Source organism: Lethenteron reissneri, chromosome 48, assembly GCF_015708825.2.
Source record: "Lethenteron reissneri isolate LAM-NWPU_2019-01 chromosome 48, ASM1570882v1, whole genome shotgun sequence".
Taxonomy (NCBI): Eukaryota; Metazoa; Chordata; class Hyperoartia; order Petromyzontiformes; family Petromyzontidae; genus Lethenteron; species Lethenteron reissneri.
Window position 1 is genome coordinate 9,829,167 of NC_083826.1, and position 130,151 is coordinate 9,959,317.

Consider the following 130,151-nt stretch of genomic DNA (forward strand, 5'->3'; position numbering starts at 1 on the left):
CTGTCGTGAAACGGAGCCAAGTCGGCAAGCCGGTCCATCGCGCGCTCCAGCATCCAGCAATAGCAGCAGCAGTAGCAGCAGCAGTAGCATCAGTGGTATCAGCAGTATGAGCAGCATCAGCAGTAATATCAGTAGTAGCAGCAGCAACAGTAGTAGTAGCAACAGCAGCAGTAGTAGTAGCAGTAGTATCAGCAGTAGCCATAGGAGCAGCAGCAGTAGCAACAGCAGCAGTAACATCAACCGAAATGCATTGTCGTTAGAACCGTGCATTTAGATTATTTTGGTGCGACAAATGTCAAAATGATGGGCCACTTTGTTGAAGCTATCATCTGTGGCCAGGTCGCTGCTGAAAAACAAGTGAATACCTCAGTGGGCTTTGCCTGGTAGGATGGGGATGGTTTAGTTTAATTTGTGTCTGGGTAATTTGTTTAGCTGTCTTGTACTTTTCACTCCTATCGTGTTGTTGTACTGTTTGTTGCTGTAACTTTCTTACCCCGTACCCCGACTAGACATCTGTGAAAAAATAGCTTTATAGCTCATCGGATTCCTCCTGCGGGATAAATATACCGATTCTGACAATGCAGCCGGGCACGAGTATTTGTACGCCTTCTCACTCACCGCCTCACACATATATGTGTTGAGAGAAGTGAGAGAGTTCTAGCATCTTAAAACAGCCACGCGATCGCATTTCGTTTCAGAGCTGATCAGAAATCCGACGCAATGAGCCGGCCTCGAGACCAGCGGTCGGCAACGACATTAACAAGAAGAGACATTTTCTTTTTCGAATTTGGTATTTCTGTAGCGTCGGCAATACACAGCACATGCCGCCCTATGCAGAACTCACCTGTAGTAGTTGCGGGCACAGGCCAGTAGGGGGTGCCACCCTGAGACAGAAAGAGAGCCGGGACGTTGAGAGGCCGAGTCCCCGACCCCAGGTGAGGGGTTGGGGGATTATTCCAGAGCCACCTGGAAGGTTCCAGAAAGGGGGCGGTACCGGGGGCGGAGAGTCTCCGAGGTGGGTATAAAAGACGGACCTCAGGACGGCTCGAGGCGGTGCTCTGAAGACGAAGACTGAAGACCAGCTGGGCTAGGACCCTGCGACCCCTGGGGCCTGACGTCCTTTTAAGGGCCGGGGCCGAGCGTGGACCAGTGGTCGGGACCACTGGCCCGGCTGGGTCGGGTCAGCGAGCCTCCCCTAGGCCACCCTTAGCCAGAGGACTCAGAGCCCGTAGCCCAGTGATAGGGCACGTCAGCCCGGAGGCCATACCTCCCCAGGTAGCGGGAGTAAAAGGGGCCTTGTGTTAAGATATTTCAATAAACTGTGTTGCCTCTAAGCTACGTCTCCATCTCCGTGGGAACCCACTGCATATACATAGAAAAGGCAATATTTTAAGAGCCGCAATGCGTGTGGTGACCACCAGGCGGTCCTTAAATAACGAAACTAAGCAGTCCGCAATCCGCAGTGAGCCACATGCAGCTCCGCAGCTGCAGGTTGCAGACCCTTGCCCATGGTAAACTGGACTTTATAGAAAACTGGACTTCATAGTAAACTGGACTTGCGTGGTAAACTGGACTTCAATGATCAGGGGTCGTACAATTAAAATAACAAGAAGAGGCCCCCTCAGTTACTTCACATGGACCCCTCGTGCATGGGCCCCATTGGCTCCTCGGCCTCGTGACGTTGAACTCGTCCCCCACGCTCGAGGCTGCCTCGTTGGGGGGCGCAGCCGAGGCTGGATATTGATAGCGCAAGATGGAGAGGACGCGCAAATGAAACAATGAAAATGCGCCAGCTCAGTGTTTAACCCTTTCCCATTCCTACTACGTCATTAGTTTTTCTGATGACGTACGCAGAATATAAACTAAAAATAAAGTAACTTGTAACGGTACTGAGGCTTCCCACAAGGCCACGCGGGAGGGCGTGTGGCCCATGTTGGCGCCGGCTATCGTAGAGTGCGGCCGTGTCGCTGCAGTTATCTGCGGTGAGTGCAATGTCTTTAAAAAGCAACGGCGCTACGCCTCTCTAAGTCAAATTAACGCTGAGCCGCTTGCGCGTTCAGATATCCAGCGGTGAACGGGACACCAACCCTCCAACTTGCAGACGTTTCGAAACGGGAAAGGGTTAAGGGTTATCTTCTCATAGCGTGTGGCTATCGCGAAGGCACTGTCTCTCTCGCGCGCAGAATCTGCAGTCGTTCCACGAGGGGCGATGGTTACGACGTGCGATCCCAATTGAGTAACATGTGTTTCTATTGTGCACTCGTTTGTGTTTCCATGCATGGTACACATAATTATCTGTGCGCAGTCGAACGCCCCAGCAAAACACAAAAGACTCCCTTAATGCACCGGCTTGATGGATTTGGTTTTTTTTTGTATTTCAAGCAACACGTTGTAAATTCCATAATTAAGGTTTTTTGGGTTAGATCGCGTAACAATAAATGTGTCGTTAAAACCACCACCACCCGACACAGCCAATTAGTAAGGTGTGTCCCGAAAACAGTACATGCCAATTCGTTACTAGTGTAGTGGGTTCAATTGAGTCGCACTGTTAGACTTGGAGGCAGCGCATTTATTTAGTTCCAACACAACGGTGTGACTTCACCCTTTAACAAGACAACAACCTCGGGTGGTGACCACCCTGGCTAACTACACTGGTTACTGAGTAACTATTAACTCCGGTTCCGTGAACCAACAACATACTGCCCGGGGCCACGTGCTGGAAGACTCGCAGAGCGGAGATCGTAGACGAAGGGTTTCTTCCCCGGGACGGACAACCAAGGTCCCTCTCGGGACTCGGCTTGTATTCTCTCCGGCGTGATCGACTCCGTCCTTGGCCACGTCCCCCTTCCAGAACCGTCAGAAGGAACCTGGGTTTGAATCACGTGACCCATCTAGCCCCCTCTTGGGGGCCCCCCGGTCACGTGTCCTCCCGGGTCAACCAGAGTGTCTTGGCCTTACACGACCTTCCCCTTAGGTCATCATACACACACACCGTGCCCTCTAGGGCCGGCCCTGCACTTACAGCATGGTGACATCCAGTGATGTCACTCCACGCACACCGTGCCCCTCTAGGGCTGGTACTGCACCCACAGCATGGTGACATCTAGTGACGTCACTACACTAGTAGAGCACACCGGTGTGTTAGAAAGCAAATCCACAACATTTACAATCTGAGTACTCAAATTCTACCCCAAAAAACATATTATGGATGATATTGGTCGCGAAAGCCTACGTGTTAAACGCTGTCAAATGCTTTCTCTTATCTGTATCATCATATCATCATCGTCATCACGGGAGTATAGTCCAAGCGTGCTATTTGGCGTCTCGCCATGTGAAAGACTCGGCCAGCAGCATTAACATCGCGAACACTCTGAGCGACGCCGTTACACAACGGTTTTAAACACTCCTCAAACAGGGCTCTTACCTTCGTAGTGGCATATGACGTCACTACCGTGTCGGCTCGGTCCGGGGGCTGTAGGCGGGTGTCACGCGGGTCGTGTCAGGCCGTGGCACTCCGCGTGAACCCAACAGGACACGTGACCGGATAAAGTGGGGGCAGTGGCCCCAGGGGGAAGCTTGGGGGTCACGTGGTTGTGGGCCCGGACCTTCCCGAAGGATCGAGAAGGGGGGCGTGGCCTGGGGTGGAGCCGGTCACGCCGGAGCGGTTATAAGCGGGGTGTGAACGGGGAGCTGGGCTGTTCTACTCCGGGATGAAGACGCCATGAGAAGTCCTCAAGTCTCCGATCGTCGTTGGTGACCAGGCAGCCGTCACCTGCCTTGGTCACACTGTGCAGTGTTCCCCGAGTGTTAGTGAGATTAGGAACGGTGGTCACCACCTCATGTATAGTGTTCACGTTGGTGTTATGTGTTAATAAATAGTGTTGCCTCCAAGTTGAGTGTGCGCCTCAATCGAACCCATTACACCTTCACGAACAGATTCCCTGCAGAACATACTTTTCATTACGTGGCAAGACAAGTGACAGTGCTAGAGCTCAGAGCTGGAATATGCCAAAGAGCAAACGTGATGTTTGTGTGTGCAATCATTGGTAACACGATACTAAACCTTATTTAAACCGTATTTGAGCTCAGGAAATCAGATGTGCAGCTTCTCTGATAGCTCCTACCGTGTCCTCTCACCACCCAGTCCATTGCGGACCTCTTAAGGCAAGGGATATTTTTTCCGATTGTAAATATCTTTATTGACAATGACGGGGAAAGGAAGTAATTTATACTCCATTCAAAATATTATTGCAAACTATTAGATTTGTATTTTATAGTTCCGGCGAATGTTTTACAGAGCTCCTAAGAACCATGCAGAATTTTAGTTACCTTTTAACACAAAATAACGGATGCACGTTTTATATACAGCCGGTCATCGCTTAATGTTGGTATTGCGTTCCTGGAAAATGCTACTCTTTATGTGAAATAACGTTAAACGGGCCGACGTTAAGCGAGGACTGACTACATTCAACACAATTCATTCTCTGCTCTACGTACTGCATACACGACATCTAAGAGATCCTTAGGGAGCATCATCAGCGCCACGCAAGCCCAGCAAGCATGGCTCGGCTTGGGTGGCAGGACACAGTTGGCGTGTGTACCAGCGGGTGTGTGTGTGGAGAGTGGTGAAGGTTGTTGTGGAATTCTGGGCAAATCCCACAATGCAAGAGAGACTGAACCCCGTTTGGCTTCACGTAAATTGTGAAACTCAATGAGAATGCAGAAATAGACATGTGATACTGCACTTTACATATGTTTTATTGAACTTCTTTCGCACCGTACGTAGCCGACCATCATAATCGGCAGGCGGTGGTTTTAAAAAGCCCACTCAAAACTTGCAGCAAATGACAAACATTTACAGGATGGTCCAAATGTCTTGTGATCCCCATTTAATACTCTAAAACTTAACATTTTTCAGTAAGATTTAAAACAGAAATGAATATGCGAAAGAAAAAAAACTATGTTAGGGGACAATTCGTTGGGGGGGGGGGGGGGGGTCACAAGAATCAGAATCAAGACACGTGGACCATCCTGTACATTTGTTTATAACTAGGCTACGAACGAGTCTGTGCTCGCTTTAGTCTCTGGCAGACGTGAATCTATCTCCAAATAGTGCCCCACCATGTGTCATGGAAGGGCCACCGCAAGTTGACACCACAGCCCTTCATCATGAAGTTCCTTCAGTGTACCCTTGGCCACGCGAGGTGGTGCCCAGTTTTCACTGCACCACAACGAATGGTCAACACACCCCTGTTAAATTCACATTATACTGGTAGGAACCCACTGGTTTTACCAGCCCACAGGGGATTATTGTGTCCGTCCGTCGTGCAGGGTGGGGCTGGGTGGGGAGGGGCTGGGTGGGGAGAGGCTGGGAGGGGAGGGTGGGGAGGGGCTGGGTGGGGAGGGTGGGGCTGGGTGGGGGGTGGGAGGGGTGGGGCTGGGTGGGGAGGGACTGGTCACTCCGTGGTGCCCTTATAAAACTCAACGTTTAACCTACTCACGCCGGCTTGTGCCCGCCCTTACAGTCGGGCATATTTGCGGAATACACCACGCCACCGTTGACCCTGGCCATTGACCGAGCAACCCAACGTTTCTACCAGCTCCCTCCACAGGAATGTCCTTTGTTTAGTCTGTGGATCTGCAATACACTACGTTAATCAAACACTTAAGTGTAAAACAATGATTGTTTGTGCATCACTATTGGTGACGCTATGATTATGTGGTTGTATTTATCATGCGGCTATTGTGGTTAACTTGTGGCTATATTCTGGATGTGTTGAATATCTGGTAGTGGTTATGTTGTGGTTAAGCGTGTATGTATGGTGAACTTCTTTCGCACCGTACGTAGCCAACCATGATTGTTGTGGCTGAATGCAGTTGTGGATACGACTGTGGTTATATTGCGGATGTTGTGGTTATAATGCGGCCGTTATAGTTGTGGTTACAATGTGGTTGCAGTTGTGGTTATATTGTGGCTTCAATTGTACAGGAAGTTGTAAAACAGTTGTACAGCTGTTGCTAACATTCATATACGCGGTGTGAATGAATACATTAACATGGACATCGTTGTTCATCATTGCAATGTCACATTGTTGTTAGTGTTGTTTATCAATTATTACTCTTGTTGGTGATGTTATGAACAGTAATCGTATTGTTTGTATGCCAAATGAGAGGTATTATTTTCGAGAGAACAATAATTATTCTAAGGTTTTTTTCGGTAAAGTCACGTAGGTAAAACATCAAAATTAAAAAAAAAAATTAATTTTGATGTTTTACCTACGTGATTTTACCGAAAAAACCTAAGAATATGAATCATTGCAGTCACGAAAGCTTCAAATCTAGAATAAAGAACAATAATTATGTACATACACTGACACCTACTGGTGACACGTAGAAGCACACTACTCCATTGAGAATGCATCATTCTGAATTGTCACCATACTTGGTGGTTAGCAAACTGCACCAACTTACCCGGGTTCAGGGCTGTGACTAACGCCAGTGCCACGGTGGCGAGATGTTAACTACCTCGCCTGGTATACAGGAGGTCGTGGGTTCGATCCCAACATTGACGCCTGCTGCTGTATATTCGGAGTCTGCGTGTCTCTCTCCCCGTGGTCGTGTGGATTTTTCTCCGGGTCCACCGGCTTTCTCTCCACATTTAGAATCAACATCACGCGTTTAGAGTAGCTGGCTGCTATACATTTCCACGTGATAAGCCAACTTCTTTGAGCTGTAATTTGTGGCCAGGTCGCTTTTGAACAAGAGCTGCATAGCTTAGTGGGCATTACCTGGTAAAATAAAAAAAATAGTGGTAGTACGGGTAGATGCGTAAAGATACCTGAACCAGTACTGACCGAGTCCCCCTCCAGCCTTTACCAATCTGCAAAAACCAACGTGGGGTAGAATTGTCAAACAACCCCCACAGCTCACATATCGTGGGTGGGGGGTTCATCCAGCAGTAGATCGACAACGGGTTGTAAAATATTATCACAACGTATATTTTTAAAAAAGAAATTGATTGTCCAGCGAAACTATATGCAACGTTGAAGACTTGAGATGAAATTCATGAAAGTGGATGAACATTGGATCCACAACTCCATGCAAACCCATCACTGTGGAGGCAGCAGCGAGGGTTGATCGATAATTACAGCGTACAGAGGGACTCCTCTACTTGCTCACGAGTTAGATCCCATCGGTCTGTTTAACACGCCGGCTTTCGCGACCAATATCCATAATAGAGGTGTTGGGGTTAGATCGCGCAAATATATAACTGCGTCGTTAAAGGGTTGTCACGTAAACAGAGAATGGCCAATTCGTCACTAGTACAGCAACACCATTGGCTGTGTCGGGTGGTGGCGGGTTTTAACGACACATTTATGTATCCCATAAGTCTGATCGTAAGTCGATTTGTTCGTAACTCCAACTTCATTAATTCCAAACATGGTGTGTGGGGAATGGCTGTAGAAGTTGCACACAGTAATCTCCTGTAGATGCACTGGTTCTTTATGTTCTGCAGATGTAGATGCCACCACCGCCATCTATTGCGCAGCGGTTCAACTGACGGCTCTCTGTCCGAACAGGCAGCTGGACATACGGGCAGGTCTGTTCGTATCTCTCAAAGTTCGTAAGTCGAATGTTCGTAAGTAGAGGAAGTCCCCATGTACAGCGCATTTCATAAATCTCAAGATGCTTTACATCAACGACAGTGGGGACGATGCCCGAGGGCATGGAGGTAATGGGGACATGGAGGTGATGGGGACATGGAGGTGATGGGGACGAGGTGATGGGGACATGGAGGTGATGGGGCCGAGGGCATGGAGGTGATGGGGACATGGAGGTGATGGGGACGAGGTGATGGGGACATGGAGGTGATGGGGCCGAGGGCATGGAGGTGATGGGGACATGGAGGTGATGGGGACGAGGGCATGGAGGTGATGGGGACATGGAGGTGATGGGGCCGAGGGCATGGAGGTGATGGGGACATGGAGGTGATGGGGACGAGGGCATGGAGGTGATGGGGACATGGAGGTGATGGGGACGAGGGCATGGAGGTGATGGGGACATGGAGGTGATGGGGACGAGGGCATGGAGGTGATGGGGGCATGGAGGTGATGGGGCCGAGGGCATGGAGGTGATGGGGACATGGAGGTGATGGGGACGAGGTGATGGGGACATGGAGGTGATGGGGCCGAGGGCATGGAGGTGATGGGGACATGGAGGTGATGGGGACATGGAGGTGATGGGGACGAGGTGATGGGGACGAGGTGATGGGGACATGGAGGTGATGGGGACGAGGTGATGGGGACATGGAGGTGATGGGGACGAGGGCATGGAGGTGATGGGGACATGGAGGTGATGGGGCCGAGGGCATGGAGGTGATGGGGACATGGAGGTGATGGGGACGAGGGCATGGAGGTGATGGGGACATGGAGGTGATGGGGACGAGGGCATGGAGGTGATGGGGACATGGAGGTGATGGGGACGAGGGCATGGAGGTGATGGGGGCATGGAGGTGATGGGGCCGAGGGCATGGAGGTGATGGGGACATGGAGGTGATGGGGACGAGGTGATGGGGACATGGAGGTGATGGGGCCGAGGGCATGGAGGTGATGGGGACATGGAGGTGATGGGGACATGGAGGTGATGGGGACGAGGTGATGGGGACATGGAGGTGATGGGGACGAGGTGATGGGGACATGGAGGTGATGGGGACATGGAGGTGATGGGGCCGAGGGCATGGAGGTGATGGGGACATGGAGGTGATGGGGACGAGGTGATGGGGACATGGAGGTGATGGGGACATGGAGGTGATGGGGACATGGAGGTGATGGGGACGAGGGCATGGAGGTGATGGGGACATGGAGGTGATGGGGACATGGAGGTGATGGGGACATGGAGGTGATGGGGACGAGGGCATGGAGGTGATGGGGACATGGAGGTGATGGGGACATGGAGGTGATGGGGACGAGGACATGGAGGTGATGGGGACATGGAGGTGATGGGGACATGGAGGTGATGAGGACATGGAGGTGATGGGGACAGACAAAGAGTCGCATGCTGCAGACCCATGGGTCCATCTGGACAGGGTCGCAGTGGAGACATCCATGCGGATCGATCGTCGATAAGAATCGGATTAACAAATTAGAATCGTACATTTAGCATCGATTGTTGTGCGTCGGATTCGCGTAAGCTTTGCTGTAAAACACGTGTCATTGTCACAGGTGCAAGGCGACTCAAGGCGGACATCCCACGCGAACTTTGTCGTAGCCACTCGACCAAACTGCAGCGACGATTGCAATGAAATGAAATCGATTCTAGAATCGACGGAATTCGAATCGAGAATCGAGTGACGGAGCCTTGGACCATTCCTACTACCAGACGACTTCAGGGGGGGGGAGTTTTATAAAACGAAACTGTAACACACCACAATGATCAAAACACCTATTTATAAACACATATATTAAATAAATACTTATATATCGTATCTGTACATGAGTTGAACGCCACACGACACGTAATAACCGATTAATAATAAATAATTTCCATGCCGCCCCCCCCCCCCAGTGAGGAGCGAGGTGGTAGAGTCGGCAGCGTCGCGTGTCCACGCCGCGTCCCGTTGATCTCGGAACCACGCCGCCTCCTCCTTCTTCTCCTCCTCCTCCTTCCCTCCCTCATCCCACAGGGTTCCCTCAGAAGCCAACCAGCCATGGTGGACGAGAGCTACGCACCGGACAGGGACATGAAGGTAACGAGCGATAGAGAATCCACCGTTTGCTTTGGCGCCAATTTCTCTCTCCCCACCCCGAGCCAGGCCGCCGCCGCTGCTGCTGCTGCCCGAACTCATCCTCCGTGGTCGTCGTCGTCATTCTCGCTCCACTGCTGGACGAGTCCACGCTTCCCTGGGCACGCAGAAGCGATGGCTTCGCTCGTGCGTGGCGCCTTGAGCCGCCGCCTGAAGTTAGCGAGGCTCTCGGCTGCATGGAGGGGGGGTCGACGCGTGGCGTCCACCCGCCCACCACGCAAGTCTTCTGGCGGCTGTCCGCCTGGCGATGCTGGTTGTAATTGCTGACGAAACGTCGTACTCGGATTGTCAATGTTGTGTGGGTTTACTCCCCAACACACCGGTGTGCTGTACTAGTATAGTACACTATACACACTATACACTAAAATATACACTATACACTAAAATATACACTACATTATACACTACACTACTACACTATACTATACACTACACTACTACACTATACTATACACTACACACTAAATATACAATATACACTAAAATATACACTACACTATACACTACACACTAGTGCTGTACTAGTATAGTACACTATACACACTATACACTACACTATACACTACACTATACACTACACACTAGTGCTGTACTAGTATAGTACACTATACACTACATTATACACTACTACACTATACTATACACTACACTATACACTACACACTAGTGCTGTACTAGTATAGTACACTATACACTACATTATACACTACACTACTACACTATACTATACACTACACTATACACTACACTATACACTACACACTAAAATATACACTATACACTACACTATACACTACACACTAAAATATACACTATACACTAAAATATACACTACACTATACACTACACTATAAACTACACACTAGTGTTGTACTAGTATAGTACACTATACACTACACTACACACTAGCGCTGTACTGGTGACGAATTGGCCACGTTCTGTTTACGTGACGACCCTTACTAGTTGACTGTGTCGGGTGGTTGCGGGTTTATCGCACATTTATATATTTACGCGCTCTAAACCAAAGAAACCTGTATTATGGATGATCTTGGTCGCGAAGGCCTACGTGTTAAACTAAATACTTTAATATTGTCATCGTTTTAATACTGTACTGTATTCCCTTCACACACACTTTTTTCCCTGTAATAGTTTGAGTGAATGTGTTATTGTTTTTTTTATTATTATTTACCATCAGTCCCACCAAGACTAAGCATTTGCCTTGGCTTTATTTGATGTCATCAAATGCTCACCACCTCAAACTCCCCCACGAGTGATGTTGGGGGCAGTCGTGGAGAGAGTGGAGAAGTTTCTGCACCTGAGCGATTGTGCTTATGACCGGCTCCGGTTTGGCACCCGAGGTTTCAACTCCGAATCAGTGGAGCGAAATTGTCTTCATCGGCTGCGTAACGCTGTGTGGAAACTACCTGGTCTGTCACTTAACACACAAATCCGAGTCTTCTCGGCCACCCTTATGCCCTCCCTGTTCAATGCTTGTGACACGTAGAGCCATCTAAAGGAACATCCTGCCTACGATCCATCCTGAGGTTTCACCAGGCTAGATTTTGTGAGATCACAGATTCATGACAGATCTGGACATATTCCCATTGGTGAGTTCCTCCGACACGCAAGGCTGCGTTGGCTGGGTCACGTAGCCCGCATGCCCAACCACTGCATACTCAAGCAGCTTCTGTTTGGTCGGATAGAGGGGGATAAACTTGCGCGGCACGGGCTGGAGAAGAGATGGACTGATCTGGTGCAGGACGATGTGGAGCTGAGTGGACTTGCCGAAGATTGCTACCAGCGTTGTCAGATTCAGTCTCTGTGGATGAGATTTGTGAAGGACGCTGCTGGAAAGTTGGAGACAATCGCCCTCCCACAACAACGGAGGGCAGAGAAGTGACGCTCACAACAACGAGTGGAACGCCGGGCGTATAAAACGCAGGGTAGTTGGCACAGTGGGGAGCACAGTTGGTGCATCTGCCAGTCGGCTCATGGCACCTGGGTCTCTTGTGTGACCTCCAGCCAGCGGGCCTTCGACATTTCATGTGGTCTCAGTGTGCCTGGCATGGTTTTGCGAGCGTTTTCTGAGCCTCTGTTAGGGTATTAATTAACGAACATAGGTGTTTGTGTATTTATATGTCTGTTTGTCTGTATTTGTGTGTGCATGTTTATGTGTGTGCGTTTTATTTAATGTGGAGTAATGTAAACTACTAATGTACATTAGGATATAGATTGTTCATTGTGGTGTACATTATCGTGTAAAGTAGTGTATGGTAAATATTGTAGTCTGATATAATTTAGTTGTATAGTGTAGCATGTGGTGTATTGTGTGGTGTATAGTGCTGGTGTATGAGTGTGAGCTGTCATGCAGTTTGAGGGTGAGTAGGGGGTGAGTGTGGTGAGGCTGAAGTGAGTGTGAGCAGGGGGTGAGTATGTCTGTCTAACCACTGCATTCTGCACACACAAGTGTAATCAAGAATCAGATCATGACTGGATAATCACGGTCCATCAAATCACGAAGTGGGTGAATCGTTGCCTCCTTTACGGGTCTTGTGATTATTATGTGTCCATGTTTTTGTTTGTTGCGGTTGCACCCGAGTCAAGAGCCGCATGGCTCACAGGGCTATACCTAATAGATGAAACTGAATGTAACGCAAATCTTCTGTGAAGCTGCGTTTGTCACCGCCCCCCCCCCCTCTCTCGGCGTTCACCCCCAGGAGTTCCAGTTCCGGCAGATGAAGCGCGTGCGTGCGTTTGTGCCACCGGGACTGCTGCCCTGCGATCGCGTGAGCCTCCTGGCCGTGTCCAGTCGCTACGGCCTGCTGTTCGTGGGCGTCCCCTCGGGCCTGCGAATCTACGAGACGCGCAGCCTCGTGGCGGCCAACACGCTGGGCGGGGACATGGACACCGTGGGTGAGGAGGAATTATTTTTCTCCCCCATCATTATCCCGATTGTGAATCGTTGCTTCCTTAACAGGTGTTATTTTGGGATGATGTCGATGTCACGCAAGTCTTCCGTGAAGCTGTCATTGTCACCAATTAGCTGTTCAGGAGGCAATCGTTCATCATGAGAATCCATTCGGATCTCTCAGCAGTGCAACCCTCCCATTGCGGAGAACATCCCGATTGAGCTGTAAACATCTCCTTACTTCCACCCCATCTCCCTGCCCACCCCGAATTGATGGGTTCTTTCTTAGGCCCACTCAAGCCCATCGCAATTGTGGGAAAAGCTCACACTGATGATTACGCATTAACTTTTTCACAGGTTATGATAAATTCTGGCGTGACCCATCGCGTTGTCATGAGCCATTGCCCTGTGGGTACGCGCTGATGCACTGATGCCGTGTCCCCCAGGCTGTCCCACAAAATCGTGAAGCTCCGCTGACGAGGACAAATACTCGGGACATATTTGTCAGGCGTGTCGTTTAAAGACCTCACTCCGTTGACATTGCATTACAACTCAAGGTAGTGATGTCAGTGACATCCTGATTGTGCTGTGATAGTGTGCATGACCGTAAGTTGGTTTTCCCATCAACAAGGATTTAAGCTCGTGTTGTGTAGGCTGGGACTCGCAGCCTCGATGTGTCTCTACAAACGGTAATTTCCTGCTCAAATGAGTATTGAGGCAGTGCTCATCTCCTGTGTACAGCCCTGTAGAGCCAGCGATAGAAATTCGACATTCTGATGGTGAGGGTGACTCTCTTCATAGGACAACCACTGCTGACTTGGCCACAAAGTGGTGCTTGTTGGTAGTAACGTGTTTTTGGTTTGACCACGTGAATGTAAATGTGTCATACACCCACTTCCACCCGACACAGGAAATTAGTAAGGTTTGTTACATGAACAGAATGTGCCAATTTATTATTACTGCAGTACACAGGTGTGTTGGAGAGCATCTATTGAAATTGTGTTCTGATTAAGGTTTGTTACATGAACAGAATGTGCCAATTTATTATTACTGCAGTACACAGGTGTGTTGGAGAGCATCTATTGAAATTGTGTTCTGATTAAGGTTTGTTACATGAACAGAATGTGCCAATTTATTATTACTGCAGTACACAGGTGTGTTGGAGAGCATCTATTGAAATTGTGTTCTGATTAAGGTTTGTTACATGAACAGAATGTGCCAATTTATTATTACTGCAGTACACAGGTGTGTTGGAGAGCATCTATTGAAATTGTGTTCTGATTAAGGTTTGTTACATGAACAGAATGTGCCAATTTATTATTACTGCAGTACACAGGTGTGTTGGAGAGCATCTATTGAAATTGTGTTCTGATTAAGGTTTGTTACATGAACAGAATGTGCCAATTTATTATTACTGCAGTACACAGGTGTGTTGGAGAGCATCTATTGAAATTGTGTTCTGATTAAGGTTTGTTACATGAACAGAATGTGCCAATTTATTATTACTGCAGTACACAGGTGTGTTGGAGAGCATCTATTGAAATTGTGTTCTGATTAAGGTTTGTTACATGAACAGAATGTGCCAATTTATTATTACTGCAGTACACAGGTGTGTTGGAGAGCATCTATTGAAATTGTGTTCTGATTAAGGTTTGATACATGAACAGAATGTGCCAATTTATTATTACTGCAGTACACAGGTGTGTTGGAGAGCATCTATTGAAATTGTGTTCTGATTAAGGTTTGTTACATGAACAGAATGTGCCAATTTATTATTACTGCAGTACACAGGTGTGTTGGAGAGCATCTATTGAAATTGTGTTCTGATAGCTATAGGCTTAGTGCTGCTTGGAAACGTATAATTTAGTAATAACTGCAATACATCAGTTAATGTACTTGAGTTGAAATCGATACAGCTGTAATGCAACACTACTGATCCTTGCGTATCTTACACACAACGCACACCATGTACCAGTCACACAACACCCTTACTTTATATCCAGACACACTAGACCACGTGCCATGCACACCAACATTATTACACACGCCACGCATACTACACACGCTCGGCACATTGTGCATACACCACGTGCTCTGCACAACACAAAACCAGATCAACACGCACACCACAGTTTCTGCATAGAACACAAACGTACGTTAATGCACCACTATCAACTATTTCATATATAACTAATAATCTCAGTTGATGAACCGACTAATCTAACAGGTTACATGTATAATTTTATATCAACATAATTTTTTATTATTTATATGAACAAATAAACCCCCCTGGTTCCTTCTCACTTGTAGGCGCGCAGTGATGATATCACCTTCCCCGATTTAAGACGGAAAAACAGGAACACATCTTTACACGCTCTTGGAAAAAACGCCAGATGGTGTTAGTTGTAATATATGTGTGTAGGATGAATTTCTTTAGCACCGTACGTAGCCAACCATGCCAATCGGAGGTGCGGGGGAAGGACCACAAACTAAACACTAAAAGCAGCAATCGCCGTACTTCGTTGTAAATGATGTGGGTTCTCCAACACACCGGTGTGCTGCAGTAGTAATACATTGGCACGTTCCGTTCACATGACAAACTTGACTAATTGTCTGTGGAGGTGGGTGTAGGACACATTCACATTTACTCGACCTAACCCAAAACACTGTTTCCTCATGGCTAATATGGGTCACGAAAGCCTACATGTGAAAATGTGGTACTCACTTTATCGACCCCAGAGGGATAATGGGCTGAGGCAACTGCTTTTTGTGTTTAGTTTGTTACCCCCCTCCTCCCCCACACATCCGACTAGCATGGCTAGCTACGTACGGTGCGAAACAAGTTTTACATACTTACATACAGTAAATACAAGCCCCAACGATGATTTTACCTCGCAAACCTCTGCCGTTGAGTCGTCTTGCTTGAAGGGCTGCTGGTTTTTTTGCTTGGCGTTCACGAGCGCCGTGTGTACCCCCCCCCCTTCCCCTCCTCCAGTGGAGGACGTGGAGCACGTGGAGCTGCTCTTGCCCCAGCAACCGCACCAGATGTCGCTGTCGTCGGACGAGCTCACGCTCGCGCTGTGCCTACGCCACGCGCCCGGCACCGCCGTACACTTCTACGACGTCCGTGCACTCGCCAAGAAGGTGAGCGATTACCTCAACATCCGGCTGTCTCGCCCGATGGCTTCTGCACCCGGCTCGGCTGACGTGCAGCCATCCATTGTCTCGCGCACCCATTGCTCCCAAACATATAGCCGTACACTCACCCAGTCTCTCAAACATACAGCCGTACACTCTCCGAGTCTCTCAAACATACAGCCATACACTCACCCAGTCTCTCAAATGTACGACAGTACACTCACCCAGTCTCTCAAACAAACAGCCATATACTCACCCAGTCTCTCAAACAGTCACCTAGTCTGTCACTCTCCCAACCACTCAGTCTCACTCATCCAGTCATACACTCACCCAGTCTCTCATACGTATAGCCACCCTGTCTCTCACTCACCCAGCCACTCCATCTCTCACTCACCTTGCCATACACTCACCCAGCCGCTCCATCTCTCACTCACCTTGCCATACACTCACCCAGCCACGACATCTCTCACTCACCTTGCCATACACTCACCCAGCATCCCAGTCACCAATTATCTCAAATGCACAACTTAATAGCCACTTAGTCTCTCAAGCATCATCACTCAGTATCAGCCACACAGCCACCCAGCCATGCAGTCATGCTTAGAATGTATTTTCTTTGGGAACACTTAGGAATGGAATGTAATATAAATTAAAATCACAATTCTAAAGCTCCAAAATTTAACAGCATGCAAAGCAATACCGACTTGTTGCATGACACAAAATAATTACGAGCTTTGTTGTGAAGAATATAAATGTTCAAATGAATAAGCAGATGCTCGTAGGCAATTACCCTCTCTCTTCAGAGATGAGTCCTAGTTCGACACAAAACTATATCATACATTATTAGTGTCGTAGAGATAAAAATAACACAATAAATAAGCAGGCTATTAGACCTGTGCTCCCTACCCTCACTAACCCACAGTGACCAATGAGGTGAAGTTGGGTCAAATAACCTCCACGACCCACATGGCACGGGGAGGCCCTCATCCAGCAGTGGATGGACAACAGGGCTGTGGATGCACACCTGTGCCGTAACAGGGTGTTATTGGTACCGCCGGGCGTCACGCTTAGGAGCGCACGAACCCCTCTCTTCGTGCCGTGTGTCACGCTGGCAGCGTTTACGGCGATTGCGCCGTCAGGCCGTTGCCGCATAACGCCGTGTGACGATGTTGTAACAGGTTGACGGTGCCGTGCAGGGTCGTGCCGCCCCCTTCTCCGTGCTGCACCTGCCGGGCGCTGCCGACACGTGCGCCCTCGACATGAAGTGGAACCCGGCCGCGCCGTCTGTGGCGGCCGTGTGCCTGTCGGACGGCGGGGCGCACGTGCTGGACGTGTCGGGGCCGCCCTGCATCTCCGCGTCCCTGCCGCCAAGCGCCAGCGTCACCGCCAGTACGACCCCGCCCTCGCGCTTCCCATGAGTCCTCGCTGCCACTGACCCGACGCCACGCAAGAGCAGGCGCCTGGCTTCCTAAAGGATGACAACTATCGACGAATTTTAACAAGCACACATTGGGGATGACGATGACGATGATGGGTTGAGTAAAAACCCGGGCCAGGAATCGAACTGCATTCATCCAACTCTGAGTCTCATGCTGTGACCACAGTGCCGCTGTAATTGGACGAGTTTCCTTACAACTCAAATTACATGAATGCACAAGACACGGTCTTGTTCTCACATATTATTTTCATTTCCTCGTTTGAGGTCAGCTTAATCCATCGTAATCATCTCTCCAGGTTAAATAAACATTACTGCCACAATGTGGGAAGTCTACAGAGCTCATCCTCATGTGTCTTATACAATTTCTTACTGTATCTGTGCTCACCGGAAAACACTTGAGGTGAAGGTTTTTGCCGGTAGTTTTACGTCTGGTTGTACGTGGAGAGACAGACTGGTTGCTGCAATAATGTTGAGGGATCGAGAGCGTAGACACACAAAATCGCACACACAAAGACAAAGGACAAAGATCCCCTGTCTGGCCTTGAACAGACTGTCAGGGCAAGTCCTGTTGGCGAGCGCCTTTGAAGGCAGGTGCGGCACACGAGGGTGTGCCGCATCACTCCCGGCCGCCTTTGTCTCCCCAGTGCTGATGTCTGCACATGCCACGAGGTGGTCATTTAAAGCAGAGTCGACCTAAGGTAGACCCAGACATGGTTCACATTCACTACTGTTATTGGTCATGAGCGGGAATCTAACTCGGGTCGCCAGGTTCATAGTTCAGTGCGCTAACCACTACGCTTGCGCTCCCCGAATCACGCAACAACAATTATAGCCGCCATTCGCCACTAAGTGGCGATGACGTCACTACGGCGCTTGTGCCAGGCTAGGTGCCCTTTGCGGCCGCGTGAAGTGTCGAAGGACTCACTGGCTGGAGGACTCGGGTGCCGTGGGTTGACAGACTGAGATGACTGGCAGATGCACCACCTGTGTTCCCCTATTTGTGCACTCGCACACATACACGTTTGCATCTCCAGTAAGCTTCTTCATGAAGTATCTAATTGAGGTATGCTGTTTGTACCCGTTTGTGCAGTTTGCTGGAGTCCAAAGGGAAAGCAGTTGGTGTGCGGGAAAATAAATGGAACCATGGCTCAGTACACACAGGTAAGTGCGTCTGTGTTTGTGTTGTACTCTGAGGATGTGTTATTATTGTGTGTGGAAATGCGTGTACATTTGTCTTTGTCGGAGTGTGGGCATATGTTTTTGCACGCAGTGGTTAGCGCACTGCTATGAACCCGGTAATCTGAGTTAGTCCGCTCACAACAACATCGGTGACGAATATCTGAGCAGGTCCTGGGCCTCCTCTAGGTGGCCTCTACCTTAAATGAGTAACTGGAGCGGTGTGTAAACACGGCCACTCGGGAAACAAAGGCAGGCCGTGTGTGTTGCTGGCCACCCACCCCCCTCTCGTGTGTCGTGTTGGCCTTAAATGGTGCTCGCTAACAGCACTTGCCCCAACACTGTCCGGGCAACCTGGACATGATGACCATATATTCACATGAGTGGAACATGGTATTTTAAACTGTCCTGGGCCTCACCTGGGCAACTCAACCGTACAGCGAACCGAGTACCCTGTGCGGCGGTGAGCTCGGCCCCGGTACACGTTGGGGTATGAGGGTAATGTTCTCTCTGGCTCCATCACTGTTCACCATTGGTTTATGGCTACGTAGTTTGAGGAGGACCATTCTATGGCTGAAGCTGGGGAATTTCCATCTGGTACAGATTGCCTGGCCAGGTGGCTTCGGTGGAAGTGCGGGCGACTGGTCGACCATGTTACATATGTTGTTGGGCAAGTAGTTGTGATGAGAACGTTGAACGGTTTAATTACGGGTGTTTGAAACCCGTGTACGAATCCAGCATCTCGGCGGTGTTCGCTCTGCGCATCTGAACATAGCCCTCGTGAGCCCTCTGGTTCCACCTGGCCGCCTCCGCGGTTGGTAAGTATCCTCCGTGTGGACGTTGTGTCCGAGTGCAGAGCCTGCAGGAGAAGCGGCAGATTCCCTGCGCCCCCTTTTACGCCGAGGACCCGGTGAGAGGTACGGAAACGCAGTGCGCACACAGTCCCAGGGTGTAGAGTGCCAATGCCGTTCTCGGTAACCTGTCCTCTATCCTGTACACGTGTGCCTTCCTCCCATTGTAATCTCCTCTTGCTGGTTACATCTTCAATACTGTGTTACCACGTTGTATTCCAGTCTTGCCGAATTGTTGACCCTATCCTGCCCCGATGGTTGTCTGCACGGTGTCTTTTTTGTCAACAGGTTGTGTGTATATCGTTTGCGTATCGTGTGTACAGTATAACGTGCCCTTCTACTGTCTACCCTGCTTGTTTACTGTGTAAACTTCAATGAGAGTGTTTCTGCATGTGTACGTGTCTGTTTTCTGTATATACGGTACGTGCGTTTGCGTGTACGTACTTGTTGTGTTTGTATGTGTGCGGAGTAGTGACGTATTCGTTAGCATCCAGCGCTACAAACCCAGAGACCTGAGTTTGATTTACAGCCTTGCCTAACATCATTGGTGAGTGATATCAGAACTGGTCCCCATGCCTCCTCTCGGTCAACGTAGGCCTTAAATGAAGTGCCAATATGTTGTGTAAACATCAGCTCTGTAGTGACCACACCACCTTTTCATGCCCCAGGCCCATCTTTATAGGTTACTCGCTAACAGCCCTTGACCCAATCGTCTTTGTAGGCTATGCCGTGGAACCTTTCTATTTTTTATTTTATGTAAAAGTATAACGATGCATGCGTGTGAGCATTTGTGTTTGGGTTAATACGTAGGCATAATTGCATGCGTCTGTGCGTGCATGCCTCAAAGTCCACCTCGCCTGGCACAAGTACCGTGGTAATGTCATCGCCACTCAGCGGTGAGCGTCTGTTGTTGTTGTCCAGTTTGCGTCCACATGTACAACTGTGTGTGCCTGCTTGGGTGCGTGCAGTGCTAGACGTGTGGTGGGTCAGCACGCACGTGTTTGCGGTCGTGTACGCCGCAGCGGATGGAAGTCTTGACTGTTCACCCCAGCTCGTCCTCATCACGCTGCCGGTGAGGAGTGCCGGGGGGGGGGGTGGACACGGGGGATAGGGGGTGCACCCCTCATCATTACCTGTGAAATAAGGGGCAGACTTAAAGCCAAATCGTGGTAAAGAGATTGCAACAGTAGTCCTTGGATGTAACGCACCCCCCGAAACAACCGCTGCAGTATCTAGCAGAGAGAAGGAAGCAATGGTGAGGTATCAACAATAATGGCCGTGATGATCTCTTGACCTTGGGTTGCGTGCAATGGTGTTGTTGCATTGTATGTGATTGTGTTGTGTTTAATTGTATGGTTTTATCGCTCTGTGTGCGATGACGTGACAGAAGAAAGATGAGAAGACCCAAGAGAAGTTCGTGAACTTCAGCGACCTGTGCTTTGCCCCCAAGTCGGAGCGGCAGCACCGCTACTACCTGCACCACGTTGACGAGTGGTCGGTGCAACACCACACACACGCACAAAAGACAACATACCCCTCATAGCATTAACAGACTGTTGGGGAAAGTGCTGTTAGCGAGTGGTGGGTGGCCAGCACCATGCTCGACCGCCGTTGTCTCCTGAGTGGCAATGTTTACACACCGCACCAGATGCTCATTTGAGACTGAGTCGACCTAGGGGAGGCCCAGGACTGCTTTAGATAATCGTCACTGGTGTTGGCCGTGAACATTAATCAATCTTGTGTCCCTGGGTTCGTAGTGCAGCACGAACCGCGACACTTCCGCTCCCCATGCACACAGAGACAAAAACAAACATCTCCCCACATCTGTATATAGCAGGGGTGGGGAACGTCCGGCCCGCGGGCCGTGTAAGGCCCGCAAAATCATTTAGTCTGGCCCTGCCAAGGCAACCGCAGGCGGGACTCGAAATTCAATAAATCTAGGAGCAAACCTGGAAAAGCAGTTGCGAGTAGCAACATCATCAATACCAGCTAACATCACACGCCTCGCCAAAGAGAAGCAGTTACAGCCATCACATTAGGGTGAGTTAATTAAATGTTTGACCAAATATAACGGGCTATTTTTTAAGTTGATAATTTTGTATGGCCCACGAATGATGTTGTACATATCCAAATGACCCTTGGCAGAAAAAAGGTTCCCCCCCACCTCTGGTATATATCCACCGTGTGAGGCTGGCTCATCTTACAAGTAGCTGCTGTTTACACATCCCAACAAGTACCGATTCAAAGCTGAGTCGACCTAAGAAATGCCGAGGACAGGTGCAGACACTTTTTTTTTTATCTGAGCCTGATCCTTTGCGTGTGCTAACAGACCCTAACATTAACACTAGACAGATGGATGGGCTCAAAGAATATTCCCTGGACATAGCAATAGGTGGTTTGTTCCACACGTGTACGTTTTCTCAGCCACTTGTTGGCTAAGTGGTCTTCTGGGTTGGGCTGCATGTTGGCCATTACCTGTGCAGTCATATTTGTCTGAGCAGGGAAATACTTGGCGTGGTTTTGAAGGATCCCTCGCCCTGTTTGATTGCAGGGACCTCATCGTGGCTGCCTCTTCAGTTTCCACCGACGTTGGGCTCTTGGCAAAGCAGAAAGAAGACCCTGTGAGTTTTCCACTCCCTTATCTTTTGCTCGTTCTATCGTCTGGGTCAAGTGTCTTCCCTTCTGCAGTTGGTGTCGGAGGCTTTAAGCAAAGTAGGGATCTCGGTTTTGCTGTGGAACCCCCATTGGGAGTTGTCCTTTGAGCCTCGGTTGACGCTCTGCTCGCCGTGTTCAGTTGTTTGGGGGAGCTGCTCTGTGGTTATGTTGGGTGGTGGGGTGGTGGTGCAGTGGTAACCCGTCCTCACAGGGGCTTGCCTTGTTTCCACTCAGAGTTTGTATGTTCTCCCCCCCGTTGTTCTGCATGGGCTGCGTTCGGGTTCTCCGGTTTCTGCCCATCGCTATAAAACAACGTTCAGCGACAGCTTTGTTATCCTGCATCAATGGGAAGTGGAGGGTGCCAGTTATTCAAATATGTCGGTTATCTGAGAGTTAACCTTGCGGTTCACCAAATATTCAAAGTAAATAAAACTTAGCAAGAAATAAATTAAGCCTACACTTTAACTATGATATAAGAAATACATAATACAGGTTTTTTTGGGGTTAGATCACGTAAATATATTAATGTGTTGTTAAACCCGCCACCACCCGACACAACCAATTAGTAAGGTTTGTCACGTAAACAGAACGTGGCCAATTCGTTACTAGTACAGCACTAGTGTATAGTGTAGTGTATAGTGTAGTGTATGGTGTACTATACTAGTACAGCACTAGTGTGTAGTGTATAGTGTAATGTAGTGTATAGTGTAGTGTAGTATACTAGTACAGCACTAGTGTGTAGTGTATAGTGTAGTGTATAGTGTACTATACTAGTGCAGCACTAGTGTGTAGTGTATAGTGTACTATACTAACACAGCACTAGTATATAGTGTAGTGTATGGTGTACTATACTAGTACAGCACTAGTGTGTAGTGTATAGTGTAATGTAGTGTATAGTGTAGTGTACTATACTATTGCAGCACACCGGTGTGTTGGAGAGCAAAGCCACAACAATTACAATCCGAGTACAACGTTTCGCCAGTAATTACAACTAGCTTCATCCGCAACAGCCAGATTTGTGAAGCAATAATTCTATAGAAATAATATTTCAGAAATAATTCACTTTTTTACCGAGGTACCTACCATACTCTTAGGTTTTTTCGGTAAAGTCACGTAGGTAAAAATAAAAAATAAAAATAATAGAAATAAAATAAGTGATTTATCGTGATTTATTATTTTATTTCTATTATTATTTCAATAATTTTTATTATTTATTTTTACCTACGTGACTTTACCAAAAAAAGCTAAGAGTATGAATCCTTGCAGCCACGAAAGCTTCAAATCTAAAGGTACCTACTAGTCAGTTGTAGAGCATTCTAAGTTGATTGTAGAGAAGCAGTGGGGCCATTTAGAGTACAGTATACAGTAAAACAGTTCTGTATGTACAGACTGTCGCTATCGCCACCACACTCGGCAGCGTTCTGGAGCTCCCGTAAACAACAACAACAACAACGGATCTACGTGAAGTGCACGGCAAGATGCTGTGGATGGCTGTCAGAATTTTTCTGGATACGTGAACAAGATTTGTATTTTTCGATTTAAAGCTTTCGTGACTGCAGGGATTCATCTTCTTGGTTCTTTCGGTAAAGTCACGTAGAAGGGAAGTGATAAAATAATAAAAATAAAACATAATAAAATCAAATAATTCTCACGACGTTTCGGCTACAACGCAAGCAGCCGTCTTCAGGTGAAGATTTGTATTTCCCTCTATGACAGATGCCGGTTAATGGAGTATTCCGGATGATAAAGTGTCGGATAACAGAGCTTTTGCTGTATAAACGTAACTGATACTGGCAAAAACATCCCAATGTAAAAAACAATAACCTGAAGATGACTCAATTAGAATGACTCGGGGCAGCGACGTTGCTCCCTGCTTTGAGTGACTTGGCAGGACGAGCCTGAACAAAGATATGTTTAGACTCTTTGTGGCTTTCATACGTAAACAAACATTATTAGGATATTCTTGGTTCTTTCGGTAAAGTCACGTAGAAGGGAAATAATAAAATAATATAATTATAAAACAATAAAAATTCTCACGACGTTTCGACTGCAACACAAGCAAAAACCGCCACTTTTTTCAAATTTTCTTGCTGTGGATTTCACACCTGATGACGATTGCTTGTGTTGCAGTCGAAACGTCGTGAGAATTTTTACAGTTTTATATTTTTATTATTTTATTATTTCCCTTCTACGTGGCTTTACCGAAAGAAACAAGAATATGAATCCCTGCAGTCACGAAAGCTTTAAATCAAAACATAATTATGATGTTGTAATTAGGCACCGCACTAATTTACATGATATGTGCACTTCAATTATAGAGATGGCAGTGGGATAAGTGTGTTGTTTGCTTCCGACCCTAATGTGAGATAATGATGGTTGAAACCGTGAGGGAGACAGTTGCGATATCTCTCGATAAGCCAGTGACTGTGAACCTGCTTGTTATATTGAATTTGTGTTTATTTGTGAATTATTTTTACAATTTTAAGTTTTTTCATAACAAATCTGCAAGATTTGTTTCTAAGAGATCGCTGTTTCAATACTTCCTTCCTCAGCAAGTCCTTACTTCAAGTCGTGGAATGTGATAGTCCTGCTTGTAGCATCGTTCGCCTTTCAATATTGGTCCTATACTGTGCTCACTTCGTCTGCAGATGAGCAAACGCTTCTGTTGAAACCGCTGTATCCATTGCAAAGGTTGAGTCGTGCTAGGGAAGGAGGCAAACCAACAAATAAAGCACTCGTGTGTGTGTGTTGGCGAGGATGTGGTAGTGTAATGGTTTAATGCGCTGCACTGTGAACCCGGCAACACGAGTTCGACTCCTGCTGAGAGCCAACGTTGGTGAAATGTATCTGAACCAGTCCTGGGCCTCCTCTCGGTCGATTCGGCTTCTAAGGAGTACCTGGTGCATTTTGTAAACATCGCCACAAGGGAGATGAAGGCAGCCGGGCGTGATGCTGGCCACACAACCCCTCGCATGCCCGTGCTCGCCAACAGCATTTGCCTTCAACAGGTTGTTATGGTCGTAGGGGGGGGGGGGGGGGATCTTAGTCTTTGCGGCGTAACCACCGCTGTGTGTGTGTGTGCTCCAGACGTAACCACCGCTATGTGTGTGTGTGCACGCTCCAGACGCAGTGGGAGACCTGGACCCTGGAGGACTCCAGCCGCGCTGTCTGCCCCGTCAATGAAAACGACGACGACACGCTGCCCATGGGCATGGCCATCGACCGCAGCACCCACATGCTCATCCCCATAGGTGCCCTGCTCATTTGTGTGCCCCCACAGTGGTCCCTTGCCCAGCCCTAGAGGTAGACCTGCCCTACATCGATAGCTGTAACTACATCCTACGCTCATGCGCACCCTTACCAGTACCCCGTGAATACATGCGCATGCCCACTTGCGCCATCTTTATTCTGCACATTTCCACTTGGGCCTGTAAGGCCTACGCTCAGGATAGATCGATAACGATTTACCTCCTCAGGGATCGACAATGTTTATTTATTTCAATATTCAAACTGGAAAATCTCTTGCGATGGAACATCTTGGTTTGCAAGTGGGCCCAGGGTTTTAATTTACACATACAATGATAACGCATAATAGCCTGTTCGCAAACATTTAGAATCTACGAGTTGGCCTGTGGCCACATCTACGACACTAAAGCTTATTGCTGCTGCCTGCTGCACACATTCAATTCGATGCTTTGAGTACCTTAAATCAACAGGGAAGTTAAAAGCTGTGAACTGTTTTGTTATTTTACCAGGCAAGACCCACTGAGCTATGTGGCTCGTTTTCAGAATTGACTGGCCACAAATGATCGCTCATCAAAGTGGATTATCACGAGGAAATCCTCTTAGACGCGCGCGTTTCTAAATGTGGAGGGAAAACCCGGAGAAAAACCCCATGTGACCACGGGGAGAACATCCAAACTCCAAAATACACAGCAGGCGTCCGGGTTGGAATAGAACCCACGACCTCCTGTATACCAGGCAAGGTAGTTAACATCTTGCTATCATGGCCCCCCTGTAGGCCTCACCCCTCTTCTTAGGGTCCTGCCTCTTTCTGTTTAGGCTTTGCCCCTTCCGAGACACATGGTTTGGATTGTTTGGGTCTTAGATTATTATCATGAGAAATAATGTATCCAGTTTGCATTTATACATTGAACATCATAGCCAGTTAAACATATAATTAACTGGTGCACGCCGCCAGTGCGCGTGGAACGTCAAATAGTCATAACAGTTGCACATCCATAATACAGGTTTTTTGGTTTAGATCGCGTAAATGTGTCGTTAAACCCGCCACCACCCGACACAGCCAACTCGTAAGGTTTGTCACGTAAACAGAACATGCCAATTCGTTACGAGTACAGCACACCGGTGTGTTGGAGAGTAAATCCACAACAGTACTAATTACAACTATAGCCAGTATTTACAACTAGCATCAACAGGCGACCGCCAGATGATGCTGTCGGGTGGTGGCGGGTTTAACGACACATTTATATTTACGCAATCTAACCCACAATACCTGTATTATGGATGTTCTTGGTCGCGAAAGCCTACTTGTTAAACAGTTGCACATGTTGTGCGAGTGAGTTTTATTTGGAGATTAGAAACTTGAGAACGGCGGCTTCACATCTGTGTACTCCTGGGTGATTGTTCCATGCTGAAGTGGCTTTGTGTCTGCGTGAGCGTGTGCCAGAATTGTTAGAATTCGGGGATCCGATGCGATTCGATCATCTTTTTTTAATGTTGCGTTGAATGTAGCACCTCTCGTGGTTGCCAGGTTTACGTAAACCAGTTACACAAAACACCCAAAAACACAAGTAATAGATTAATCTGCAATTCTCACGGATCTTAATCGGGTCTTAAATAATAGATGTTAATCATTATGCCGTTACTACTCTGGGTCCCGCTGCCTTCTGCCCTGGCTCCCCACTTTTCAATGAAGGTTTGTTAATCTCTCCCTCAAAGTGCTTTTGTCATTTTGCTGGCTTTGACAATGAAACCTATGGGAGCGATGTCAGCCACATCAACTCGTGTGCCACACTTGGCCACAAATTTAAAGTCTCTTTCTCATCACTGCAGCTTTCAGACTTGCGTGATATTTCCGGCCTAGCGGAGCGTCTACAGGACGGAGTGCTGGCCGCGCGAATTGTCTCGTCTGCCTCGTAAGTCGCCGGTCCCTGCGCGTGTCTGCTGCTCGTGCAGGGGAAGACAAGAGCATCCCAGCGGCACCCATGCTGGTGCTGCTGTCCACGGACGGACTGCTGTGCCCCTTCTACATGCTCAACAAGCAGCCCGGCGCTAAGGCCATCGTGGCGCCGCCGCAAGCCCTGCCCACGCACGGCGAGAGGACGGCGCCGCCCGGTACGCCGCCGTCATCGCGTCTCGGCTCAACCGTTCCAGTGCCTCGACCGTTACAGATGCACGGGCACGCAGAGATGCTTATGCGGGCGCACACAGAGATGCGCATCTTGCATTAGCTTGATATTTTTTATGTATTTTATATACATTTTATCCAGAATTCAGGTTTTTTGGGTTAGATCACGTAAAGATATAAATGTGTTGTTAAACCCGCCACCACCCGACATAGCCAATTAATAAGGTTTGTCACGTAAACGGACATGACAATTCGTTACTAGTACAGCGCACCGGTGTGTTGGAGAGCAAAGCCACAACATTTACAATCTGAGTTCGACGTTTCGCCAGTAATTACAACTAGCTTCATCAGTCGACAACCAGATTGGTGGAGAAATCCTCCTATTTTGTTCCATAAATAGAGGGGTAGAGGTAATGCCATCACTTGTGAGCCCTTCTTGCTCAGATTACTTGAAATCCAGATTGCAAAGTGCTATTCTGTGCACCTCTAGCATTGGTTATTGGATGGAGAGACGATCAGGTAATTAAACTTTAAAACCCAGTGACATCATAGTTGGCTGCAACCTGGCTTCAAGCACTCAAAGTACATATCCTCGGCTGGCTAAATCTGTCTTCAGTATGTTTATTCTAGCTGTCTGTGCGTATCTCGCCTGTGGTGTTGTGGCTCATTGCATCGACTTGGCGTTAACTGCCCATGTAATGATTCCTGCCTTCGTTGGCGATTGTCAAAATGTTGGGGTCCCGAGTCGATGGAAGTATGTATTGTTTTTTTTGGTCATTCTGGACTCGTGGCAGTACGGTGCACAAGACCCGGTTTTATGCAGCACATTCTAATAGAAAAGACTAATCAAATCTTATGCCCGCAAAACACGCTCGTGAGATGTATTGTGGGCATCAGAATTGATATCAGAATCGAGGTATCATTGTGCGGCTGCTGGTTTTTACCCCACCTGCCCACTGCCTCTGACCAATTTGGCAGGAAAACACCCGTTCCTGTCAGCGCTCGACAGATAAGCAGCGTTGATCCTGGATGGTGCTTGGATTTGTGACCACCACGCGTAGAACATCATAGGATGCGGGGCTACACTGAGCAGTCAGAGGTAGTGCAGCAAAGTCCATTGTTGTACTGTATTAGGCTCATGTTTATCCGCTCCGTCTTCACCACCCCGCATTGACCGGCATGGTGAAGTATACTCAAATAACCCCCTCTATTTGCCCTCGAAGAGCCCGCTCCCCGCCAAGTAACTGACGCAGCCTGGCTTTGTGCTCGCCCCGCAGGTGGGGGCCCCGTCGCGCCCCCTGCCGCTCCGAGCTCCACCGCCCAGGGCCCGCCTCCCCTCACCGCCGCCGTGGCCCCCACCCTGAAACCCGCGGCGGCGCCGACGGCTTCCGTTCGCGCCTGGCCCGCGGCGGCGGCGCCCGGCGCGGGACCGTCATCTCCCCCCGGCGTCAGGTAACGGGGGCGCTTGTGCCGCCGGCGCAGTGTTCACTGTGCGGTCAGATCGCCGTTGCTTAGCGTGAACGGGTGGGTTACTTGATGCCATGACGCGGTACGTTGCGTGGACTGCGTCGCGTACGCAACTTGTGTGACGTCGCATTCTCGCCACCGCGTATACAACATCGCGTATCCAATGCTATTACAAATGGAACGCACGCCATGCACAACACACTGCGCTGGGTGTGGATGGTTAATTGGTCAGGGTGCATATGCGACCTCGTACTATACTGCAGTTTTCGAAATTTTAGAATTCAAGGAACTATTAAAGGGGGTGGCGGCGACGGTACCTGCTTGGGTTAACGTTAGAGCTGTGCTGTTCGTTATTTAAGTCTCGCAGCCGTTTCCACGCGTGCCACTGGATGGAATGTGATGAACAGGGCTTTGTGACGTCATTGGCATCATCCACCAATGTCTCAGGGAAATTAATACTCCCCCACTCCCGTTTACAGCTGGGAGACGCCTTGACATTTACTTGTAAATCCCAATTTCAGGAATGACGGGGATAACGTTCGGTTACTTATGGAGCCTCGGCGGTTAATCGGTGATCGGAGCCCGACCACTTTCCACGCGTCACCACGCTGCGAATGGTGCAAGGGAAACGCGCTGCCCACCGCAATCCCATGTGCGGTCTGCCTTCCAGGTTCTCCTTCAGCCCCAGCCCGAGTCTGCCGGCTCCACTCGCCACATCGAAGGCCGCGACGTCCATGCCCGCGGAGCCCCTGCGGCAGGTTCCGGCCCTGGCACAGGTGACGCAGTCCCGGCCGGTACTTTGAAGAGGGTGCCCATATTTTAGAATCAGATTATGTACACTGGAGAAATCCGATGAGCTATGAAGCTCTTTTTCACAGCTGTCTAGTAGGGGTGGGTGAAAACGTTGCAACAACAAACAGTACAAACACGATGGGAGTGCAGAGTATATGGAAGGTAAACAAATCGATGAAAAAATCTACACAAATCAAACTAAACTATTTTTATCTTAGCAGGTAAGGCCCACTATTATCTTTCACAAGCGACCTGGCCACAAATGATAGCTCAACGAAGTGGCTTATTACGTGGAAATTTATAGCAGCAAAATAATCTGAGTTAGGTTAACTGACACGGGTGTAAACTTGAGCAACAATAATATTAAAAATCGAATCTGCACTAAAAGGTGTCCTTATACATTCTGTATATGGGGATGCGTTCCCTACAGCGTTATTTCTTACGTATGAGCAATATATGAGGGCATCATGTTTGATATTGGTAATACCGCTAATAATAATAATACAGATGGTAAACAACCCCCGCTTCGACCCGCCTTACCACTTGGTTATATTTCCAGAACTAATAGTTGCAGGAATTTTTCCTGACATTATAGATCTACAATGCTCGTAAAAACACGCGACGACAAGGCGCACCGAGACCAAGGAAGAGTAAACACACGTTGGTTCTTGTTTTTAACTGGCAAGCTCTGCGTACTGTAATAATATTGAATAACAAATACTGGAATAACATTGGAAAAGAGAAAAAACAAAAATCGATTTTGTAAAATGTAATCGTGCATCGTGAAAATCAAATCGCCGGTGTTGGAGTGGAAACAACGATGCGTCTCCTCGGCACTGCGTGTTCTCACTTGGAAGCGATCTTCAGAATTTCTGACTTTCTTAATTTTTTGAGTAAAAAGTTTCTCGAGGACGAAGAACGCTATAACGAATCAACCTTCTACGGGGTCGCGCTATCCGAGGTCGGCCTGTGTAAACGTTTTCTCAAGCGTAGATATTGTGGGGCCTCCTCGGCTGTGTGGCTGTTCGATGGCGTGCCACCGCCGTTAAATGTTGGCGTTGGCGGCGTCCGCGTTGCTGCGCGTGTGAACGGCAGGCGCAGGCGGCGTCGGCGATGGGGAACTTCACTTTGGGACAGATGCTCGCGCAGCCGAGCGCAGCCATGAACTCGGAGGGGCCCAGCCTCTTCTCGACGCTCGCAGCTTCCCCGCTGACAGGTAAGCCTTCAGAAGGCCCCGCGGTATTTAACGTTTTATCGAGATTGAAAACTGATTTCTTTAGAACTGAATTTTGTGTCTAGTTTGTTGTCCTTCCCCCCGCACCTCCGATTAGCACCGTTGGCTATGTTCGAGCTACATACTTACATCCTTGTCACCGTCAGTGTTGCTATGATTATTGGCAATTTAATTTTACCATCATCACTGTCGAAAGAAGAAGATCACTGTCGTATCATCATCGCCATGGTAATTTTCAGGATTTTCATGATCGGTGTGTAGATTTTGATTGTCATTGTCTTCCATTATTTCATGAGCATGGTTGTAATACTTCTCGTAATCATCATCATCATCCTCATTGTCATAATTAACACTCTCCCTCTATTCATTGTTATTGTTGTCATGTCATAATTTTCATCATTATCATCATCACCACATTGTTCATCATCTCAGCAGTGTGAAGAGCTTTGCTGCCATCTGTTACATTCGTTAACTTCGGGTTTTCTCATGCAAATATTTGTATTCCTTGAAGTTTTATGATTGACCAATGAAGGTGACTGTCCGATGACATCCGAAGGTTGTTCATGTCTCACTGAGCTCGCATTTGTCAGTGCTTTCTCATTCGTGTAAGATTGAAAAGCTTGCATGCAAACACACATGCACATAGATACATACTGACAGCACATATTACACACGCATTGATAACGTACTGTAGTATGTGGCCTGGTTGCTCAGATGCCTGGATGTCTTATGTGCATTCCCTCTTTTAGTTTTATGGTCAACTCCTTAGCTGCTCTGAGCAGTAGTGTAGCGGTTAGCGCGCTGCGCTACGAACTTGGTGATCCGGGTTCGATTCCCGCTCACGGCCAACACCAGTGACGATTATTTGAATCGGTCCTGGGCCTCCCCTAGGTCGACTCAGCCTAAAATGAGTACCCGGTGTGGTGTGTAAACATCGCTACTAGGGAGACGAAGGCGGCCGGGCGTGGTGCTGGCCACCCACCCCCTCGTGTGCCGTGCCGGCCTTCATAGGTACTCGCTAACAGCACTTGCCCCAACAGTCTGTTAAGGTACTCTTAGTTCTTTCGGTAAAGTCACGTAGGTAAAAAATGATTGTGTTCTTCGGATATTTGTCACAGGTGGATTTTCCATGAGGTTCCCCGGGGCGCAGAGCCAAAGTCCAGCGACGCGGCCGATCAGCAGGCCTCCCGCCACCTCCTTTGCCACGGCCGGGCAGCCGCTACCCAGGGCTGCTCCGCCAAGCACCACAGCTTCACAGCCACCCGCGGTACTCCTTCAATCTCTCAACAAACGGCACAACCCAAGCACGCACACATAGCTACTGCGTTGTAGCTATGATAAACAAACAAGGATTTGTTTCGTCATCGTCAAAAGGCATGTCCGACAACTTTGCTGAGCGGCATTTGTTCAATTGGACAAAGCCTGGACTGGCTGTGACTTTACGAGCCGCTTCGGAAAGATCTTCCCTGATAATTGCTGTTGCCTGGATGTTTTAAGAATGACCCCTCCGCAAGTCACCAGCACAGCGGATAATTTTTTAATATAATGTAAAGCTCCATTATCCAGCATCCATTGGGAATCAGTTAATCAAATATGCCAGTTATTTGAGAATTATACTTATGGTTCACCACATTTTACAAGTACTATTCAAGAAATATACTTAAGCCTACATTTTAATTATGATATAAGAAGTAATAATGCCCTGAGACCGATTGTTTAAGGGCACTTTATTAATTTAAATTATTATACTATCGGACGTACACCACCACGGAGATGGAGCGGTGAAATCGGCTGGTGTGCAGGAGTGAGACTGATTGTTACGTCATGGGACCATGATGGGTGACTCCCGCTTGGGGGAAATCCTCCATCCGGCAGTGAGATAGATCATGGCTGACGATGATGATGACGATGATGATGGTGACGATGATGATGGTGATGATGACGATGGTGACGGTGATGACGACGATGATGACGATGATGACGATGATGATGGTGATGACGACGATGGTGACGATGACGACGATGGTGACGATGACAACGATGGTGACGATGGTGATGCTGGTGATGGTGACGATGACGTCGATGACGGTGACGATGACGTCGATGACTGTGACGATGACGTCGATGACGGTGACGGTGATGGTGATGATGACGATGGTGACTGTGATGATGACGATGGTGACGGTGACGATGGTGACGGTGATGTTACAGAACACCGGCAGCCCCGTCACCCCGGCACGCCACGCTGGACCCTCTGCGGCAGTGACGGCCATGAAGCCGACTCCACAGCGATCCTCGGACCCTTACTCCGTGGGCATCTCTGAGGAGGTGAGTCCGGCTTCATCCATATTATGTAGGTTTTGCCAGCTCTGGTGCTGCTGTGGTGCCACGCCTGGTTTACAGGAGGTCGTGGGTTCAATTCCGACCCTGACGCCTGTTGTATATTTGAAGTTTGCGTGTCTCTCTTCCCGTGAATTTTTCTCTGGGTTCCTCTGGTTTTTCCCTCCACATTTAGAATCAACACACAGTTACAGAGTATTTGGCTGCTATAAATTTCCATATCATGAGCCACTGTTTTTGAGCTATCATTTGTGGCCAGGTCACTTCTAAAAAAGAGCTGTATAGCGCAGTGGGCCTTACCTGGTAAAATAAAAAATAGTTTAGTTTAGATTTTGCTCAGGCCTATGGAATAAAGGGAACGTGGACTTTCCACCACTGGGTCGGGGTGACCAGCGGGGATGTCGCTCACGCGGGATGACGCGGCCTCTCCTTGCCCCAGGTGTCTCACTTCCAGCGGGAGCTCGACACCCTGAAGCTCCGCTGGGCGGAGGACGACTTCTCGGTGGGCACGAACGAGGAGCTGTCCCGCATGTCACACGAAACGCAGGGCCTACGGGTCTACCTGGAGCAAATCAAGGCCAAGACTTTGGTGAGTAGGCCTCGAAGGGCCCCGGGCTCCATGCCGAGTGTATAGCGTTTTGATAAGAGATTCCTACTTGAAACCTGATTCCCACCACCACTCATCTCAAAAGAATTCTCTCATCAAAACGCTATACCACAGAGCTCATGGCATTTCTGACCAACACCATCTGGCCAGTGAATTAAGACATGTACATCGGGCCCTCAGGATGAACGGATACTCTGACCGCACCATCCGACAAGCTGTTTCTCCCACCATACAGAAACAGCCACATGAAACTCCGATCAAAACTATCACGTTGCCATACATAGCAGGCGTGATCAAAAAGATCTCCAAAATTCTAAACAAACATAAGATCCAAGTCCGATTCAGTACAGTGCATAAAATCCTTGATCTGATTCCTTCTGTGAAGGATGTCGTTCCTGACTTACAGTACCCTGGAGTCTACAAACTGAGTTGCAGTTGTGGTGATTGCTACATTGGAGAAACGAAACGTCATGTTTCTGATCGTGTCCGCGAGCACAAGTCAGATCTGAAACACGGCAGAACTGATTCTTCCGCCGTTGGCGATCATTGCTACAACGCTGTGGGCTCTCATGAAATTGTCTTTTCTGAGACCAAGGTGCTCTGCAAACCTCCTGGCTACAAACACAGACATAATTTCCACCATGATGATGGGTACAAACGGAGTAATCATTGGAAAGATGTTATTAACCATGCAAAAAAGATTTAACTACGCATATTTGGACCATCTTATTTGACAGACAACTGTTCTTTAGTTACTGTACAGTTTACTGATAGACAGCTAGTTTTGTTTTATCATGTTTAGCTTTTTTTTTCACACGCTGGTTTCCTGCTTTAAGTTTTACCCACCAAGCAACGGAGCAGGAGGCTGTTTCTTCCTGACCTGCTTTTTTTTGCTTTTACCATCTACATGGCAGGGGCTCGGTCCCATTATCAGCAGCCGCACTTTAACAACTCTGGCCGTAGCTTCAGCCGCACCAACCTTACCATAATAATAAAAAACTCCTATCCAGGGGCCTCTCCTGGCTCCTCCCCCCTCAACCAGTATATATACGGGGTCGGATCTCTTGGAATTTCTCATTTACTTGATACAGAGAGCGTGCTGTGACGGTTCCACCTGAAGACGGAGGCTTGTGTTGCCTCTGAAACGTCGTGATTTTTATTTTATTTTTATTTCACCAGTCACCTGTCACTTTCCCACACGTGAGGCCCCGTCTGCCCCAGTGACTTCCCTTCATAAACGTTCATTCTGCCCGTCGCACCTGGGTCTGGACCGTAGCATCCCGTTGGTCAGCGAGACACTAGCATCACCGCTCGTTATCGCACCATCTCTCCACCCTTTCATCCATTCGGTGCAGGTTTGTCCGCCTCCACACACGTGACATTAATGTGTGCGTGTAGCGGTGGCACAGTGGTAAGTGCACTGTGCTCTGAAGCCGGTGATCCGAGTTTTATTCCCACTAGCGGGCCCTTCCCTCGGTTGAGTAACTGGTGCAGTGTGTAATCATCAGCACTGGGGAGACAAAGGCAGCCCCCTGCCGCTCGCCCTACGCCCGCCGTGTTTCGCCACACCCCTGGGTGTCGTGCCGCCCCCCCCCCCCGCTGCGAATAGGTGCAGCACACGGATGGGAGCAGGCTGCAGACAGAGGTGCTGCAGGGCTTTGCGGAGCTGGAGGAGGCGCGTTCTTGCCTGGAGCGCCGCCGCGACCCCGCTTACCAGCAGCTGCTGCGCCAGAGAAGCCTTCACCCTGCCAGCCAAAAGCAACTCGAGGTGCTGCCCCAGCTGCCCTCGTTGCTGCCATCCCGCTGCCCACAATTACTTGCCACGGTGGCAAGATGTTAATTACCTCTCCCGGTGTGCAGGAGGTCGTGGGTTTGATTCTGACCCTGACGCGTGTGTATTTGGCATCAGCATGTTCTCCCCGTGATCGTGTGGATGTTTCTCTGGGTCCTCCGGTGTGTCCCGCTACATTTAGAATCATGGTGCGTTTAGGGTATTTAGCTGTTATACATTTCCACATGATGCATCATTTGTGGCCAGCTCGCTTCTGAAAAAGCTATTTAGCGCAGTAGGCCTTACCTCGTAAAATAAAAAAATTGTTTTTTGTTTAACTCGTTTTTTACGTTTTGTTGCCCTATCATTAGTGCCGCTGTGTCTGTCCTTCCTGCCTTGCCGCCTGTGCTGCCCTCTGTTGTGCCCACTTCCCACATTGCCCTTCCAGCTGTCACTTCTGCTCTCCCGAATGCCCTCCCAGCTCTCCCTTATGTGGCCTATGATCTAGTGCTGCGAAGGCGATATCGTTGGTGGATCACACGAGCTGTGAAACTCCCTTCCCATGGGCGTCTCGTTGCCAATTCCATGGCTTGGCACGGAGAAGGCAGTACAGCAAATGTGGAACTCGCCTCTTTTGTCTTTACGGGATACTGTTGCCCCCTGGGACATTGCCACGTTCCCCCAGGGGTCCGTGTACCCCCAGTTGAGAACCATTGTGTACCCGCTGTGTGCTAACATGCTGACTGTTGCTTGTTCGCATGGCCCATTCCCACGTGTATCCATGTGACTACTGAGATAGGGTTCGTTTTGACTCGCTGATCATCCAGACTCAACCTCTCCTTAACATGCGCGACGTTGGCTAAAGCTTGACTTTAACTCCTTAACGTTTGTCTCCCCCCCCCCCCCCTTCCCCAATAGGAGATCCGCCGGTTGCATCGGTACGTCACCTTCGCCATACAGGACATCAACAACATCCTCGATTTCCAGTGGGATTCCTTCTTGCAAGGGCAGAAGCAGCAGAAGTGAGTAGTTGTCCCTATGTTTGCACTGCACAACCGAGCCGCGCCGGGGCCATCTCCGAGTCAGCCCGGCACAGCTCAGTCGGGAGGCGCCGGTGGTGTTTTTCCACTGCCGCTGACGTGGCACGCAATGAACGGGCCGAATAGCCCTGGCCCTGCTTGGCCCCGAGCCAGATTCACATGTTGTCTGAAGCCACATTCACAATTTTTTTTTCTGGCTCGGCCCAGAAAATAGCCAAGTGGCAAACCGCCCGATGCTGGCTTGGTTCGGATGTACCGGTCCAAAAGGGGAATTAGTTCCCTAGGTCTGCACTATGGCTACAACTCTGATGATGATGATGTCCTTTATCCAAGAGAGCTCCATACACGCGCTGAATAACACATTATCACAAAAGGCAGCTCGTGGCAAAATTAGTATCGATAGGCCCATATAGCCAGACCAAGGGTCCTTCAAGGTATTTTAGGTTCTGTGTTGATGCCCAACACTCGTAGAGGGTCCCTAAAGATTCTTGGCATTCTTTGTAAATGCTCGAGGCTCACGTAGCCAGAATAAGGCAACTCGGATTCTTACGTCTCTGGAGTTGATCTTTCCTGAAACACAAATTAACTAAGCATCCTTACGACTCGGACATAGGCACCAACCCCTGCAATTTAATTCCGTTTATACTCCGATAAATTGCTCCATCATGTTGCACCTCCAGATGTTTTGCATGGGGAAGCACAGTTTAAATAACATGATGATAATAATGATGGTACCACGATGATGCCCAGCTCGCCCTCGATGAACCTCGCCGCTCGTTTCCCCGTGTGCGCGCAGGAAGCTGATGGTCCCGGAACGCGAGGGCCTTTACCGTTGCCTGGCGAACAACCGCATGCTCCTGATGGACTACCTGAGCACCGTGAACAGCCTCTGCCAGCAGCTGCAAACCGTGCGGGCGCGCAAGCCGCTCTCCACGTGGGGTCGCGGCGGCGCCGTGCCCAGCCCGGCCAGGCAGGCTTTGCCCAGGTGAGATGATTGCACCAGCTGTGATATACTAGGTAGCAGTGTAGAAGCAGGAGTAGTGAGATGGAATAGTGGCAGAATCGGCTGGATTTCGTAGCAGTAGCAGTGGTCGTAACAGCAACGATTGCAATGGAGGTAGCAGTGCGAGGATTAGTAGTTGGAGTAGCCGTAGTAGCAATCGTAGCAACGGTGGTGGACGTAATAGAAGTTTTTCTCTGTGCTACCAAGTCAACACCTCGATTCATAGTGCCTGTCACGAATGGCTGTGGATGCTGCCAAGGACTTATATATCCAATCTCTACTTACCAATGAGAACCTCTGGATGTAAGAAGCTCAGGATACCTACTTCTGTAGGCCTGGGTTCAAAAACCAAAGTAACTGGTGGTCACAAACTATTTTTTCTTTTTTAACTTTAGGTATTTCTGTGATGTGAATAGATGAGATCCATCATAAAGGTTATTTTGGGTTAGATCACTTAGATTTCAATGTGTCGTTTAGCCATCACCACCCGACACAGCCCATTAGTAAGCTTTCTCACGTGAACAAAACGTGCCAATTAGTTACTGCTTCAGCACACCGCTTGTGTGTTGGAGAGTAAACCCACAACGTTCGCAATTTGAGTGATGTTTTGCTGGTGATTACAACCAGCTTTATCAGGTGATTTACCACAATTCTGGCAAATGGCCTGATATAGTTGCTTGTAATTGGCAGTCTCAGATGGTGGTGGGTTCACGAAACATGAATACTTATGCGATCTAACCCAAAAAAAACTTTATTATCAATTATATTGGTCTCGAATTGCATTGATGAGACTTTACTTGGACCAACAATTCAGCTGCAACATCTTTGGAATGTACATCACCCACTCGCTCACCATCTCACTCGCTCACAATCGGCTATATACATCAGACATGCTCAGGAGGCAGCGTGTGAGTTAGGATGGCTGGGGAATTGTTTGGCAGTGTCAGATTTGTTTTATTGAACCCTGTTCAAAAATCGCAGCAGAGAACGCGCGTACATGTCAGAAGGTTAATTCTAGATTTGAAGCGTTCGTGACTGCAATCATTCATATCTTAGGTTTTTTCGGTAAAGTCATGTAGGTAAAAAAAATATATAATAATTATAAAATAATAATAAATGAAAAATTTATAAATTAAATTGCGACGTTTCGGAGGCAACACAAGTCTCCGTCTTCAGGTGGGACCGTCACAGCTACATTTACTGTATCAGACAATATCTTAAATACTGGTTAAGGGGAGGGGGGAGGAGCTTATCTAAATGTGGCAGTCAGGGACTGGGAGGGTGAGGGGGGGGCTAGAAGGGAAGGTGCAGCTGATACACCTCCACAGGGATTTCGGCCGATGTTGGCTTCCAAAACCAAACAATAGCAGCACTGTTAAACGCGGTGGATGTCAACAACTCGGTAAAATAGTCAAATAAGATGGTACAAATATGCGATATGTCCAGGCTAATGTGCGCCCCAAACCGATCGCTGCCATTGTGTGCGCTCACAGCTGGGAGGATGACTTGAGGGCCTTGCGGGATGCGCTCAGCAGCACCCACATACAGTCGCCATCCGTGGCCCCCGGTAAGTACTCGGTTAAGGCGAGCACCGGTGCAGTTCCTCAACACATCCAACCTCGCCGTGTGCTCGCCCTCGCCTGCCTTTAACATCCCACCTTGAGCGACTTCCCTTCCCGTCTACCCCACTCCAGCAACCGTGGCCTCCTGTCAACACCTCCCATCACTGAGGGTGGAAGTGTGTGCTCTGCTTGCCAGGGTCTCTCACTGTCTGTGTCCTTGTCTCTCCATCTCTTGTGTCTCTGTTGGTTTAGCTTTCTTTCCGTGTCGCTCTATCTCTGTCACCTGCTATTGATGTCTCTGCCTGTCCCTATGTGCCTGTCTCTTTCTCAATGCTACCCGTCTCTGTACGTACCTTGGTATCTGCCCCTCCACCTCTGTCTCTTACCATCCTCACCAATTTCACGATCCTCCTATGGACTCACCGCCATCTACTTCTTCTCTCTCATATAGCACAGCTACCCTCTCCCTGTCCTTCATGTAAGCAACCAAGGCATTTAGCAAAAACCCGCAATCAACTTCCTTCTTTGCTGCCCCCGCAGTGTTGAACTACACCAGCCTTTGGTCGTGCGCATCTCTGACTTGTTGCACGGTGGAAGTCCAGGCTAGGAGGCCTTCCTCTTTTCCACCTGTAGCTGAAGTCACTTGACAAACATCGCCTGAACTTTTCCACGCGTTGGTGTCATTTTTTTCTGCTGCTGCTGCTTGTCCTCCAAGCCTCCTGCCCCCACCCCTCATCAACTCTCTTTCGTTACAAATCTCGAGTGTCGCCGTGAGAGTGAAGCGGCTCGCTTGGGGCTCACGCCCACCAACACCCTGCCTTGTCCCCCCCCCCCCTTCCGTGGACCTCTTAGGCGCCAGCTTCTCGGTCGCGCGTGTGGCGCAGCTGCGCAACTTCCTGAGCAAGAGAACGACCATCGTCGTCAGGTCGACTGCACCAGGTCAGTCGGTCAGGTCCGGTGCTCGATCGGGGAGCGGACGTCTATGAGGTTCACCTTGCGTTTCGCAAGGGAGGTGTCTTACTGTGTTGAATAGTGGTTTCTGGCCAATATCCACAGCGGCGGTGCGGGGGCTATTGTGGCCTGACACATCAGCAGAGGAAGTGGTAGTTGCAACAACACTATAAACATTCCTGGCCCCAGCAGAAGTACTAGTAGTAGCAACTTTTAGTATCATCATTAGTCACAGCGGTAGCAGGAGTAATCGCAGTAATAGTAGCAGCAGAAATATTAGTTGCAGCAATAATAGCATGAGCAATAGCGTTCGTACTAGCAACAGTAGCAGTATATACTGTAATAGTAGCAGTAGTTCCAGGAGCAATATAAGTAGCCTACGGAGTAATTTTAGCAGTACCTGCAGTAGAAGTATCATGTAGCAGCAGTTGTCTGGAGCTTCTGGTTTTGAGTACAGATGCATGCGGAGGTTGCTGGAAAATGTTTTAATGTACAAGGCAAACAACTTTAAGTGGAGTACAGGATGTTGGAGGAAAATGTTGTAGACGTTGCCAGGAAAAGGGGGTGAAGGTGGGTGTCGTACGTGTGTGGAATGGAGGTGGCCGGGTGCCTGAGACAGACTTTACAGTATCATCCAAGAGTTGGTAATCATCAACGAAAATGCCTAAAACCAGGCGGTGATGCTTGGTGGTTGTGTGCGAACTATGCAATAACAGCTGTGAGATTTGGCAGAAGGAGCCGATGGCAAAAATTTGGTGGCATCGATGGTGCTGGTCACGATGACCTTTCGACCTAAGTTGACTCAGCCGTGCGCGTACCTCTGCTGGACACAATTGACCATTAAGCACTTGTGCCTTCTCTGTGCGCCCCCCTACCCCACACGCACCCCTTCCCCGCCCCCCTCGCCCCACCACCTTCCGAACAGCCAACTTGTCAGGCTCGGCCTTCCTGTCGACGCGCCGCACCCAGGACCTGGACGCAGCCAGCTCCGTGTCGTCAGTGGTGTGCCGGCCCTGCCTGGACGAGCTTGACGTGGAGCAATTCGACGACGACGATGACGACGACGACGACGACGGGGAGGAATACGACGAAAACGACGACGACGGCGAGGACTCCGAATATGACGAGCAGATCTCTCGCGTCCGACCGTCGTTCCAAGCACCGCCGCCCCCTTCTGCCGCGCACCAGCCTCCCCCTCTCACCCAGCACGCACCGCTGCAGCGTACGGCGTCTGTGGCGCCGGCACGGGTGCCAGGTCTACCCGGCGCGAAGGGCGGCGGCGGCGGTGTCGCCACTGCTCCGAGCGCCACGCTCAAGTACGGCGCGCCGGGCATCGTGGGTGGCGAAGGATCCCACGAAATGCCAACCTTCGTGAACTCCAACAAGCCGGCCTCATCCGCCGCCCCTCCCTCGGGCCAAGGCCTCGGAGTCGGAATTCTGCTGCCCAGGCAGGCGGCGGCGGCCGCTGCCATCAGCCGCAATGCGGCCAGCAAGCCGGCGGGTGAGATGTGCCGAGCGAGTCACATGACTACGTTTCGTCCAGCCTGCAGCCACTTGAAGCCGAGCCAGTTTTAAACGTTCCACAATAAAATTGTTATCGTCCACTGCGAGCATATTCTTTGGTTCTTTCGGTAAAGTCACGTCGATAGAAAAATAAAAATAAAGTGAATAAAAAATAGAAGGAAAGAATATTAATTCCTGCAGTCATGAAAGTTTTAAGTCCAAATTCACTGCGAGCATGTTGACTGCACTTAAGGGTGTTACTAGAGAGGAATAGTTTCCACCTGGGAATGTTTGTTGCATGTGTTTCTCATTTCAGATTACATTCAGTTACTCCTGTCACTGCAAGTGCCTCATCAAATTAATTTTTTAAAGAATGTATTCGTCAGTTGCGCTCGTCGTCCATAGAAGCCTGTTGCACCTGTATTTGCGGGCTACGCCTCGGTTTCCCCGTAGTGTTTGCGAGCGCATGCGTCTATGTGCGTGTGTGAACGTGCGGTTCATGCGTTTTGTGTTTGTCTCTCAGTGACAAGCGCTCCGCTGACGGAGTCTACACTCAAGAACGTCCCGAAGGTGGTGAACGTCATGGACCTCTCGGTAATCCCTGCCGCTCTCGCTCCCAACGCCCCGAGGGTCGCCGCTGCGTTTGCTCCCACCCCTCCACCATCCTGTCCAGAATAGCAAATTCTATTTACTATTCATTTAATTCGATTGATTTCCATTCCGTAATTCTCCGCGTCTTTGGTTTCTTCCATCGAGTGACGTAATCTAAAAGATTGCCGTCGCAATTCTTTGGGGAGACCTTCATCCAGCAATAGATAGACCAGAACCGCCGATTCACTCCGCAAATCCTCATTGTTTGCAAGGGGATAGGGCCGCCATCATTACGGGTTTCAAATCCCCCCTCCGTGCACAGCTCCTAAAGAAACACGGGGTCACGGGGCTGCCACCTCACGGGCAGAGGAGGAGAGGGAGTGGACGCTGGCGTTGACGTAGTGTCACTCAAAGGCGGCATGCCTGAAAGTCGTGTGCCTGTGACTTTTTAAACCATTATATAAACCATTATTTATACCATTAATGAAGCTTCAATCTCAAGTCGGAGCCTGGGATGACCGACTCTCTTGTAAATGTATAGAACAGCTTCCCTGTGTGTTTTGGTGTCTTTTCCATGGTACATGTAATTATGTTGCCCAGCGCTACTCATGTATAACATCTCAAAGTAGTACTTTTCAATACTCTTTAAGCAGAGGATGTTGTGGTGTGCATTCTCTGGTTGTTTGAGGCATTGATCGATGTCTTTGATTTTTTTGGCAGACATTTGGAGCGAAACCTACAACTAACGTGGTCACCAGCACAGGTAAAGTGTTTCGCAAGTCTTCCGCAGAACACCCGCAGATCAGCGGCACCGCGGTTAGGTTCAAATCCCAGTCCCGTGCTGGAGTGGGGAAGGGGGCGAGGAGGTCCGTCGTGGTCGGCACCGTGGGAATGTAGAATTTCCATCGACGCTGGCTCTGCACCGTTGGTGGAGGCTGGCGTCACGGCACGCTGGATGGCCCACATTGACGCCTTGCGTTAGATCGACGAGTACACGGCCATGTGCAACGTATATACACGTTGCACACGATCGTGGGAACATCCCACAAAGTTGTTCCAATCATCACAGGGCATATTTGTGCGTGGCGCGCATGCAGCAGACGTGTAGGTTAACTTCAGATTGATGGCGTGTTTTCCATTAAGTCATTTAGGACTCATTTGCAAGTCTTATTTTGCCTGAGGCCCATTGAGCGAATTAGATATTTTTCAACGGTGATCCAGCCAAAGTGGCAATCATGTTACATGGGAAGGAATGGTTTTCAGGGCTTCAGGTGGGACGCCACGGTGGCGAGATGTTAAATACTTCGCCTGGTATACAGGAGGTCGTGAGTTCTATCCTGACCCTGACGCCTGCTGTATATTTGGAGTTTGCATGTTCTCCCCGTGGTCGTGTGGATATTTCTCTGTGTCCTCCGTTTTTTCCCTCCACATTTAGAATCAAAATGCTTTTAGAGTATTTGGCTGATATAAATGTCCACGTGATAAGGCACTTCGTTTAGCTATCACTTGTCACCAGATCGCTTCTGAAAAGGAGCTGTGTAGCTCGGTTATCCTTACCTGGTAAGATAAAACATTGTTTAAATCGTTTAGTTTCACAGAGTAAAGCGGGTCAATTTTATACACATGGACAATAAAGAGCCATCACCATGTACAATATAAATCTAGTAATCTGAACTAATGCATGGCACTTGGCCATGTGTGCTGGGTACGTCTGCCTGTTCCAACACGTCTGGTCAGTGTGGAAGAGTTGGCCAATAATGTTCTCGAGAGGAGCTCTCCGGAGTTCCCTCTGTGTGAGGCACTTCCACGTGCAGTGGTACGGGAAAAAAGACGGCAAGGCTGGACCTTCACCAATACCGTCAGCAGGGTGGCAGGTTGTTGCACATACGTATGTTGAACTTCTGCCAGTCGCTTTCGCGTTGCGTCTCCCCTCAACCCGTTCTGCCGTCTGCCGCCACAGTTCCCGCCAACAAGACCGTGGCCCCCAAACCCAGCGGCGGCGTCGGCGGCTCCAGCACCGCCGCGTTCTCCTTCGCGTCCCACTCGGCCTTCTCCGGGGGAAGCCCCTTCTCGTTCTCCACCGCCTCTGATGGCGCCGCGCCCACGGGGGGCAAGACGGCGACGACGGCGCCTTCGACGGAGGCCGCTGCCCCGCCGCAGCCTTCGTCGCAGGCCCCAGGAAGGGCCCCGGGTGGCGACGCCTCCTTCGGGCAGTTCTTCGACATCCTGAAGACGGCGAACTGGAACCCTGGCGAGCCCGGCAAGACGCACCCCGGGGCTCCCTTCTCCCTGGCGTCGGCGAGCAACGGACGTTCGCTCTTTGGCCAGCCGGCGCCCACCACGACCGCCACCACCACGGCTGCCAACGCCGCCAGTGCTGGAAAAGCCGCGGCGTTCTCCTTCAGTCTGCCGGTGACCACCGCCGCCCCCACCCCCACCGGCGCTGCCGTGGCTGCCACGCAGGGGCCTTCCCTTCCGTCCGCTTCAGCAGCTGTCGCACCGCCGCCACCGCCGCCAAACACTCTTTTAGTTGGTGACACGTCGCCACAAACTGTTCCTGTGGCTAGCAAAGCGCCAGTGTCATCGGCCGTGCCCGTGCCGTCGAGTGCCGGCGATGCCGCCCCGGCGTCGTCATTCGTCACAACCGCGGTCACCGCCGCCGCGGTCACCGCCGCTGCTGCCGAGGAGCCTCCCTCTGCCGCCCTGGTTCCCAGCGCGATGCCCGGGGCTGAGACACCGTCTCAACCGCCGCCAGCTCGCGCGCCGCAGCAGGAGACGCAGGATCCGGCGGGGGTGGCTGTGGTCGGTAGCGAGCGGCCGACGGCGGCCATGACGGCGCAGGTGTTTAGTTTTTGTATGCCCCCGGCATCCGCTTCCACCCCGGCCCCCGGCACGGTGGCTCAGCCCACGGCGACCAGCGCCGTCGCACCGGAAGCGCCTTCGGCCGCGCCAGCGCCGGCAGGAACGGCGACCGCCACCGCCGCCGCCGTCCCCACAGGCGCCGCCTTCGGCGTTCCGTCGGCCTTTGGGCAGCCGCCCAGCACGGGCGTGGGGACCTTCGCCACGTCCACCCCGCTCGCGACACCGCAGCCCCAACAGCAGCAGCAGCCGCAGGAAGCGGCGGGGGCGCCCGCAGCCGCATCGACGACGCCGGCCTTCGGCTTCGGACAGCCATCGGGGGAGGCGTTTGGGGTCGCCCCGGCATTTGGCGTGGCCGCCCCCACCTCGGCGCCCGCGGCCGCCACGGCGACGGCCCCGACGGGCGCACCCCCGGCAACGTCCGCCGGCCCATTTGCCGGGACGACACCGCCGGTGTTTGGTGCGACTTCTGGATCCGGAGTTGGCCTTTTCGGTGGTGGCACAGGCTCGACTGCCGGAGGGTTTTTTGGACAGCCGAGCGCGGGCGTTGGTGGCGCTGGCAGCGCGTTTGGGCAGGCGGCACCGGCTGCTGCTGCTCCTGTAAGCGGTGCGACGACCGGGACGGTGGCGACCACCGGCTTTGGATTTGGCTCCACTTCCGGTGCGGATCGGTGCACGAGTGCGATTATCACAAACACACACTAACATTTAAACTAAACTATTAACCAGGTCAGACACACCGAGTTACATAGCTCTTTTACAGAAGCGACCTGGCCACAAATGATAGCTCAACAAAGTTGCCTATCATTTGGAAATGTATAGTGGCCAAATACTCTAAACGCATGTTTCTAAATGTGGAGGGTAAAACCAGAGGACCCGGAGAAAAATCCATGCGACCATGGGGAGAACATGCAAATTCCAAATATAGAGCAGGCCTCCTCTGTATAGAGCAGCCTACTGTATACCAGGCGAGGTAGTTAACATCTCCTAGCCACCATGGCGCTTCCTCAGCAGAATGGGGAGGGAGAAGAGCCTTCAAGGCCACGAGAGAAAAAGTCCAAGCACAGACTTGTAGAGAGATGCGTAGAGGCAGAAAGTAAAAAGAGACGGACCGAGCGAAATATGGAGATGTGCAGAGAGTGACGCGATGAGAAACCGAGGTGCGTTAGAAAGAGTGGGAAAGACAGAAACCTTGAGAGACACGGAGAAAGCCATGGAGATAGACACATGGAGAGGTGCACAGAGTCGGATAGAATTGGAGAGTCTTGGACAAAGACAAAGGAGAAGAAAACCCCATGTAACAGAAGAGGGCAGAGATGTATAGAGAGAGAGACTGTGAATGACAGACAGAGAAATGTGGAGAGAGACAGACAGATGTTGATAAGAGACAGTGATAAGAGGGGACACTGATCGATAAGGAGCAATACGGAGACAAAGGGTGATAATTGCCCTTCGACAGTAGGTGGTGCTCATCGTTTTACTTGCCCGACGATCATTCCGCGGAACTGTAATGAACCAATTAAGGTGAAAAGCTAAAGAGAAATATAACTTCTAGCAAAAGTTGTTGATGAAGTGGCATTTCCTTGCTGATGAGACTGACGTTGAGGCCGTTTGCTTTGCTTAAACGCCGCAGGGGAACGTGAGCGCGGAAGTCGTATACTTCACTTTGGTCTCGTGGGTGTTGCGTAGGCAGTACGTAAGTACAGATCGCGTTGCCTCGTGTGCTCCTCTCTAGGCTTTGGATCGCAGTCCTCGTCGGCGCCTGCCTTCGGACAGCCAGCAGCGGGTGGTGGAGGGGCCTTTGGGCAGGTGAGAGACACCGTGGGTGCACTGGAACTTCCCAATTACTGAAGGCCAAATAAAGACAAATGCGAGGTTGTTGATAGAAACATCCAGACCTAAAAAGGGGCCCAAACCAAGACGCGTTGTAGGACCACCCTAGGATTCGGTGCAAACACCCCGTGGCACACAAAGCCTCACTCAGTCAACTTCTCAAATGTCCTGGGTCGATGCCTCCAAAGCGCTTGCTTCTTGTGTACCCATAAACTGTCCTGCGAGCCCCTGCCAGCGTCTAGGTTTTATGTTTCATTTAGAATCAATTCGCGTTTAGAGTAGTTGGCTACAATAAATGTCCATGTGATAAGCCACTTCGTTGAGCTATCATTTCTGGCCAGGTCGATTAAGAAAAAGAGCTCTAGAGCTCAGTGGGTCTTACTTGCTCAAATAAATAATTGTTTTTAATAATTAACAAAAGTTCTCAGTTTTAATAACGTTTACAAGTAGATACCACCTTGGTCGTTTCATTATACCTAATTGCATTAAACTAATTATGGGCCATTTCGTCGTTAAGAACACTTTTATATGATCACTCCTGTGCAATTTAAATCCGACAGCCGCGTCACTATCACCGCAAAGCGGGGGCAGAAGGCTGAGGTTTAGAAACCTTAAATCGTTTTGTTTATTTGTAAACTAAATAGAACAAATGAGACTCCACGAGCATGGCAACCGCATAGCATCCAAGCGCACAGGGTCCCTAAATTCCATGCAACAGAATACAGGGGTCGGAAACCAAATTAACAAGAAGAGCCATATTTTTCCGAATTCGGTAAAAAAAATATTTCAAGAGGCGCAATGCACTGCGTGGTGAATACGAGACGAAGGGACCTTAATAAATAACTTTCACGAAGCCGTCCTTAAAAGAGCCGCAGGTTGCCGACTCCAGGGGGGGAGTACTCACACGCACACTTGGCATCAGCAGCAGCTCTGATTGGTAGCCCCACATGACCACACCCCACGTGAACACCACCATCACGTCCCGAGAGAGGTCACAGGTGTATGCTTACCGCAAGTTTGAAACCGCTGTCCTAAGTCATTACGCGCGGTGACTATTCTTGGTTTTCCCACTTGAGATCAGCAGCGACGACGATGATAATAATCGCGATGGTGATGGTTACCCCAAGGTTGTTGACAATCATTCGGATGCCGATAAGGACGGCGATGGTTGTGATGATGATGGAGTGGCCCGGATGCCCCGTCTCATTGTAACTTTTGTCGTTCTCCGGTCCGTCATTGTCATCCCCGTGCCTCCAGCCGGCAGCGGGCAGTGCGGGATCGCTATTCGGCGGCACCGGCGGGAGTGGCTTCTTCAGCGGCCTGGGCAGCAAGCCAAGCCAGGAGGCGGCCAACAAGAACCCTTTCGGACAGACGAGCGCGGGAGGCCTCTTCGCAGGCAGCAGCAGTGAGTCGTGGTGACGAAATGTTAACTCCCTCGCCTGGTATGCAGGAGGTCCTAGGTTCGATGTTGACCCCGACGCCTGCTGCTGTATGTTTGGAGTTTGCATGTTTTTCTCTCCCCGTGGTCGCGTGAATTTTTCTCTGGGGCCTCTGGTTTTTCACTCCACATTTATAAACACTCGTTTATAGTATTTAGCTGCTATAAACTTCCACGTGATAAGCCATTTCTTTGAGCTATTATTTGTGATAGCCAGGTCACTTCTGAAAAACAACTATATAACTCAGTGGGCCTTACCTGGTAAAGTAAAATAGTTCGAGTCCGGCCAGCAATCGGAGTGAGCTGTGGTGGTGCCGTCAATGTTAGGTTTGCAAGACACAGTAAAGCCCTTGAAGCTTGACTATAATTCGGGGAGGGAGAATATTTCTGGTTGTGGGTGATGTATAGCATACTGCAAGTATTGAAATATTTCATAATTACTTTATATTTTAATAGTCTTAAGTCAAAGTAGATTTCCTGCTGAAATGAACATTGAGGTGGTCACATTTCCCATTTACGGCCCTGTGCCGCTGGTGAAAACGTCACGTTCCTATGGCACGGGTGAGTCTATCTACAGGGCAACCACTGTTGACTTCCCTACAGAGTGGTGCTTCATTTATCGACCCTAGAGAGATGATGGATCAGGTCTAACTTCCAACCACAATGTGAACTCGGCAACCTTGCGACTGCGAGGAGCTCACTCGACCGCCGAACCACCTAGCAGGATTGTAACGTAACGCAGAACTATTTATTTGTTGTTTTATTATATTTTTTAATATATATAAAAAAATTACGTTAAATATTTGTAAGCAAAATTAAAAAAATTGTTATTTACGCAAAATATTTTTACGCAAAAGATTTTGTACATGTTTATATTTCTAATTTATTTTGTTGTATTTATTATTATACTTATATTAAAATGTATGCTTTTTTAAGCTATTTTTTATACAATTGTTTATTCAACGCTTAATAGGATAATAATATGAAGCAAAACTTTACAATTTTGGCCTGGAAAAGAAAATTACATTTGCTCAGTTTAATTCACATCGCAATTACTGTGATGGGTTACAAATATTTATTTTAATTTGTAAAAAATAAATCTTAAAAATAAAAACCAGGGCACACCTCATAGATCAGAGGGCATGCAAGCGAACGAGTTCACCAGATTCCAAACAACAGATAGGTATCTGGCTTTAGAATTGGTAGTGCACGCTGGTGTGTCGTCTCCTCCCACTCACAGATTTCCGCAGGAACGGTGTTTAAGGGGCTTAGTTTGCTTTCTTAAAGAAATGCTGCTGGATAACATGAGTCTGGAAGGCCAAGTGGATATTGAACTGAAAATGTTTTAATTTTACGCAGAGACCCATCCTGACTAATCCTAAAACTGATTCTTATTTGTCTTGTTTTGTTTTTATTTCTCCATCTCACGTGATAATTTACCTATAAGTTGTACATTACAGATTCCTAAATTAACGATTTCACGCGTGCATCGTGATCTTGGCACTGTCGTGTGACCCATCCCACGCATTTACTCCACCCCACACCCCACCTCTGCCCATCTCGAACCACCCCTGCCCATCTCCCTCCGCAGACCCCCCGAGTCTGTTCGGGGCATCGGCCCCCGCATTTTGTTCCCCTGCGTCGGGGACCGGCGGCTTTGGTGAGCAGAAGCCGGCGGGGGCCGGAGGGACGTTCACCGGCGGTGCCAGTGTGGCAGCGCAGGGCTTCGGTGCCATCAGCAGCCCCTGCAAGACGCCAGGTGACCAGCGATCGCCTCCTCGTGTTCGTTCACGCTCACGCTTGCAGATCGACCCGCTGCCCCACGCTGCTCGTATCGGGGCGGTTTTTGGCCAACCGTCGCACAAAGACGGTCGGGGCATCGCGCGCTTTCAGACGTGTCTTCTGTGGCCGTCTGGAACGCTCCGCCTTCCGATATTAGGAAACCACTGGAGCTGCGCACTTTTCAAGCATCTAGATTGACAAACTCATTTCTTTAGAACTGCTTTTTGTGTTTAGATTGTTGTCCTTCCTCCGCACCTCCGATTAGCACGGTTGGCTACGTACGGTGTGGAAAAAGTTCAACGTACATAAGTGTGAACGGGTCCTGGGCCTCCCGTGGATTGACATGGCACTAAATGAGTACCGGGGTACAGTGTGCAAACATCGGCGCAAAGGAGGCGACAGAGGGGCATGGTCCTGGCTCCGCTGCCACTTCGTGCGCCGTGCCGGCCTTAATAGGTGCTCGCTGACACCACTTTGCTCCAACCGTCTCTACAAGCGAAATATTTGTTGGTGAATGTGCGTGTGTTGTGCGTGCGTTGTGTGTGTTGTGCGTGCGTTGTGTGTGTTGTGCGTGCGTTGTGTGTGTTGTGCGTGCGTTGTGTGTGTTGTGCGTGCGTTGTGTGTGTTGTGCGTGCGTTGTGTGTGTTGTGCGTGTGTCGCGCGTCAGGCTTTGGGGGACCGCCAGCCTTCGGGAGCCCCCCGTCGTTTGGGGGGAGTCCCGCGTTTGGGGCAGCGCCGGCGTTCGGGGCGGTGCCGGCGTTCGGGAGCCCGGTGCAGGCCGGGGTAGCGCCCTCGGCGCCCTCCAAGGTGTTCGGCGAAGGCACCGTCGCGGCGTCATCCGGCAGCTTCGGGTACTGCAGCCGCAGAGCAGCAATACAACCGTCCCCAGCACCACCAGCAGCATCACCACCACCAGCACTGTCATCACTACCAGCACTATCACTATCATCACTACCACCACTATCATCACTACCACCACTGTCATCACTACCAGCACTGTCATCACTACCAGCACTGTCATCACTATCATCACTACCAGCACTGTCATCACTACCAGCACTGTCATCACTATCATCACTACCACCACTGTCATCACTACCAGCACTGTCATCACTATCATCACTACCATCACTACCACCACCAGCACTGTCATCACTACCACCACTATCATCACCACCAGCACCACTATCATCACTACCAGCACTGTCATCACTACCAGCACCACTATCATCACTACCAGCACCACTGTCATCACTACCACCACCACCACTATCATCACTACCAGCACCACTGTCATCACTACCACCACCACCACTATCATCACTACCAGCACCACTGTCATCACTACCACCACCACTGTCATCATCACCACCACCAGCAGCATCATCACTACCACCACCAGCACCACTGTCATCACTACCACCACCACCACTATCATCACTACCAGCACCACCACTATCATCACTACCACCACCACTATCATCACTACCAGCACCACTGTCATCACTACCACCACCACCACTATCATCACTACCAGCACCACTGTCATCACTACCACCACCACTGTCATCATCACCACCACCAGCATCATCACTACCAGCACCACCACTGTCATCACTACCAGCACCACTGTCATCATCACCACCACCAGCATCATCACTACCACCACCACCACTATCATCACTACCAGCACCACCACTATCATCACTACCACCACCACTATCATCACTACCAGCACCACTGTCATCACTACCACCACCACCACTATCATCACTACCAGCACCACTGTCATCACTACCACCACCACTGTCATCATCACCACCACCAGCATCATCACTACCAGCACCACCACTGTCATCACTACCACCACCACTGTCATCATCACCACCAGCAGCATCATCACCACCAGCACCACTGTCATCACTACCACCAGCAGCACCACCAGCACTATCATCATCACCACCAGCACCACTATCATCACTACCACCACTATCATCACTACCACCACTATCATCACTACCACCACTGTCATCACCACCACCACTGTCATCACTACCACCACTGTCATCACTACCACCACCACCAGCACTATCATCATCACTACCACCACCACTGTCATCACTACCACCACCACCACTGTCATCACTACCACCACCACCACTGTCATCACTACCACCACCACCACTGTCATCACTACCACCACCACTGTCATCACTACCACCACCACTGTCATCACTACCACCACCACCACTGTCATCACTACCACCACCACTGTCATCACTACCACCACCACTGTCATCACTACCACCACCACTGTCATCACTACCACCACCACCACTGTCATCACTACCACCACCACTGTCATCACTACCACCACCACTGTCATCATCACCACCAGCAGCACTGTCATCACTATCACCACCACTGTCATCACTACCACCACCACTGTCATCACTACCACCACCACCACTGTCATCACTACCACCACCACTGTCATCACTACCACCACCACTGTCATCATCACCACCAGCAGCACTGTCATCACTATCACCACCACTGTCATCACTACCACCACCACCACTGTCATCACTACCACCACCACTGTCATCACTACCACCACCACTGTCATCACTACCACCACCACCACTGTCATCACTACCACCACCACCACTGTCATCACTACCACCAGCACTATCATCATCACCACCACCACCACTGTCATCACCACCACCAGCACTGTCATCACCACCACCACTATCATCACTACCACCACCACCACTATCATCACTACCACCACCAGCACTATCATCACTACCACCACCAGCACTGTCATCACTACCACCACCAGCACTGTCATCACCACCACCACCACTGTCATCACCACCACCACCACTGTCACCACCACCACTATCATCACTACCACCACCAGCACTGTCATCACTACCACCACCACTGTCATCACTACCACCACCACTGTCATCACTACCACCACCACTGTCATCACTACCACCACCACTATCATCACTACCACCACCACTGTCATCACTACCACCACCACTGTCATCACTACCACCACCACTGTCATCACCACCACCACCACTGTCACCACCACCACTGTCATCACTACCACCACCAGCAATGTCATCACTACCACCACCACTGTCATCACTACCACCACCAGCAATGTCATCACTACCACCACCACTGTCATCACTACCACCACCACTGTCATCACTACCACCACCACTGTCATCACTACCACCACCACTGTCATCACTACCACCACCAGCACTGTCATCACTACCACCACCAGCACTGTCATCACTACCACCACCACCACCACCACTATCATCACTACCACCACCACTGTCATCACCACCACCACCACTGTCATCACTACCACCACCACTGTCATCACTACCACCACCACTGTCATCACTACCACCACCACTGTCATCACTACCACCACCACTGTCATCACTACCACCACCACCACTGTCATCACTACCACCACCACCAATTTCATCACTACCACCACCACTGTCATCACTACCACCACCACCACTGTCATCACTACCACCACCACCACTATCATCACTACCACCACCACTGTCATCACCACCACCACCACTGTCACCACCACTATCATCACTACCACCACCACCACTGTCATCACTACCACCACCACTGTCATCACTACCACCACCACCACTGTCATCACTACCACCACCACTGTCATCACTACCACCACCACTGTCATCACTACCACCACCAGCACTGTCATCACTACCACCACCACCACTATCATCACTACCACCACCACTGTCATCACCACCACCACCACCACTGTCACCACCACTATCATCACTACCACCACCAGCACTGTCATCACTACCACCACCACTGTCACCACTACCACCACCACTGTCACCACCACCACTATCATCACTACCACCACCACCACTGTCATCACTACCACCACCACTGTCATCACTACCACCACCACCACCACCACCACTGTCATCACTACCACCACCACTGTCATCACTACCACCACCACCACTGTCATCACTACCACCACCACTGTCATCACCACCACCACCACTGTCACCACCACCACTATCATCACTACCACCACCACCACTGTCATCACTACCACCACCACTGTCATCACTACCACCACCACCACCACTGTCATCACTACCACACACCACTGTCATCACTACCACCACCACTGTCATCACTACCACCACCACCACTGTCATCACTACCACCACCACTGTCATCACTACCACCACCACTGTCATCACTACCACCACCACCACTGTCATCACTACCACCACCACCACTGTCATCACTACCACCACCACCACTGTCATCACTACCACCACCACTATCATCACTACCACCACCACTGTCATCACTACCACCACCACCACTGTCATCACTACCACCACCACTGTCATCACTACCACCACCACTGTCATCACTACCACCACCAGCACTGTCATCACTACCACCACCACCACTGTCACCACTACCACCACCACTGTCACCACTACCACCACCACTGTCATCACTACCACCACCACTGTCATCACCACCACCACCACTGTCATCACTACCACCACCACTGTCATCACTACCACCACCAGCACTGTCACCACCACCACTATCATCACTACCACCACCACTGTCATCACTACCACCACCACCACTGTCATCACCACCACCACCACTGTCATCACTACCACCACCACTGTCATCACTACCACCACCACTGTCATCACCACCACCACCACTGTCATCACTACCACCACCACCACTGTCATCACTACCACCACCACCACTGTCATCACTACCACCACCACCACTGTCATCACTACCACCACCACTGTCATCACTACCACCACCACTGTCATCACTACCACCACCACTGTCATCACTACCACCACCACTGTCATCACTACCACCACCACTGTCATCACTACCACCACCACTGTCATCACTACCACCACCACTGTCATCACTACCACCACCACTGTCATCACTACCACCACCACTGTCATCACTACCACCACCACTGTCATCACCACCACCACCACTATCATCACTACCACCACCACTATCATCACTACCACCACCACTATCATCACTACCACCACCACTGTCATCACTACCACCACCACTGTCATCACTACCACCACCACCACTGTCATCACTACCACCACCACTGTCATCACTACCACCACCACCACTGTCATCACTACCACCACCACCACTGTCATCACTACCACCACCACCACTATCATCACTACCACCACCACTGTCATCACTACCACCACCACCACTGTCATCACTACCACCACCACTGTCATCACTACCACCACCACTGTCATCACTACCACCACCACTGTCATCACTACCACCACCACTGTCATCACTACCACCACCACTATCATCACTACCACCACCACTATCATCACTACCACCACCACCACTGTCATCACTACCACCACCACCACTGTCATCACCACCACCACCACTGTCATCACTACCACCACCACCACTGTCATCACTACCACCACCAGAACTGTCATCACTACCACCACCACTGTCATCACTACTACCACCACCACTGTCATCACTACCACCACCACCACTGTCATCACTACCACCACCAGCACTGTCATCACTACCACCACCACCACTGTCATCACTACCACCACCACCACTGTCATCACTACCACCACCACTCTCATCACTACCACCACCACTGTCATCACTACCACCACCACCACTGTCATCACTACCACCACCACTCTCATCACTACCACCACCACTGTCATCACTACCACCACCACCACTGTCATCACTACCACCACCACCACTGTCATCACTACCACCACCACTGTCATCACTACCACCAGCATAATCACTCATCACTACCACCAGCACAATCACTATGATCACTGTCATCACTACCACCACCACTCTCATCACTACCACCACCACTGTCATCACTACCACCACCACCACTGTCATCACTACCACCACCACTGTCATCACTACCACCACCACTCTCATCACCACCACCACCACTGTCATCACTACCACCACCACCACTGTCATCACTACCACCACCACTGTCATCACTACCACCACCACCACTGTCATCACTACCACCACCAGCACTGTCATCACTACCACCACCACTGTCATCACTACCACCACCACCACTGTCATCACTACCACCACCAGCACTGTCATCACTACCACCACCACCACTGTCATCACTACCACCACCAGCACTGTCATCACTACCACCACCACTGTCATCACTACCACCACCACTGTCATCACTACCACCACCAGAACTGTCATCACTACCACCAGCACAATCACTATGATCACTGTCAACACGACTATCACTATCAGCACTACCAACACTACCAGCACTGTCATTACTATTATCAGCATTGTCGTCACTACCACCAGCACCATCACTATCAGCACTATCAACAAGACCACACCTATCATCACTACCAGCACCATCATCATCGTCACTACCACCGGCATATCTGTCGTCACTAAGACCACCACCAACAACATCATAATCACCAGCAGCACCACAACAATGACCACTACTCCCACCATGATGGTGATACTGGTCATGGTGATGGGAACTCTTCATGATGATGATTTGTTTTTGTCTCGGAGCATGTTACAGGCGATAAGCCCCGTACATCTCATCTCTCATCTCAACACATTTCAAAGGGCACTCCCCCTCCACCCCAGTGGCAGCTGTCCCTGTGTGGTACACGATGACTCGGCATTAGTCTGCCAGTCGGCGAGGATGATTGCTGCTGGGCGTAACGCCAATTGAGCACCATTGGAACCTCATTTGCCAGTAACAAAATATGATAATTGTTTTTTTACCCTTTTATCTGGCAACAAAACTGACACCTTTTTTACAAGGAGTCATGTTTGCATTGACTCATACTCTGATGGTGCATTGTCTTTGAGTTGTGCGCCTTTTGGCGTCATCTGGTCCAACACCATGTGAGACTAGGCTCTGATAAAAGCTGTCTCGGGTGTGGACCAATCAATTTCAAGGACAGTGCATACATTATCAGAATTGTGTTTTTTGTTTGCATTCCATGTGTAGGTATTGTTGTCAATGCAAACATGACTCCTTGTAAAAAAGGTGTCAGTTTTGTTGCCAGATAAAAGGGTAAAAAAACAATTATCCAATTGAGCATTTAGAAGGACATTTTTTGTTTATTCGTAAAATTTGTGCCATGATGCCAGCACACAATGAATGACATCAAAGGATATTTCATGTCCACTGTGAAGCAGACGGTGCAGAATATTTTAATTGTTAATATGTCGGTATTAATCAGGGCGGCCTGTGGGATTCTAATCGTGAGCCTCTGCAACAGGTGGCGAACGCACTACCGTTGGGCAGTGTCTCCGCCCTGATGACGATGACGAAGATGATGATGATGATTATTACGATTATGATGACTGCACTGTGATTGTGCTGACTCTTAATGATGTCGTTGATGGCAGTTATGAATGAATGTTGACGACTGCGGTGTATTGTTGACAACAGGGATACTGATTTGTGTGGCGATCGCAATAGCCGTGATAATGCCGATGACGGCAGCGATGCTACCAATTGCTGATGGTGTCCTTGATGACAGTGATGTTGCTCTCACACTACCTGTCAGTTGACGAGTCAACCTCGAACCCAATGTAAAAAACAAGTGTCACAATGTGGTCACGATGCACTTTTCGGCAATTCCCCTTTTTTTGCTCTGGTTTCTGTCGCGTGCGCCGCGTGCGTTGGCCCGCATGTTGTGTTTAGCGTGTTTCACACGGCTTGTACAAACCGTGCAGAGTCGATTCTTTGCCTGTGCGATTTGCCCACCCGCGCGTCGCGCGAGGATTTTTATCTCGCTTCATCGGCGAAAGTTTTGGCTGACGATTTAGCTGGCGATGCCCCGGCTCACTCTTCTCTCCTTTCCCCACCCCTCGCCACGTCCGTCCCCGTCTCCTCCGCCACGGCAGCTTCGGTGTGGTGGGCTCGGCGCCTTCGTTCGGGAACCTCGCCAACCAGGCCAACCTCCCGAGCTTCGGCTCGGTGGGCGCCGTATCGGGTGGCACCACCACCTTCGGTTCGGCCCCGACTGGATTTGGGGCCCCGGCCCAGGGGTTTGGCGCCCCCGCCCAGGGCTTCGGCGCCCAGCCCACCACGTTCGGTGGATTCGGTGGCGGTGGTGGTGGTGGTGGCACCGGTGAGAAGCCGTTCGCATGGACACATGTATAAGACATAAAAAGACTGTTTGGGGCGAGTGTTGTTAGCGGGCACCTATAAAGGCCGGCACGGTCCACGAGGGGGTGTGTGTCCAGCACCACGCTCGGCCACCTTTGTCTCCCTAGAGTGGCGATTTTTACAAACCACACCAGGTACTCATTTGAGGCCGAGTCAACCTAAGGGAGCCGCAGGAATAGCTCAGATAATTAATCGTCACTGGTGTTGGCCGTGAACGGGACTCAAACTCGGGTCGCCGGGTTCGTAGCTTTGCACGAACCACTACACACATGTACGCATACGTACACACACAGACATATAGAAGCTGTCGGTGATAATGGGGCAGCCCTGCAAAATCTCACGTCACTGCTGACGGAGAGACCTCCACTAGAACGAGCTCTTGGAGAGCCCCTCTGGGTGGTATATTGGTCTGCTCTTCCACGCTGGCCACAGGTCTTGGAGGAGCTGGGAGTGGCTTGGCACACGTGATATGACCTCTCTGTTTGTGGTGCATGGCGGTTGTGTCGTGTTGCATTGTAACAACTTTAGGATTTTGTTTTGGCAGGCTTTGGCAGCGCTGGATTTGGATCTCAGTCCACGTAAGTGTTCACACTCAACGTATCATTGAACAAGAAGGTGGCTTCGGATAATCAATCAATCAAACTTTATTATTAATGGAGTGCCCTTGGCAATAACATCGTCACAGAGCGCTTCACTTGTAAACATTGCATTACATCATTACAATTTTAGATACACGAAATAGTGAAAAGCATATAAAAAGAGTTTATAAATTACATATTTAGCCACAGGTTAAAAACCTAAACACCTTCCTTATCGGATAGTGTTCACGGTACACTCCACGTGATCAAAACACCCTACAACGCTGCACCATGAAAAACCCTACACGCTGCACCATGAACACGCCGCACCATGATGATCAAATAACCCTTGTGACCCGCACGGCTTGGGGGGAGGCCATAATCCAACAGTGGACATTGTTTCCAACATCGTGGCATGGTTTCTATGCGCGGTATTGATGAGCAGCAGTAGCAAACACCATCTGCAGGAAAACTTAAAGCGTGCGAGTAAGTTTTCCGTGTAACGCGTTTTCCGTGTAACGCGTTTTCCGTGTAACGCGTTTTCCGTGTAACGCGTTTTCCGTGTAACGCGTTTTCCGTGTAACGCGTGTGGTTGCCTCTGTGTTTGTGCCGTTGCAGTCCCTCTGGATCTGCGTTCTCCGGATGGAGAAGCTGAAAATCGCCGTTTGCGAATTTAATCGGTGGCTTGTTAGTCCGAGTTCTGTTTATGTTTTTGTATGATTCGTTCTGAACCAGTTGGCAATAAAAAAAAATATGCACAGGTGGTCGCCAGAGTCGGAAACTGACTTTATTGACGATGTCTGTATCATAATCGCTTAGCTGACTTGACCGATGTCTTGAGTGGTAATATGGAGTTGGGTAATGGTCAAGAAGGGCATGGGTAAGGTACGAGGTGTGGTAACAGTCGATACATAGTGGGAGGGACACGGGACTGCAGCTGCGGCGCTGTCGCATCTGACGATGAAGGGGCAGCAGATCACCTGCCTCTTCATCTGACGATGAAGCTGGAGCCACAGCAGTGTAGACCTTCTGGCTTTGATTGCAGAGCATCGAAACAATCCCTCCAAAGACAGCTGGACAAAATTGTTCTTCTTCTGCTGGTAAAGCCCCTTGGAGCAGTGAATGCCACGGGTCAATGTCCTGTTAACTCTACAGCTGCGTTCTCTGTTTGTATCATCCTCTCTGAAAATGGCCATTGCTATTTCCCAATGAATAAAAGGCTCTGACAATGTTTTTATTTAGTTAATGGTTGTGGTGGTTATATCGTTTCATCGGCCTCTTCCTCGACTCGTCCCAGCTGCAAGAGACCCTCATTTGACAGATCCTCACCCCATTGGCATCAAGCAACTCCACGACGTCCGACTCCTCCACATTGTCGAGTCCAGCTTGGATTTAAAATGTTTGTTAGTTGTCTGCTGGTCACTATTTCGTATCGGAATCGCTTCCAGTGCTGTTGCTGCTGGCGGCAATAAAAGTTGTTTAAAAGTAAAAAGTCTGTCCGCCCCGTGGAGAAAAATTTCTCCCCGCAGTGCAATAACCACTGCGCCATCACTCCTAACGGAACACAACAACATCCGCCATCCACCATGAAGTGGCGCTGACCTCACGACGGCGCTTGTGGCAGGCGAGGTGCACTTTGAGGCCACGTGAAGTGTTGAAGGCTCCCTGGCAGGAGGTCACGGAACAGACCCAGGTGCCATGGGTTGACTGAGATGACTGGCAGATTGCACCAGCTGTGCATCCCACGGTGACTACTTGCTTCTATTTTATCAACCTTGCACTTTGCTCGTTGTGAGCGTCGCTCCTAGGCCCTCGGTTGTTGCTGGATAGCGACTGCCTCCAACTGCCGAGTACCATTCTTCACGAACTTCCTCCATTGAGGCCGATCTAAACACCGCTGGTGCCAGTCATCGGCAAGTCCGTTCAACTTCGCATCCTGTGCCACATCAGTCCATCTCTTTTCTAGACCGTTTAGAACCATATATCCGGCCAAACAGAAGCTGCTTGGGCATGTGGTGGCTGGTCAAGCAGGCGACATGACCCAACCAACGCAGCCTTGCCTGCTGGAGGAGCTCACTGTTGGGACTGTGTCCAGAACTTTCAAGGATCTGTGAGCTCCTTACACAATCCAGTCTGGTTAAACCCCGGATGGATCGTAGGAAGGCCAGCCTGAATGTTTCAAACCGGCACAGATGTTCCATTAGAGGGGTCCATATTTTTCAAGCTGGACAAGCTGGCTCCGTTAAAACCACGAACCACGAGGCAGCCTTCCCACAACGCTCGCTGGCTCTCAAGAGACGCCATCCTTGCTAAGTGAATCAGCAGGCACCTTGAGAGGATCGTGTCCCGCAGTGGTCTTCCTGCTGATCGAGTTGCCTACAGAGCTGCCTGCAGGAAAACTAGCGAACTTGCCTCACGTTACTCCTACATTGCAGAACGCATCAAAACAGCTACAGGAAAACCACACATCCCTGGAAAACCCTCAAAGATCTACATCCTGGTAGCAACATGGTCCCTCACCTTAGCGATCCCCTGGCCTCACTGAAACTTGCCACCTCTTTCAAAACTTACTTCAACAAGCTGACCACCATTGCAAACTCCTGCACGTCTTCCCTCACATCGCACCATCGTACCCCGCTTCCGTTTTCTGAAATTGAAAGCACTCAACGAGACACCATTCTAACCACGTTCAAGCCGGTGTTTTTAAAAGACGTTTTCTATTTGATTCAATCACTTCACATGAAGTCATCTCCACCCGATGTCCTCCCAGGTTCTTTGTTCAAACAATGTGCTCCGGAACTTGCCATCATGATCAGGAACATCGCAAATGCCTCATTCTCTATGGTGGTTCAACCTCAAATCTGGCCTGGTTTCCCCCCTGTTAAAGAAACCAAGTCTCGACCCGGATGACCCATCTAGCTATCGTACCATCACTAATCTCTCGAACCTCTCTAAACTCCTCAAAGACTCGCCCTCGCCCAGCTAAAACCCCAAATCACCTCCTCCCCAAACTACTGCTCCTTCCAGGCAGCTTACCGTCAACTACTCCACAGAAACAGCACTCACCAGAGTGCTCGATGACATTTTAATGATTATTGACTCCCGCTCCAGACTCCGGCTCCATTGTTGCTCTTGTAAGTCTGGACATTTCATCAGCCTTTGACACCGTCAACCACTCGCTCCTTACTTCCTTCCTGAAATCCGACTTCGGTATATGTGGCTCAGCACTCGAGTGGATACTGTTGTACCTTTCTGATCATCAATCCTCAGTCAGGGTGGGCTCGTCCACATCTCCTGAGACAAAAGCATTATGTGGCGTCCCCCAGGGCTCCGTTCTCGGTCCCCTGCTGTTCACAGCCTACACTTTCCCGATCGGCCGCCTCATCCCAAGCTTCGGTTTTAAGCACCACTCATATGCGGACGACACTATTCTGTTCACCGCTATCAATTCTACCAATGCGTCTGGATTTGAGAGGCTCTCGGAATGCACCACTGCCCTGCAACAATGGTTCTCCGCACACAACCATGCCCTTCATCCGTCAAAGTCAGTGGCCATCATATTAGGTACCAGGCAACGTACTCTTAGTTCTTTCGGTAAAGTCACGTAGGTAAAAAATGAAATAAAAATAAAAATAAAACAATAAAAATCACGACATTTCGGAGGCAACACAAGTCTCCATCATCAGGTGGCGGAGACTTGTGTTGCCTCCGAAACGTGATTTTTATTGTTTTATTTGTATTAATTTTTATTTAATTTTTTACCTACGTGACTTTACCGAAAGAACTAAGAGTATGAATGCTTGCAGTCACGAAAGCTTCAAATCTAGAACCAGGCAACGTCTCAACTCATCCGCACTCCCAACACACTGACACATCTTTGGTCACAGCATCAGGTTCACCGATCACTTCAGCTACCTCGGTGTCATCCTAGATTCAACTTTATCCTTCGACCGTCAAACCAACCATATCATCAGTTCATGTAACTTTCACCTGAAGGCTCTGAGACACCTACATCCTCTCATCTCCACTGAAACTGCCAACATATTGGTACGTTGCATAGTTGAGTCTTGCCTCGACTATTGCATCTCCGTCCTAGTCCGGTCCTCCTCTGGAAACCTAAAAAAACTTCAAAGACTACAAAGCAACCTGGCACGCATCGTCATTGGCCGCACTCATCCCCGTCTCGACTCACTTGCCTGTCTCCGTGCCCTCCACTGGCTACCCATTGCCAGCAGGGTCACATACAAGATCGCCTGCCTCTGCCACCACGCCTTCACATCTGCCTGCCCCCCGTACCTCTCTTCATCATTGACGACTTGCAGCACAGCCCACCGCAGATGCCTTCACAGTGCGACTCACGACCTCCTCTTGATACCAAGATCCAGGATGGTCACGTCAATGTGCCGCTTCTCGGTGGCTGCCCCAACAGTCTGGAACGCAATCATCCCTCTGCACATTCGCAGCATCACCTCAATCGTCTCCTTCAAGAGACACTTAAAAACTCACCTCTACAACCACACTTTCAAGCAACTCTGAGCTTGGCTCCGCGCCTCTGAGTTACGTCCGCAAATTTGCTCGCGTTATAAATTGCATTATTATTATTATTAAGGCCCACTGGGCTATATAGCTCTTACTCTTTGGGTCTTTCGGTAAAGTCACGTAGATAGAAAAATAAAATAAAAATGACGACGTTTCGATCGCAACACAAGCAATCGTCTATTTTTCTATCTACGTGACTTTACCGAAAGACCAAAAGAGTATGAATTCCTGCAGTCACAAAGCCTTAAATCAAGATTTATACTGTATAGCTCTTTTAAAGAAGTGATCTGGCCACAAATGATAGCTCAACGAAGTGGCTTATCATCTGGACCAAACACTATAAACGCATAAATAAATCTTGACTTAAAGCTTTTGTGACTGCAGGAATTCATATTCTTTGGGTCTTTCTGTAAAGTCACGTAGATAGGTTCAAAGAAAATAACAAAAAACTACGACGTTTCGATCGCAACTCAAGCGATCATCATCCTCCTAAATTACGATCGTCATCCTCCTGATGACGATCGCTTGAGTTGTGATCGAAACGTCGTAGTTTTTTGTTATTTTCTTTGAACCTATCTACGTGACTTTACCGAAAGACCCAAATAAAACTGTAAACGCACGTCTCTAAATGTGGAGTGAAAAACCGGAGCACTCGGAGAAACATCCACGCGACCACGGGGAGAGAGACGCAAACTCCAAATATACAGCAGCAGGCGTCAGGGTCGGGATTGAACCCACGAACTCCTGTAAACCAAGCGAGGTAGCTACCATCTCGCTACTCCACCACTGATCACCCCAAAATCAGCAAGCTCTTCAACCACCTCTGGTATGTTTCATCTAATTATTTGTAATTAGTAAAAATGAATGTCAACTTACGATCATAATTTTTTGTACACTTCATGACATTTAGTCACATTCCCCCTCCCCCCACCCAGAAATGTCGGCCAGGAACGCAACCCCTGAGTTTAACATGTATACGGCAAATTAGAGTTCGCTTTAAGTAATTTCCATGGTGGCTAGATGTTAACTCCCTCGCCTGGTATACAGAAGGTAGTGGATTCGATCCCGACCCTGACGCCTGCTGCTGTATATTCAGAGTCTTGCATGTCTCTCTCCCCGTGGCCGCGTGGATTTTTTTCCGGGCCCTCTGATTTTTCCCCTCCACATTTAGAATCGACATCATGCGTTCAGAGTATTCGGCTGCTGTTATTTCCACACGAGAAGTCCACTTCGTTGAGCTATCATTTCTGGCCAGGTCGCTTCAGAAAAAAAGAAGCTACATAACTCAGCGTGGCCTTACTATGGTAAAATATTGTGGCCGTAACGTGGTGAGAATTTTATTTTATTATGTTTTGTAATTATTTTATTATTTCCCTTCTACGTGGCTTTACCGAAAGAACCAAGAAGATGGTAAAATATTTTAAAACACAGTTTTTAGTAGTTTATTTTCTATAGGAACGCATCCCTTGACGTATAGCGGGGTTGTCCCAATAGTTGATACCCCCCACGTGACTTGGCCTTTACATATCGCACCGCGCATAGGCGACGCGTCCCCCCACCCCCTCCCCCCGTAAGGCTCCCCGCGAATCGGCGAACGCGGTGGGGCCACGCGGCGCGCGCCACCCAATGGGCGAGCGGCAGGCACGGCCTTCGCGGCGCCCATGCGCGCTGGGAAATGCAAGAGAGGCCGGCGGTGGTTGCGGCTCTAGGCGAGCCGAGGAGCGGACGACGCTGCAGGCCTCCTCCACCGCTTCGGCCCCCTCCCCGCTGCCTCTACCCCGAGGTTCTTCCAGAGCAGCAGCAGCAGCGCCCGCGGCGATGAGCAACGGCGCCGAGGCACGCAGGTAACGCTGGCCGCTTCTCCCGCGGCTGCTCTCGTCGGGGTTCGCGTGGCGTCGCGGCTGTGGCCTAGTCGTTGTTGACGAAGCCTCGGCTTCGCCTGGATCGCTGGCCCGGGGCAGGCGCGCGGGGAGCGGGGAGGGGAACGCGGCTCGAACCGGCGCCGCGGTCTCTCCACCTCGCATTGTCATCTTCTCCTCGGCCGGTCACCGCCACCGCGGGGTAAAAGAATACATTTTAATAAACCTCGTAATTGTTTTATCGCTGTTGATTTTTGTTGTTTTAACTTTTCATAAGCGAGGTTGCGGGTAGAGCGAGCGAGCGTGAGAGACGCTTTTGAATGAACGGCGCCTCGCTCGGCTCCGCCCCGAGTGGTGGAAATTGGACGTTACCATGGCGGGAGCCGGCTTGCAACCATCGCCGCCGAGCGCTGACACGAACGGGCAATGGGGAGAAGGGGGTAACGAGGCTCGGTGACGCGAACGACTGCTGCGTTGTCTGAATGAGTTGTCTTTCCGACAGCCCTGTTCATCACCTGAGGACGGCTGCTTGCGTTGTGGCCGAAACGTCGTGAGAATTATTTTATTATGTTTTATTTTTTAATTATTTTATTACTTCCCTTCTACGTGACTTTACCGAAAGAACCAAGAAGATGAATCCCTGCAGTCACGAAAGCTTTAAATCGAGACTGCTGCGTGGTTTGGTTTGTTGCACCACACAACCTCTGATTAGCTACATTCATCGCAAACGAAGCTCAACTTACAGTACAGTACAAAGTTTAACACGTAGACGGCTTATTCTGGGGTTAGATCGCGTAAATATAAAAGTGTGTCGTTAAACCCGCCACCACCCGACACAGCAAATCAATTAGGAAGGGGGTTGTCACGGAAACAGAACGTGCCAATTCGTTACTAGTTTAGCACGCCGGCGTGTTAGAGAGTAATCCCACAACATTGACAATTCGAGTACGACGTTTCGCTGGTAATAACAGCTACCTTCATCAGGCGATATCCAGAATTGTGGAGGATTCCTCCAGTTTCGGTCTTAAATAGAGAGGCTTTCAGTTCATCAATATACAGTGGGATACTATTTTAAAGTTTGTTATCCACCTCCCGCATCTCCGACCAGCATGGTTGACAGCAGCTATATACACATTAAGTCAAGTCAGTCTAAGAGTTGCTAAATTAATGAGATTACAAAGTAATGAACTGTTTAATTGCATGCCTATGCAGGTCACCATACAGTGACTTAATGTGTATGTAGCTGCTGCCAGCCGCTCTGGTCGTAGGTGGATAACAATCTCACTTTAAAAAACAAGCATTCCATTGTATGTTGTTTAACTGTAAGCGGCCAATCATAGTTACAGCATATCCTCGGCATGCTGGAAGATCAACATAATGTACGCACATTATGTTGATTAACTGTGAATAATCAACTATTAACAGGTACGGAATATTCTCAGATGAACATGATTCATTGTAATTTTTACGACGACATTAACCCCCCCCCCCCTCCTCTGGTCTTCGCACCTGACAGGCCAACATTGGCGAACATCATCACATTTACCCCCTGTATTTAAGTCCCAAACAGGAGGAATTCGCCACAATTCTGTCTGTCTGCCTGATGATGCTGGTTGTTGCAATTGCCAGCGAAACGTCGTTACTTGAATTGTAAATGTTGTGGATTTACTCTCCAATGGGCTGTCGGGTGGTGGTGGGTTTAACGGCACATATTTACGTGATCTAACCCCAAAATTATTTATTATGGAAACTGTAACAAAGACCTTCCTTTAGGCAGATGGCTAAATAAAAGTATATCTACAGCCCTGATTGTGTTCAGTGCTGTTCAAATGCAGTGTATTCCAGACACTCTTGAATGGAACTTGCTAAAAATCTCACAGGACCCTCGTGAAAGAGTCATTATGTTTGCCGAGGCTTTTGGCTAAACGAATTAGATAATTGTACACGTAACTGCATCGTGCTCTATTGAATAAATATAAATCGACATAAATGGCTCCTGCCGTAGGAATGTGAAGTCCACGCCACAGAGGCAGGACCGCCAACAATTATGAACGCTGGAAGCTGAACCCGTTTTTAACGGTAAATATATTGGTCCGGTAGTATTTGTAAAAATGTTTTGGACTGTGGTATGTCTTTGCTGAGGTGTATTAAAATTGTGTTTTAAGAAGTGCCCAGTGTAATGTAGTTTTTGTTTTTAAACCATCAATTATTAGTTTCCACAACTCTAACAGTAGGCTGAATCCGTTAATATACTGTATAGTAATTGTGTAGTGCGTGAGACACGCGTCACGCGCTGGGTCGGTATGCGCGCACGTGGCAGACAGTGAGGGCAAACGAGGACACATGGCGCTGATTGGCTAGCCGTTGTTGTTGTACATATTAAGGTGGCGTGATAGTTAAGGGGGCCGCAGGTGGCCGGGGGTAATTGAGGACGCAGGGCGTTGATTGGACGAGAGGGGCTGTTGTCTGAGATTGGCGCCGGCATGTCTGGAATAACAACGCCACGTGGCGCTGGGGGCGAGTGGTGTCGCGGGGGATGACCTAATTAATTCGGGGATAAAGGGTGAGATGGTGGAGTGAAACGGGAGTTGGTGCCTGGGACGAGAGACAACGGATGGAGAGACGGAGCAGCGGATAGAGTGAGTACAGCATAGGGTAGCAGCGGATAGAGTGAGTACAGCATAGGGTAGCAGCGGATAGAGTGAGTACAGTGTAGGGTAGCAGCGGAGTAACGGAAGCATCAGTGGAGAGTGAGACGACGGAGAGTGAGACGACGGAGAGTGAGACGGAGTGAGACGACGGAGAGTTACAACGGAGTGGGACGACGGAGTTGATAAAGAGCAGCCGAGCTGGAGAGAGAGCGGAGAGGAGAGTCGACGGAGGAGCAGAGGGGAGCGAGCGAGGTCAGCGGAGCGCAGCGAGTGAGCGGAGGGACATTGAGTGATGTTGACGGAGAGTTGTGGGTTGGAGTGTACGGAGGAACATTGAGCGGTGTTGACGGGAGAAATGTGGAACTATATAATTGAATAAAAGAACAGAGGAAAGACAAGAAGCTGTCGTGTCGGTCCGAGCACTACAATTGTATTATTTTGTTTAGTGGTTAGTAAAGAGGTCAGCTTAAGTTTTCAGGCTGGTGTTGGAGGCAGAAGTAATGCTTATTCTTCTCCGTTTATCATTTATGACACATGAAGAAATGCCATTGCCCAAAACGTCACCTATTGTAATACTCTTAACATTTAATGTAACAGTGTTATTGCTTAATGTGTTGAGTTTTGTTATTTGTGCAGTATCATCAAATAAGTTGTCTTCGTACACTCTGGCTGAGAGAACTTGATGTATTAATGTGATGTGATAGTAGGGGGGGCCACGGTGGCCTGGTATACAGGGGGTCGTGGGCTCGATCCCGACCCTGACGCCTGCTGTATATTTGGAGTTTGCATCTTCTCTCTCCCTGTGGTTGCTTGAATTTTTCTCCGGCTCCTCCGGCTTTTCTCTCCACATTCATAAACATGCGTTTAGAGTATTGGGCTGCTATACATTTCTACGTGATAAGCCACTTCGTTGGGCTAAGTCGTTCTTCCCTTTGAAAGGTCGGTGACCCCTGATCCAGATGGTGGCGATGGCACTGTTTGAGGGGGACCTTGGGGGCTGGATATTGAATGCGCAAAAGGTCATCGTGAAATGTAGCTAAAGTAAGCCATAAACTACTGTAGGGATTTTATGAATTGGATTGTCAATTATAAATACATTCACCCTTCCTATGAACGGCAAATTTGTGATTCAATCTGTGAAATTAAATCTCGGACGGTGGACATAATGAATGTAATGCAGCCAACACATTCCATATAACTGAGGCACTGTATCAATGATATTTGGTCAGGTTATTTTGGTTTCACGATTGTGTGATCGAGAGGGGGGAAGGAAATTATATTTGTGGGGGGTGAGATGATTAGGAGAGCGGAGGGATGTTTTTAAGATGGAGGAAAGGATATGGTGGAAGGAAACGGCCAGCAGTGACAAACATGGCTCGTGTTGACAATGTGTTTAGAGATAAAAAGCACATCACATAGAATAACAAAATTCAGAACCTTCTTAATGATGGCAGCTATACCAAAATCAATACAGATCCTACCAACCGCCTGGTTACGAAAACCAACAATATCATCACTGATTCGACATCTTTAATCGAACCAACCAAGCGGCTTTCCTTAAAACCTTCTGCTTCTAGACCACCCAGGTGTTATGGCTTACCAAAAATCCATAGAGAAGGTACACCATTCTGTCCTATCGTCTCCACCATTGACTCACCCACCTAGAAACTGGCTCGATTTCTGTCTGAGACCTTACAACCATTGACTGCTAAGACCACCTCAGCTGTACTTAACTCGGCTCACTTGGTATCTTTCATTAAGGACATCTCACGATCTCCAGGTGATTTGCTTGTCAGTTTCGATGTAGTATCTTTATTTACCAAAGTTCCTGTGCCTGACACCATTACAATCATTGAAGATTTGGTCCAACAAGGACTGAATGTTGATGTACCGGCCCTGGTTAGACACTGCCTCACCAATACCTACTTCACCTGGAATGGAACATTCTACAAACAAGTTGAAAGTACCCGAATGGGTTCTCCCTTATCTCCAGTTGTCGCCAATGTTTTCATGGAAAAATTTGAGACAGATGCCATCCAAGCATCCACCCTACATCCGTTCTTGTGGAAGAGATGCGTAGATGACACATTTGTCATCTGGCCACATGGCCTACCAGCTCTGGACTAATTCTTTAACCACATCAATGCCATACACCCAGCCATCAAATTCACCATGGAGGTGGAAAAGGATGGCAAGTTACCATTCTTGGATGTTTTAACCGAAAAGAGACCAGATGGCTCAATGGGACACTCTGTCTACAGGAAAGCCACCCATTCGGATGCCTACCTAAAACATGACTCCCACCACCACCATCCCAGAAGAATTCCCTTTTCAAAACTCTACACCATAGAGCTCGTTGTATTTCTGACCATCACCACCTCGCCAGTGAACTGGAGCACGTACACCAAGCCCTCAAGATGAATGGATATTCAGACTACACAATCCATAAAGCTGTCACCCCAACCGTTGGGAAAGAACCATCTGAGGACCCAATTAAAACCATCACCTTGCCATACATAGCAGGGGTTACCAAAAATATATTTCCCAAATCATGAGCAAACACAAGATCAAGGTTCGATTAAGAACAGTACACAAAATCCGTGACCTGATCCCATCTGTGAAGGATGTGATCCCTGACATGCACTACACCGGTGTCTACAAACTAAGCTGTGTCACAATAGTTACATTGGGGAAACTAAGCGACATGTCTCGGACCGTGTTCGTGAACATATGGCAGGATCTGAAACACGGTAGGACCAATACCTCGGCCGTGGTTGATCATTGTTTTAACGCTGTGGGCACACACGAAATAGATTTTTCTAAGACGAAGGTACTCTGCAAACCCACTGGTTATCAGCAAAGATTCGTTCATGAAGCCATCCAGATATTTAAACACAGACACAATTTCAACCGAGAAGATGGGTACAAACTGAGCAATCATTGGAAGGACGTTATTAACCAGTTTAAGTCATAACTGTCTGTAATGTTTCCATCCTAATGTCTCACTAACACAGCCACCGTTGCTCGTTTTCTTCGATGTGGCAGTGGCTCTCGTTTTTCTTACATAGGCATGCAATCTCTCAATACAATGGCCACCTCCACAGCTTCATCGTCGTGGAGGTAGCTCAGCTCTCCGATCTTACATTTACACGCAAATTTTATTTCTAGCCCCGCCCACTTCGCTTATGACCCTTGGGCTACACCCATCTCAAGCCTTTAACATCCTGCCTCAGCAGCTCTCCCGCTAAATTTTTTCACCTGATGGTGATTGCTTGTGTTGGGATCGAAACGTGATATTTTTATTATTTTTCTATCTACGTGGCTTTACTGAAAGACCCAAAGAATATGAATTCCTGCAGTCACAAAAGCTTTAAGTCAAGATACATCATCTCTGTACGCATGTAGAAATTCTTTCTCACCATACGTAGTCAACTGTGCTAATCGGAGGTGGAAGTACGGGGGAAGGACAACAGACTGTTAGTGGTTCTGAGTAAACGGGGTGCACATTCCACATTGTCACGGCAGAGATCCTGCTCTTCATACTAAGAACGCGGTTGGCTTCCCACAATGTTTCAAATGTATTGTGACCCCCTTATTGATAACGATGGGTTGAGTTAACACTCATGGAATTTGAACCCTCAAAGTGCTGATTGAGAGTTGAGCACTCCGCGTTGACACCAATCTGGATGGACACTTAAACACGTCTTAGAATCGAGAATTTTAGCCAGTTGCCTCGTGGCACTGCCATGATCACCCTGTATGCATTTGCAAATGACGACACCTACCTCCTCGGCATTTAACATAATAATGGACATTCAGTGGGCCCACCGTGACTCGCAGCCAACAGCTGTCTCACGAAATGTAGTTCTGAATTTGTCTGTTTACGGAAAAGAGGATGCAACTCTAAAACTGATTCTTCATTTACTGAGCAAAACAACAACATTCCATGCTGCTCTTATGCCGCTAAGCCAATTGTAACATCGTTATACCGAGGTTCTTCATATTTTCTTTCTCCACCTATTTCTAGTCTGCGCCTCTTTTCTCATCATTCCAGCACATTCCATCTCACCCTCAGTCTCCCTCTGCCCCTTTCCCCTGTACTCTCATCTCCACAGCCCTTCCAATTGCATCGTATTTGTCTCTTGTCAACATGTGCCCAAACCATCCACATTGCGACATTAGCAACCCCTGTTTAGGCTGTTAATGTCTAAATTCTGCCTTCTTCCGCTTAAATATATTAGCCATTCTCAATCCACCGATTGATGAAGGCCTTCCCAAGTGATGGCGGTCATGGGTATTTTTTGCCCACGTCACCACACAGATCAATGTGGGTTTGTGAAGCGAGCAGGAGTCGGGACCAGTTGTAATATATCACTTGCCACTGATGCTAATACACTAAAGCATGTTTTACTTTACCAGTTAACGCCCACCGAGCTATGTAGCTATTTTACAGTGGCAACCTGGTCACAAATGATAGCTCAACGAAGTGGCTTATCACGTGGAAATGTATCGCAGCCAAATACTCTAAACGCGTGTTTATAAATGTGGAGGGAAAAACCGGAGTACCCATAGAAAAATCCACACGACCAGCGGGGAGAACATGCACAATCCAAATATACAGGCATCAAGGTTTTTAATCGAACCTATGACCTCCTGTATATCAGGCGAGGTAATTAGCACCGTGCCACCGTGGGGCCCTTAGCCATGGCTGGGACTCAAACTCAAGTGGCTGAGCTCACAGCGCAGTGCACTAACAAGTGGACTACTGCTGCACCCCCCCCCCCCCCCTCGGTGTACCTTCGCTCTTAAAACTACTGACCTGCTTGATGTCTGTTCCTCTGCTATTTACGGTCTCAATATCCTTCCTTCTCCCTTTGCTGTGACTAATGATTTAATATTCTAGACGACGACTTTTAATCATCCGCTCTCCAGCTTTCCTGCCATCTCACCAGGCTTGCAGCCCCCCTTCTGAATGATTCCACGCTGGCTTGGTGCTTTGATTTCCATTCCTGGCCCAGGACCGCTAATATGCATGTTTTCCTCTTGTTTGAGTCAGGAGACTTTAGGACAGATTCACAACTTTATGAAACAGCAAAAACTAATCACCTTGGTGATTTACCCATTTGTTGGCAATCGAGACCTACATTGGAATGTTTTTGCCAAATATTGTTGGAAAGCAAACATTTGCCGATTTGCAAAAGGAGCCCTTTCACTTGGGTTAACAATTGATTTATTTTACAGTGTTGGTTTAATGGCCTAGTTTGATCTCCAGTGCATCTTCCATATGTCAGGAGTATATTTCCCAACCTGCTTTGACCATGTTTGTGAAGTATTGTCATAACATTTTCCTCTAATAGTTAGTGCAGCCTGAAAATTGGGCTTCAGTTACCTGTGGCAGCATTGGGGCAGGCTTTGGAGTAAGAAACCTTCCTGAGATAACATCCACCGTGGAGATGGAGCAATGAAATCAGTTTGTTGCTCTCGTGCCAAGTGGACTGCCTCATCGCAGGCTTGTGAGAGATGGCGACGCCTTTTTCGAGGGCCTTCATCCAACTGTGGATTGATTATGGCTGACGGTGCCCGTGATGATGCTGAATGATGTTTGACCACTCTTGGCCTCAGCATGGAGGAAGACGAGGAGGAGGAGCCGGGGATTCTGTCGCTGTTGCCGGACTCGCTGCTGCTGCAGATCCTCTCGCACCTGGAGCCGCAGCACCTGCTGGCTGCCGGGCTTGTGAGCCGGCGCTGGCTCGCCGTGTCGCGAGATGAGTGGCTCTGGGGACGCCTCTTCCATCGCTGCTACGGCGTGCAGCCGCAGCGCGAGAACCTCAAGCCCGGTACAATCGCCGCACAAATGTGAAAACGCCCTCTTGCAGGCGGTGTGGCGGCCCCTTGCACTGATGATGTCTCATCGGCGAAAGTGGCCCCCCCCCACCCTCTTAAAATTAGTGAAGGGCACCGCCGTAGCATTTGGTTAACGGAGCTGCTGCTGCTGCGCATGTAGGCGCCACGTCGTGGCTGTGCGAGTTCCAGCGGGTGTACGAGACGGCGCCCTGCGTGGAGGCTGACGTGCTGATGGAGCACATGGACGAGGTGCTGCACGTGGCGTTCTCCCACGACGGCACGCGCTTCACCTCCTGCTCCAAGGACTGCACCATCAAGGTTCGTGTCTCCCCTGCGCTGCCACCAGGCCCAGGCCCCCCCCCCGCCGGGATCTGCAGTCCGCTCCGGGTGACGCTTTTGAGGTCGCACTCGTTACACACAAAGTGCTCGCCAAGAATGAACCGCGACAGCTCGCGGATCTCGTCAAGGAGCATAAACGATCACACGAACTCGAGTCATCCTCGCAGCAGCGGCTTTCGGCTCGCCATCGATGGTGATCAGAGCTGTAGCAGAGACGGAGGTGGCAACTTGACAGTGCCAGGAGTTGAATTCTCAGAGCGCGGTTGTCGTTTGATAAAAGTGCAAATGGACGATGGGTAGAACATTGACCCCTAACTGCGATTCCAACTGACCATCAGACAAAGACGGTCACCGCGTTGCGCGCATTCAGATGCCCCTCTGCGGCCGTCTGGAACGCTCTTCCTTCCGATATTAGCAAGCCACTGGGAGCAATGCACTTTTAAATCTATATATATAAAATCGCGAATCTGTCTGTCTGTCTGTGGGTCGCCGGACCATACACAGTTTCATTGGACGGCGGTTGCCCCTGGCAACGGGTAGCGACGCCTTCGCCGCTTTCATTGGACGGCGGTTGCCCCTGGCAACGGGTAGCGACGCCTTCGCCGCAGGGTGGACACCATTTTTAATTCCCGTTAAAAATAAGCGCACGCATTAACACGCGACTCTGAGGTAAATTCATCAAAGTTTCACGTCCTCTTCACTCCCCCCCCACCACAATGTGTGCAATTACTATTATAGGATCGGTAGATTATAAAATTATAGCGATTAGACAGTATTATTGTAGCGCGGGGGGGGGGGGGGAACGCCACCCGTACCCAGCCTCAGCCGGGTGGGCAATTTAGGCGAGGCCAGAGGCTCTGCACGGTGCTAGGCCTCGACACCCACCACGCGACTCTGAGGTAAATTCATCAAAGTTTCATGTCCTCTAAAGAGTGGTGAGGGAGGGAGAGTGGTGAGGGAGGGCGAGTGGTGAGGGAGGGAGAGTGGTGAGGGAGGGAGAGTGGTGAGGGAGAGGGAGGGAGAGTGGTGAGGGAGGGAGAGTGGTGAGGGAGGGAGAGTGGTGAGGGAGGGAGAGTGGTGAGGGAGGGAGAGTGGTGAGGGAGGGAGAGTGGTGAGGGAGGGAGAGTGGTGAGGGAGGTGGTGAGGGAGGAGAGTGGTGAGGGAGGGAGAGTGGTGAGGGAGGGAGAGTGGTGAGGGAGGGAGAGTGGTGAGGGAGGGAGAGTGGTGAGGGAGGGAGAGTGGTGAGGGAGGGAGAGTGGTGATGGAGGGAGAGTGGTGAGAGAGGGAGAGTGGTGAGGGAGGGAGAGTGGTGAGGGAGGGAGAGTGGTGAGGGAGGGAGAGTGGTGAGGGAGGGAGAGTGGTGAGGGAGGGAGAGTGGTGAGGGAGGGAGAGTGGTGAGGGAGGGAGAGTGGTGAGGGAGGGAGAGTGGTGAGGGAGGGAGAGTGGTGAGGGAGGGAGAGTGGTGAGGGAGGGAGAGTGGTGAGGGAGGGAGAGTGGTGAGGGAGGGAGAGTGGTGAGGGAGGGAGAGTGGTGAGGGAGGGAGAGTGGGAGGGAGGGAGAGTGGTGAGGGAGGGAGAGTGGTGAGGGAGGGAGAGTGGTGAGGGAGGGAGAGTGGTGAGGGAGGGAGAGTGGTGAGGGAGGGAGAGTGGTGAGGGAGGGAGAGTGGTGAGGGAGGGAGAGTGGTGAGGGAGGGAGAGTGGTGAGGGAGGGAGAGTGGTGATGGAGGGAGAGTGGTGAGAGAGGGAGAGTGGTGAGGGAGGGAGAGTGGTGAGGGAGGGAGAGTGGTGAGGGAGGGAGAGTGGTGAGGGAGGGAGAGTGGTGAGGGAGGGAGAGTGGTGAGGGAGGGAGAGTGGTGAGGGAGGGAGAGTGGTGAGGGAGGGAGAGTGGTGAGGGAGGGAGAGTGGTGAGGGAGGGAGAGTGGTGAGGGAGGGAGAGTGGTGAGGGAGGGAGAGTGGTGAGGGAGGGAGAGTGGTGAGGGAGGGAGAGTGGTGAGGGAGGGAGAGTGGTGAGGGAAGGACTCAGCCTCAAAACGAGTAACTGGTGTGGCGTATTAACATCGCCACTGGGGAGACAAAGGCGGCCGGGCGTGGTGGATACAAGTCCCGGGCGAAGCCGGGTAGTACAGCTAGTCATCATCTAGATTGATTTCTTTAGAACTGATTGTTTTTGTTTAGTTTGTTGTCCTTTCCCGCACCTCCGATTAGCACGGTTGGCTATCTATAGTCCGAAAGAAGGTCAGCATTCGTACATACATATCCACTGCTGGATGATTGTTTCTTCAAGCCATGTGGGTCATGGGGGGTTCGGATTTTAATATTCTTGGTTCTTTCGGTAAAGTCACGTAGAAGGGAAGTAATAAAATAATAAAAATAAAACATAATAAAACAATTCTCACGACGTTTCGGCCACAACGCAAGCAGCCGTCCTCAGGTGAAAACCAGGTCCGTCGAGGCGACAGAGTCTGAATGAAACAGCACACGAGCTTGGAGCATATATATAAGCTGGGCGCATTGACAAAGGAATTTGCATATCAAAAGGAATTTAGCATATTTATGGGAAATGCAGGAATGTGATTAGTACTGCATATGCATGTGCATTATGCAGGATTAACAGCATCAAAGGGAGCTGCAGTTACTGCTGCTGCAGCAGTTGCTGCTGCTGCTGCAGTTTCTGCTGCTGCTGCAGTTGCTGCTGCTGCTGCAGTTGCTGCTGCTGCTGCACTTGCTGCTGCTGCTGCACTTGCTGCTGCTGCTGCACTTGCTGCTGCTGCTGCACTTGCTGCTGCTGCTGCACTTGCTGCTGCTGCTGCAGTTGCTGCCTTATCCATTTTAATATAACACTATGTATTCTACCCACCCTAATGTGTATCATACTGCTATATGTTTACTGTACAATTACGACACCATACATTACTCCGCACACTGCACCCTGCCAGTGAGTGGAACGCGGTCTGAAAGTCACCATTAACGTGAACACAATCAGTTAAGATCCGAAATGGTTTATTACGTCCTTCCAATGATTGCTAAGCCAGAATCCATCTTCTCGGTTGAAATTGTCTCTGTGTTTGTATATGTGGATCGCCTCATGAACGAATCTCTCATGATAGCCAGATGGCTTGCAGAGAACCTCTGTCTTGGAGAAGTCAATGTCATGTGAGCCCACTGAATTGTAACAGTGATCTGCCACGGCTGAGGTGTTTGTCCTACCGTGTTTCAGGTCTGCCTTATGTTCACGGATGCGGTCCGAGACATGTCGTTTGGTTTCTCCAATGTAACTGCTACCACAGAGGCAACTTAGTTTGTAGACGCCAGGGTACTGTATGTCTGGAACCACATCTTTTACAGACGGGACCAGATCACGGATTTTATGTACTGTGTTGAATCGGACCTGGATCTTGTGTTTAATCAGGATTTTGGAGATCTTTTTTGTGACCCCAGCAATGTAGGGTAAGGTGATGGTCTTGAAAGGCTCCTCAACAGGATCCTTCTTGATGGTTGGAGTGATGGCTTTGCGGATTGTGTAGTCGGAGTAACCATTAGCCTTAAGAGCTTGGCGTACGTGTTTGAGTTCACTGGAAATGTGTTCATGGTCGGAGATGCATTGGGCTCTATGATATAGAGTCTTGATGAGGGAATTCTTCTGGGATGGATGGTGGTGGGAATCCGGTTTTAGATAAGCATCCGTGTGGGTGGCTTTCCTGTAGACAGAGTGGCTCATTGAACCATCAGGTCTCCTCTTGATTAGGACATCCAAAAAGGGTAGCTTGCCATCATTTTCGACTTCCATGGTGAATCTGATGGCTGGGTGTATGGAATTGATGTGGTCGAGAAATTGGTCTAGAGCAGGCCGGCCATGTGGCCAGATGACAAAAGTGTCGTCTACGTACCTATTCCATAAGGTCGGGCGTAGAGTGGCAGTCTGGATGGCGTCCGTCTCAAATTTCTCCATGAAGATGTTGGCTACAACCGGAGATAGGGGGGAGCCCATTGGGGTGCCCTAAATTTGCTTGTAGAAGGTTCCATTCCAGGTGAAGTATGTATTGGTTAAGCAGTGTCTCACCAGGGGGGGTACCCCAGCATTCAGTCCTTGATGAACCAAGTCTTCACACCATCGCAATCATTGAAGACTTGGTTCATCAAGGACTGAATGCTGGGGTACCCCCCCTGGTGAGACACTGCTTAACCAATACATACTTCACCTGGAATGGAACCTTCTACAAGCAAATTTAGGGCACCCCAATGGGCTCCCCCCTATCTCCGGTTGTAGCCAACATCTTCATGGAGAAATTTGAGACGGACGCCATCCAGACTGCCACTCTACGCCCGACCTTATGGAATAGGTACGTAGACGACACTTTTGTCATCTGGCCACATGGCCGGCCTGCTCTAGACCAATTTCTCGACCACATCAATTCCATACACCCAGCCATCAGATTCACCATGGAAGTCGAAAATGATGGCAAGCTACCCTTTTTGGATGTCCTAATCAAAAGGAGACCTGATGGTTCAATGAGCCACTCTGTCTACAGGAAAGCCACCCACACGGATGCTTATCTAAAACCGGATTCCCACCACCATCCATCCCAGAAGAATTCCCTCATCAAGACTCTATATCATAGAGCCCAATGCATCTCCGACCATTAACACATTTCCAGTGAACTCAAACACGTACGCCAAGCTCTTAAGGCTAATGGTTACTCCGACTACACAATCCGCAAAGCCATCACTCCAACCATCAAGAAGGATCCTGTTGAGGAGCCTTTCAAGATCATCACCTTACCCTACATTGCTGGGGTCACAAAAAAGATCTCCAAAATCCTGATTAAACACAAGATCCAGGTCCGATTCAACACAGTACATAAAATCCGTGATCTGGTCCCGTCTGTAAAAGATGTGGTTCCAGACATACAGTACCCTGGCGTCTACAAACTAAGTTGCCTCTGTGGTAGCAGTTACATTGGAGAAACCAAACGACATGTCTCGGACCGCATCCGTGAACATAAGGCAGACCTGAAACACGGTAGGACAAACACCTCAGCCGTGGCAGATCACTGTTACAATTCAGTGGGCTCACATGACATTGACTTCTCCAAGACAGAGGTTCTCTGCAAGCCATCTGGCTATCATGAGAGATTCGTTCATGAGGCGATCCACATATACAAACACAGAGACAATTTCAACCGAGAAGATGGATTCTGGCTTAGCAATCATTGGAAGGACGTAATAAACCATTTCGGATCTTAACTGATTGTGTTCACGTTAATGGTGACTTTCAGACCGCGTTCCACTCACTGGCAGGGTGCAGTGTGCGGAGTAATGTATGGTGTCGTAATTGTACAGTAAACATATAGCAGTATGATACACATTAGGGTGGGTAGAATAATACATAGTGTTATATTAAAATGGATAAGGCAGCAACTGCAGCAGCAGCAGCAAGTGCAGCAGCAGCAGCAAGTGCAGCAGCAAGTGCAGCAGCAAGTGCAGCAGCAGCAGCAAGTGCAGCAGCAGCAGCAACTGCAGCAGCAGCAGCAACTGCAGCAGCAGCAGAAACTGCAGCAGCAGCAGCAACTGCTGCAGTAGCAGTAACTGCAGCTCCCTTTGATGCTGTTAATCCTGCATAATGCACATGCATATGCAGTACTAATCACATTCCTGCATTTCCCATAAATATGCTAAATTCCTTTTGATATGCAAATTCCTTTGTCAATGTGCCCAGCTTATATATATGCTCCAAGCTCGTGTGCTGTTTCATTCAGACTCTGTCGCCTCGACGGACCTGGTTTTCACCTGAGGACGGCTGCTTGCGTTGTGGCCGAAACGTCGTGAGAATTGTTTTATTATGTTTTATTTTTATTATTTTATTACTTCCCTTCTACGTGACTTTACCGAAAGAACCAAGAATATGAATCCCTGCAGTCACGAAAGCTTTAAATCGAAATCGGATTTTAATTTCAAGTTTATTTTTGTTTAACCAGGTGAGAACTCAAGAGACCAGGATAGTCTCATTCGCAAGGATGACCTGGGGCATGTCTGCCTGGAGGGGGTGATGATTCCCACGTCTAATCCCAATGAAGTGATTTGTGAGTCATTTTCGAATTTTGGCAAATTTGGACCTTGACGTCATAATCAGGGCGGCCACCAAATTCGATCCACAAACCTCTGCGACAAGCAGCGGACGCTAGGCCATGTCACTAACCTATTTCACCATACTTTACCATGCTAGTTTAACACGTAGGCTTTCGCGACCAATATTATCCATAATAGAGGTTTTTGCATTAGATCGCGTAAATATAAATATGTCGTTAAACCCGCCACCACCCGACACAGCCAAATTAGTAAGGTTTGTCACGTCAACAGAACGTGCCAATTCGTTACTAGTACAGCACATCGGTGTGTTGGAGAGTAAACCCGCAATATTTACAATTCGAGCACGGTTGGCGACGTACGGTGCGAAAGAAGTTCAAAATACGTACAAAGCACAGCCTCGGCGGTACACGATTCGTTTGACTTTATCTTCAGCGCTGTTGAACCTCGTCATCATTGTGCCCTCCTGTTCGACTGCAAGCTGACGACAACCGTTTTTGCCGGTGACATAGCCCTGATGGCCTCTGGAAGTTCCATAAAGGAGTTACGATGGCATCTACAACAGGACTTCGATATTCTTCATCCTCGGCTGATTGCCCTAGAACTGGTCCTTAACGCTAAAAAAAAAACTTTAGTTTTTTTTTCCGGCTGCCCTAAACCTGGCCCGCCACACAATGTACAACTTTAAATATCTCGGCATTATTCTGGACCCGAAACTATCTTTCTAAACCGACGTGAAAAAACACAATAACTAAATTGGATTCCTATAATTCTAGACTTTTTTTCGTGACCGCAAGGATCCATACTCTTTGGTTCTTTCGGTCAAGTCACGTAGGTGAAAATAAAATTAAAATAAAAACAACTAAATTTGATTAAATTTAGTTGTTTTCATTTTTATTTTGACTTTACCGAAAGAACCAAAGAGTATGGATTCCTATACAAACACAAACGCTGTCTTCCACCTTGACTCCGACTCAATAAAGTTAATGCCACAATCCTGTTGTATTTGATTATTGTGACACCGTCTACCACCTAGCTTCTGAATTTACCTTAAAACGTCACATTCCAGCGCTCCGCTCTCTGTTTTGCTCTTGACTCCCCCTATAGAACGCATCGTAGCAACCTGTACAATGACTCAAATCTGTCCTCCCTGGATACTCGGAGAGGCCAGCACTGGGCTGTCTTTATCCAAAAGTCCTCTTAAACAAACCTGCCAAAGACCTAAAGGACCACTTGGCTCATCTTCCTCTCTCAGGAGTGGCGCCTCATTCCTGAAAAAAATTGCAATCGCTTCAACTTTGATAAAAAAAGTTTTTCCATGTTGCATTTCCACGTTTCGGGAATACCCTTGCTGCTCATCTCCAGCTTGGTTCCCTCCCTTCACTCCCACTTCTTTATGTCCCTGTTAGGCCCACAGTCAGAGCTTACTTTATTCTGGCACCTACTGCTCTCACATGTTTGCACTGGTTCTTTTTCTATTCGATTCGCGTGTGTGCTTATGTCGCTGTCCGACTAAAATATAGAGCTTGCTTGCACCTATACCTAACTTTTTCTGGCCCTTCTTGCTGTCAGACTAATACTTGCGCTGTCGTCCGTTTTGATTTTCACGTGCATCTCGTTGCTTAAGGGAACTGTGCTCCTCTGCAGTACTGACGTTTTTAGCCTCTTGTGTTTTTGTGTTGCCGCTCTGCGCTCACGCACCACGGGGATCTCCCTTGTAACTCAATCCAGGCTCGAAACCTGCTTAGCTCCCAAGATCTGACAAGGTTGGGTGCATCTAGATTATTTGTTTGGTCAACGGCAATCATTGTAGAACAATGTGGTTTATTTTACCCCAGCCATGTAATCGATGGGGTTTTGTTTGACCATACCGCACGATTGCTGGTTCATGTGAGATGAAGGAAGCACATTTTGTCTCGTCTCTCTATAACCAGCTGACCAGTGATCATCATCACTATCCATGAGCACATTTCGTCATTCGTTTCCGCTTTCCTTCGTCCTGTACTCAAGTAGTGCCACATCTTGCTGGCACCAATCTCTTCGGTCGTCAAGTAATTTCTCTGTTAAGTAGGCCAGTGATCGTATCCAGTAAAATAAAAATACATTTTCAAGCCTGTGATGCTGCCTTTTCCAAGACCATAAAAATTAACCCATAAAAACAAAGTTTTTCACTATAAATCCTTTATATGTGTGGCATCGGTTTTATTTTATTATTCATTTCTGTTTTTCTTGAGTAAGAGTTTCATTTTTATCACATTGGTATTTTAAATTAAATATGATTTTTTTTTTCCCTAAAAAGTGGAAAATTTTGGGAAAAAATTTCACGAAGATAAATTGTCACGCACAACGAGTCTGTGTGCAAAATGTCAGCTCGATTGGATAACGGGAAGTGGGTTAAAAAACGACCGAAAGATTTGCACTGTCGTAAGCGTGCAAGCAAGCAAGTGAACTTAATATAAAGGATAAAAAAAAGCAGCTGTGTTGGGCTCCAGCATGGCTCGTTGGCAGCTCATTCACAACCAGTCATCGGTAATAAAAGCATCATCATTATTTCTTTACTTCATGTCCACTCTGAGTGACCTTTAAATGTTGGTGTTGTGTATTCAGCGTCATGAACATCAGCAAAAAAATGATAAGCCTTATCGGCAGTAGTAAAATCCTTATCACTGCCATCACCATCGGCACCATCATAATCATTACTTTCCTTCACACCAGCATTGGGACCACCGGCACAGTCATCAACAGCAGTGGTAAGCACAGAATTATGTCTCGGTTAAAGCATATTCTTCCGCCCACGATACATTAATCAAATCCTATGTGAGAAGTGCTTAATTTACATTTGTATGCCCTATGCAGCCGTAAGAGGAGCTACATTCACCACTGTTACATTTTTTTTTAATCTTGAATCACATCACAACGTGAGAACCGTGAGAATTAATTGTTTCACGGGGGAGTGAATATTTACAAGTCTAAGTAGCGGCGTTGTCGTCATCCCACACCTCCGATTAGCACGGTTGGTTACGTACGGTGCGACAGAACTTCAACGTACACACATCATCAGCATGATCGTGACCCATGACCTGCCGCACATTGCAACTGCTAATTATCAATCCGAGGGAAAACTCCCGTCCATGTCTCCCTGTGCGCAGCTGTGGAGGTCTGATGACTGTAACTTGGAGCACACGGAGGACATGTGCAGCTACGACTGGAAGTACACGCAGTTCAGCCAGTTCAACTCGTGCGACACGCTGCTGCTCGTGTCGGGCGTCAGCGCCTCCCCCTACAACGCCTCCGCTGGCGACGTCCTCGTCTTCAGCCTGGGTATCGTGTCTCTGTATCCACTATCGTGTCTCTGTATCCACTACCATGTCTCTGTATCCACTATCATGTCTCTGTATCCACTACCATGTCTCTGTATCCACTACCGTGTCTCTGTATCCACTACCATGTCTCTGTATCCACTACCGTGTCTCTGTATCCACTACCATGTCTCTGTATCATCCACTACCGTGTCTCTGTATCCACTACCATGTCTCTGTATCCACTACCGTGTCTCTGTATCCACTATCATGTCTCTGTATCCACTACCGTGTCTCTGTATCCACTACCGTGTCTTTGTATCCACTATCGTGTCTCTGTATCCACTACCGTGTCTCTGTATCCATTATCGTGTCTCTGTATCCACTACCGTGTCTCTGTATCCACTATCGTGTCTCTGTATCCACTATCATGTCTCTGTATCCACTACCGTGTCTCTGTATCCACTACCGTGTCTCTGTATCCACTATCATGTCTCTGTATCCACTACCATGTCTCTGTATCATCCACTACCGTGTCTCTGTATCCACTACCGTGTCTCTGTATCCACTACCGTGTCTCTGTATCCACTATCATGTCTCTGTATCCACTACCGTGTCTCTGTATCCACTATCGTGTCTCTGTATCCACTACCATGTCTCTGTATCCACTACCGTGTCTTTGTATCCACTATCATGTCTCTGTATCCACTACCATGTCTCTGTATCCACTATCATGTCTCTGTATCCACTACCGTGTCTTTGTATCCACCATCATGTCTCTGTATCCACTACCGTGTCTCTGTATCCACTACCGTGTCTCTGTATCCACTATCGTGTCTCTGTATCCACTACCGTGTCTCTGTATCCACTATCATGTCTCTGTATCCACTATCATGTCTCTGTATCCACTACCGTGTCTCTGTATCCACTATCATGTCTCTGTATCCACTACCGTGTCTCTGTATCCACTATCGTGTCTCTGTATCCACTACCATGTCTCTGTATCCACTATCATGTCTCTGTATCCACTACCGTGTCTTTGTATCCACTATCATGTCTCTGTATCCACTACCGTGTCTCTGTATCCACTACCGTGTCTCTGTATCCACTATCATGTCTCTGTATCCACTACCGTGTCTCTGTATCCACTACCGTGTCTCTGTATCCACTATCGTGTCTCTGTATCCACTATCATGTCTCTGTATCCACTACCATGTCTCTGTATCCACTACCGTGTCTCTGTATCCACTATCATGTCTCTGTATCCACTATCGTGTCTCTGTATCCACTACCGTGTCTCTGTATCCACTATCATGTCTCTGTATCCACTATCATGTCTCTGTATCCACTACCATGTCTATGTATCCACTATCATGTCTCTGTATCCACTACCGTGTCTCTGTATCCACTACCGTGTCTCTGTATCCACTACCATGTCTCTGTATCCACTATCGTGTCTCTGTATCCACTACCATGTCTCTGTATCCACTATCATGTCTCTGTATCCACTACCGTGTCTCTGTATCCACTATCGTGTCTCTGTATCCACTACCGTGTCTCTGTATCCACTACCATGTCTCTGTATCCACTACCATGTCTCTGTATCCACTATCATGTCTCTGTATCCACTACCGTGTCTCTGTATCCACTACCATGTCTGTATCCACTATCATGTCTCTGTATCCACTACCGTGTCTCTGTATCCACTATCATGTCTCTGTATCCACTACCGTGTCTCTGTATCCACTACCGTGTCTCTGTATCCACTACCGTGTCTCTGTATCCACTATCGTGTCTCTGTATCCACTACCATGTCTCTGTATCCACTATCATGTCTCTGTATCCACTACCGTGTCTTTGTATCCACTATCATGTCTCTGTATCCACTACCGTGTCTCTGTATCCACTACCGTGTCTCTGTATCCACTACCGTGTCTCTGTATCCACTATCATGTCTCTGTATCCACTACCGTGTCTCTGTATCCATTATCATGTCTCTGTATCCACTACCGTGTCTCTGTATCCACTATCGTGTCTCTGTATCCACTATCATGTCTCTGTATCCACTACCATGTCTCTGTATCCACTACCGTGTCTCTGTATCCACTATCATGTCTCTGTATCCACTATCGTGTCTCTGTATCCACTACCGTGTCTCTGTATCCACTATCATGTCTCTGTATCCACTATCATGTCTCTGTATCCACTACCATGTCTATGTATCCACTATCATGTCTCTGTATCCACTACCGTGTCTCTGTATCCACTACCGTGTCTCTGTATCCACTACCATGTCTCTGTATCCACTATCGTGTCTCTGTATCCACTACCATGTCTCTGTATCCACTATCATGTCTCTGTATCCACTACCGTGTCTCTGTATCCACTATCGTGTCTCTGTATCCACTACCGTGTCTCTGTATCCACTACCATGTCTCTGTATCCACTACCATGTCTCTGTATCCACTATCATGTCTCTGTATCCACTACCGTGTCTCTGTATCCACTATCATGTCTCTGTATCCACTACCATGTCTCTGTATCCACTATCATGTCTCTGTATCCACTATCGTGTCTCTGTATCCACTATCGTGTCTCTGTATCCACTATCGTGTCTCTGTATCCACTATCATGTCTCTGTATCCACTACCATGTCTCTGTATCCACTACCATGTCTCTGTATCCACTATCATGTCTCTGTATCCACTACCATGTCTCTGTATCCACTATCATGTCTCTGTATCCACTACCGTGTCTCTGTATCCACTATCGTGTCTCTGTATCCACTACCGTGTCTCTGTATCCATTATCATGTCTCTGTATCCACTACCGTGTCTCTGTATCCACTATCATGTCTCTGTATCCACTATCATGTCTCTGTATCCACTACCGTGTCTCTGTATCCACTACCATGTCTCTGTATCCACTATCGTGTCTCTGTATCCACTACCGTGTCTCTGTATCCACTATCATGTCTCTGTATCCACTACCGTGTCTCTGTATCCACTACCATGTCTCTGTATCCACTACCATGTCTCTGTATCCACTACCATGTCTCTGTATCATCCACTACCGTGTCTCTGTATCCACTACCATGTCTCTGTATCCACTACCGTGTCTCTGTATCCACTATCATGTCTCTGTATCCACTACCGTGTCTCTGTATCCACTACCGTGTCTTTGTATCCACTATCGTGTCTCTGTATCCACTACCGTGTCTCTGTATCCATTATCGTGTCTCTGTATCCACTACCGTGTCTCTGTATCCACTATCGTGTCTCTGTATCCACTATCATGTCTCTGTATCCACTACCGTGTCTCTGTATCCACTACCGTGTCTCTGTATCCACTATCATGTCTCTGTATCCACTACCATGTCTCTGTATCATCCACTACCGTGTCTCTGTATCCACTACCGTGTCTCTGTAGCCACTACCGTGTCTCTGTATCCACTATCATGTCTCTGTATCCACTACCGTGTCTCTGTATCCACTATCGTGTCTCTGTATCCACTACCATGTCTCTGTATCCACTACCGTGTCTTTGTATCCACTATCATGTCTCTGTATCCACTACCATGTCTCTGTATCCACTATCATGTCTCTGTATCCACTACCGTGTCTTTGTATCCACCATCATGTCTCTGTATCCACTACCGTGTCTCTGTATCCACTACCGTGTCTCTGTATCCACTATCGTGTCTCTGTATCCACTACCGTGTCTCTGTATCCACTATCATGTCTCTGTATCCACTATCATGTCTCTGTATCCACTACCGTGTCTCTGTATCCACTATCATGTCTCTGTATCCACTACCGTGTCTCTGTATCCACTATCGTGTCTCTGTATCCACTACCATGTCTCTGTATCCACTATCATGTCTCTGTATCCACTACCGTGTCTCTGTATCCACTACCATGTCTCTGTATCATCCACTACCGTGTCTCTGTATCCACTACCATGTCTCTGTATCCACTACCGTGTCTCTGTATCCACTATCATGTCTCTGTATCCACTACCGTGTCTCTGTATCCACTACCGTGTCTTTGTATCCACTATCGTGTCTCTGTATCCACTACCGTGTCTCTGTATCCATTATCGTGTCTCTGTATCCACTACCGTGTCTCTGTATCCACTATCGTGTCTCTGTATCCACTATCATGTCTCTGTATCCACTACCGTGTCTCTGTATCCACTACCGTGTCTCTGTATCCACTATCATGTCTCTGTATCCACTACCATGTCTCTGTATCATCCACTACCGTGTCTCTGTATCCACTACCGTGTCTCTGTATCCACTACCGTGTCTCTGTATCCACTATCATGTCTCTGTATCCACTACCGTGTCTCTGTATCCACTATCGTGTCTCTGTATCCACTACCATGTCTCTGTATCCACTACCGTGTCTTTGTATCCACTATCATGTCTCTGTATCCACTACCATGTCTCTGTATCCACTATCATGTCTCTGTATCCACTACCGTGTCTTTGTATCCACCATCATGTCTCTGTATCCACTACCGTGTCTCTGTATCCACTACCGTGTCTCTGTATCCACTATCGTGTCTCTGTATCCACTACCGTGTCTCTGTATCCACTATCATGTCTCTGTATCCACTATCATGTCTCTGTATCCACTACCGTGTCTCTGTATCCACTATCATGTCTCTGTATCCACTACCGTGTCTCTGTATCCACTATCGTGTCTCTGTATCCACTACCATGTCTCTGTATCCACTATCATGTCTCTGTATCCACTACCGTGTCTTTGTATCCACTATCATGTCTCTGTATCCACTACCGTGTCTCTGTATCCACTACCGTGTCTCGTATCCCTATCATGTCTCTGTATCCACCTGTTATCCACTACGTGTCTCTGTATCCACTACCGTGTCTCTGTATCCACTATCGTGTCTCTGTATCACTATCATGTCTCTGTATCCACTACCATGTCTCTGTATCCACTACCGTGTCTCTGTATCCACTATCATGTCTCTGTATCCACTATCGTGTCTCTGTATCCACTACCGTGTCTCTGTATCCACTATCATGTCTCTGTATCCACTATCAGTCTCTGTATCCACTACCATGTCTATGTATCCACTATCATGTTTCTGTATCCACTACCGTGTCTCTGTATCCACTACCGTGTCTCTGTATCCACTACCATGTCTCTGTATCCACTATCGTGTCTCTGTATCCACTACCATGTCTCTGTATCCACTATCATGTCTCTGTATCCACTACCGTGTCTCTGTATCCACTATCGTGTCTCTGTATCCACTACCGTGTCTCTGTATCCACTACCATGTCTCTGTATCCACTACCATGTCTCTGTATCCACTATCATGTCTCTGTATCCACTACCGTGTCTCTGTATCCACTACCATGTCTGTATCCACTATCATGTCTCTGTATCCACTACCGTGTCTCTGTATCCACTATCATGTCTCTGTATCCACTACCGTGTCTCTGTATCCACTACCGTGTCTCTGTATCCACTACCGTGTCTCTGTATCCACTATCGTGTCTCTGTATCCACTACCATGTCTCTGTATCCACTATCATGTCTCTGTATCCACTACCATGTCTCTGTATCCACTATCATGTCTCTGTATCCACTACCGTGTCTCTGTATCCACTATCGTGTCTCTGTATCCACTACCGTGTCTCTGTATCCATTATCATGTCTCTGTATCCACTACCGTGTCTCTGTATCCACTATCATGTCTCTGTATCCACTATCATGTCTCTGTATCCACTACCGTGTCTCTGTATCCACTACCATGTCTCTGTATCCACTATCGTGTCTCTGTATCCACTACCGTGTCTCTGTATCCACTATCATGTCTCTGTATCCACTACCGTGTCTCTGTATCCACTACCATGTCTCTGTATCCACTACCATGTCTCTGTATCCACTACCATGTCTCTGTATCATCCACTACCGTGTCTCTGTATCCACTACCATGTCTCTGTATCCACTACCGTGTCTTTGTATCCACTATCGTGTCTCTGTATCCACTACCGTGTCTCTGTATCCATTATCGTGTCTCTGTATCCACTACCGTGTCTCTGTATCCACTATCGTGTCTCTGTATCCACTATCATGTCTCTGTATCCACTACCGTGTCTCTGTATCCACTACCGTGTCTCTGTATCCACTATCATGTCTCTGTATCCACTACCATGTCTCTGTATCATCCACTACCGTGTCTCTGTATCCACTACCGTGTCTCTGTATCCACTACCGTGTCCTCTGTATCCACTATCATGTCTCTGTATCCACTACCGTGTCTCTGTATCCACTATCGTGTCTCTGTATCCACTACCATGTCTCTGTATCCACTACCGTGTCTTTGTATCCACTATCATGTCTCTGTATCCACTACCATGTCTCTGTATCCACTATCATGTCTCTGTATCCACTACCGTGTCTTTGTATCCACCATCATGTCTCTGTATCCACTACCGTGTCTCTGTATCCACTACCGTGTCTCTGTATCCACTATCGTGTCTCTGTATCCACTACCGTGTCTCTGTATCCACTATCATGTCTCTGTATCCACTATCATGTCTCTGTATCCACTACCGTGTCTCTGTATCCACTATCATGTCTCTGTATCCACTACCGTGTCTCTGTATCCACTATCGTGTCTCTGTATCCACTACCATGTCTCTGTATCCACTATCATGTCTCTGTATCCACTACCGTGTCTCTGTATCCACTACCATGTCTCTGTATCATCCACTACCGTGTCTCTGTATCCACTACCATGTCTCTGTATCCACTACCGTGTCTCTGTATCCACTATCATGTCTCTGTATCCACTACCGTGTCTCTGTATCCACTACCGTGTCTTTGTATCCACTATCGTGTCTCTGTATCCACTACCGTGTCTCTGTATCCATTATCGTGTCTCTGTATCCACTACCGTGTCTCTGTATCCACTATCGTGTCTCTGTATCCACTATCAGGTCTCTGTATCCACTACCGTGCTCTGTATCCACTACCGTGTCTCTGTATCCACTATCATGTCTCTGTATCCACTACCATGTCTCTGTATCATCCACTACCGTGTCTCTGTATCCACTACCGTGTCTCTGTATCCACTACCGTGTCTCTGTATCCACTATCATGTCTCTGTATCCACTACCGTGTCTCTGTATCCACTATCGTGTCTCTGTATCCACTACCATGTCTCTGTATCCACTACCGTGTCTTTGTATCCACTATCATGTCTCTGTATCCACTACCATGTCTCTGTATCCACTATCATGTCTCTGTATCCACTACCGTGTCTTTGTATCCACCATCATGTCTCTGTATCCACTACCGGTCTCGGTATCCACTACCGTGTCTCGGTATCCACTATCGTGTCTCTGTATCCACTACCGTGTCTCTGTATCCACTATCATGTCTCTGTATCCACTATCATGTCTCTGTATCCACTACCGTGTCTCTGTATCCACTATCATGTCTCTGTATCCACTACCGTGTCTCTGTATCCACTATCGTGTCTCTGTATCCACTACCATGTCTCTGTATCCACTATCATGTCTCTGTAGCCACTACCGTGTCTTTGTATCCACTATCATGTCTCTGTATCCACTACCGTGTCTCTGTATCCACTACCGTGTCTCTGTATCCACTATCATGTCTCTGTATCCACTACCGTGTCTCTGTATCCACTACCGTGTCTCTGTATCCACTATCGTGTCTCTGTATCCACTATCATGTCTCTGTATCCACTACCATGTCTCTGTATCCACTACCGTGTCTCTGTATCCACTATCATGTCTCTGTATCCACTATCGTGTCTCTGTATCCACTACCGTGTCTCTGTATCCACTATCATGTCTCTGTATCCACTATCATGTCTCTGTATCCACTACCATGTCTATGTATCCACTATCATGTCTCTGTATCCACTACCGTGTCTCTGTATCCACTACCGTGTCTCTGTATCCACTACCATGTCTCTGTACCACTATCGTGTCTCTGTATCCACTACCAGTCTCTGTATCCACTATCATGTCTCTGTATCCACTACCGTGTCTCTGTATCCACTATCGTGTCTCTGTATCCACTACCGTGTCTCTGTATCCACTACCATGTCTCTGTATCCACTACCATGTCTCTGTATCCACTATCATGTCTCTGTATCCACTACCGTGTCTCTGTATCCACTACCATGTCTGTATCCACTATCATGTCTCTGTATCCACTACCGTGTCTCTGTATCCACTATCATGTCTCTGTATCCACTACCGTGTCTCTGTATCCACTACCGTGTCTCTGTATCCACTACCGTGTCTCTGTATCCACTATCGTGTCTCTGTATCCACTACCATGTCTCTGTATCCACTATCATGTCTCTGTATCCACTACCGTGTCTTTGTATCCACTATCATGTCTCTGTATCCACTACCGTGTCTCTGTATCCACTATCGTGTCTCTGTATCCACTACCATGTCTCTGTATCCACTACCGTGTCTTTGTATCCACTATCATGTCTCTGTATCCACTACCATGTCTCTGTATCCACTATCATGTCTCTGTATCCACTACCGTGTCTTTGTATCCACCATCATGTCTCTGTATCCACTACCATGTCTCTGTATCCACTATCATGTCTCTGTATCCACTACCGTGTCTTTGTATCCACCATCATGTCTCTGTATCCACTACCGTGTCTCTGTATCCACTACCGTGTCTCTGTATCCACTATCGTGTCTCTGTATCCACTACCGTGTCTCTGTATCCACTATCATGTCTCTGTATCCACTATCATGTCTCTGTATCCACTACCGTGTCTCTGTATCCACTATCATGTCTCTGTATCCACTACCGTGTCTCTGTATCCACTATCGTGTCTCTGTATCCACTACCATGTCTCTGTATCCACTATCATGTCTCTGTATCCACTACCGTGTCTTTGTATCCACTATCATGTCTCTGTATCCACTACCGTGTCTCTGTATCCACTACCGTGTCTCTGTATCCACTATCATGTCTCTGTATCCACTACCGTGTCTCTGTATCCACTACCGTGTCTCTGTATCCACTATCGTGTCTCTGTAGCCACTATCATGTCTCTGTATCCACTACCATGTCTCTGTATCCACTACCGTGTCTCTGTATCCACTATCATGTCTCTGTATCCACTATCGTGTCTCTGTATCCACTACCGTGTCTCTGTATCCACTATCATGTCTCTGTAATCCACTATCATGTCTCTGTATCCACTACCATTCTATGTATCCACTATCATGTCTCTGTATCCACTACCGTGTCTCTGTATCCACTACCGTGTCTCTGTATCCACTACCATGTCTCTGTATCCACTATCGTGTCTCTGTATCCACTACCATGTCTCTGTATCCACTATCATGTCCTCTGTATCCACTTACCGGTCTCTGTATCCACTATCGTGTCTCTGTATCCACTACCGTGTCTCTGTATCCACTACCATGTCTCTGTATCCACTACCATGTCTCTGTATCCACTATCATGTCCTCTGTATCCACTACCGTGTCTCTGTATCCACTACCATGTCTGTATCCACTATCATGTCTCTGTATCCACTACCGTGTCTCTGTATCCACTATCATGTCTCTGTATCCACTACCGTGTCTCTGTATCCACTACCGTGTCTCTGTATCCACTACCGTGTCTCTGTATCCACTATCGTGTCTCTGTATCCACTACCATGTCTCTGTATCCACTATCATGTCCTCTGTATCCACTACCGTGTCTTTGTATCCACTATCATGTCTCTGTATCCACTACCGTGTCTCTGTATCCACTACCGGGTCTCTGTATCCACTACCGTGTCTCTGTATCCACTATCATGTCTCTGTATCCACTACCGTGTCTCTGTATCCATTATCATGTCTCTGTATCCACTACCGTGTCTCTGTATCCACTATCGTGTCTCTGTATCCACTATCATGTCTCTGTATCCACACCAGGTCTCTGTATCCACTACCGTGTCTCTGTATCCACTATCATGTCTCTGTATCCACTATCGTGTCTCTGTATCCACTACCGTGTCTCTGTATCCACTATCATGTCTCTGTATCCACTATCATGTCTCTGTATCCACTACCATGTCTATGTATCCATATCATGTCTCTGTATCCACTACCGTGTCTCTGTATCCACTACCGTGTCTCTGTATCCACTACCATGTCTCTGTATCCACTATCGTGTCTCTGTATCCACTACCATGTCTCTGTATCCACTACCGTGTCTCTGTATCCACTATCGTGTCTCTGTATCCACTACCGGTCCTCTGTATCCACTACCATGTCTCTGTATCCACTACCATGTCTCTGTATCCACTATCATGTCTCTGTATCCACTAACCGTGTCTCTGTAGCCACTATCATGTCTCTGTACCCACTACCATGTCTCTGTATCACTATCATGTCTCTGTACCACTATCGTGTCTCTGTATCCACTATCGTGTCTCTGTATCCACTATCGTGTCTCTGTATCCCTATCATGTCTCTGTATCCACTACCATGTCTCTGTATCCACTACCATGTCTCTGTAATCCACTATCATGTCTCTGTATCCACTACCATGGTCTCTGTATCCACTATCATGTCTCTGTATCCACTACCGTGTCTCTGTATCCACTATCGTGTCTCTGTATCCACTACCGTGTCTCTGTATCCATTATCATGTCTCTGTATCCACTACCGTGTCTCTGTATCCACTATCATGTCTCTGTATCCACTATCATGTCCTGTATCCACTACCGTGTCTCTGTATCCACTACCATGTCTCTGTATCCACTATCGTGTCTCTGTATCCACTACGTGTCTCTGTATCCACTATCATGTCTCTGTATCCACTACCGTGTCTCTGTATCCACTACCATGTCTCTGTATCCACTACCATGTCTCTGTATCCCACCGTGTCTCTGTATCCCTACCGTGTCTCTGTATCCACTACCGTGTCTCTGTATCCACCTATCATGTCTCTGTATCCACTACCGTGGGGGTCTCTGTATCCATTATCATGTCTCTGTATCCACTACCGTGTCTCTGTATCCACTATCATGTCTCTGTATCCACTATCATGTCTCTGTATCCACTACCATGTCTCTGTATCCACTATCATGTCTCTGTATCCACTACCATGTCTCTGTATCCACTATCATGTCTCTGTATCCACTACCATGTCTCTGTATCATCCACTACCGTGTCTCTGTATCCACTACCGTGTCTCTGTATCCACTATCATGTCTCTGTATCCACTACCGTGTCTCTGTATCCACTATCGTGTCTCTGTATCCACTACCATGTCTCTGTATCCACTATCATGTCTCTGTATCCACGACCGTGTCTTGTATCCACTATCATGTCTCTGTATCCACGACCGTGTCTCTGTATCCCACTACCGTGTCTCTGTATCACTACCGTGTCTCTGTATCCACTATCATGTCTCTGTATCCACTACCGTGTCTCTGTATCCATTATCATGTCTCTGTATCCACTATCGTGTCTCTGTATCCACTATCGTGTCTCTGTATCCACTATCGTGTCTCTGTATCCACTATCGTGTCTCTGTATCCACTATCGTGTCTCTGTATCCACTATCGTGTCTCTGTATCCACTACCGTGTCTCTGTATCCACTACCGTGTCTCTGTATCCACTATCGTGTCTCTGTATCCACTACCATGTCTCTGTATCATCCACTACCGTGTCTCTGTATCCACTACCGTGTCTGTGTATCCACTACCATGTCTCTGTATCCACTACCGTGTCTCTGTATCCACTACCGTGTCTCTGTATCCACTATCATGTCTCTGTATCCACTATCGTGTCTCTGTATCCACTATCGTGTCTCTGTATCCACTATCGTGTCTCTGTATCCACTATCATGTCTCTGTATCCACTATCATGTCTCTGTATCCACTACCATGTCTCTGTATCCACTACCGTGTCTCTGTATCCACTACCATGTCTCTGTATCCACTATCGTGTCTCTGTATCCACTACCGTGTCTCTGTATCCACTACCGTGTCTCTGTATCCACTATCATGTCTCTGTATCCACTATGGTGTCTCTGTATCCACTATCGTGTCTCTGTATCCACTATCGTGTCTCTGTATCCACTATCGTGTCTCTGTATCCACTACCATGTCTCTGTATCCACTACCGTGTCTCTGTATCCACTACCGTGTCTCTGTATCCACTACCGTGTCTCTGTATCCACTACCATGTCTCTGTATCCACTACCGTGTCTCTGTATCCACTACCATGTCTCTGTATCCACTATCATGTCTCTGTATCCACTACCGTGTCTCTGTATCCACTACCGTGTCTCTGTATCCACTATCGTGTCTCTGTATCCACTATCGTGTCTCTGTATCCACTACCGTGTCTCTGTATCCACTACCATGTCTCTGTATCCACTATCGTGTCTCTGTATCCACTATCGTGTCTCTGTATCCACTATCGGTCATCCACTACCGTGTCTCTGTATCCACTACCGTGCTCTGTACTACCGTTCTCTGTATCCACTACCGTGTCTCTGTATCCACTACCATGTCTCTGTATCTACTACCATGTCTCTGTATCCACTATCGTGTCTCTGTATCCACTACCGTGTCTCTGTATCCACTACCATGTCTCTGTATCCAATATCGTGTCTCTGTATCCACTACCATGTCTCTGTATCCACTATCGTGTCTCTGTATCCACTACCGTGTCTCTGTATCCACTACCATGTCTCTGTATCCACTACCGTGTCTCTGTATCCACTACCGTGTCTCTGTATCCACTACCATGTCTCTGTATCCACTACCGTGTCTCTGTATCCACTACCGTGTCTCTGTATCCACTACCATGTCTCTGTATCCACTACCGTGTCTCTGTATCCACTATCATGTCTCTGTATCCACTATCGTGTCTCTGTATCCACTATCGTGTCTCTGTATCCACTATCGTGTCTCTGTATCCACTACCATGTCTCTGTATCCACTACCGTGTCTCTGTATCCACTATCGTGTCTCTGTATCCTCTATCGTGTCTCTGTATCCACTACCGTGTCTTTGTATCCACTACCATGTCTCTGTATCCACTATCGTGTCTCTGTATCCACTATCGTGTCTCTGTATCCACTATCGTGTCTCTGTATCCACTACCGTGTCTCTGTATCCACTACCATGTCTCTGTATCCACTACCGTGTCTCTGTATCCACTACCGTGTCTCTGTATCCACTACCGTGTCTCTGTATCCACTACCGTGTCTCTGTATCCACTACCATGTCTCTGTATCCACTACCGTGTCTCTGTATCCACTACCGTGTCTCTGTATCCACTACCATGTCTCTGTATCCACTATTGTGTCTCTGTATCCACTACCGTGTCTCTGTATCCACTATCATGTCTCTGTATCCACTACCGTGTCTCTGTATCCACTACCATGTCTCTGTATCCACTACCATGTCTCTGTATCCACTACCGTGTCTCTGTATCCACTACCGTGTCTCTGTATCCACTACCGTGTCTCTGTATCCACTATCATGTCTCTGTATCCACTACCGTGTCTCTGTATCCATTATCATGTCTCTGTATCCACTACCGTGTCTCTGTATCCACTTCATGTCTCTGTATCCACTATCATGTCTCTGTATCCACTACCATGTCTCTGTATCCACTATCATGTCTCTGTATCCACTACCATGTCTCTGTATCCACTATCATGTCTCTGTATCCACTACCATGTCTCTGTATCATCCACTACCGTGTCTCTGTATCCACTACCGTGTCTCTGTATCCACTATCAGTTCTCTGTATCCACTACCGTTCTCTGTATCCACTATCGTGTCTCTGTATCCACTACCATGTCTCTGTATCCACTATCATGTCTCTGTATCCCTACCGTGTCTTTGTATCCACTATCATGTCTCTGTATCCACTACCGTGCTGTATCCACTACCGTGTTCTCTGTAATTCCAATACCGTGTCTCTGTATCCACAGATCATGTCTCTGTTATCCACTGCACCGTGGCCTCTGGATCCAGTATCATGTCGCTGTAATCCACTATCGTGTCTCTGTATCCACTATCGGTGTCTCTGTATCCACTATCCGTGTCTCTGTATCCACTATCCGTGTCTCTGTATCCACTATCGTGTCTACTGTAAATCCACATATCGTGTCTCTGTATCCAACACTACCGTGTCTCTGTATCCACTACCGTTGTCTCTGGTATCCAGCTATCGTGTCTCTGTATCCACTACCATGTCGCCTGGTAATCAGCCACTACCGTGTCGCTGTATCCACTAACCGTGTCTCTGTATCCACTACCATGTCCTCTGTAATCCACTACCCTGTGTCCGTTCTCTCGTATCCCCTAGCATGTCTCTGTAGCCACTATCGTGTCTCTGTATCCACTATCGTGTCTCTGTATCCACTATCATGTCTCTGTATCCACTACATGTCTCTGTATCCACTATCATGTCTCTGTATCCACTACCATGTCTCTGTATCCACTACCGTGTCTCTGTATCCACTACCATGTCTCTGTATCCACTATCGTGTCTCTGTATCCACTAACCGTGTCTCTGTATCCACTACCTTGTCTCTGTATCCACTATCATGTCTCTGTATCCCTATGGTGTCTCTGTATCCACTATTCGTGTCTCTGTATCCACTATCGTGTCTCTGTATCCACTATCGTGTCTCTGTATCCACTACCATGTCTCTGTATCCACTACCGTGTCTCTGTATCCACTACCGTGTCTCTGTATCCACTACCGTGTCTCTGTATCCACTACCATGTCTCTGTATCCACTACCGTGTCTCTGTATCCACTACCATGTCTCTGTATCCACTATCATGTCTCTGTATCCACTACCGTGTCTCTGTATCCACTACCGTGTCTCTGTATCCACTATCGTGTCTCTGTATCCACTATCGTGTCTCTGTATCCACTACCGTGTCTCTGTATCCACTACCATGTCTCTGTATCCACTATCGTGTCTCTGTATCCACTATCGTGTCTCTGTATCCACTATCGTGTCTCTGTATCCACTACCGTGTCTCTGTATCCACTACCGTGTCTCTGTATCCACTACCGTGTCTCTGTATCCACTACCGTGTCTCTGTATCACTACCATGTCTCTGTATCTACTACCATGTCTCTGTATCCACTATCGTGTCTCTGTATCCACTACCGTGTCTCTGTATCCACTACCATGTCTCTGTATCCAATATCGTGTCTCTGTATCCACTACCATGTCTCTGTATCCACTATCGTGTCTCTGTATCCACTACCGTGTCTCTGTATCCACTACCATGTCTCTGTATCCACTACCGTGTCTCTGTATCCACTACCATGTCTCTGTATCCACTACCGTGTCTCTGTATCCACTACCGTGTCTCTGTATCCACTACCATGTCTCTGTATCCACTACCGTGTCTCTGTATCCACTACCGTGTCTCTGTATCCACTACCGTGTCTCTGTATCCACTATCATGTCTCTGTATCCACTATCGTGTCTCTGTATCCACTATCGTGTCTCTGTATCCACTATCGTGTCTCTGTATCCACTACCATGTCTCTGTATCCACTACCGTGTCTTCTGTAATCCACTACGGTCTCTGTATCCTCTATCGTGTCTCTGTATCCACTACCGGTGTCTTTGTATCCACTACCATGTCCTCTGTATCCACTATCGTGTCTCTGTATCACTATCGTGTCTCTGTATCCACTATCGTGTCTCTGTATCCACTACCGTGTCCTCTGTATCCACTACCATGTCTCTGTATCCACTACCGTGTCTCTGTATCCACTACCGTGTCTCTGTATCCACTACCGTGTCTCTGTATCCACTACCCTTCTCTGTATCCACTATCGTGTCCTCTGTATCCACTACCATGTCTCTGTATCCACTACCGTGTCCTCTGGGTATCCACTACCGTGTCTCTGTATCCACTATCGTGTCTCTGTATCCACTATCGTGTCTCTGTATCCACTATCGTGTCTCTGTATCCACTACCGTGTCTCTGTATCCACTACCATGTCTCTGTATCCACTATCATGTCTCTGTATTCACTACCGTGTCTCTGTATCCACTATCATGTCTCTGTATCCACTATCATGTCTCTGTATCCACTATCGTGTCTCTGTATCCACTATCGTGTCTCTGTATCCACTACCGTGTCTCTGTATCCACTATCATGTCTCTGTATCCACTACCGTGTCTCTGTATCCACTACCGTGTCTCTGTATCCACTATCGTGTCTCTGTATCCACTACCGTGTCTCTGTATCCACTATCGTGTCTCTGTATCCACTACCGTGTCTCTGTATCCACTACCATGTCTCTGTATCCACTACCGTGTCTCTGTATCCACTACCGTGTCTCTGTATCCACTACCATGTCTCTGTATCCACTACCGTGTCTCTGTATCCACTACCGTGTCTCTGTATCCACTACATGTCTCTGTATCCACTACCGTGTCTCTGTATCCACTACATGTCTCTGTATCCACTATCGTGTCTCTGTATCCACTATCGTCTCTGTATCCACTATCGTGTCTCTGTATCCACTACTCATGTCTCTGTATCCACTATCGTGTCTCTGTATCCACTACCATGTCCTGTATCCACTACCGTCTCTGTATCCACTATCGTGTCTCTGTATCCACTATCGTCTCTGTATCCACTATCGTCTCTGTATCCACTATCGTTCTCTGTATCCACTATCATGTCTCTGTATCCACTATCGTGTCTCTGTATCCACTACCATGTCTCTGTATCCACTATCGTGTCTCTGTATCCACTATCGTGTCTCTGTATCCACTATCGTGTCTCTGTATCCACTATCGTGTCTCTGTATCCACTATCGTGTCTCTGTATCCACTATCGTGTCTCTGTATCCACTATCGTGTCTCTGTATCCACTATCGTGTCTCTGTATCCACTATCGTGTCTCTGTATCCACTATCGTGTCTCTGTATCCACTACGTGTCTCTGTATCCACTATCGTGTCTCTGTATCCACTATCGTGTCTCTGTATCCACTATCGTGTCTCTGTATCCACTATCGTTTCTCTGTATCCACTATCGTGTCTCTGTATCCACTACCGTGTCTCTGTATCCACTACCGTGTCTCTGTATCCACTATCGTGTCTCTGTATCCACTATCGTGTCTCTGTATCCACTATCGTGTCTCTGTATCCACTACCGTGTCTCTGTATCCACTACCATGTCTCTGTATCCACTATCGTGTCTCTGTATCCACTATCGTGTCTCTGTATCCACTATCATGTCTCTGTATCCACTATCATGTCTCTGTATCCACTACCTGTCTCTGTATCCACCATACGTGTCTCTGTATCCACTACCGTGTCTCTGTATCCACTATCATGTCTCTGTATCCACTACCGTGTCTCTGTATCCACTACGTGTCTCTGTATCCACTATCGTGTCTCTGTATCCACTATCATGTCTCTGTATCCACTACCGTGTCTCTGTATCCACTATCGTGTCTCTGTATCCACTATCATGTCTCTGTATCCACTACCGTGTCTCTGTATCCACTATCGTGTCTCTGTATCCACTATCATGTCTCTGTATCCACTACCATCTCTCTGTATCCACTATCGTGTCTCTGTATCCACTATCATGTCTCTGTATCCACTACCGTGTCTCTTTATCCACTATCGTGTCTCTGTATCCACTACGTGTCTCTGTATCCACTATCGTCTCTGTATCCACTATCGTGTCTCTGTGTCCACTACCATGTCTCTGTATCCACTACATGTCTCTGTATCCACTATCGTGTCTCTGTATCCACTACCGTGTCTCTGTATCCACTATCGTGTCTCTGTATCCACTACGTGTCTCTGTATCCACTACCGTGTCTCTGTATCCACTACCGTCTCTGTATCCACTATCGTGTCTCTGTATCCACTACCGTGTCTCTGTATCCACTACCGTGTCTCTGTATCCACTACCGTGTCTCTGTATCCACTACCGTCTCTGTATCCACTACCGTGTCTCTGTATCCACTACCGTGTCTCTGTATCCACTATCGTGTCTCTGTATCCACTACCTGTCTCTGTATCCACTACCGTGTCTCTGTATCCACTACGTGTCTCTGTATCCACTACCGTGTCTCTGTATCCACTATCTGTCTCTGTATCCACTACGTGTCTCTGTATCCACTATCGTGTCTCTGTATCCACTACCGTGTCTCTGTATCCACTACCGTGTCTCTGTATCCACTACCGTGTCTCTGTATCCACTACCGTGTCTCTGTATCCACTATCATGTCTCTGTATCCACTATCATGTCTCTGTATCCACTATCGTGTCTCTGTATCCACTACGTGTCTCTGTATCCACTACCGTCTCTGTATCCACTATCATGTCTCTGTATCCACTACCGTGTCTCTGTATCCACTACCGTGTCTCTGTATCCACTATCGTGTCTCTGTATCCACTACCATGTCTCTGTATCCACTATCGTGTCTCTGTATCCACTACCGTGTCTCTGTATCCACTACCATGTCTCTGTATCCACTACCGTGTCTCTGTATCCACTACCGTGTCTCTGTATCCACTACCGTGTCTCTGTATCCACTACCGTGTCTCTGTATCCACTACCGTGTCTCTGTATCCACTACCATGTCTCTGTATCCACTACCGTGTCTCTGTATCCACTATCATGTCTCTGTATCCACTATCGTGTCTCTGTATCCACTATCGTGTCTCTGTATCCACTATCGTGTCTCTGTATCCACTACCATGTCTCTGTATCCACTACCGTGTCTCTGTATCCACTATCGTGTCTCTGTATCCACTATCGTGTCTCTGTATCCACTATCTGTCTCTGTATCCACTACCGTGTCTCTGTATCCACTACCGTCTCTGTATCCACTACGTGTCTCTGTATCCACTATCTGTCTCTGTATCCACTATCATGTCTCTGTATCCACTACCGTGTCTCTGTATCCACTATCGTGTCTCTGTATCCACTATCCGTGTCTCTGTATCCACTATCGTGTCTCTGTATCCACTATGTGTCTCTGTATCCACTATCGTGTCTCTGTATCCACTATCGTGTCTCTGTATCCACTACGTGTCTCTGTATCCACTACCTGTCTCTGTATCCACTATCGTCTCTGTATCCACTACGTGTCTCTGTATCCACTACGTGTCTCTGTATCCACTATCGTGTCTCTGTATCCACTATCGTGTCTCTGTATCCACTACCGTGTCTCTGTATCCACTACCGTGTCTCTGTATCCACTATCGTGTCTCTGTATCCACTATCGTGTCTCTGTATCCACTATCGTGTCTCTGTATCCACTATCGTGTCTCTGTATCCACTACCGTGTCTCTGTATCCACTACCGTGTCTCTGTATCCACTACCGTGTCTCTGTATCCACTACCGTGTCTCTGTATCCACTATCGTGTCTCTGTATCCACTACGTGTCTCTGTATCCACTATCGTGTCTCTGTATCCACTATCGTGTCTCTGTATCCACTACCGTGTCTCTGTATCCACTACCGTGTCTCTGTATCCACTATCGTGTCTCTGTATCCACTATCGTGTCTCTGTATCCACTACCGTGTCTCTGTATCCACTACCGTGTCTCTGTATCCACTATCGTGTCTCTGTATCCACTACCGTGTCTCTGTATCCACTACCGTGTCTCTGTATCCACTATCGTGTCTCTGTATCCACTACCGTGTCTCTGTATCCACTACCGTGTCTCTGTATCCACTATCCTGTCTCTGTATCCACTATCGTGTCTCTGTATCCACTACCGTGTCTCTGTATCCACTATCGTGTCTCTGTATCCACTACCGTGTCTCTGTATCCACTATCGTGTCTCTGTATCCACTATCGTGTCTCTGTATCCACTATCGTGTTCTGTATCCACTATCGTGTCTCTGTATCCACTATCGTGTCTCTGTATCCACTATCGTGTCTCTGTATCCACTATCGTGTCTCTGTATCCACTACCGTGTCTCTGTATCCATATCGTGTCTCTGTATCCACTACCGTGTCTCTGTATCCACTACCACTCGTGTCTCTGTATCCACTATCGTGTCTCTGTATCCACTATCGTGTCTCTGTATCCACTACCGTGTCTCTGTATCCACTATCGTGTCTCTGTATCCACTATCGTGGTCTCTGTATCCACTATCGTGTCTCTGTATCCACTATCGTGTCTCTGTATCCACTATCGTGTCTCTGTATCCACTATCGTGTCTCTGTATCAACTACGTGTCTCTTTATCCACTATCGTGTCTCTGTATCACTCTGTGTCTCTGGATCCACTATCGTGTCTCTGTATCCACTATCGTGTCCTGTATCCACTATCGTGTCTCTGTATCCACTACCTGTGTCTCTGTATCCACTATCGTGTCTCTGTATCCACTACCGTGTCTCTGTATCCACTACCGTGTCTCTGTATCCACTATCGTGTCTCTGTATCCACTATCGTGTCTCTGTATCCACTACCGTACCGTGTCTCTGTATCCACTACCGTGTCTCTGTATCCACTATCGTTGTCTCTGTATCCACTATCGTGTCTCTGTATCCACTATCGTGTCTCTGTATCCACTATCGTGTCTCTGGTATCCACTACCGTGTCTCTGTATCCACTACCGTGTCTCTGTATCCACTACCGTGTCTCTGTATCACTACCGTGTCTCTGTATCCACTATCGTGTCTCTGTATCCACTATCGTGTCTCTGTATCCACTATCGTGTCTCTGTATCCACTATCGTGTCTCTGTATCCACTACCGTGTCTCTGTATCCACTACCGTGTCTCTGTATCCACTATCGTGTCTCTGTATCCACTATCGTGTCTCTGTATCCACTACCGTGTCTCTGTATCCACTACCGTGTCTCTGTATCCACTATCGGTTCTCTGTATCCACTACCGTGTCTCTGTATCCACTACCGTGTCTCTGTATCCACTATCGTGTCTCTGTATCCACTACCGTGTCTCTGTATCCACTACCGTGTCTCTGTATCCACTATCGTGTTTCTGTATCCACTATCGTGTCTCTGTATCCACTACCGTGTCTCTGTATCCACTATCGTGTCTCTGTATCCACTACCGTGTCTCTGTATCCACTATCGTGTCTCTGTATCCACTACCGTGTCTCTGTATCCACTATCATGTTTCTGTATCCACTATCGTGTCTCTGTATCCACTATCGTGTCTCTGTATCCACTATCGTGTTTCTGTATCCACTATCGTGTCTCTGTATCCACTACCGTGTCTCTGTATCCATTATCGTGTCTCTGTATCCACTACCGTGTCTCTGTATCCACTATCGTGTCTCTGTATCCACTATCGTGTCTCTGTATCCACTATCGTGTCTCTGTATCCACTACCGTGTCTCTGTATCCACTATCGTGTCTCTGTATCCACTATCGTGTCTCTGTATCCACTATCGTGTCTCTGTATCCACTATCGTGTCTCTGTATCCACTATCGTGTCTCTGTATCCACTATCGTGTCTCTGTATCAACTACCGTGTCTCTTTATCCACTATCGTGTCTCTGTATCCACTATCGTGTCTCTGTATCCACTATCGTGTCTCTGTATCCACTACCGTGTCTCTGTGTTCACTACCATGTCTCTGTATCCACTATCATGTCTCCGTATCCACTATCGTGTCTCTGTATCCACTACCGTGTCTCTGTATCCTCTATCGTGTCTCTGTATCCACTATCGTGTCTCTGTATCCACTATCGTGTCTCTGTATCCACTACCGTGTCTCTGTGTTCACTACCATGTCTCTGTATCCACTATCATGTTTCTGTATCCACTATCGTGTCTGTATCCATTATCGTGTCTCTGTATCCACTACCGTGTCTCTGTATCCACTATCATGTCTCTGTATCCACTATCGTGTCTCTGTATCCACTATCGTGTCTCTGTATCCACTATCGTGTCTCTGTATCCACTATCGTGTCTCTGTATCCACTATCGTGTCTCTGTATCCACTATCGTGTCTCTGTATCCACTACCGTGTCTCTGTGTTCACTACCATGTCTCTGTATCCACTATCGTGTCTCTGTATCCACTACCGTGTCTCTGTATCCACTATCGTGTCTCTGTATCCACTATCGTGTCTCTGTATCCACTATCGTGTCTCTGTATCCACTATCGTGTCTCTGTATCCACTACCGTGTCTCTGTATCCACTATCGTGTCTCTGTATCCACTACCGTGTCTCTGTATCCACTATCGTGTCTCTGTATCCACTACCGTGTCTCTGTATCCACTACCGTGTCTCTGTATCCACTATCGTGTTTCTGTATCCACTATCGTGTCTCTGTATCCACTACCGTGTCTCTGTATCCACTATCGTGTCTCTGTATCCACTACCGTGTCTCTGTATCCACTATCATGTTTCTGTATCCACTATCGTGTCTCTGTATCCACTATCGTGTCTCTGTATCCACTATCGTGTTTCTGTATCCACTATCAAGTCTCTGTATCCACTACCGTGTCTCTGTATCCATTATCGTGTCTCTGTATCCACTACCGTGTCTCTGTATCCACTATCGTGTCTCTGTATCCACTATCGTGTCTCTGTATCCACTATCGTGTCTCTGTATCCACTATCGTGTCTCTGTATCCACTATCGTGTCTCTGTATCCACTACCGTGGCTCTGTATCCATTATCGTGTCTCTGTATCCACTATCGTGTCTCTGTATCCACTATCGTGTCTCTGTATCCACTATCGTGTCTCTGTATCCACTATCGTGTCTCTGTATCCACTACCGTGTCTCTGTATCCACTATCGTGTCTCAGTATCCACTATCGTGTCTCTGTATCCACTATCGTGTCTCTGTATCCACTACCGTGTCTCTGTGTTCACTACCATGTCTCTGTATCCACTATCGTGTCTCTGTATCCACTACCGTGTCTCTGTATCCACTATCGTGTCTCTGTATCCACTATCGTGTCTCTGTATCCACTATCGTGTCTCTGTATCCACTACCGTGTCTGTGTTCACTACCATGTCTCTGTATCCACTATCATGTTTCTGTATCCACTATCGTGTCTCTGTATCCATTATCGTGTCTCTGTATCCACTACCGTGTCTCTGTATCCACTATCGTGTCTCTGTATCCACTATCGTGTCTCTGTATCCACTATCGTGTCTCTGTATCCACTATCGTGTCTCTGTATCCACTATCGTGTCTCTGTATCCACTATCGTGTCTCTGTATCCACTATCGTGTCTCTGTATCCACTATCGTGTCTCTGTATCCACTACCGTGTCTCTGTGTTCACTACCATGTCTCCGTATCCACTATCATGTCTCTGTATCCACTACCGTGTCTCTGTATCCACTATCGTGTCTCTGTATCCACTATCGTGTCTCTGTATCCACTATCGTGTCTCTGTATCCACTACCGTGTCTCTGTATCCACTACCGTGTCTCTGTATCCACTATCGTGTCTCTGTATCCACTATCGTGTCTCTGTATCCACTATCGTGTCTCTGTATCCACTATCGTGTCTCTGTATCCACTATCGTGTCTCTGTATCCACTATCATGTCTCTGTATCCACTATCATGTCTCTGTATCCACTATCGTGTCTCTGTATCCACTATCGTGTCTCTGTATCCACTATCATGTCTCTGTATCCACTATCATGTCTCTGTATCCACTATCATGTCTCTGTATCCACTATCATGTCTCTGTATCCACTATCGTGTCTCTGTATCCACTATCATGTCTCTGTATCCACTATCGTGTCTCTGTATCCACTATCATGTCTCTGTATCCACTACCGTGTCTCTGTATCCACTATCGTGTCTCTGTATCCACTATCATGTCTCTGTATCCACTATCGTGTCTCTGTATCCACTACTGTGTCTCTGTATCCACTATCATGTCTCTGTATCCACTACCGTGTCTCTGTATCCACTATCGTGTCTCTGTATCCACTATCATGTCTCTGTATCCACTATCGTGTCTCTGTATCCACTATCATGTCTCTGTATCCACTATCATGTCTCTGTATCCACTATCGTGTCTCTGTATCCACTATCGTGTCTCTGTATCCACTACTGTGTCTCTGTATCCACTATCATGTCTCTGTATCCACTATCGTGTCTCTGTATCCACTATCATGTCTCTGTATCCACTATCGTGTCTCTGTATCCACTACTGTGTCTCTGTATCCACTATCATGTCTCTGTATCCACTATCATGTCTCTGTATCCACTATCGTGTCTCTGTATCCACTACTGTGTCTCTGTATCCACTATCGTGTCTCTGTATCCACTACTGTGTCTCTGTATCCACTATCGTGTCTCTGTATCCACTACCGTGTCTCTGTATCCACTATCGTGTCTCTGTATCCACTATCGTGTCTCTGTATCCACTACCGTGTCTCTGTATCCACTATCGTGTCTCTGTATCCACTACCGTGTCTCTGTATCCACTACCGTGTCTCTGTATCCACTATCGTGTTTCTGTATCCACTATCGTGTCTCTGTATCCACTACCGTGTCTCTGTATCCACTATCGTGTCTCTGTATCCACTACCGTGTCTCTGTATCCACTATCGTGTCTCTGTATCCACTACCGTGTCTCTGTATCCACTATCATGTTTCTGTATCCACTATCGTGTCTCTGTATCCACTACCGTGTCTCTGTATCCACTATCATGTTTCTGTATCCACTATCGTGTCTCTGTATCCACTATCGTGTCTCTGTATCCACTATCGTGTTTCTGTATCCACTATCAAGTCTCTGTATCCACTACCGTGTCTCTGTATCCATTATCGTGTCTCTGTATCCACTACCGTGTCTCTGTATCCACTATCGTGTCTCTGTATCCACTATCGTGTCTCTGTATCCACTATCGTGTCTCTGTATCCACTATCGTGTCTCTGTATCCACTATCGTGTCTCTGTATCCACTATCGTGTCTCTGTATCCACTACCGTGGCTCTGTATCCATTATCGTGTCTCTGTATCCACTATCGTGTCTCTGTATCCACTATCGTGTCTCTGTATCCACTATCGTGTCTCTGTATCCACTATCGTGTCTCTGTATCCACTACCGTGTCTCTGTATCCACTATCGTGTCTCTGTATCCACTATCGTGTCTCTGTATCCACTACCGTGTCTCTGTGTTCACTACCATGTCTCTGTATCCACTATCATGTCTCTGTATCCACTATCGTGTCTCTGTATCCACTACCGTGTCTCTGTATCCACTATCGTGTCTCTGTATCCACTATCGTGTCTCTGTATCCACTATCGTGTCTCTGTGTCCACTACCGTGTCTCTGTGTTCACTACCATGTCTCTGTATCCACTATCGTGTTTCTGTATCCACTATCGTGTCTCTGTATCCATTATCGTGTCTCTGTATCCACTACCGTGTCTCTGTATCCACTATCATGTCTCTGTATCCACTATCGTGTCTCTGTATCCACTATCGTGTCTCTGTATCCACTATCGTGTCTCTGTATCCACTATCGTGTCTCTGTATCCACTATCATGTCTCTGTATCCACTATCGTGTCTCTGTATCCACTACCGTGTCTCTGTGTTCACTACCATGTCTCTGTATCCACTATCATGTCTCTGTATCCACTACCGTGTCTCTGTATCCACTATCGTGTCTCTGTATCCACTATCGTGTCTCTGTATCCACTATCGTGTCTCTGTATCCACTATCGTGTCTCTGTATCCACTACCGTGTCTCTGTATCCACTACCGTGTCTCTGTATCCACTATCGTGTCTCTGTATCCACTATCATGTCTCTGTATCCACTATCGTGTCTCTGTATCCACTATCGTGTCTCTGTATCCACTATCGTGTCTCTGTATCCACTATCGTGTCTTTGTATCCACTATCGTGTCTCTGTATCCACTATCATGTCTCTGTATCCACTATCGTGTCTCTGTATCCACTATCGTGTCTTTGTATCCACTATCGTGTCTCTGTATCCACTATCATGTCTCTGTATCCACTATCATGTCTCTGTATCCACTATCATGTCTCTGTATCCACTATCATGTCTCTGTATCCACTATCGTGTCTCTGTATCCACTATCATGTCTCCGTATCCACTATCGTGTCTCTGTATCCACTCTCATGTCTCTGTATCCACTACCGTGTCTCTGTATCCACTATCGTGTCTCTGTATCCACTATCATGTCTCTGTATCCACTATCGTGTCTCTGTATCCACTACTGTGTCTCTGTATCCACTATCATGTCTCTGTATCCACTACCGTGTCTCTGTATCCACTATCGTGTCTCTGTATCCACTATCATGTCTCTGTATCCACTATCGTGTCTCTGTATCCACTATCATGTCTCTGTATCCACAATCGTGTCTCTGTATCCACTACTGTGTCTCTGTATCCACTATCATGTCTCTGTATCCACTATCGTGTCTCTGTATCCACTATCGTGTCTCTGTATCCACTACTGTGTCTCTGTATCCACTATCATGTCTCTGTATCCACTATCGTGTCTCTGTATCCACTATCATGTCTCTGTATCCACTATCGTGTCTCTGTATCCACTACTGTGTCTCTGTATCCACTATCATGTCTCTGTATCCACTATCATGTCTCTGTATCCACTATCGTGTCTCTGTATCCACTACTGTGTCTCTGTATCCACTATCGTGTCTCTGTATCCACTACTGTGTCTCTGTATCCACTATCGTGTCTCTGTATCCACTATCATGTCTCTGTATCCACTATCGTGTCTCTGTATCCACTATCGTGTCTTTGTATCCACTATCATGTTTTCGTACTGTCTGTTGTTGTGACGTCCTGACCCACCCCGACTGGACATCTGTGAAAAAGAGCATGCATAGCTCATCGCATCTTTCTCGTCTGATAACTCTCCCTCTGTCCGCTCAGGCGGTGTCTGTGGTCAGGGCAACTTGACTCACAGTTTGGAAGGTCCGGGAGTTGTATGTCTGTGTTTGTGTACGTTGAACTTATTTGGCACCGTACGTAGTCAACCGTGCTAATCGTATGTGTAGGGGTAGGACAACAAACTAAACACAAAAAATCAGCTGTAAAGAAAGCAGTTTTAGATCTAGATATGAAAGTGCATATCTCGATTTGATTCCTAATATCGAAAGGAAGATCGTTCCAGACGGCCGAAGAAGCGCATCTGGAAACGCCACGCGATGCGGTGACCACCGCCTTCGTTCGCCGGCCGGCCAGAAGCCGCCGCTCGCAACTGCCCACTCCGCCTCTCCCGCAGACGACTTCTCGATGCTGGCGCAGGTGGACACGGAGCCGTACGACATCTTCGGCTGCTGGCTGGGCCGCGACACCTTCATGTCGGGCTTCATCAACCACCACGACATGTTCTGCCTGCACGTGCATGGCACGGGCGAAGTGGACACGGGCGGAAACGTTCACGCGGTGAGGCAGGCCCACGCACGCACTCGCACAGGCACGTCCACAGCTCGCAAAGCGGTGCTCAGAGTCAGAATATTGTTTACCTCTAGAAACATGTGGAAGAAAATGGGATCCACGTCTTGCAAGTATGGATTTCCTCCAGATTTTCGTCGATTTTTCAGGTTTCTCTAATGTACTGAAAATATACCAGTTGATTTCTAAGACTTGCAATAAATTAAAGTGAATCTATCGCATTTTATAATTCTTCCTAGACGACAACAAGATAGCATTAACTTAAAGTTATCATTGGGTGTAGCACCAGAAATATTGCCCAGCTGAGTTTCACTGCCACACGTGCAATACACTTTCAAGGACACGAGTTCAAATCCCGGACGGGGAATTTGACTGAACCATCATCATAATCAATCCTGGCTTGCTAAACCGAGTTATTTTGCTGCTATGAATTGCCACGTAAGCCACTTTGTTGAGCGATTATTTGTGACCAGGTCGCTTCTGAAAAATAAGCTCAGTGGGTTTTACCAGATAAGGTAAAAAAATGTTTGGGGTTATTTGCTTTGCACTCCTGTCATGGTGTTTGTGTTGTTTGTCGTAAAGTTCTGACTACTCCGACTGGACATCTGTGAAAACGAGCTTTATAGCTCACCAGAGTCCTCCAGTACAGAGACTCCTCCACTTATGAAAATTCGATTTAGGAACTTTCAGAGATACGAAAAAACTTGTCCGTATGGCCAGTTGCCTGTTTGGACCGAGAGTCATAAGTTCAACCGCCACGCAATAGATGGCGGTGGTGGCATCTGCAGAACGTGAAGAACCTGTGGCATCTACGTCTACTGGAAATTAGACAACTTTTGAAGCCATTCCCCATGTTTAGTGTACACGCCGTACAACATGTTTGGAATCGACAGGAGTAAATTTGGGCTTGCGAACAAATCGACTTAAGAACAGATCTCCGCAATCTAACTCGTGCGTAACTCGAGGAGTCCCTGTGCACATAAATCCTCCGATTTCGAGAAAATTTTTCGTTCTTCTTCCGTCAACGTAGGGTGGTCCTCTCCCCGTGTGGCTCCGCTCCGCTCCCCAGAACCAGAACCAGCAGGGCCACCGGCTCTTCAAGTTCGCGTGCTCCAACGGTTCCTACCCCCGCATGCTCATGGTGGCCACCCCCGGCGAGGGGCAGCCGAAGCCGCCGCCCCCGTCCGGCGGCCCCGCCGCCTCCGCCGCCAAGGGCCCCTCGGCCTCCTCCGGGCGCCCGTCCTGGCTGCTGGGCGGCTCGCTGCTGCGGCGCGACCACTACACCAGCAAGGCGGCGGCGGCGGCCGCGGTGGTGCGCAGGCGCAAGCACCAGCACGCCATGAGCAACGAGCGCCGGCTGCCGCCGCGGGAGAGGTTCCTGGTGTACGGCACGGGCGACCTGACCTACGCCTCGCACCAGATCGGTGTGCTGCTCAGGGACACTTTGCTGCAGCCGCGCTCCCATCCTGTCTCTCTGCGGCCGCTACTGTTACGTTCAATACTATTCACTGTCAATCTCTCATCCTCCCTGTCTCTCTGCGGCCGCTACTGTTACGTTCAATACTATTCACTGTCAATCTCTCATCCTTCCTGTCTCCCTGCTACTGCTACTGTTACGTTCAATACTATTCACTGTCAATCTCTCATCCTCCCTGTCTCTCTGCTACTGCTACTGTCACGTTCAATACTATTCACTGTCAATCTCTCATCCTTCCTGTCTCCCTGCTACTGCTACTGTCACGTTCAATACTATTCACTGTCAATCTCTCATCCTTCTTGTCTCCCTGCTACTGTTACTGTCACGTTCAATACTATTCACTGTCAATCTCTCATCCTTCCTGTCTCTGCTACTGATACTATCGCGTTAAATACTTTTCACTGTCAATCTCTCATCCTCCCGTCTCTCTGCTACTGCTACTATCGCGTTCAATCCTATTCACTGTCAATCTCTCATCCTCCCTGTCTCTGCTACTGCTACTGTCATGTTCAATACTATTCACTGTCAATCTCTCATCCTTCCTGTCTTTCTGCTACTGCTACTGTCACGTTCAATACTATTCACTGTCAATCTCTCATCCTCCCTGTCTCCCTGCTACTGCTACTGTCACGTTCAATACTATTCACTGTCAATATCTCATCCTCCCTGTCTCCCTGCTACTGCTACTATCACATTCAATACTATTCACCGTCTGCGTCATCCTCCCTGTATCTCTGCCACTGCTGTATCACATTCAGCACTTTCGCTGTTGCCCCTTGTCACTTCATCATTTATGCGATTCCTGCTGCAATGGTCAATACTGCATGCACCGCTGTGAATCGCCCCGAAATTACCCCCAGAGCAATCATCGCCCCCAAATCATTGCCGCTCGGGGGACGGCCGCCAATAGGGGGGGACCCGTGCCGTGACGTGACACGATAGGTAAAGCACAGCCCAGACGCGAGCTCATTCGTCCACCTACACGCGTTCGGTGAGAGCCCGGTGCCTTTTCTGGGGTGCGTCTTCCCCCTGAGTAGTTGGGAGCCGGGTGAAGCACCTCTGCCCCCCCCCCGTAGCCACTCTGACTATTCACCCCCTTCCCCCCCTCGGTCAGGAGTCAAGCAAATCCCGACGCAGCCGCACGAGTACGTGAAGCGGGTGGACGGACACCACGCGCCCGACCACATGCTGGAGCTGCACGGGCAGATCATCGGCATGGCGCTGTCTCCGGACCACAGGTCAGAGAGCAGCAGAGGCATCGCGGCGGTGCCGGTGGAACCGTAGGTCGGAAGGGGGTTCGCGCTCCTCTTGCGCCGATTCTGGAGTCTGTCTCGCTTGTTGTCCTGCCCCCGCACCTCCGATTAGCGCGGTTGGCGACGTACGGTGCGAAGGAAGTTCAACGTCCACACGTGCGTAGAGGCTGTGGGATAGTCTGCTCCTCGCTGTTGTTCTGGCGTTTTGTTGTGTGGGGACGGACCGATGCCCGTGCCGGAAGCGCTGAGACTATCCTGGGCTCGACACCTGGCTTCAGAGCGTTGACGCGGCCGAGTGGTCGCGCGCCTGTCAATGGCTGCAGAGGTTCGCGGTTCGAGCCCTGCGGCCGCACTGGTTAACATTGCGGGCGTAGGAGCCATAAATACTCTGTGCCGTCTCAGCCCGGACGCGGTTGGCGATGTAGAGTTGTACGTCAATCCACCGCTCGGATCGAATGTGCCGCCCAGCGTTACAGCGACGGGTTGGCCACGTTGGGTGCGAACGAAGTTCAACGTACGCACGTTTCCTGGCGGCCCTGTAACCCCCCCCCCCCCCCCATAACCCCCCCCCCCTTGCGGGTTCTTCGGCGGCGGGCGGCCGAAACCCGGACCGTGCCTGGACTTGCCCGCCGCTGCGCAGGTTCCTGTACGTGAACTGCCGCGCGTGGCCGGCGGGCTGCGTGGTGACGGAGCCCACGGAGCCGCCCGCCATCTCGCGGGACATCGACACGCGCGAACTCGAGCTGCCCACGCTGCGGCCCACGGGGCGCTCCTTCCGCGGACACCACGCGTTCACCGCCGAGCACAACTGCTTCTTCATCTTCCTCAACAGCAGCGAGGACTTCCTCGCCAGGTGAGCTGGGGGGGAGGGAGGCTGGGAGGGAGGGAGGTGGGGAGAGAGAAATGGGCAGGGTGGGGAAAGAGGAAGTGACCGAGTTAAGAAGAAGGGAAGGCGATGATGTCACGGCTGAACCTTGAGCCCAAACACACGGAGTATCGCGTCTCCTCCATGTGCTGCACTGCGGTGCACTCTTGCCGAGTAGCGGCAACGTTAATTTTTTTCTCCCGCTCAGCCTCGCAGCAGCGGCTTTTGGCGAACCATCGAACAAAGACGGTGGCCGCATCGCGCGGCGCTTTCAGACGCGCTCCTGCGGCCGTCTGGAACGCTCTTCCTTCCGATATTCGGAAGGAACTGGAGCTGTGCACTTTTAAATCATCGTCGAGATTGACAAACTCATCTCTTGAGAACGTCTTTTTTTTAGTTTGTTGTCCTTCCCCCTCACTTTCGATTATCTCAGTTGGCTACGTACAGTCCAAAAGAAGTTCAACACACATGAGACTAAGTGCTTCTTGTGGTGATGTTGTTATTGCTTGAAACTCTTGAGCACAGAACAGGAACTTTCCCAGCAGCAGCCTCCTCCACGTGTATCGAGTTTTAAGGTTTCGGGGGTGGGGTTAATGCACTCCCCGTTCCCATAATTACTAGCGCGTTCTACGTACGTATATACATACGAACGTCGCTGTGGAAGTCGTGTGCTCAAGAGCACGTGGCACTCCGTGTGTGGCCACGTGCGCTTTGTTAAACGTGCAAATTGGTGCACGCGTGTGACATCACGCGTGTCGCATCACGCGTGTCACATCACGCGTGTGACATCACGCGTGTGACATCACGCGTGTCGCACCACGCGTGTCGCACCACGCGTGTCGCACCACGCGTGTCGCATCACGGCATATTTGAGGCTTTCACGCGCCGTGCTGCCGCGCCGTTGCCGTGCCATTTACGTTGCCATGCCATTGTCAGCGGGGCGGAGGACCACCACGGCTACGTGTGGGAGCGCCACTACGCCGCGCTGCTGGGCCGCCTGCCGCACAGCGACGTGGTGAACTGCGTCGCGTTCAACCCGGCCGACCAGGAGATGCTCATCTCGGCCAGCGACGACCGCAACATCAAGGTGTGGCGCAGCCGGCGGGCCATGCGCCGCCTGCGGCTGCAGCAACAGCAGGAGCTGGCGGTGCAGTCGTAGCGGGAGACGCGGGGGGGGTGGGGCGGGGGTTGCGTGGGGGGTGGGATTCGGGCGGCGACTAGAGGGAACGGGAGTGACCGCGCGAGGCAGCGGGTTGACGCGCGCTGGCTGTGACGGTGATGGTAATGAGGGGGGGGGGGAGACGAGGACTAGGTCGACAACTCTAGCAGCAAGTGCTCGTGGTGGTGACAATGGCAGCAGCAGCGGCTGGAGCTGCAGTGGCTGCTTCGGTAGCGATCGCAGCGGTAGAAGTGGTGGAAGCGGCTGAACCTTCAGTTGCAACAGGTGCACCAATACCACGAACGATGTCAGTAGGTATGGTCACACCAGCGCTGTTGGCATCGTGAGCATGAACAATTCGTTGTGGCAGGAGGGGGCCGCATCAGAAGCTGTGAAAGCGGCCAGATGAGCAGCAGCCAGGATTTTACAAGAGGATCACTGGCAGCAGCAGGAGCTTCATCTGCAGATGATGACCACAGTTGAAGCAGATGATGACCACAGTTGACGCGGGCGCTACATTAGAATCTGCCGCAGAAGTGACCGCAAACGGTGACAAGCGCAGCACTGGGAACCGCTGTCACGGCTGCGTTGCAACACCGCAGGTGCTGTACCGGGGAGGGGTTGTAGCAGCCGTGATTTGCGAGAGCAATAATGGGAGCGTCGTAAAGAGTCGCACCGCTGCTGCGGTGATTTCCTGCGGCGATTTCCTGCGGCAACGTCCGCGACAGCAACACAGCACGAACAGCAGAGGCCCTTTAATAACAGCTGCAAGAGCATCCATGGCAACGGCATCACGGGTTTGGATGTGAAGCTCAACGGCGAGTGGCATCATTCCTCCCGCACGCGCGCGTCCGTTCGTTTGCATTTCCGCCCGAGCGGGGTTTCTTTTTTGCCAGTCGTGTGAAGCTGAGGTGGAAAACGGCGACATTCTCTTGCACGTAACCTCTTGGTCGCTCTCTTTCGACGTTGCACTACGCCGACGTTACGCGGTGCAACTTTTAGCCCCTTTTTCCCCACCGGCACATCCGAGCCAAGGCACCAAGTTTGTGACGTTTGTTACGGCACAGCTGCCGATTGTTGTTGTTGTATTTTTACACACAAATAATTCTTTATATGAAGAAGCTTCGTTCTCTTAGTTGAAAACTGTTTTTGCATTTTTAAGAAGCAAACGACGAATATTTCACGTCTAAGTTTATTCCTTTATTAATTTTTTTGTCACGTGGTGGGGGGGTGGGGGCTGCCTTATGCAATGGAAAAGGCGGCGGTAAGCGAGGGGGTTACACATGTAACCACAGAATTGTGTCGTGCAATTGTTTTAACCTTTTTGTTAATTATTTTTTGGCGCGCCAAACCTTTATTGCCGCGCATGGCTGTGTGCACGAGCGCACCGTTCTGAAGGCACCATCGGCACGAGGCGAGGTTTATCGAGCGTTTGAGGGAAAGTGACGTTTTAACAGGAGTTGCTGTCATGTAATTGCCGTGAGCTCGTTACCGACGCTCCCATATTTGCTCCCCGTGTAAAGTCTGCCTGGCTCGCGTGGTGGCACGCCGCTATACCCTCACACTCAGCAGGCAGGCAGGCAGGTCACGGGTCAGCTCAGACCAGCCGTCGTCTCAATGAACGCCATGCAAGGACGATCCCGTGCAAATCCACGTGGGCAATGGGATTTTCTGCTCAATGCCCGGCTCGAGAATAGCCAAGGGAAATCGGCACCTCCGGCGCTTGACTTTTGCGTGTAATGGTAGATCACAGTCGCTCAGTGTTGCCCCTTTAACGATTTTGTTTTAGCATTTTAAAATTAATTCAGAGGGAATTTATCACTTCGGCAGCTTGGGCAGCATGCAAGGGCCCCACGATTCTACGTCGGTCATTCGCGGTTGACGCCAAATGCATCTCGGATTTAAAGAAAACGATCGACGGGTTTATTCGGCCACAAATCTTGTGGCGATGGCACGTTCGGCGTGAAGTTGAAGGTGAGCGCAGGCCAACGTGTCGCCACTCCCGCTGGGGTGACGGTGAGGCGCTGTCCACCCCCCCCTACACCCCCCAGCGCTCGGGTACGGGGGGAAGTCAACCGTGGATGTTGACGATGATTTGAGGGCAAACTGGAATCTTCACCACTGGCTCAGGGCCACCGATGGGGGTGATTGATGCCACTACCACCACCTCACGCCTATTTATTTTATTGTACCAGGTAAGGCCCATTTTGAGCTGACCACAAATGACAGCTCAACGAAGTGGCTTATCGCGTGGAAATGCACAGCAGCCAAATACTCTTAATGCATGTTTCTAAATGTGGAGGGAAAAACCGGAGAACCCTGAGAAAAATGCACGCGACCACGGGGGAGAGAGAGAGAGAGAGACATGTAAACTCCATATATACAGCAGGTGTCAGCGTCGGGATCGAACCCGCGACCTCCTGTATACCAGGCGCGGGCGAGAACATCTCGCCACGGCAGTGCCAAGCTGGGAGATGACACGTGGGTGTGTTTATATGTGTGCCCACGAATGTTTGTGATGGCATCTCGTCTAGTTTTCCTTAATTTTACAAATGCATATCATTCTTTACGATATTCATGTTTTTGTTATTTTCTAATAAAAGAAAATATTCCCAAATCCTGTCGTGTTTCGTTTTTATTTCAAATTAATTTGCGCCATTTGTTGTTGGAAGTTAAGTTGGGAGATAACGCAGCCTATCATCCTTATAGGGTTGATAAATTAAGTACCACTTCGTCGGAAGGTTATCCTCTGGAGAGTCTGCACTCGCCATAACAACGTGGCATTTCCACCACTGCTTTGAGCAATGGTTGTGATTAGCGTTGAGCAGTGGCTCTTTTTGATATGCGAACTCTGCCCACACAGTGTCGGCGTGCTTAGGAAGTTTTGCTCAACAGGTATTCCTCGATTTACGAAAGTGATGTGTTCAAAAACGAAACGCCGAAATTAAATTTTATACTTCTGCTATGACCGTGTGGCTAATGTAGACGCAGAACAACAACGACAATTTCACATTCAGGGTGGTCAAGCCGAGATTACCGCGTCAGCCGGAGCAGCGGAGTCGTGCATCATCGCCGTGATGTCTCCTTCGTGATTGTGGATCGGGGCATTGCGTCGTTATAACGTTGTAGGGTCTGTTCTGGATGACCACAGTTGCACACAACAGTTTTAAATGTTCCATTTGTGCATCAGGGTATCCGTATCTACTGCCATGGTTTGTATGGGCGTGGTTTAAGGTGGAACATGAGCTTTGTGGAAGATCTCTCCAAGCTCTGTTGGAGACCTGAATGTGTTTCGGACATTCATTCCAACTCTCCTCCTAACCTAAATGTATACACCTATATCCCTTTGCACAACACAGGGAATAGAATAAGAAACATTACAACGATTGAACAATAATTTAAAACGACACAATTCACCTTTTCGGGGAACCCCAATAGATCTGCTGCGTGTTGGAATTCCCGGCGAGGCGATGTGTGGTGACATCGCTGCTGCCACTGCAAGAACACCGTGACGATGATGACGATGCAGCCACTCGCGGGTTGGTGGCTTCTCGTCTGACGACCTCGCGGCGCGCGTGGCCGCAGTGACATTTCACGCGGGGGAAAATTTCGATTTCGTTTGTCGAAAAAGTGTCCGCGATTTATCAATCGCGTTCACGCGACATTTCGTAAACGTTCGTACATCGAGGGATTCCTGTATCCAGAGAAGACCACGCCTGCGAGGAAACACAACGCTGAAACATTGGCCTCCAGACACGCCCGCAAACCCACTTGCTGTACTGCCGTCTGAGCACATGGCAGCCCAGCAGGTTTGGAGTTTCACGGCACTCGCTGAAGCTCTGGTGCCACCCAGCAAGTGCTTGATTGCTTGTGTTTAACCTCGCCAACGGAGTTCGCCTGTCTGAGCCTGCTTTCTGTACTGCACGCTGCATTATCCATTCCGTCTCCGATGCCCCATCTCCAGGCTTCACCCTCGTGGGTTCAAAAAAGGTGATCCGAAACTTTGGGATCGTCTTTTGGAGCGCTGGGCTTTGATTGGCGAGGAAACGCCAGCCGAGCATTTGCCACTCGTCTCGAGTCAACCCGTGGCACCTGCGTCTGTCCCGCGACCTCCTGCCAGCGAGCCCCTTCCACACTCCACGTGGCCTTCGTGGTGCACCTAGCCTGGCACAAGCACGGTGGTGAGATTACCGCCGCTTAGTGGCGAATGACGGACGTTGTTTCGTTACGTCCGTGCGTTTGAATCCGGTTCGATTTCTGGCCACGAGTAACATCGGTGGAGAGGGATCATGAATCTCTCCTGGACACCTCTTCATTACACCCATTGGTGGCCAGCAAGGAAACGAAGTGGGGTTGGACGTTCAGCAGTGGAGTTACAAAGGGATGCAAATTTGTGTGCGGGATAGGGGGTGTGCGGGATAGGGGATGTGCGTATTCGTAGACGTGTGTGCATGAGAGAGATTGTGTGATTGTGCGAGTGTGTGCATGTGGGGAGCGGTGGTGTAGCTGTTAGCGTGCTGTGCTGCGCTACGAAGCCGGCGACCCGAGTTCGATTCCTGCTCACGACGATTATCTGAGCCGGTCCTGGGTCTCCCCTAGGTCGACTCAGCCTCATGAGCACCTGGTACAGTGTGTAAGCATCGCCGCTGGGGAGACAATCGTGACCGGGAGTGGTGTTGGCCACCCACCCCCTCGTGTGCCGTGCTGGCCTTCGTAGGTGCTCACTAACAGCACTTGCCCCAACAGTTTGTGAAGACTATACAGGGGATCTTTGTCTTTGTATACATCTATCGAGAGCGGTGGTTAGCCACGTCTGGGATTCAAATATCACAGCGTAGTGCACGAACTGCTGCGCCACCACACACATGCACCTAGCCTGGCACCATCATGAGACGTAGTTTACACGCTCTCTACTACCGTTGCGCAGCATCGTGTCGTATCCATCTTCCGACTTGGTGAAATAAAAACCGATGATGTTGTCGATGATGATGATGGCATCCGTACGGTCACAAGGAACAGCTGACACCTTTCCCGTAGCGGCGTGTGAAGTCCGCCAGCTTTCGAGTTCAAATGTTTTGCTCGACATGTTCTAATGTGCCAGTGGCCCCACTCATAACGAGCTGCGCTCTTACAGGGATCAAGCGCGCGTCTCGCCCATAGACAGCCGGGGGGACCCACAATGAGAGCGCCGGGCGCAACGTTCGTTCCGGGCCTGGGTCCTGACTGTAGCCAATTGGGCCGCCTCCCGCGCCTCCGCCACGCGTCGAGCGGCGTCACGAATATACTCAGGAAGGGGCTTAACAGGACCCCTCGCCCGCGTGCCAAGTTGCACTTCCGCCGGCGGCACATTCTCGCGGCCGTACATCAAAAAGAAGGGCGAGTACCCTGTTGACGCATGCGGCGCCATCCGGTAAGCGGAGAGCACCCCAGGGATATGCAATTTCCAATCGGCCTGCTTCTCGCTAACCGTTTGACAGAGCATGGCCGACAGGGTCCGGTTCAACCGTTCAACCATCCCATCAGTTTGTGGATGGTAGGGAGACGTCCGAACCTTCTTAGTCCCCAGTGCGTCGCACACATCCCGCAATAGGTTGGAGGAAAAATTTTGCCCTTGGTCTGTAAGAAACCTTTCCGGCGCCCCCTTGTCCATCACATATCCGAACAGAAATGCCTCTGTGATAGATGCCACCGACTGGTCCGGCAAGGGCCAGGCCATCGGCCAGCGGGAAAGATATTCAACCCCGACCAACAAAAATTTGTTCCCCCGAGCGGACGGGGGAAAGGGCCCCAGAATATCCAACGCCACCAACTCGTTAACCCGCGACACTTGTATCGACTGCACTGGGGGAACATACGGTTGCTTCGGCGGCTTCCACCGGGCACAGTCGGAGCATGCCCGAATATGCCCGATGACATCAGTCGTCATGCCGTGCCAAAAATAATCCCGCTGTAACTTCAACAACGTTTTCTGCACCCCGAGATGTAACAACATCTCAGCGTGCAGAATCCGAATCAACTCATCGCAATGACGATGGCACAACAAGACGCCAGCGATCGTGCAAGCCTTCCACATCAACAAGCCGTCACGGAGAGCCGCTCCCGGCGTCCCATCGGACGACGGATATCCCTTCTCCTTTGCAGCCCGACTCCGTAAGGCCCCCAGCGAATCATCGAGCAATTGCTCTCGAATCCACACGGAACGTGGAAAATTCAAAACCCCGTCGGCCGGTTCCGGACACGTGGAAGCCCCGGGCATCTCCACAGCAGACACGACAGGACGCGGGGGCTGTGGAACCCGCGTGCATCTATTCGTGCCAGAGGCACAGGCGCAGGGGGATCCCTGCGGCAATCGGGAGAGCGCGTCCGCGTTTGCGTGACGCGACCCCTTACGATATTGAATCTCAAATGAAAATTCCTGCAAAGTTTCCAACCATCGCGCCAATTGGCCAGACGGTTGGTCAACTTTCAGGGAATATTGTAGAGCCGTGTGGTCCGTGCGCACAATAAATTTGCGGCCATACAAATACGGCCGGTATTGACGGACAAAATGCACTATAGCCAACAGTTTCCGGCGGGTAATGCAGTAGCGGGTCTCCGCCGGAGATAAAACGCGGCTCCCTAAGCCACCACGCGCTCGACGCCACCCTTAAACTGCGATAGGACGGCCCCAATCCCCGTGTCACTAGCGTCGGTATCCAGAATAAAAGGCAGAGTGAAATCAGGGTAGTCCAGCGTCGGCGCTGACGCCAAGCGATCGCGTAGGCCATGAAACGCCGCCTCCTCCGCCGGCCCCCAGCTGAACCTCCGGTTCTTTGCTGTAAGAAGGTGCAACGGCCTAGCGATTGTGGCAAAATTTGGAACGAACCTGCGATAATAGGAAGCGAACCTGACAATGACGCACGTCACCCACCGTGGCCGGAATCGGCCAGTCCCGGACACACGCCGTTTTCTCCGGGTCCGTGGCCACACCATCAGAGCTGACTATGTGGCCCAAATAGCACACGGATCGTAGCAAAAGGTGACACTTCTTGGGCTTAAATTTCAAATTGGCGGAACGCACCCTAGCAAAAACAGCATCGAATCTCTGAAGATGCTCCTCAAACGTACGGCTGAACATAATAACATCATCCAAATATATCAAGCATGTGTCCCACTGCAGACCGGTCAACACGAGTTTCATCAACCTCTGGAACGTAGCAAGGGCGGCGTTCAACCCAATGGGAAGACAATTAATCTGAAACAGACCCTGCGGCGTACGGAAAGCCGTCTTTTCCCTCGAGGACTCGTCCCGGGGGAGCTGCCAGAAGCCCAAAGAGAGGTCAAGAGTGGAAAAAAATTTCGCCCCAGACAAGGCATCGAGGGAATCATCCATACGCGGCAGGGGGTAAGCGCCCGCAACCGACACCTTGTTTAACTTCCGAAAATCGACACAAAACCGTAAATTACCATCCTTTTTCTTTACCAGGACCACCGGAGCGCCCCACGGGCTGTTGGATGGAGAGATAATGTCAGCGGCTAGCATATCATCCACCGCGCCGCGTACATGATCCCTCTCTGCTGGGCTCAACCGATGTGGATTCATCCGAATGGGAGCAGCATCCCCGGTATCAATATGGTGGGAGAGCAACGAGGTGCATCCCAGATCGAAATCGTCTTTACTAAAGACATCAGAATATTTCTCCAACAGCGCGCAAAGTGCGGACCGCTGGTCCGTAGTCAAGGACGCATTTTCTTGGCACAACCCGGCGATCCATCGATCGTCCTGCACCGTCGAGGCCGAAACCCCCCCTACGAGGCCCCGGTGGGCTGGATCGTCATGGGCCGTGAAGGAGGTCGTAGCATGTGCCAAAACCGTTCCGGCCGGCACGACGACATTGTCCGTGCCTCCATTCAACATTTGCAAAAACGGAAGCTGACCCAGCCGAACAATCGTTCGTGCCGCGACCAGCGCCAGGCCATCCGTAACCACGTTGGACGGCGACAATAACACCTCTGCCGCCCCCTCGACCCCAGGCACGGGCTTCCGATAACGCAGTGGGATAAGCATCTGCAAGCCAGGTGGAATGTCGACCGAAACATCGGATAGCGCTTGCACCTGACGGTCCGGAGCGGACTGTCCCCACGGCGACGGCAAAAAGAAAATCTTCTGGCCCGCCGGTAACTCAATACAATTCTGATCAACTCTTATCTGAATGGGCATCTTTGCCAGGAAATCGGTCCCCGACAAACACGGCCCAGCGAGGGATCTGGAGATTAACACCGTCCCCGAAGCCGACACACCCCCAACCGAAATACGCGCCTCCACCTGACCAACGATGCCCATACTCCCTCCGTTCGCCGCAACACATGAATCGTAAACCGGTCGTACCCGCGACGGCGGAATGGACAGGAGATGGAATATCACGTCCGAGATGATAGTTGCGGACGTGCCCGAATCTACCAAAATCCGCACGTCGACCCCCTGTATCGAACCCGGCACGGTCGACGACCCAGTAGCGTCTGCGACCACCCTCCGTGCCACTTTTCTCCACTGTGTCAGCGAGTGATGTGGATCCCTTAGAGTCCCCCGGAACGCATACCGACGGTGATGCATGAGATGACATGCCTTGCTGGGTGTCTGATGCGTACCGACTTGCCTGACACGGTTGACTCTCCGGCGTTGACGTCGCGTCCTTGGCCGGGGATTCTGGCTGAAGAGGCGGACGAGGGCGACTCCTACAGTCCTGCGCGAAGTGTCCAAGACGCCCGCAGTGGTAACACGACGAGTCGGCCCGATGCCCGGTTCCCCCCCCCGTCTCGACGATCCCTCAGCGGTGAGCCGGAGCGCGACTCCGCACTCCCTCGAGGAACCCACTGGGCCGCCGCTGCAGAGAGATCGCCAGGCCTCCGAAGACGGCCTTTGACGGAGTCCACCCGGCGGCGCCTCCCTCCACGGTCGGGCTAATCGTCCAGGCGGTCACCTGTGCCCAATGGCGCAAGTTGAACTGCGCGTCGAGGCACTTGGCTGCCATCCGGGAGGTCAGCTGCTCATGGCCGCATATCGGAATGCCCAAGTCCTTGGACAGCTCCAACATCTTACCCAGTTTCAAGGGCTCCAACAAGTCAGGCTCGGTCTCTGGATACGCGGCCATGGCCAGCTCAAGGACAGCGCCCCGGAAAGCCACAGCCGATTCCTCGGGTGCCCGTTGCCTCTGGATGAATCTGCGGTGTGCGTCGTCTGGAGGCTCGTACGCTTCCACCATTTCGTCGAACGCCCCTTTCAGCGTCACCTTCTTCGCGGCCTTCTTGGAGCGGAAGAATTTCAAAGAATTGTCGTCCAGGAGCGTCGGCAGAACTTCCAAGGCCTCCGCATCCGTCCACTTGGCGGATCGGACGGCCGACTCAAAACGCCACGCAAATGCGCTCTAATCTCCTCCAATTGAGAATTCTTTAATCGTCGTCAGGCGATGGCTGCGAGTCCCCAAGCTGCTGTCTTCCGATGCAGGCGTCCCCTCCGGCAGCGACAAGATGGCGGCTTCCCGCCATCTTGGGGTGTTGTGGTTTTGGGGGTTTTGGGGTGTTGGGGGTTTTGGGGTGTTGGGGGTCTTGGGGGTTTTGGGGTGTTGGGGTGTTGGGGTTTTGGGGTGTTGGGGTTTTGGGGTTTGGGGGTTTTGGGGTTTGGGGGTTTTGGGGGGGTTGGGGGTTTTGGGTTTTGGGGTGTTGGAGGTTTTGGGGTGTTGGGGTGTTGGGGTTTTTGGGTTTTGGGGTGTTTGTTGGGGTGTTGGGGTGTTGGGGTGTTGGGGTGTTGAGGGGTTTTGGGGTGTTGGGGTTTCGGGGGTGTTGGGGTTTTGGGGTGTTGGGGGTTTGGGGTGTTGGGGTGTTGTGGTTATTGGGTTTTGGGGTGTTGGAGGTTTTGGGGTGTTGGGGTGTTGGGGTGTTGGGGTGTTGGGGTTTTTGTGGTTTTGGGGTTTTTGGGTGTTGGGGTTTTTGTGGTTTTGGGGTTTTTGGGTGTTGGGAGTTTTGGGGTGTTGGGGGTGTTGTGGTTTGGGGTTTTGGGGTTTTTGGAGTGTTGGGGGTTTTGGGGTGTTGGGGGTGTTGTGGTTTTGGGGTTTTTGGAGTGTTGGGGTGTTGGGGGTTTTGGGGTGTTGGGGGTGTTGTGGTTTTGGGGTTTTGGGGTGTTGGGGGGTTTTGGGGTTTCGGGGGTGTTGGGGTTTTGGGGTGTTGGGGGTTTGGGGGTGTTGGGATGTTGGGGTTTTTGCAGGGTTTTGGTATTTTGCGAGCGCCAGCGCAGAACCACAAAGCGGATGGCGACGGCCGTGCGGGAGGCGTCCATCTAGCAGCGGATAGAACAGTGACCGACGACGAACCCCCCGGGCCTTGGAGAGAGCGAGCCAGGAGGAGGAGGGGGGGGGGGCTGCGATCGGCGTCCCTTTGTTGCGATCGACTTTCCAACTCCCCCTCCCTCCCCCCACGAGAACCAAACAATAACGAGATCGTGGCTCCCTTAATGGTCTGGCTTGTTGGATTGTTTTTATTCCCCCACAGCCACCCCCATTCCTGCTGCTGCTGCCGCCCTTCGTGTTGGGAAGGTTTCGGGGGGTGGGGGCGGTGTGGAAGGGGGCAACGATGTTCGGACGCGCTCGGGAAGGGCCCGGGCAACGTTCGCCGGCCATCATCATTAACGTCATCGTCATCGCCATCATCATCATCGCCATCATCATCACCATCATCATCGCCATCATCGCCGTCATCATCATCATCGCCATCATTATCATCACCATCATCATCGCCATCATCGCCATCATCATCATCATCGCCATCATTATCATCATTGCCATCATCATCATTGCCATCATCATCATCGCCATCGTCATCATCATCGCCATCATCATTGCCATCATCATCGTCATCGCCATCATCATCATCATCGCCATCATCATTATTATCATCGCCATCATCATCATTGCCATCATCATCATCGCCATCATCGCCATCATCATTATCATCATCGCCATCATCATCATCGCCATCATCGTCGTCGTCGTTATTAATGTATCTGTCCGTCATGAGAAGAGTGCCACAGATCTGAAGGCAAGAGGAGACTCAGCAGCACAATGGCGCGGCCGTGAGCTCGTTAATCATCGGCGGCCGCAAGATCAATGGGCCATTGTTGCCGAGGTCCCCCCCACCCCCCCCATTTTTTTAATGAAATCTCGTAATAGATAAAATAAATAATTAAGCGGCCAAACAAATGAGGACAGAGAGGGCCCCTGGCTTGTGTTGTCGCGTCCTCTCGCGTGCTTGAGCGGGCCACACTTTAGTTGCGGCGACGTTGTTTTGTCGAATCTTTGCTCACCGTTCGGCTGCGAACGTTCCCGTCGACGATTCTGAATCGTCGTCCACGCCGCGTCGGCAACATCGCTCAATCCGCTGCCCGGACGAATGCCCGGGCAGGTCAGCGCCGTGCCCTCGCCGCGGTCCCTGCGGTGCCACGATCCGTCTCGCCGCTGCACCGGAGCCTGCGGTGCCATCGCTCCGTCTCCGTGGCAGCGGTGGTGGTGGTGGCGGTGCAGCGGTTGGGTAACGTTAGGGCTTTTAGATATCTTTAGTGAACAGAAATACACCCATTTCAAACCTTTTAAATCAGTCTGCCTCCGCAGCAGGCCATGCTTTCCCACCTCATGGCGGACGCTTGTGTTGCGCCCGAAACGTCGTGATTTGTTTTATTTTATACCCACGTGACTTTACCGAAAGACCCAAAGAGTATGAACAGAAATAACACAGAAGCACCGTGTGCTTGCCTCACCTGCCCGTAGATGACCATGAGCAGACACGCTGCTAGAAACAGAAGGGAAACATAGAGCGACAATCTATTCCAGATTTCACCAAGTCACTGAAATTGAAGAACAAGCGTGAGTAAATGCAAGAATGTGTGAAATACATGCCTTGGGGACAGCCATCCATTTTCTAAATTATGAATTGTCTTAATTAACAGCAGAGGTGTTGGAATGTTTTATTTGTAACGTCCGGGCAAATAGGCGTGATTGTGTTGGGTGCAAAAACAGGTTTCCTGCGAGAAAGATTAAACAGCTGCTCATTTGGAGAGGTGATCGCGTGTTATTTTACTTCTATTGGTGTCACAAGTAAAATGGCGCCGTTGAAGTTTTGCCGCCTTCGGTGACTCTGACATCTGGTCTGGCCCAAGGACGAGGTCAGCGCTACGAACCTGGCGACCCGAGTTCGATTCCCGCTCACGGCCAACGCCAGTGACGATTATCTGAACCCGTCCTGGGCCTCCCCTCGGTCGACTCGACCTCAAATGAGTACCTGTTGCGGTGTGTAGTAAACATCGCCACTGGGGAGACAAAGGCGGCCGGGCGTGGTGTTGTCCATCCCCCCCCTCCCGCGTGCCGTGCCGGCCTCTACAGGTGCTACTCGCTAACAGCACTTGCCCCAACAGTCTGTTAAGGCTACACGGGGGATCTTTGTCTCGTGGTCATCGTCTCGGTCGCCTTTCTCTCCTTCGGCTGCCATTCCTTCACAGATCTCGTCCACTGGCCATTAGCCCCATCGGTGGCTAGGAGATGTTAACTACCTCGCCTGGTATGCAGGAGGTCGTGGGTTCGATCCCGACCCTTGACGCCTGCTGCTGTATATTTGGAGTTTGCGCGTCTCTCTCTCTCGCCTAGTGGTCACGTGGATTTTTCTCCGGATCAGCCAGGGTTTCCCTCCACGCGTTTAGAGTATTTGGCCGATATGAATGTCACGTGATAAGCCACGTTGCTGAGCTGTGATTTGTGGTCAAGTCACTTCTGAGCTACATAGCTCAGTTGGATCTTACGTGATCAATTTTTTTTTTTACTAAAACAAATCCATGATGCGTCCTGCACTAGTCCACTTCCCTTCCTAGCCAGTGTGTGACTTCTTTGTTCCATAATCCCGATGGGTGCAACACGAGAACGATTTATTTCTCCATGGGACCTTTGTTTTTCCCGTGTCAAAAATTATGAAACAACGATTAAAGGTCTCCCAATTTCTGGCCATAAAACTGGTGCTAATATGTTCGAACACCAAGTAGATGTAATGCGAGCGTGAATGAGCCCGGAAGAGATCGAGGCCAGTCGATGGAGTGAAGAGGCGGGACCACGTTGGGTGGCCGCCGCGCCATCAGCCACGTGGCTGATGGGGGCTTGGCGCACCGTCGGCCACGGTGTGCGGAGCGAGAGAGCGTGCGGGGTGCACGGAGCAGCGGTGTGGCTGCAGAGCGTGTGGGGTGCACAGGGCTAGCGGAGTGGCTAGCAGGCCGTGCGTGGCACGGGGGAGGAGACGCTGGTCCCTTGTCAGGACCAGCGGGGTGAAGGACGAGTGGAGGAGCTGAGGAGGAAGCGAGTGCGCGGGGCGCGTGAGAGACGACGCTGGTCCGAGGAGGAGGCCAGCGGGTTGCGGAGGACAAGAACCCAAATAAAGGACAAACGGAGACTTACATCGCCTAAAGAGTCCTTTATTACATAGATACAGCACCTTCTATATTGTCAGCATGGGTTTTTTTTGCACGTTTTGCCACAAGTACGTGTGGCTAATGCAAAGTTTGATACCTTGGCAAAATTAATATATTTTGGTGTCTGAAAATCTTCACACCTGTTTTATTGGCAGAAAGGGTTAAAAGTGATTATTATTTGTCATCACTCTTGATATTGGAATAAGGTATCCCACGATAGAGCCGCTCGCTCCGAGCTGTAGGCACTCTGATACTGGCGTTCTCTGGTCTAACACCGGTGAGACTTGGCCATAAAGAAAGTTTTCTCTGGTGTAGGGCAATCAGTTTCAAAGACAATAAATATAACACATTCCTGCGGAGGGAGCTGGTAGGAACGTTGGGTTGCTCGGTCAATGGCCAGGGTCAACGACGGCGTGGTGTATTCCGCAAATATGCCCGACTGTGAGGGCGGGCACAAGCCGGCGTGAGTAGGTTAAACGTGTGTAGTGTATAGTGGAGTGTGTAGTGTATAGTGTAATGTATGGTGTAGTGTGTGGTGTAGTGTATAGTGTAGTGTGTAGTAGTGTAGTGTAGTAGTGTATAGTGTGGTGTATAGTGTAGTGTATAGTGTAGTGCATAGTGTAGTGTATAGGATGAACATTGAGATGTATAAGGTCACGTGATCAGGGGCTGACGGGATTGTTACCGTTCACAAGTCAAGAGGTTGATGGCGCAAAGGGGACCTTGGGAGGCTTTCGCGACCAATATCCACCATCCACGTGTTATTCGGTTCGATCGCGTAAATCTGCACGCACGTAACGGACGTTTACTGATCCAACACGGCGCTTTGCGCGCGCCCCACCGCC

The 130,151-nt window shown here is 49.4% G+C and overlaps 2 protein-coding genes across 4 annotated transcripts; both read left to right on the plus strand.

Annotated features, from left to right (window-relative positions):
- The first annotated feature begins 9,603 nt into the window (after window positions 1-9,603).
- Window positions 9,604-60,460, plus strand: NUP214 (nucleoporin 214). Of its 2 annotated transcripts, none has more exons than XM_061571740.1 (33): window positions 9,604-9,745; window positions 12,520-12,715; window positions 15,706-15,854; window positions 17,027-17,237; window positions 18,377-18,447; window positions 19,319-19,379; window positions 20,282-20,385; window positions 20,701-20,807; window positions 21,865-21,934; window positions 25,093-25,219; window positions 27,168-27,326; window positions 28,617-28,791; window positions 29,477-29,582; window positions 30,694-30,814; window positions 31,951-32,099; window positions 33,044-33,160; window positions 33,612-33,761; window positions 35,389-35,547; window positions 36,469-36,572; window positions 37,387-37,575; window positions 39,087-39,160; window positions 40,008-40,094; window positions 41,032-41,607; window positions 42,133-42,203; window positions 42,921-42,963; window positions 44,161-45,720; window positions 46,795-46,868; window positions 48,150-48,297; window positions 49,922-50,089; window positions 50,780-50,963; window positions 58,186-58,412; window positions 58,995-59,028; window positions 59,647-60,460. In XM_061571740.1, exons 1-33 carry the CDS (start codon window positions 9,707-9,709, stop codon window positions 59,681-59,683), a joined length of 5,847 nt encoding a protein of 1,948 aa, XP_061427724.1. In that variant the 5' UTR covers window positions 9,604-9,706; the 3' UTR covers window positions 59,684-60,460. The 2 variants fall into 2 exon arrangements, with proteins under 2 accessions (XP_061427724.1, XP_061427725.1); XM_061571741.1 differs by having other exon boundaries at window positions 17,045-17,237.
- Window positions 60,461-65,271: 4,811 nt separating this feature from the next.
- LOC133354732 (F-box/WD repeat-containing protein 5-like) lies at window positions 65,272-118,446 on the plus strand. 2 transcript variants are annotated; one of them, XM_061571793.1, is made up of 9 exons: window positions 65,272-65,411; window positions 73,700-73,914; window positions 74,082-74,239; window positions 83,493-83,664; window positions 110,903-111,066; window positions 112,106-112,499; window positions 113,667-113,790; window positions 114,446-114,658; window positions 115,607-118,446. In XM_061571793.1, exons 1-9 carry the CDS (start codon window positions 65,386-65,388, stop codon window positions 115,827-115,829), a joined length of 1,689 nt encoding a protein of 562 aa, XP_061427777.1. In that variant the 5' UTR covers window positions 65,272-65,385; the 3' UTR covers window positions 115,830-118,446. The 2 variants fall into 2 exon arrangements, with proteins under 2 accessions (XP_061427777.1, XP_061427778.1); XM_061571794.1 differs by having other exon boundaries at window positions 112,145-112,499.
- The last annotated feature ends 11,705 nt before the right edge of the window (window positions 118,447-130,151 follow it).

What these genes read in the sequence shown, in the direction of transcription:
- NUP214 (XM_061571740.1), top strand. Translation starts at nt 9,707, where the DNA reads ATGGTGGACGAGAGCTACGCACCGGACAGGGACATGAAG. An exon ending in CAAAGCAGAAAGAAGACCCT is followed by an intron (nt 21,935 to 25,092) that starts GTGAGTTTTCCA and finishes TGCACGCTCCAG; the next exon opens with ACGCAGTGGGAGACCTGGAC. An exon ending in GGATTTGGATCTCAGTCCAC is followed by an intron (nt 59,029 to 59,646) that starts GTAAGTGTTCAC and finishes GTGCCGTTGCAG; the next exon opens with TCCCTCTGGATCTGCGTTCT.
- LOC133354732 (XM_061571793.1), top strand. Translation starts at nt 65,386, where the DNA reads ATGAGCAACGGCGCCGAGGCACGCAG. An exon ending in CGGGCGGAAACGTTCACGCG is followed by an intron (nt 111,067 to 112,105) that starts GTGAGGCAGGCC and finishes CCGTCAACGTAG; the next exon opens with GGTGGTCCTCTCCCCGTGTG. An exon ending in AGCGAGGACTTCCTCGCCAG is followed by an intron (nt 114,659 to 115,606) that starts GTGAGCTGGGGG and finishes TGCCATTGTCAG; the next exon opens with CGGGGCGGAGGACCACCACG.